The sequence below is a fragment of the Carcharhinus amblyrhynchos genome, chromosome 7, assembly GCF_965287045.1.
Source record: "Carcharhinus amblyrhynchos chromosome 7, sCarAmb.v2.hapA, whole genome shotgun sequence".
Taxonomy (NCBI): Eukaryota; Metazoa; Chordata; class Chondrichthyes; order Carcharhiniformes; family Carcharhinidae; genus Carcharhinus; species Carcharhinus amblyrhynchos.
In genome coordinates this window covers 116,681,523-116,825,701 of record NC_137330.1, presented here as the reverse complement: position 1 = coordinate 116,825,701, position 144,179 = coordinate 116,681,523, and the positions used below count along the sequence as shown (strand labels likewise).

The 144,179-nt window shown below is 44.0% G+C and overlaps 1 protein-coding gene across 1 annotated transcript; it reads right to left on the bottom strand.

Moving 5' to 3' along the window:
- Positions 1-32,958: 32,958 nt before the first annotated feature.
- Positions 32,959-117,768, bottom strand: LOC145345232 (EH domain-containing protein 3). The gene is made up of 6 exons (XM_080193008.1): positions 117,397-117,768; positions 107,473-107,649; positions 85,504-85,601; positions 61,776-62,188; positions 42,167-42,331; positions 32,959-37,725 (listed from the first exon to the last, which is right to left on the bottom strand). Exons 1-6 carry the CDS (start codon positions 117,621-117,623, stop codon positions 37,198-37,200), a joined length of 1,608 nt encoding a protein of 535 aa, XP_080049134.1. The 5' UTR covers positions 117,624-117,768; the 3' UTR covers positions 32,959-37,197.
- Between the last annotated feature and the right edge of the window lie 26,411 nt (positions 117,769-144,179).

Sequence of the window (144,179 nt, the reverse complement as noted above, 5' to 3'; positions counted from 1 at the left end):
AGGTATAACAGTGTAACTGTACTTCCCCATGGTAGAAAAGGTATAACAGTGTAACTGTACTTTCCCATGGTAGAAAAGGTATAACAGTGTAACTGTACTTCCCCATGACAGGAAAGGTCTAACAGTGTAACTGTACTTCCCCGTGATAGAAAAGGTCTAACAGTGTAACTGTACTTCCCCATGACAGGAAAGGTCTAACAGTGTAACTGTACTTCCCCATGGTAGAAAAGGTATAACAGTGTAACTGTATTTCCCCGTGATAGAAAAGGTATAACAGTGTAACTGTACTTCCCTGTGATGTAAAAGGTATAACAGTGTAACTGCACTTCCTCATGATAGAAAATGTCTAACAGTGTAGCTGTACTTCCCCATGATATAAAAGGTATAACAGTGTAACTGCACTTCCCTGTGATAGAAAAGGTATAACAGTGTAACTGTACTTCCCCGTGATACAAAAGGTATAACAGTGTAACTGTACTTCCCCATGATATAAAAGGTATAACAGTGTAACTCTACTTCCCTGTGATGTAAAAGGTATAACAGTGTAGCTGCACTTCCTCATGACAGAACAGGTATAACAGTGTAACTGTACTTCCTCATGATAGAAAATGTCTAACAGTGTAACTGTACTTCCCCATGACGGGAAAGGTCTAACAGTGTAACTGTACTTCCCCGTGATAGAAAAGGTATAACAGTGTAACTGTACTTCCCCGTGATACAAAAGGTATAACAGTGTAACTGTACTTCCCCATGATATAAAAGGTATAACAGTGTAACTCTACTTCCCTGTGATGTAAAAGGTATAACAGTGTAGCTGCACTTCCTCATGACAGAACAGGTATAACAGTGTAACTGTACTTCCTCATGATAGAAAATGTCTAACAGTGTAACTGTACTTCCCCATGACGGGAAAGGTCTAACAGTGTAACTGTACTTCCCCATGATATAAAAGGTATAACAGTGTAACTGCACTTCCCTGTGATAGAAAAGGTATAACAGTGTAACTGTACTTCCCCGTGATACAAAAGGTATAACAGTGTAACTGTACTTCCCCATGATATAAAAGGTATAACAGTGTAACTCTACTTCCCTGTGATGTAAAAGGTATAACAGTGTAGCTGCACTTCCTCATGACAGAACAGGTATAACAGTGTAACTGTACTTCCTCATGATAGAAAATGTCTAACAGTGTAACTGTACTTCCCCATGACGGGAAAGGTCTAACAGTGTAACTGTACTTCCCCGTGATAGAAAAGGTATAACAGTGTAACTGTACTTCCCCATGATAGGAAAGGTATAACAGTGTAACTGTACTTCCCCATGATAGAAAAGGTATAACAGTGTAACTGTACTTCCCCATGGTAGAAAAGGTATAACAGTGTAACTGTACTTCCCCGTGATAGAAAAGGTCTAACAGTGTAACTGTACTTCCCCATGATAGAAAATGTCTAACAGTGTAACTGTACTTCCCCGTGATAGAAAAGGTATAACAGTGTAACTGTACTTCCCCATGACAGGAAAGATCTAACAGTGTAACTGTACTTCCCCGTGATAGAACAGGTATAACAGTGTAACTGTACTTCCCCATGATAGAAAAGGTATAACAGTGTAACTGTACTTCCCCATGATAGAAAAGGTATAACAGTGTAACTGTACTTCCCCGTGATAGAAAAGGTCTAACAGTGTAACTGTACTTCCCCATGGTAGAAAAGGTATAACAGTGTAACTGTACTTCCCCGTGATAGAACAGGTCTAACAGTGTAACTGTACTTCCCCATGATAGAAAATGTCTAACAGTGTAACTGTACTTCCCCATGACAGGAAAGATCTAACAGTGTAACTGTACTTCCCCGTGATAGAAAATGTCTAACAGTGTAACTGTACTTCCCCGTGATAGAAAAGGTATAACAGTGTAACTGTACTTCCCCGTGATAGAACAGGTATAACAGTGTAACTGTACTACCCTGTGATAGAACAGGTATAACAGTGTAACTGTACTTCCCCATGATTGGAAAGGTATTTGAGTGAAACTTTATTTTCCTTGGCACCCTGCTATTTGACAGAATTTTATTTTAAATGCAGAATTTACAATTTGCAGTGAGTTGGCTCAAAATGCGTGTTGTAAATGAGGGTACATCATAGCAAAACAGGAATTTCTTATCAATCTTAAAGAGGAAATTCTATTCTTTGCTGGAAGTGTTGGGTCAGTCTGGTTGCTTTTTTAGGAAGAGATTTGTGTGCAATCTATGCCATTGTCTTGGGATTGGATCAAGGCCCAAGGGAAGGGGGAGGGATGGGCAGGAAGAAACTGTGGATGGAAACGGAATATCTTATCCCCAGATAGAACCAAATTGATCATTTTTGGTCTTAGAATTTAAGTTTGGGCGCCTCCTCATTTCTGCCTCCGAGGTTTGATCTAACAGGGAAGGGATGGGAGGATTTGGAAGAGGGGCACGGTGACACAGTGGTTAGCACTGCTGCCCCATCAATATCAGGGACCTGGGTTCGATTCCGGCCTTGAATCACTGTCTGTGTGGAGTCTGCATGTTCTCCCCGTGTCTGCGTGGGTTTCCTCCGGATCCTCCAGTTCCCTCCCACACTCCAAAGATGTGCAGGTTAGGTTGATTGGCCATGCTAAATTGCCCCTTAGTATCAGGGGGACTTGCATGCCTATCTGCAAGTTAGAAAGATTGTGTTTTCAAATTCCACTTCAGGCCCTTCTGTACAAGAGGCTGACTCTCTAGTGTAGGACTGGGAGAATGCAATGCTGCTGGGGGAGATATAAGAACTAGGAGGAGAAGTAGGCCATCTGGCCCCACAAGCCTGTTCCTCCATTCAATAAGATCATGGCTGATCTTTTTGTGGACTCAGCTCCACTTACCCGCCCGCTCACCATAACCCTTAATTCCTTTATTGTTCAAAAATGTATCTATCCTTGCCTTAAAAACATTCAATGAGGTAGCCTCAACTGCTTCACTGGGCAGGGAATTCCACAGATTCACAACCCTTTGTGTGAAGAAGTTCCTCCTCAACTCAGTCCTAAATCTGCTCCCCCTTATTTTGAGGCCATGCCCCTAGTTCTAGTTTCACCCGGCAGTGGAAACAACTTCCCTGCTTCTATCTTATCGATTCCCTTCATAAACTTATATTTTTCTATAAGATCTCCCCTCATTCTTCTGAATTCCAACCTACTCAGTCTCTCCTCATAAGCCAACCCTCTCAACTCCAGAATCAACCTAGTGAATCTCCTCTGAACCCCCTCCAGTGCCAGTATATCCTTTCTCAAGTCAGGAGACCAAAACTGTACACAGTACTCCAGGTGTGGCCTCACCAGCACCTTATACACTGCAACATAATCTCGCTGTTTTTAAACTCCATCCCTTGAGCAATGAAGGACAAAATTCCATTTACCTTCTTAATTACCTGCTGCACCTGCAAACCAACTCCTTGAGATTCCTGCACAAGGACACCCAGGTCCCTCTGCACAGCAGCAGACTGCAATTTCTTTCATTTAAATAATAGACCATTTTGCTGTTATTCCTATCAAAATGGATGACCTCACATTCACCAACATTGTACTCCATCTGTCAGACTCTTGCCCACTCACTTAGATTATTTATATCCCTTTGCAGACTTTCGGCATCCTCTCCACACTTAGCTCCTCCACCCAACTTAGTGTCATCTGCAAATTTTGACACACTACACTTGATCCCCAACTCCAAATCATCTATGTAAATCATAAACAATTGCAGTCCCAACACTGATCCCTGAAGTATACCACTAGTCACTGATTGCCAACCAGAAAAACACCCATTTACCCTTACTCACCCTTTGCTTTCTGTTAGTTAACCAATCCTCTATCCATACTAATGCATTACCCGTAACACCGTGCACCTTTATAGAACATAGAACACTACAGCACAAACAGGCCCTTCGGCCCACAAGTTGCGCCGATCACATCAACACCTACCAACCTACAGACCTATCTATAACCCTCAATCTCATTAAACCCCATATACTCATCCAGAAGTCTTTTAAAAGACCCCAGCGAGTTCGCCTCCACCACCACTGACGGCAGCCGATTCCATTCACTCACCACCCTCTGAGTGAAAAACTTACCCCTAACATCACTTCTGAACTTCCCTCCCTGCACCTTAAATCTGTGTCCTCTCGTAGCGACCATTTCAACCCGGGGAAATAGCCTCTGAGAGTCCACCCTATCTATTCCTCTCAACATTTTATAAACCTCTATCAGGTCGCCTCTCAACCTTCGTCTCTCCAGGGAAAAGAGTCCCAGCTCCCTCAACCTAACTTCATAAGGCATGTCTCCCAGTCCAGGCAACATCCTTGTAAATCTCCTCTGTACCCTCTCAATAGCTTCTACATCTTTCCTATAGTGAGGCGACCAGAACTGCGCACAATACTCCAAATGAGGCCTGACAAGGGTCTTATAAAGTTGCAGCATTACCTCCCGACTCCTAAACTCAATCCCTCGATTAATGAAGGCCAGTACACCATACGCCTTCTTGACCACCTCCTCCACCTGCGAGGCCTTATTTCTTTGGTGTGGCACCTTGTCAAATGCCTTCTGGGAATCCAGATGCACCGCATCCACAGGTTCTGCATTGCCCACTACACATGTAATGTTCTCAAAGAATTCCACCAAAATAGTCATGACCTGCCCTTCATGAACCTATGCTGTGTCTTACCAAAGGAACAATTTATATCCAGATGTCTCCCTATTTCTTCTTTGATGATAGATTCAAGCATTTTCCTTACCATAGAAGCTAACCGGCCTATAGTTACCTGCCTTTTGTCTACCTCCTGTTTTAAACAGTGACGTCACATTTGCTTTTCTCCAATCTGAGGGAACCATTCCAGTGTCCTGCGAGTTTTGGTAAATTACCACTAGTGCGTTTGTTATTTCTCCTGCCATCTCTTTTGGTTTAAGATTTTGGTTTAAGACCTTTTGGTTTAAGATTTGGTTTTGGGATCTTTCCCAGTCAGGTAGAGAGGTCTTAGCTTGGTATCTCAATTGCGGGTTAGGTTCATTGGCCCTATAGTGTCGGGGGATCAGCAGGATAAATGTGGAGTTACAGGAATATGGCCTGGGCGGGTTTGTGGTCAGTGCAGACTCGATGAGCCGAATGGCCTCCTTTTGCACTGTAGGGATTCGATGATTCTATGATACAAACAATCAAAGAGTGAGACGGTGCTAAATAGTATGCAAACTAATTCAGGCAGAGAGATCATCAGCTCTCATCGAGGTATGCATGGTCTCAGATGCAGCTCTCCCTCTATATAGCACCTCAATTGTCTGCTAATTATTGCTTTTTAGGGATCTTGCTATGCACAAATGCAGCATTTGCTGCACAATCTACAGTGGGATAGTATGGTGGCACAGTGGCTAGATTGGGTTCGAATCTCAGCTTCGGTCAATGTCTGTGTACTGTATGCATGTTCTCCCCATGTCTGTGTGGGTTTCCTCCAGATGCTCTAGTTTCCTCCTACAGTCCAAAGATGTGCAGGTTAGGTAAATTGGCCATGGTAAATTTCCCCTTAGTGAAAGGGGGACTAGCTAGGGTGTTATGGGGATAGGGTCTGGGTGGGATTATGGTCAGTGCAGACTCGATGGGCTCCTTCTGCACTGTAGGTTTCTATGATTCCATGAAAGTTAATGTACTGCGACTCTATGATAGTCCTCAGTTATCAGAATGGAAGTCTTTCTTTGTCTCGCTCTAAAGCCAGACAGACACAGGGAGATATTTGTCTGACAATCCAGGACAGTGGAGAGGGAGATATCATAACAAGTACTTGCTTTCTTGTTGGGGGTCCGTTAATTCCTTTGAATAGACCGAGGGGATAGCACTTGGTACGGAGTTTAAAATGAATTTCTTTTATTCGACAGAACTTAAAGAAAATTAGATCATTACAGAAGCAGACAGAAAGCTATGTGAATTTGGAGAGACTGGCTTTTACTGTCAGCCTTTGTACTGATCACACTGAACACACTGATCTCCAAAGCAAACTGCACAAACACAGTTTTACAACAGATCAATTCTTATCTCATTATTGGAAATGTTTTTCGCAGTCTCTGTCTGAAAAACAATCTTTGCAATGGTTGTTTGCCTGCTGTGTACCCTTCAGGAATGCAGTCATTTTTTTACATAATCCAGCATGCCTTCTGAGTTTTAAAATATAGTCAAGCTAGCAGTGTTAGTTAACCTACAGTCTAGCATTTAAATGTAATTATATCGGCAGAAATAGCTTAAAATGAAGTCTTTGCATAGGCTGAAGCAAACAGGATATGCATACATAGGATTTCTCACTTATTTAATGTGAATATGGATTTATTGACAGGCCTGCCTTCAGCTGCTTGGACCCTGAGCTCTGGAATTCCCTCCCCCAGCCTCTTTGTGTCTCTACTCTCTCCCTGTCACTTTTGGAGATGAGAGGTCTCACGACACCAGGTTAAAGTCCAACAGGTTTATTTGAAATCACAAACTTTCGGAGAGCTGCCCCTTCATCAGGGGACGTGGAGCGAGGTGCACAGGTACAGGATATATAGGCGGAGTGACGACAGTCTGACGCTCCCAGGTAATCTAGCAACAGGTAAGTACAGACAGTGTAGTGCAGTAGCTGAATAACAAGTCTTTACAAGTAATCACGAGTGCTAATAGACAAAAACAAGTAATTAAGTATAATCAGTACGTGTAAGGTGTCGACAGGATGTGTAGCAAGTGAGGGGATGACCTAAGAATCAATAGTTTAAGCAGAGAGATAATTACAAACAATCAAAGATGGTGCTAAAAACTATGCAAAAAACTATGGCATACAGACATAATGTGGTTAGCACTGCTGCCTCACACCGCCAGGGGCCCGGGTTCAATTCCAGCCTTGGGTCACTGTGCACATTCTCCCTGTGCCTGTGTGGGTTTTCTCCAGGTGCTCCGGTTTCCTCCCACAGTCTGAATGACGTGCTGGTTAGGTGCACTGGCTGTGCTAAATTCTCCCTCAATGTACCCGAAGAGGTGCTGGAGTGTGGTGACTAGAGGATTTTGCAGTAACTTCATTGCAGTGTTAATGTAAGCCTACTTGTGACACAAACAAACAAACTTTAAACTTATAAAACCTCAAACTTTAAAACTTTAATAAACAAATTCAGGTACAGAGATCATTGCCTGAAGGGATCATCACAGTGTCAAATAACAGGACAGTGAGGGAGATTTTTTCCCCCACAGAACAGTACGGTGGGAGTTACATACAGTGTGACATGAACCCGAGATCATGGTTAAGGCCACCCTCATGATGTGGAACTTGACTATCAGTTTCTGCTCGGCAATTCTGCATTCTCATGCACCATCTTGGAGAACACCGACTCGAAGATCAGAGGCTGAATGTTCTTGGCCGCTGAAGTGTTCCCTGACTGGGAGAGAAAGCCTGGCAACTGATGCACGGTGTCTGTTGTCAGAGTGTCTGCATGGCCTCGCCGATGTACCATGCCCCGAGGCATCCTTCCCTGCAGCGAGTGAGGTAGTGATATGAAGATGCTGGTTCCAACCTTGGATCATGGCCACTCTCTCTTGAAGATGCTTCTTCTTATAAGCCAGCTTTTGTTGAACAGTTCTGACATAAAATCATAGAGTCCCTACAGTGCAGAAGGAGGCCACTGAGCCCGTCGATCCTGCACCAACAACAATCCCACCTCGGCTTTATCCCACATATTTACCCTGCTGCTCCCCTTCAGACTAAGGGGCAGTTTAACATGGATGATCCAACCTTTCCGCATATATCTCATATATAGCTGGATGTCAAATTTTGTTTGGAAATTATGCACCTTAAGATGGCACAGTGGTTAACGCTGCTGCCTCACAATGCCAGAGACCCGGGTTCAATTCCGGCCTCGGATGTTTGAAGTTTACACATTCTCCCCATGTCTGCGTGAGTTTCCTCTGGGTGCTCCAGTTTCCTCTCACAGGTGGGAGGTGGATGGGCCGTGCTAAATTGCTCCTTAGTATTCCAAGAAGTGCTGGTTAGGGGAGTTAGCGGGGTCAATATGTGGAGTTAAGAGAATAGGGCCTGTTGGAGAGTTGGCACAGACTCGATGGGTAAATGGCCCCTGGCACTGTAGATATTTTATGACTCAAATAAAAAATAAAATTAAAGCTGCTACATAAATGGGGTTTGCTGTTGCTGTCTGACTCTGTGGAGGAATAAAAAGCAGTATGATCAGGCTGAGTTTGTGAACCTGTTTCACATGCCACAACACTTGACCCATTTCTATGTGCTATTTGTGGATTTGCAGCATGCGTGTTTTATCCAGAACCTGGTGAATGAGCTTAGTTGTTGCTGGCACAGATCCAGAAACCACCAGTTAGTCATTTTATTTATTAGTGCCATGAGTAGGCTTACATTAACACTGCAATGAAGTTACTGTGAAATTCCCCTAGTTGCCATACTCTGGCACCTGTTTGGGCACACTGAGGGAGAATTTAGCATGGTCAATGCACCCTAACTAGCACGTCTTTTGGACTGTGGGAGGAAGCCGGAGCAGTCGGAGGAAACCCACACAGACATGGGGAGAACGTGCAGACTCCACACAGACAGTGACCCAAGCGGGAATTGAACTTGGGTCCTTGGTGCTGTGAGGCAGCTGTGCTAATCACTGTGCCATCATCTGTCTAATTGAAAAGGCCAACAGTAATTTTCCCCGGGAATATTCCACAGCTTTGGAAAATTCCAAGGAGGGTCAAAGTCAGAATAACATCTGGATAAAGAAAATTCTATGTTTCCTGTTAGCACTCTCCTGTCCAGAAGACAGGAAGGACAATATAGATCAATGTCAATCTTGCTACTTTGTAAAATGATTCTTTTATTTTAAAACAAATGCTTTATCATGACATATCTGACTAGCCATGGTTCAAACCGAGAGAATTTCTAGCTTTCAAAAAGCAGAGGAAGAATCTCGTTAGCTTTAAAGAGGCACTAATGTCCCATGTGACTGCAGAACATCAAATTCCAAAGATATGCATCAACATCCTTTACATTTATAAGGCAGGGCTCCTGCCAAGGGGCCAATGGCTAGAATATTCCCACCTCAGGCAGGATTCAGAGCCTCACCTGAGTGAGGTTGTAAAATCCCGGCCAGTGAGTCTGCCAGGACAATTGGGACCCTGACTCCTCTAATAAACCTCCCAAGGTTCCCCAGACCTGGAAAAATACATCCTTTGTCCAACACCCAGGAGAAGAAGTGGGAAGTGTTTCACGTGACGAAGCAGCTAGAACCTGTAATATTGCTGTGTGGAATGTACGCAAACAGTTTTCAATTAGAACACCCAATGGTTATCAAAACAAACCAGCTCTGTGCAAATTAATTGTCTGGCTCTCATCTACCCTGAGTACTAGGTTGGGTCAGGTTGATTATTAAATTGATTGGCCATGCTAAATTGCCTTAAGTGTCAGGGGGATTAACTTGGGTAAATACAGGGGTAATGGGGATAGGTGGTTGGTGAAGACTCGATGGGCCAAATGGCCTCCTTCTACACTGTAGGGATTCTATGATTCTACCCCTAGTAATTCCTGTATCAATGCCTATTGGACTAATTCATCTCTACATGCCTTCTTCCATTGTGGAAGTCCTCATTCGTGGGACTTGGGTGTCACTATCAACATTTATTGTCCATCCCTAATTGCCCGAGGGCAGTTGAGAGTCAGCCACATTGCTGTAGCTCTGGAGTCACATGTAGGCCAGACCAGGTAAGGACGGCAGATTTCCTTCCCTAAAAGTCGTTAGTGAAACAGATGGATTATTCCGACAATTCTCAATCATTTGATGATCATGAGTAGATTCTTAATTTCCGATATTTTTTATATGAATTCAGATTCGTCCATCTGGGTTTTTCTGACAATCGACAATGGTTACCAGTAGACTTTTAATTCCAGATATTTTTAATTGAATTCCACTATCTGCCTTAGTGAGATTCAAACCCTGGTTCCCAGAACATTGGTTGAGTTTTTGGATTAATAGCCTAGCTCTAATACCACTCGGCCATCACCTCCCTATCCTGCTATAGTATAAGCCAGAGGGAATACATCACTGAACTCAGGAAACCAGCCCTCTTATTTTTATCGTAACCTTTTCCCTGAACCCTTTCTTTCTCTTATTCCTCTTTCACTGTATGAGTGAAAAAGGGGTGGAGGTTATGAAACCCCTTCCACATTCTGTGTGTTTGTGTGTGTGTGTGTGTGGGTTTGTGTGTGCGCTTGTATTTATGTAAAATACAAATGATGAGACAGGGTACAAGAATGAGATAGAGAACCTGATGAACCGGTGAGGCAACAATAACCTCTCTCTCAATGTCAACAAAACAAAGGAGATTGTCATTGGCTTCAGGAAGTGTAAAGGAGAACATGCCCCTCTCTACATCAAGGCAGACAAAGTAGAAAAGTTCGATAGCTTCAAGCTTTGGGTGTCTAGTTCACCAACAACCTGTCCTGGTGCCCCACGCCACACTATAGTTAAGAAAGCCTTCCAATGCCTCTACTTTTTCAGAAGACTAAGGAAATTTGGCATGTCAACTATGACTCTCACTAACTTTTACAGATACACCATAGAAAGCATTCTTTCTGGTTGTATCACAGCTTGGTATAATTCCTGCTCTTCCCAAGACCGCAAGGAACTACAAAAGGTCGTGAATGTAGCCCAATCCATCACACAAACCAGCCTCCCATCCATTGACTCTGTCTACACTTCCCGCTGCCTCGGCAAAGCAGTCAGCATAATCCCACACACCCCAGGTATTCTCGCTTCCACCTTCTTCCTTCGGGAAAAAGGGTACAGAAGTCTGGGGTCAAGTACCAACTGATTCAAGAACAGCTTTTTCCCTGCTGCTGTCAGATTTTTGAATGGATTTACTTTGCATTAAATTGATCTTTCTCTACACCCTAGCTATGACTGTAACACTACATTCTGCACTCTCTCCTTTCTTTCTCTATGAATGGTATATTTTGCCTGTATAGCGCGCAAGAAACAATACTTTTCACTGTATGTTAATACATGTGACAATAATAAATCAAATCAAATTTCAAAAAAACTCTTATTCCCCTTTATCTCGAGTTTGCTGTGGGGTTATTAACTGAGGATTAGATCACTACAAAATGGAAGGGTTGAGGATAATTCACCACTATTTACAAAGGAGGAACTGAAAAAGCAAAACAGTTTCCTGTTCATAGATGGGCAGTGAGAGGAGAAATTAGAGGTGATTAAGTTAATCCCCCTCCTGTCCTTATTAGTGTAAATCTTAAGAGTTAAAAAGACTAATGATAACCATGAAACCATTGTCTATTGTCGAGCAGATCAAGCTGGACATCAATATTTTGGACATTAGTATTTACTGTTGAGAAAAGCATGGATATTAGGGAACCTGGGGAAATAAATAGCGATGTCTTGAGGAATGTACGTATGACAGAGAAGGAGGTGCTGGAAGTCTAAAAGCGCATTAAGATAGATAGATTCCTGGGACCTGATGAGGTGTGTTCTAGGACATTGTGGGAGGCTAGGGAGGAAATTGTGGGTCCGAGCAGAGATATTTGAATCATCGATAGTCACGAGTGAAGGGTCTGAAGATTGAAGGGTGGCAAATGTTGTGCCTTTGTTTAAAAAGGGCTGCAGGGAAAAGCCTGGGAACTACAGGCCAGTGAGCCTCACATTTATGGTGGGTAAATTGTTGGAAGGTATTTTGAGAGACAGGATATTAGGCATTTTGAGACGCAAGGACTGATTAGGGACAGTCAGTGTGGCTTTGGGAGGAAATTCATGTCTCATGAATTTAATGGAGTTTTTAAGAAGGAGTAACCAAGAAGGTAGATGAGGGCAGTGCAATTGATGCTGTCTACATGGACTTTAGCAAGGCCTTTGACAAGGTACCACATGGTAGATTGTTGCATAAGGTTAAATCTCATGGGATCTAGGATGAGGTATCTAAACGGATACAAAATTAGCTTTTTGACAGAAGCTAGAGGGTGGTTGTAGAGGGTTGTTTTTCAAACTGGAGGCCTGCGACCAGCAGTGTGCCTCGTGGATCAGTGTTGGGCCAACTGTTATTTGTCATTTATATTAATGATTTGGATGAGAATGTAGGGGTTAGTAAGTTTGCAGATGACTCCAAGATTGGTGGCACAGTGGACAGTGAAGAAAGTTATCTCCAATTGCAACGGGATCTTGATCAATTGGGCCAGTGGGCTGACGAATGGCAGATGGAGTTTAATATAAATAAATGCGAGGTGATACATTTTGGTAGATTGAACCAGGGCAGGACTCTCAATTAATAGTGGGGCGTTGGGGAGAGTTATAGAAAAAAGAGATCTAGGGATACATGTTCATAGTCCCTGAAAGTGGAGTCACAGATGGACAGCGTGATAAAGAAGGCATTTAGGACAGAGTCATAGAGGTTTACAGCATGGAAACAGACCCTTTGGCCCCTAAGCTAATCCCAATTGCCTGCATTTGACCCATATCTGTCTATACACATCTTTCCCATGCAACCATAAATGCTTTTAGACGACAAAATTGTACCCGTCTTTACTACTACCTCTGGCAGCTTGTTCCAGACACTCACCACCCTGTGTGAAAATATTGCCCCTTTGGACACTTTTTTATCTCTCCCCTCTCACCTTAATCCTATGCCCTCTAGTTTTAGACTCCCCTACCTTTGGTTTCATTGGTCAGAACATTGAATACAGGACTTGGGACATCTTGTTGAAGTTGTTCAAGACATTGGTAAGACCACACTTGGAATACTGTGTGCAATTCTGGCCACCCTATTATAGGAAATGTATTATTAAATTAGGAAGAGTGCAGAAAAGATTTACTAAGATGCTACTTGATGGTTTGAGTTATAAGGAGAGGCTGGATAGACCGGGACTTTTTTCTCTGGAGTGTAGAAGGCTGAGGGGTGATCTTATAGAAGTCTATAAAATAATGAGGGGCATAGATCAGCTAGATAGTCAATATCTTTTCCCAAATGTAGGGGAAAAACTAGAGGGCATAGGTTTAAGGTGAGAGGGGAGAGATACAAAAGTGTCCAGAGGGGCAATCTTTTCACACAGAGGGTGGTGAGTGTCTGGAACAAGCTGCCAGAGGTAGTAGTAGAGGCGGGTACAATTTTATCTTTTACAAAGCATTTAGAGAGTTACATGGGTAAGATGGGTATAGAGGGATATGGGCCAAATGTGGGCAATTGGGATTAGCCTAGGGATTTAAAATAAAGGGCGGTATGGACAAGTTGGGCCGAAGGTCCTGTTTCCATGCTGTAAACCTCTATGACTATGACTAAGAATGAAGTCAGATGAGCTTCATGCATGCTTGGTTAATAGAGGGAGCTGGTCACTACAATCTTCAGCTGCCTCCACTGAAGTGGGATTTTGTTAAGATATGAGTGCGCAGGTGAGACCTGGTCAGAGGAGGTTTGAACTCGGTGGATTTGTTTCGATGACTAGGGGACGTACCCTGGAGAGACTTTAGAGAGATAATGTACCCATTTGTATACCATCCCAGGATACTCTGGGAGAGGTAAGGATACCTTGAAATTGTTAAAAGTCAACATGATTGCATACTTTATGTCCAAAACTGTCAAGCTGTCAAAGAACTGTCAAGCTGTTAAAGAACTATCAAGCTGTTGAGGAACTGGCAAGCTGTCAAACAACTTTCAAAGTACTGTCAAGCTGTGAACAAACGGTTCAGCTTTCAAAGAACAACACAGCTGTCAACGAAGCTTCAAGCAGTCAAAAGATACTACGTGATTTGACATGGAGGGGTAAGGGAAAAGAGGGGTGGGTAAATGGGCATTTGTTGTCATGTACGGCATTAGAGGGCATGGGGGTGGGTTAGCAGAGTGGTATGAGGGGCGATGGGGGTGGGTGAGGAGCATGAGGTGGCATAGGTTGGCATGGATGAGCATACAGCGTGAGTGGTGGTTGGGAGTGGGTGAGCGCTGGAGGGGTGTATTTTGTTTTGTTCTTCTTATTCATTAATTTTAACGCAGTGCTGGGGCACAGAGACGGGCCTGATGCCTGTAGCCAGCTATCCCTGAGCTCATTCCAGGCCCAACTTCCCAACCAGCAAGCAACAAAACTCTGACCTTACAAATGGATATAGTTAGTTTAGGAAAGTGGGCTAAAACGTGGCAGATAGAGTTTAATGTGGATAAGTATGAGGTTGTACATTTTGGTCGGAAAAATGGGAAGGCGACTTATTATCCAAACGGGGAGAGACTTGGGAGTGCCCTGGTGCAGAGGGATCTGAGTGTCCTCTTCATGAGTCATAGAAAACCGGCATGTAGGTACAACAGGTAACGAGAAAAGTGAATAAAATGTTGGCATTTACAGCTAAAAGAATAGAATATGAAGGTAAGGAAGTATTGTTACAACTTTACAAGGCATTGGTGAGGCCGTATCTGGAGTATTGTGCACAATTTTGGTCTCCTTATTTGAGGATATTTATAGTGGCATTGGAAACAGTTCAGAGGAGGTTCACTAGATTGATTCTGGAGATGAGGGGTTTGTCGCATGAAGAGAGATTGAACAGTTTAGGCCGACACTCTCTGGAATTTAGAAGAATGAGGGAAGATCAAATTGAGGTATACGAGATGATAAAAGGTAATGGATAAAGTAGGCGTGGAGCAGATGCTTCCTCTTGTGGGGCATTTTAGATCTTAGGATAAGGGGTAGCAAATTTAAAACAGAATTGAGGAGAAATTAATTCTCTCGAAGGATTGTGAATCTGTGGAATTCCCTACCCCAATGTGCAGTGGGTGCTGGGGCAGTGAGTAAATTTAAGGAGGAGTGAGACAGATTTTTAATTGGTAATGGGTTGAAGGGTTATGGGGAAAAGGCAGGAAAATGGGGATGACGAGCATATCAGCCATGATCGAATGGTGGAGCGGACCCGATGGGCCGAATGGCCTAATTCTGCTCCTATATTTTATGAACTTATGAACCTGCAGGCAGCTCATTTTAAAGGTCGGATTCGCTGAGCCAGGAATCCAGCCACCTCCATGCATCCAGCCCGGGAATGAAAACCTGGAACCGGGAATCTTTTCGTTCGAGCAGATCAGGCTAAGAGGGAATCTCGACACAGTGTGGATGAGGTTACACTGCGCTGTGTATTGCTGCGGTCAGACCACGCTCCCTCCCGCGCTGGTTGTCACATCACAGCGGAAACTAGATGTTGTGGGGAGGATGTTGTGAGGAGAAGTGGCCTGTGCTGTTGACCAAGTTTCCTCATTTGCCTTATCAAAACCACTCCTTGTTCTAAATTGACTTTGATAAGGTATATCAGCAAAACGATTTCCACTTGTCAACGACTCAGTAAACGGAGGATGTCAATTTAAATTAATGGTCGAAGCAACAAAAACAGAGATTAGGAGAATTTGTTTTGACACAGTAAATTGTGAGGATGTGGAAACCTGTACAGGAAACTGGAGTGGAAGCAAAATTCACACAGCTTCTGAAAGGAAATGTGATAGACACTAGAAAAAAAAATTTAAAGGGACTGCAGGAACGAGCAGAGGAATTAGATCCTCTGAATAATTCTTCCAGTACAGGCCTGTTGGGTTGAATGGCCAGCTTTAGTGGAATAAAAATGACTCATGAATGGATGAACAAATGTGTGGAGGGAGGTTTGGCACTTTTGATTTACTGTATCGAAGCTGGCTGGTTTTATCGATGAGGTGGCATGGTGGGACAATAGTTAGCACTGCTGCCTCACAGATCCAGGGACCCGGTGCCAGCGACTCCAGGCTGCCCTCCCACAGCAGCCTGGACACTCCAGGCCAATCCTACACCAGAAATACACACAGTGCTGTAGCTGTGGCCTCACCAAAGTTCTATACAACCCCAACATAACTTCCCTGCTTTTCTGCCTCGATTGATAAAAGCAAGTGTTGCAAACGCTAACTGTTTTACCGAGAGGGCGGTGACGGTCTGGAATGCGCTGCCTGCGGACAATGGTCTGTTGTGTGGTTGTTTGAAGGCGAGGTGTGGGGGTGTGGGGATGGCCTTGGTGTGTGGCGATGGCCTTGGCGAGATGTTCGTCTTCATCAATGTCATTGCCCGCAGCAAACTATCCAGTCTTCAGGAGAACAGTGACCACAACGCCACACCACCCTGCCAAAGCAACCTCTGCCGGATCATCGACACGGATGCCATCATCTCACATGGGAACACCATCCACCAGGTACGCGGGACATACTCTTACAACTCGGCCAACGTTGTCTACCCGATATGCTGCAAGAAAGGATGTCCCCAGGCATGGTACATTGGGGAGACCATGCAGTCGGTACGACAATGGATGAATGAACGCCACTCGACAATCACCAGGCAAGACCATTCTCTTCCTGTTGGTGAACACTTCAGTGGTCACGGGCATTCGGTCTCTGATCTTCAGGTAAGCGTTCTCCAAGGCGGCCTTCACGACACACGACAGCGCAGAGTCACTGAGCAGAGACTGATAGCCAAGTTCCGCACACATGAGGATGGCCTCAACCGGGATCTTGGGTTCATGTCACGCTATCTGTAACCCCCGTGACTTGCCTGGGCTTGCAAAACCTCACTAACTGTCCTGTTTGGAAACAATACACATCTTTTTAACCTGTGCTTAATGCTCTCCCCATCACATTGTCTGTACCTTTAAGACTTGATTACCTGTAAAGACTCACATTCCAATCATTATTCATGTAAATTGAGTTTGTGTCTTTATACGCCCTGTTTGTGATCAGAACTCCCACCCACTTGATGAAGGAACAGCCAGTTCCGAAAGCTAGTGACGTTTGCTACAAATAAACCTGTTGGACTTTAACCTGGCGTTGCGAGACTTGTGTTTACCCCAGTCCAACACCAACATCTCCACATGGCGATTCAAGATGGCAGCTCACAACCACTGCTCTCAAGAGCAGCTCAGGATGGGTAATAAATGCTAGCCAGCCAGCGTCGCCCATGTCCCACAAATGAATTAAAAAAAGGTCTCTTTGGACATCAACATTACTCAATCTCTCATCAATTAAGAAATACTCCGTATTCAAGTTCGCCACCCCTCCCTCACCAAAGTGGATGATTCAAATTTAAAATAAAGTTTATTTATTAGTCGCAAGTAAGGCTTACATTGAATACTCCAATGATGTAAGTGTGAAATTCCCCTAGTCATCACACTCCAGTGCCTGTTTGGGTCAATGCACTTAACCCATATGTCTTTCAGACTGTGGGAGGAAACCGGAGCACTCGGAGGAGACCCACGCAGACACAGGGTGAATGTGCAGACTCCACACAGACAGTGATCCATGTCGGGAATTGAACCCGGGTCCTTGGCACTACGAGGCAGCAGTGCTAGTCACTGTGCCACCATGCCACCTATTTTCTTTTCCACATCATATTGTTGTGAGGTTAGGCAGAGTAATTATAGGTTGGTGTTTGTAAAATTGTAAAATGGTAGGGGGGAATCTTGCATTGTCCCTTTGAAAAGGTGATGCTTTTTCTGTGCTTAGGAAGTTAAAATGACACAAGTACACAGAGAGCCCAAACTGAAACATTTATATCAGAAGGCCAAACAGCAGTGTTACCAAGACAACAGGCTCTCAAGCATTTGATTTTTTGAATTCAGCCAATCAAATTTGAATCAGGCACTTGGATACCAAGGACCAATTAAATTTAAATTTGATGGTTTTGGCAACCTAGACCCAATCATATTGTGAGGGGTAGTGGTATGTCATCACAGGTATAAAAGGAAAGGGACAGTGTGACAGAGGGGGAGAGCAATTACCATCTGACACAACTCACAGCTTTTTGCTCAAAGCCTCATCTCGATCGCAGAAGCACTGAAGAAGACAGAAGTTCCAGGCAGGAGAATCATCAGAGAAGCCCCAGAATATTCCTGAACACACAAAACCTGGTTGTAATTTAAAGGGTGACTAAAATTCTATTTTTTGTTATTAAATGTAAATCTGAACAGCATTCAATTAGAATCTTGGTTTATTGGGTTTGTTAACAGTTTAGTTAACCTGTTCGCTGTTAATTAGGTAAACAAAGCGTTACTTGTTGATTTTAGAGAGAGTCTCAGTGAGTTATTTTGATTTAACCACTAAATGTTGCTCAAGTGCAGGTCGTACCACTTCACACTCACATTTTTACAGATTACGGGGCGAGGTACTCCTCCTCTTTGACGGTTAGGTGTCAGTTCTCGAAGGGGGGATCCACCTCCACTTCATAACAATAACACATGTGCCATGTTCTTGCCCACTCACTTATCCAAATCCCCTCAAAGCCACGTTGCATCTTACATTACATTAAGGCTCACATTAAACATCTAATGAAGTTACTGTGAAATTCCCCTAATAGCCACACTCCAGTGCCTGTTCGGGTCAATGCACCCTAACCAGCACATCTTTTAGACTGTGGAAGGAAACCAGAGCATACGGAGGAAACCCATGTAGACACGGGGTGAACGTGCAGACTCCACACACACACAGTGATCCAAACTCACATTCCCACCTAGTTCTAGCATAGAACTGTTGGGTCAAATGGCCCTTTCCTATGCAGTGTGTGCAGTAGATTAAACTCCTGCACACTCCAGGTTAGCATTATCATTCTGAAAATATAACCCAGTTTCAGCGCTCTCACAAACTACTCTATATCTAAAACAGTCACTAATGCCCAGAGCTCCAGCAAAGTAGTTTTACAATGTCATTCTTTTCTAATTCTTTTATACCTGTGATGACATATCACTACCCCTCACAATATGATTGGGCCTAGGTTGCCAAAACTTGGTCCTTGGTATCTAAGTGCCTGATTCAAATTTGATTGGCTGAATTCAAAAAATTAAATGCTTGAGAGCCTGTTGTCTTGGTAACTCTGCTCCTTGGCCTTCTGATATAAATGTTTCAGTTTGGGCTCTCTGTGTACTTGCCTTATTTTAACTTCCTAAGCACAGGAAAAGCACCGCCTTTTCAAAGGGACATTGTAGTTTGAATTTAATTGCAAGTATGATGAGGGAAAAATAAACATTCTCATACAGTGAGTGGTTTGGGTCTGGAATGCGCTGCCTGGAAGTGTGATGGAGGCAGTTTCAATCGAGGCATTCAAGATGGCATTAGGTGATTATTTGAATAGGAACAATGCACAGAGGTACAGGGAACAGGAACAGCACTAAGTTAGAATACTCGTTTGGAGAGCTGGTGTAGTTACAGTGGGCCGAATGGCCACCTTCTGCATCATGACTCTGTGATACATATGCCTCGATAGATGACATGGTGGCATAGTGATTAGCACTGCAGCCTCATAGCGCCAGGGACCTGGGTTCGATTCCCGGTTTGGGTCGCTGTCTGTGCGGAGTCTACACATTCTCCCCGTGTCTGCATGGGTTTCCTCCAGACGCTCTGCTTTCCTCCCACAATCCGAAAGACGTGCTGGTTAGATGTATTGGCCGTGCTAAATTCTCCCTCAGTGTCCCCGAACAGGCGCCAGAGTGTGGCAACGAGGGGATTTTCACAGTAACTTCATTGCGGTGTTAATGCAAACCTACTTGTGACGATAATAAATAAATACACAGAAGCTTGTTGGTTAGTGAGCCGGTACAAACTCTCACTTGGATGTGTTGAACAGAGAATGATACTCCAGTTCACATGCATTGAAATATCCCCCTCTTAGCTCCTTTTTTCTCTCTACCTTCTCTCTGAGAAAAGATTGAACTATAACCTGGTTTTGCGTGACCTCTCACCATGGAAATTAGAAATCAGCAGCCGATGGCCATCTGTGACTAGGGCAACTTTAACTTCTGCCTTAAAATATCGCCTCTCTGACCAAGCTTTGGGCCACCTGTTTTTACTTGGCTGTTCCCTGATCTTGCTACTTTTAAACTCCTTGGGGACATTATCAGGCTACTAAAGGCTAACATTGCGGGGACAATTTTACAGGAGGTGTACTTTGGGCAAGTTTTTTGACAGAGAGTGTGGTGAATGCCTGGAACACGCTGCCCGGGGAGGTGGTGGGAGAGGTACCACAGCAGCACTTACGGGAAAACGAGATGATTCCATGAATAGGGTGGGAATGGAAGGTTATGGACTCCATCAGTATGTACGGATTTAGTTTAGGCGCGCATCATGATCGGAGCAGGAGGGCCCAGAGGCCTGTTCCTTTCACTGTATTGTTCGCGGTTCATTCTCTAAATCTACTTAATTAAATCAGGCTGCAGGAATTTATTTAAAAACAGTCGTCTACGTAATGAAGGATCTTTGAAAATTCCACAGGAAGCAATTGAAATGGGCAAGTCCATTTTCTCCCCCTCACACACCATCCCAACAATAGGATGACAAACACCTGAGATTTCAGGGTCCACCCTGGCGTCAGTCTTTCCAAATAACAGCTCAATCATGAGCTGTGATTCTCTCAATGAAAGGAAATGGCCACTTTGTTCTGAATGGAGGCAAATCCAGACTTCTCGACTTGTGTGGATTCCTTCCCAGATAAGCAAGCATTGTTACCGCAGGACCCAGAGTAATAAAACATGTGGATTACCCTGAATGAGGAAAGGGCAGACACCATTTTTAGTGATCACTTGCTGCAATAAATAAATGTTCAATTATTCAGCTTCCTCTGCAATTTCCAGTTAGATCAGGTGAACAGTTTTGTCCAGGAAAGCTTCCACGCAACCCTAAATTTGCAGGGTCATTGCTTTCAACCTCCCCTTAAGTGTCACATTTTAGTTGGAAGCTGTGCATTTTGTATTTATCTTTTCTGCACCAGTTCAGTTAGTTTGTGAATCTTGGGGGAAATCTGCTGTGGCTTTCCTCCCAGAGTGCAAAGAGCAGGTTAGGTGGATTGGCCATGCTAAGTTGCCCCTTAGTGTCCCAAGGTGTGTAGGTTAATTTGATTTATTATTGTCACATGCGTTAGCATACAGTAAGAAGTATTGTTTCTTGCGCGTTATGCAGACAGAACATACCATTCATAGAGAAGGAAAGGAGAGAGTGCAGAATGTAGTGTTACAGTCATAGCTAGAGTATAGAGAAAGATCAACTTAGTGTAAGGTAGGTCTGATGGCAGCAGGGAAGAAGCTGATCTTGAGTCGGCTGGTACGTGACCTCAGACTTTTGTATCTTTTTCCCAAAGGAAGAAGGTAGAAGAGAGAGTGTCCGGGGTGCATGGGGTCCTTAATTATGCTGGCTGCTTTGTTGAGGCAGCAGGAAGTGTAGACAGTGTGAATGAATGGGAGGCTGGTTTCTGTGATGGACTGGGCTTCTTTCATGACCTTTTGTAGTTCCTTGTGGTCTTGGGCAGAGCAGGAGCCATACCAAGCTTGATACAACCAGAAAGAATGTTTTCTATCGTACGTCTGTAAAAATTGGTGAGAGTCATAGTTGACATGACAAATTTCCTTAGTCTTCCGAGAAAGCAGAGGCGTTGGTGGGTTTTCTTAGCTATAGTGTTGGCACAGGGGGATCAGGACAGGTTGTTGATGATCTGGACACCTAAAAACCTGAAGCTCTCGACCCTTTCTACTTTATCCCCGTTGATGTAGACAGGGGCATGTTCTCCTTTACGCTTCCTGAAGTCGATGACAATCTCCTTCATTTTGTTGACATTGAGGGGGAGATTACTGTCGCCACACCAGTTCACCAGATTCTCTATCTCCTTCCTGTACTCTTTCTCATCACTGTTTGAGATCCGACCCACTTATGGTCATCAGCAAGCTTGAAAATTGAATTGGAGGGGAATTAGCAGGGTAAATGCATGGGGGTCATAGGAACAGGGATGCTCTGTCAGAGTCAGTTCAGACTTGATGGGCCGAATGACCTCTTAAAATAGATGTAGCTCCAGGAGCTAAAGGGAATAGGGGAAATGGGGATCAGGATATTGAATTTGATGATCAGGCATGATTAAAATGAATGGCAGAGAAGGCTCAAAGGCCTACTCTTGCTTCTAGCTTATGTTTCTGAGTCTAGGAACATTCTATGATTTGGTAACCTTAGACAGATATGTTTAAAAATCTCTTGCTGACTTCAACTGTCATAATTAAATGCAGTTTGAAAAAGTTTAAAAATACGATGCAATGATTGATCTGGAGTTCCATCCTCAAGCAACTAATAAATTGACTAGCACTTTCCTCACTGGGGAAATTTAATAGTGTGGAAAATCAGATATTAATAAATGCAAGGGATCCTTTGATTTGATTTTCACATTGATTTAATGTCCTGGCATCTGCTGAGACCTTGAAAAACGCTCTTTCAGTATCCACGAGGCACAAAGCCAACAAGCCATTGTAATAACACCGGCAAGTTTTCGAAATACTCATGAAGCTGTGAAACTAAGCAAGATATTCAAAAGCACTTCAAATGTTTCTTTCTACTAAAGGTAGCTAAAGCTAAAGCTATCACACGCAACTACGCATGTGCCTACTGGGGAAAAAAATTAACCCATTTAATGTTTCCCTAGCGAGACAGCCGGATATAAATTAGAACATAGAACAGTACAGCACAGTACAGGCCCTTCGGCCCTCAATGTTGTGCCGAGCTACGTCCAATCCCAAGATCAAGCTATCCCACTCCCTATCATTCCGGTGTGCTCTATGTGCCTATCTAATAACCGCTTGAAAGTTCCTAAAGTGTCCGACCCCACTATCCCAACAGGCAGAAAATTCCACACCCCAACCACTCTGAGTAAAGAATCTACCCTGGCCATCCCTCCTATATCTCCCATCATAAACCTTATAGTTATGCCCCCCTAATAACAGCTACATCCACCCAAGGAAATAGTCTCTGCACGTCCATGCTATCTATCCCCCTCATCATCTTATAAACCTCTATTAAGTCGCCTCTCATCCTCCTCCGCTCTGAAGAGAAAAGCCCCAGCTCCCTCAACCTTTCTTCATAAGACCTACCCTCTAAACCAGGCAACACCCTGGTAAATCTCCTCTGCACTCTCTCCAATGCTTCCACATCCTTCTTATAGTGAGGTGACCAGAACTGCACACAATATTCCAAATGTGGTCTCACCAAGGTCCTGTATAGTTGCAGCATAACCCCACGGCTCTTAAACTCAAACCCCATGTTAATAAACGCCAACATACGGTGTCTTGGCGTTTATTGGTAGGGGGATTGAATTTAGGAGCCGCAGCGTCATGTTGCAACTGTACAAGACTCTGGTGCGTCCGCACTTGGAGTATTGTGTGCAGTTCTGGTCCCCACATTATAGGAAGGATGTGGAGGCTTTGGAGAGGGTGCAGAGGAGGTTTACCAGGATGTTGCCTGGTATGGAGTGGAGGTCCTATGAGGAGAGACTGAGGGATTTGAGGTTGTTTTCGTTAGAAAGAAGGCGGCTAAGAGGGGACCTTATTGAAACATATAAGATGGTTAGAGGTTTAGATAGGGTGGACAGTGATAGCCTTTTTCCTCGGATGGAGAAAGCTAGCACGAGGGGGCATAGCTTTAAATTAAGGGGTGGTAGTTATAGGACGGATGTCAGGGGTAGGTTCTTTACCCAGAGGGTGGTGAGGGATTGGAATGCCCTGCCTGCTGCAGTTGTAAATGCACCTAGTTTGGGGGCGTTTAAGAGATCCGTGGATAGGTTTATGGATGGAAAGGGTTTGGTTTAGGTTAGAGGGTCATTGCTTTTTAACTGGTCGGCGCAACAGCGTGGGCCGAAGGGCCTGTTCTGTGCTGTAATGTTCTATGTTCTAACACACTATAAGCCTTCTTCTAGGAAGTTTGTCCTACCAAAATGAATCAACTGTCCCATTGGTAAAACGCAGCATGGGTTCATGAAGGGAAAGTCATGTTTGACTAATTTGGTGGAATTCTTTGAGAACATTACATGTGCAGTGGACAATGGGGAAACCTGTGGATGTGGTGTATCTGGATTTCTAGAAGGCATTTGACAAGGTGCCGCACCAAAGATTGCTACATAAGATAAAGGTGCACAGTGTTATGGGTAATGTATTGGCATGGATAGAGGATTGGTTAACTAACAGAAAGCAAAGAGTGAGGGTAAATGGGTGTTTTTCTGGTTAACGATCAGTGACTAATGGTGTGCCTCAGGAATCAGTGTTGGGACCCCAATTGTTTACGATTTACATCGATGATTTGGAGTTGGGGACCAAGTGTAGTGTGTCAAAATTCACAGATGACACTAAGATGACTGGCAGAGCAAAGTGTGCAGAGGAGGCTAAAAGACTGCAAAGGGTGAGGGTCTGGCAGATGGAGTATAATGTTGGTAAATGTAAGGTCATCCATTTTGGTAGGAATAACAGCAAAATGGAGTATTATTTAAATGATAAAAAATTGCAGCACGATGGTGTGCAGAGGGACCTGGGTGTCCTTGTGCAGGAATCTCAAGGAATTGGTTTGCAGGTGCAGCAAGTATTTAAGAAGGCAAATGGAATTTTGTCCTTCATTGTGAGAAGGATGGAGTTTAAAAACAGTGAGGTTATGTTGCAGCTGTATAAGGTGCTGGTGAGGCCACACCTGGAGTACTGTGTACAGTTTTGGTGTCCTCACTTGAGAAAGGATATACTGGCACTGGAGGGGGTGTAGAGGAGATTCACTGGGTTGATTCCAGAGTTGAGAGGGTTGGCTTATGAGGACAGACTGAGTAGACTGGGACTATACTCATTGGAATTCAGAAGAATGAGAGGAGATCTTATAGAAACATATAAGATTATGAAGGGAATAGATAAAAAGAAGCAGAGAAGTTGTTTCCACTGACAGGTGAAACTAGAACTAAGGAGAATAACCTCAAAATAAGGGAGCAGATTTTGGACTGAGTTTACGAGGAACTTCTTCACACAAAGGATTGTGAATCTGTGGAATTCCCTGCCCAGTGAAACAGTTGAGGCTACCTCATTGAAAGTTTTTAAGGCAAGGATAGATAAATTTTTAAACAGTAAAGGAATTAAGGGTTATGGTGAGCGGGCGGGTAAGTGGAGCTGAGTCCACAAAAAATCAGCTATGATCTTATTGAATGGCGGAGCAGGCTCGAGGGGCCAGATGGCCTAGTTCCTATGTTCCTATCATCAGATGCTCCTAGTTCTTATGCTGACCAAATAAATAAATAGATATTGGAAACCAAGTTCAAAGAAAGATATATCTTGCGCAAGCTCAAGAGAGAGTGAACAGTCTCATAAGAACATAAGAGAAACATTACGCAGGAAGTGAACACATTTGTGGGTCTTGGCATTCAGCCAAATATTCATAATGAAATCCCATTTCATAATGGTGTTTGCAAAGTAACCCGAACAGATGGTCAGACATCAATTTTGCCAGATGGCCTCATTACCAATGCCTGGTTGAGCTTGAAAACCGAATAATTGATTCAGCCCTATGGGGAATGGTTCTCTAACTGTAAAGTGGGCCTCTCACTTTGTTTGACTGGCAGTTTTATGAGCTTGTAGCAAGTGGATCTCTCTTTGAAGAGTCTTTCCTTTTAATTGCCTGTTTGTTTGTTTGAATGAAATTAGAAGCTGCTAATTGGGTTAAATGTTTCTAGTGGGAATATGAATGAATGTGTTTGTTTGCCTGGAACTTTAAGAGGCGCATTGTGTTTCAAGGGGATCTTGAATACTCTTCCTTATTTTAATCGTTTTATGATCTTCCCAAAAATTTTACAACATCCACTGGATACTGGAAGAGTACGTATGTAGAGTGTGGAAGGGTATGGTATGGAGGCAGTACAGGTGGTATGGAAAGTGAGGGGAAAGGATTAATGGAGAGTCCACGGATAGAACTAGACTAATGTTCCCGAGATCAGGAGCAGCTTTCTAACCAACCTGTGACTACAGCATGTTTAAGGTGGTAAAGGGGCTCTTCTCTACTCCACTTCTACCACTGCGGGATGAAAATTCCTGGCCTCGCTGCTCCTGATAGAGAGGGAAAGTTAATCTTTTATAAGTTTTACCTAGACCATTTTGAAGCAATTTCTGTTGACAATGCATTGTGCATGTAATGACCCACGGTACACCGCAGGTGAACAAACTATTCCGGTCTAAGTCCTGCAAGTTGCAGAGTTGCTTTGAACAAAGAACAAAGAGAATTACAGCATAGGAACAAGCCCTTCGGCCCTCCAAGCCTGTACTGACCATGCTGCCTGACTGAACTAAAACTCCCTATCCTCCCAGGTACCATATCTCTCTATTCCCATCCTATTCATGTATTTGTCCAGACAGCCCTTAAAACTCACTATCATATCTGCTTCCACTACCTCTCCCAGCAGCAAGTTCCAGGCACCCACCACCCTCTGTGTAAAAAACTTGCTTCGTACATCTCACTTAAACCTTGTCCCCCACACCTTAAACCTATGGCCCCTAGTAATTGACTCCTGGGAAAAAGCTTCTGTCTCTCCACGCCCCTCATAATCTTGTAGACTTCTATCAATCGCCCCTCAATCTTCATCATTCCAATGAGAACAGACCAAGTTTCTCCAGCCTCTCCTCATTACTAATGCCCTCCAGGCCAGGCAACATCATGGCAAATCTTTTCTGTACCCTCTCCAAAGCTGCCACATCTTTCTGGTAGTGTGGCGACCAGAATTGAACACTATATTCCAAGTATGGCTTAATTAAGATTCTATAAATCTGCAACACGACTTGCCAATTTTTAAATTCAGTGCCCCGGCCAATGAAGGCAAGCATGCCGCATGCCTTCTTGACTACCTTCGCCACCTGTGTTGCCACTTTCAGTGACCTGTGAACCTGTACGTCCAGGTCCCTCCGCCTAGCAATAATTTCAAAGGCTCTGCCTTTATTGTATATTTCCTATTTGTATTAGACGTTCCAAAATACATTACTTCACATCAACTTTGGGGAAGGCAACAGGAATAGCACAACCAAAAACAGCCATTCACTTATAGCAGGTTTTGACACATTTCAGTCACAATAAAACACGTTGTTGAACAACTTTGAAGAGCACTTCAGGCAGAACTGGAGTGTGAGGCTTGCATTTTGAGATGTTACACATCTCGACCATATCCCAGTTGCCAGGAGAGCTAGGTTTAGGAAGTGGCCACGTCTCAAAAAAAAAGGTTTCAGCCCTCATGCTGGGCACCCTACTAGGAATTTTCCTGCCAAGATACACACTTTCTCCCCCCACTTCACCAGCACCCCCAAGCTGAAATCAATTACTGTATCTCAAACATTCACATTTGCACCTAAGGTACAATATTGCCCCCCTCCCAATCATTTTATGGATTTGTGCAGTAGATAAGGAGCTGCTGATTTCCAATAACACAATAGGCGCTAGGCTGTACTGGTTCAGATCACACATCTTGATAAGCATCAGTATATGAAGTATTTTTCCACACTAGGCTTGGCACAATGTGTAGACATGTCAGCTGTTCTTACATGTAGGCAAGGTGTTATGACATGTATTATTGCTGTGTTAAATCACTTACTATTCTGACTTGTACTGAATGACTGTGCTCACTTAAAAAGTTTGATTAACAGGAGTTTGTTAGACACATGTTGGTCAATTCTCACTTTAGATGCCATTAAAAATTGTTGAAATAGTTACCCAAGTAGTCCCAGTGCTGCTCTTCTATCATAATACCCACAATGTTCTCTTGAGCATTTACCTAGTTTTGCCATGGCTCTAGCACATAGGTCAAACCACGTAAGAACAACAGATTTCTTTCCCTAAAAAGGACATTAGTGAACCAGATGGGTTTTTACAACAATGGTTTCACAATCAGCATTGGACATTTTTGAATTCCAGGTTCTTATTGAAATCAAATTTCACCATCTGCTATGGTGGGATTTGAATCAGGTCCCCAGAGCAATACTGTGGGTCTCTGGATGACTAACCAGTGACAATACCATTACCTCACCACCTGCTCCAAGGACTTGTGCCTGCAACTATACAACATTCAAAACAGAGCTTGTCAAGGCAGCTTAAAAAATGCAAATTGCATTCTATATAAAAAAGAATTTTAGTTTGTTAAATATTTTACACAATTTTTAGCTTTGAAAGCATTTAGGACATCCTTCTATTAAGTGTTGTCACTGCTGTAATGTAGAAGGCAGTCAATTTGCACACTGAGCCTCCACAAACTGAGATGAAAAAAACTAAAGATGGGAAATATACAGTAAATGATAGAACCCTTAAGAGTATTGATAGGCAGAGGGATCTGGGTGTACAGGTGCACAGGTCACTGAAAGTGGCAATGCAGGTGGAGAAGGTAGGCAGGAAGGTATATGGCATTCTTGCCTTCATTGGCCAGGGCATTGAGTTTAAAAATCGGCAAGTTGTGTTACAGCTTTACAGAAATCTTAGTTAGGCCACCCTTGGAATATAGTGTTCAATCCTGGTTGCCACACTACCAGAAGGATGTGGAGGCTTTGAAGAGAGTACAGAAAAGATTTACCAGGATGTTGCCTGGCATGGAGGGCATTAGCTACGAGAAGAGGTTGGAGAAACTTGGTCTGATCTCACTGGAACGACAGAGGTTGAGGGGCTATCTGATAGAAGTCTACAGGATTATGAGGGGCATGGACAGAGTGGATAGTCAGAAACTTCTTTCCAGGGTAGAAGAGTCAAATACGAGGGGGCATAGGTTTAAGATGCAAGGGGCAAATATTTTTTACAAGGTGGTGGTGGTGAGTACCTGGAACTTGCCGCCAGGGAAAGTAGCGGAAGCAGATATGATAGTGAGGTTTAAGGGCGTCTGGACCAATATATGAATAGGATGGGAATACAGGAATATAGTCTCTGGAAGGGTGGGGGTTTTAGTGCAATCCGGCAGCATAGTCAGTGCAGGTTTGGAGGGCCAAAGGGCCTTTTCCCTTGCTGTAATTTTCTTTGTTCTCATTAATGGACACTGATGTAGACTAGGGTCTCTCCAAAATTTGGTTCACTAATGAGCTTCAGAGGATGAAATCTACCTCGCTGGCCTGTTCAGGCCCACATGACTCCAGGTCCATTGCGACACCCTCTGTAAAAGCCCAACAAACATGCACTTCAGCAGTTCAATAAGTGGCTCAATGCCTTCCAGATCAATTAGGGGCAGAAAAATGATTTGCCAACACCCCACAACCTACAAATTCCACATAATCCCTATAAGGAAGGTGTCCCTACTCCTGTAACCCATATATTTACCCTGCTAATCCTCCTGACATTAAAAAGGAGCAATTTGCCATGGCCAGTCCACCTAACTCTCACATCTTTGGCCTATGGGAGGAAACCCATGCAGACAGGGGGAGAATGCCTTTTCAGCTTGTGAGATCATGAGGCCTCAGACAGATCTAAAATGAACAACTTATATGGATGAATTCAGTGCTCCCTAAGTAGCAGTTGTCATCCTTGAGGTTTGTGCTCAATGTTGCCCAAGCGTGCTTGGCAAACCCATTTGTCATTTAAGTCCAGGTGTGGAAATTAAAAATTGTAACTACAGCTATTAATTTCCACAATTGTTGTAGCTTAAGTTATGACAAGCAGCCCTGTCAACTAATGGAAAATGCTTATTGGCAAACAAGGCCTTCAGTGAGGCCAGCTCTTGCATGCTCAGAATATGCGACTAACGTAAACCTTGTGTTAGTTCCACAAGGAGTGTTCCCAGCCTTGGCCACAGGATGAAAATAAGACTTTTTTTTTTAAAATAACAAAATTCCAAACAGCAAGTTACAGTGAACAACTTACATTTCCTGTATGAAATTGACAGACCACCTTGCAATGCTTTTTGCAAGTGTTCTCACTTGTGCACAAGTAATTAAAGCTTGGAAGGCCGAGTACTTGCAGTATCTAGTGCTATGTGTACCAAAGTCGACTATAGTGCTTATTGTTTGTCTCCAGGTATTTGACACAGGTTAAGATTTAATAAAGAATTATATATTAGGTAGGTGGTTTAGGATAACATTCAGGAAAAAACCACAGAAAGCAGATGATGCACAAGAATGGCACCAGCAATGAAAGGTTAAGAAATGCTAAAATACCCAATAGCATATTAATACTTCTACAAGTTAGAGTGACTTGGGGTGGAGGTGAAGAGAATGAAAAGATGCTCAAAAATTGAATGTTAAAAAATTGATTGATAGGGATACATGATTAAAGATCTAAACTTCATGATTAAACTTCAAGAATGGAAAGGGTAGTCAGCAGAAATACTTTGAGCCTTGCGGTCTGAGGTATAAAATTAAAGATAATTTATAAAGGGAGTTGGATAGGCATTTGGAAATTATTAACAGGAGTGCTCTATTTGGCCCCTCAAATCTATTCCATTCAATTAGTTAATTTGTACCTCATTCACCTGCTTTTAATAATCCATATTCCTTAACATCCTTTTCTCTACCTGCTACTTTCTTGGGATGAATACATGGATACAGGGAGACAGAAATGGCTTTAGGGTAGTCAGCTAGTGGAGACAAGGTCAACTGAACAACTGTACTTTTCTTGCTACTCCCCTTATGCAAACTGCCAAGGATAACTATTATTATACTGCCCAAACTGGATTAGTGCCATAATCTCAGGAGGTGCAACTGTTAACAGTTTAACACCCACTATCACAAAAAAACAAAAATCACATCAATAGTCAATATATGATGGCACATTGAAATGTTTGTGAATATCCCACAATTTCCAAAAATCAAATTTAGCTGAGAAAATTGAAGATAGCCAATCTTATCCCTCCTGCTGGCTAATCTCCAGTTAGCTTGCATGTGCATATGTCATTGCATAAAAGAGAATCCCACTGTGCAAGAGGCCATTTGGCCCATCAAGCCTGCACTGACAATTCCAAAGTTCTATTCCCATAATCCTATGTATTTACCCTGCTGGTCCCCTCTGACACCAAGGGCAATTTAGCATAGCCAAAGGTTTACAGCATGGAAACAGGCCCTTTGGGCCAATTTGTCCATGCCACCCTTTTTTAACCCCTAAGCTAGTCTCAATTGCCTGCATTTGACCCATATCCCTTAATACCCATCTTATCCATACAACTGTCTAAACACTTTTTAAATGACAAAATTGTACTCACTTCTACTACTACCTCTGGCAGCTTGTTCCAGACACTCACTACCCTCTGTATGAAAAAGTTGCCCCTCTGGACACTTGTACCTCTCCCCTTAAACCTGTGCCCTCTAGTTTTAGACTCCCCTATCTTTTACCAAAGATATTGACTATCTAGCTGATCAATGCTCCTCATCATTTTATAGATCTCTAGAAGCTCACCCCTCAGCCTTTTATGCTCCAGAGAAAAAAAAAAGTCCCAGTCTATCCAGCCTCTCCTTATAAAACTTAAACCATCAAGTCTTGGTAGCATCCTGGTAAATCTTTTCTGTACTCTTTCCAGTTTACTGTCTTTCCTATAATAGGGTGACCAGAACTGTACACAATATTCCAAGTGTGGCCTTACCAATATTCTGACCAATGAAACCAAGCATGCCAAATGCCTTCTTCACCATGCTGTCCACCTGTGACTCCACTTTCAAGGAGCTATGAACCTGTATCCCTAGATCTTTGTTCTGGAACTCCCCAATTTTTACCTAAGTCCTGCCCTGGTTCAATCTACCAAAATGCATCACCTCACATTTATCTAAACTCCATCTGCCATTCGTCAGCCCACTGACTGATGAATGGCAGATCAAGATCCTGTTGCAAATCGGAGATAACCTTCTTCACTGTCCACTATGCCACCTATCTTAGTGTCATTTGCAAACTTACTATGCCTCCTATATTCTCTTCCAAATCATTAACATACATGACAAATAAGTGGACCCAGCACCGATCCAAGGCATGCTGCTGGTTACAAATCTCCAGTCTGAAAGACAACCCTCTACAACCACCCTCTGGCTTCTGTCGCCAGCATTGGACTGGGGTAAACACAGCAAGTCGTCTCACAACACCAGGTTAAAATCCAACAGGTTTATTTGGTAGGACAAGCCACTAGCTTTGAGTGCTGCCCCTTCATCAGGTGAACAGCAATCCCACTCACCTGGTGTTGTGAGACTTCTGTCATCAAGCCAGTTTTGTATCCATTTAGATATCTCATTCTGGACCCCATGAGATTTAACTTTATGCAGCAACCTACCATGCAGTACCTTACCAAAGGCCTTGCTAAAGTCCATGTAGACCACAACTACATTGACCTCATCTACCTTCTTGGTTACCCCTTAAAAAAAAACCCTCAAATTTGAGAGACATGATTTTCCACTCTCAAAGCCTTGCCAACTGTCCCTAATCGGTCCATGCCCCTCTAAATGCCTGTAGATCCTGTCTCAAAATATCTTCCAAGTATTTATCCACCACAGATGTGAGGCTCGTCAGTCTGTAGTTCCCAGGCTTTTCCCTGCAGTCCTTTTTAAAAAAGAGGCACAACGTTTGCCACCCTCCAATTTTCAGGCACGTCACCGGTATCTATTGATGATTCAAATATCTCTGCTGGGGACTTGCAATTTCCTCCCTAGCCTCCCACAATATCCTAGGATAAACTTCATCAGGTCCTGGGGATTTACGTACTTTGATGTGCTTTAAGCCTTCCAGCACTTTCTCTGTAATATGTACCCTCCTAAAGACATCACTATTTATTTCACCAATTTCTCTAACATCCACACTTTCCTCAACAGTAAATACTGATGAGAAATATTTATTTAGGATCTCGCCCATCTCTTATGGATCTGCATACAGATGACCTAACCAGCAAATTTTTGGACTGCAGGAGGAAACTGGAGTACTTGGGAGGAAACCCACACAGACACGGAGAGAACATGCAAACTCCACATATAGACAGTGACCAGAGGCTGGAATAAACCTGGGCCCATGAGGCAGCAGGGCTGAACACTGGCAATATCACTCATTTAATTTTAAACTCTTCCAGCTGTTGTGGTGGGATTTAAACCCATGCCCCCAGAGCATTAGCCTGGGTCTCTGGATTACTAATCCAGTGACATTACCTCTGCATCACCATCCTGAGTTTTTTTTAAAAAATGCATCCAACAGAAGTTTGACTATTTTATTAGAGATACAGAAACTACACAGCTTTATACACTGTAAATCTGTTAATACAATCTATATTTTATAAATATACAATAGCATATTATTGGCAAATGACAAATATTGGAAGAAAAAAAGTTGTTTAAACAAACTCTTGGAAGCATAGATTTGTGATAAACCAGGAATGCCACAATGGAATTTCCAAATACACTATTTACATAATTAGAAAATGCAACTAAACCACAAATACCTGAATAGTCAGTCATTTTGGCTTCTGCAGTCTGCTGTCAGAAGCACAATAAATGAGAACTTGATATACGCCAAGGCTCCACAATCACTTTTTTTTTTAAATGGACAGACTTGAAAGTGAGAATAATCACCATTTTTTCTAAAAAAGGTACAATTGTTTCAAATTGTCCTGCCTGATGACCAATTTACAAGTGCTGATTTTAAATGTTCCAAAGTCAGTAATGAGGTAACAAACACTTAACTAGTGCAAATAGGGGATCCAGACTTGGTTACGATATGCCCAAAAAAAACAAATTTGATCAATGCTACAAAATTAAATTTTCCTGACGAGAAATAGGTAGTCAGGAAGATTGACCCATCATTACTCCACTCAACAAATGGACTTGGAACATAATGCATCCAGGACAGTGCTAGCCTGCACCTATGTGCAAATACCATTTCTAATTAATCACTATACTGATATCACTAGCAGGGACACATCAGAAAGTGATTAAGGGCTAAAGATGAGTTGATGAGTACTTAGCATTCAACCCATTTTCACATTTGGATCCAAACAAAGTAAATGAATGCAATGGAGCATGGTCTATTTGAATTGAATGTTTGGAAGATACACAAACGTAGCCATCAAACAGAAGTCAGCCACGAAGTTGGGCACCTAATTTTATAACATCTGCCAAGTAAAAAGAAAGCGATTGCCAAAAACAAAACAGCAAGCCACATCAGTGAAAGATGAATGTATACCCCATTCAACAAACAGTACATTGTACACTGGTTTTCCCAAAACTCTGGCACAATCCTTTGTTCAGTAGACTTTGCTGTTAATACAAATTTGGCGTTAAACTTCAGTAGACACATCCTCATACAGCAGCAACTTGTTTGTCAAAAGGTGGGTTATACGCAGAACTACAGTAGTTCACATTATTAACGGTGGCATTTCTTTAGCAGTGTACTGGACTGGAATAGCAGGCAAATTTGTTCTCCTTTTTGATAAAGAAAACCAGTGATGTACACAAGTATATATTTATTTGGTGTAACGCAACCAAGTACTGCTCAATGTGTTTACACTTGGAAGTTCTGTGCTATGTATGTGTCAACTAATCCCCAAGCTTTGGTCTCAACCTTTCAAAAGGGAGGTAAAAGCACTACCAAATGAGGGGGAAGATAAAAAAATTGTCTATCTTTGAATATATGCTATTAGCTGCAAGTGTCCATTACTTACAATAATGATAAGAAGTCTGCTCCTATAATAGCCTGATGTAATATGTGCATCCTGACAATTGGTCAAGGCTATAACTAATTGTTTATACGATTAATTTGGAGCTATCCTACATTCTTACCAAAGGCCACACTAATTATTTGGATAATCTGAATATATCAAAACGTATTCAATTGGAAAGTGTTTGCATAATATTGCTGGCCTGGGATAAAAAGCAGCAAGAGTAGAAACCCATAGTGAACAGACCGTGTACATTAACCCTCAAAAAGTATTATTCTGGTACCAAACTTCATGGAAAACTGCTTGATAATATTCCCCAATCACAAGTGCCCAAACTATCTGCTTCTGAACATTTGTGGAGACTTACGTCAATAGCTGCTTCAGACATTCTCAACGGATCTGATGGGTCTGCAAGAGATTGGTGGCAGATGTTAAACATAAAAAGCAGTGCAACATTAAAAGAAGGAGTTTTTTTTGGTAATGTGTTCCCAGTATCTGGGCTACAGACAGCATAAGTGTAGAAGTGTCTTTAAAGGCCTGCCTGGAGCTTAGTGTGGACTAAACCTAACTATCACTCAAGAACATAGCATGAATCAAAAAAAAGGGCTTGGTCCAATGAGCCTGCATAAACCTCTTGACAACCAAACCCCTATTTTGATACTCAAAAGGAACAGTTGTGCAAAAAAAAACTAATGTTTCTTATAACACCCTCCTTCTAACAAAAATAGAAAAATTTAAATTCCCTTATAATATTCCCTTAGAATATTGCTTGCGCAACTTTGAGGTCCCTCTGTGGCTCCTAAACACCCAAACCCACCTATGGAAACCCTGTCGGAATTTTTAAGCATTGGTAATCAGATTTAAAATTTTCTAAAATGATATAATTGGGGAATTAAAAAACAATTTCTTTAAAATGCTGCAAGAGGTTAAAGTTCCAATGAATCACAATGACCTCGATATTCTATAAATATCTGAAAGTCAAACTGTACTGATCACATGAATTTGATCAGAGGTGCCAGTATCAGTGAGATGCTTGTTCCCACTTAACCAGTGACTGAAGTGTGAAAATCTACACTTGCTTTCCTCACACATTCTACTTTCACCAAGAGACTGGTGTAATTTTTTTAAGTTGATAATTTGGAGTTGGTGATTCTGGTTCAACGGTTGACACATTTTTGGAAAAATCCTTTCTGCTTAGGTAGCATTTCCATTTATTTTGTCAAGGCATGTTAGTGTATTCCTACAGGTTCTAGATTAGTTCAACATTCAGTAAACATACTGCAAGCTAACCTGCAGAGAAATTATATCTTATAGAAGTGTCACAGCACATCAGGATGATGGGCTATTTGGAGGGTAATAGCTGACAGTCATAATATCTTTTGCTGACTTTCAAACAACAGGAGATCTGAGGAGGCCTATTACCCACTCAGTAAACATCACACAAATATATTGCACCTCTGTGGATTCACTACTTTCAATATCTCTCTGGATTGATTCACTACAAGGGTTGTTCCACAAGACAGGAAAAACAGTTACAAAGAATTCACATACAGCACATAAGCAATACTTAGACAATGCAGAGGTCTTCAATACAACCATAATGGAAATGATTGTACTGAACAGTTCATATGACCATGTATAGTAACTTGTAATCAGAGGGTCAGTTGAAGAAACCATGCACCAAGCAAAGGAGGACAGGCAACATGTGGAAAACTATTACACATATACATTTAAAGGCAAAAGGGTCAGAATATTGTGTCAGAGCACATGTATGAAAGTATCATAGCTGTTCAATGCATAGTTGTTTTGTATGTGTTTTGTTAATGTATTGTAAAACTGGTCAATAGGTACACAGTAAATACTCATCTATACTGCTACACAATTCTCCATATAATAGAGTTTGGTTCAGTTTTCTCTTTTGTTGATGTCATCAGCTAGTTTACTTTAGAGTTATCACACAAGCCCAATAAAACTATAATCTATTGTCACAGATTACAAATCACAGCAAAGCCATGAATGAAATGACTTGCAAAAACAGGAACATCTCTTCATGAGATGGAAAGACATGTCAATGCTTTCATATGAAGCAACATTTGTCTCTACACCAGTGTGATTCTTTGACTGTTTGCAAAATCTACCCATCTACAGAGATCACTGACTGGGTGAGCACTCAAGCCATGGTTTAGAAGCTGCAAAAAACTGAAACAAATACCCATTCTTTTTAAATGGAATACAAACTGTTCTGGGCAGAGGGAGCCACATTGGGAGTTATTAGCTTGGAAGCTAAATGTGGATGAAGAAATTCTGCTGTCCTGATATAAATGGTCAACTCAAACTGCTGTAGAACTCTTAATGTACAAAGTGATGTCTCAGAGCATTTAAAATAAAGGGAGAAAAGTAACAAATCCAACACTACAATGATAGCATATTGCTGGTTCTACCCCTGAATTTTCTGCCTTGGAAACAAACAGTGGTAGAAAGATGCCTGCTTTGTGTACAATGATTTCAGCCTACAACACCATGACCTTTGAAAGGTTTCCAATCATAATTCAGTGATAATAAATCTTACAGAATACATGCTTCAATTAAAAATGTAACATTTGCATTTTCCCTTCTAAATAGTAGAAAGTAGAAGTACTTTACTATGCAAAAAGCTTTAGTTACATGGTTCTGTCTGCCTAACTTAGTTTGAAGATTTTATTGTCTAGTTTCCCCAAGTTTTTTTTTATATCCTCAATTTGACATTTTGGATTGAGGAAAGAAGGGTGATCTCCACTGTCACTCAGCTAGCTTTCTCTTTGACGGTGGAATCAAGTGCCGTGGAATTTCACTGGGTAGTTCATGACCTTCCAGCTTGACTTTAATTAAATGATTAGCCAACGCAAACTCCTCATCGTCTAACATACCATCCTTGTCGATGTCTGCCAGCTTCCAAATCTTTCCCAGCACAGTGTTTGGAAGCTTGGACTTCACCATCTCCTTCTTTGCATTCGCACCAGTGACTTTCCCGTTAACAGGCGAAAGGGTGTAGAAAATCTCGTCGTAGCTCGGCTTATCCCTGATCACAACCCACTCTAGGTCATCAATGCCCTCACCGGCTCCTTCTCCGTATCCATGCCCAAACGGGCCATTTATAGTGCCTTCAAAGGCCCCACCTTTCACAATTTGGACTGGCCGCTGCGTTTCTTCCTGACGTACGAGGGTCATGAGCTGAGCGATATCATTTCCCAACATGTCGTCGACTGTCTCCAACAATTTAAGTTTTAGTGGCTGAAACTTGGCAAAATCCTGAGCCTGCAGTAGATCCTGAAAAAGATAGCAGAACACTTATCTTAAGCATTGTGAATCAGAAACTGGCTGACTTTACAAATGAGTAGAGACAGGTGAATTTGGATATTTGCACCAAAGTAGACATATCAATAGAGCAATAACCACAAGACAGAGGTAGCATTAACCAATTTGAAATGTGCCATGATCTAAAAAGAATCCCATAAGCTGAACATGAAGAAATTTATCTCCGACTGCAATTGAATCTTGATCAATTGGGCCAGTAGGCTGATGAATGGCAAGTGGAGTTTAATTTCGACAAATGCAAATTGATGCATTTTGGTAGATTGAACCAGGGCAATGCTTACTCAGTGAAGGGTTGGGCACTGGGGAGAGTTACAGAACTGAGATCTAGGGAGTACACGTTCACAGCTCCTTGAAAATGGAGTCACAAGTGGACAGAATGGTGAAGGCAGCATTGGGCATGCTTGGTTTCATTGGTCAGAAGATTGGGATGTCTTGAAGTTGTACACGACATTGGTAAGGCCACACTTGGAATACTGTATACAGTTCTCATCACCTATTATAGAAAGGATATTATTAAGCTAGAAAGAATGCAGAAAAGAGTTACTAGGATGCTACTGGGACTTGATGGTTTGAGTTATAAGGAGAGATTGGATAGATTGGGACTTTCTTCTCTGCAGCGTAGAAGGCCGAGGGATGATCTTAGAGGTCTACAAAATAATGAGGGGCACAGATCAGCTAGATAGTCAATAATCTTTTCCCAAAGATAGGGGAGTCTAAAACTAGAGGGCATAGGTGTAAGTTGAGAAGTGAGAGATACGAAAGTGTCCAGAGGGCCAATTTTTTCCAGAGGGTGGTAAGTGTCTGCAACAAGCTGCCAGAGGTAGTAGTAGAGACGGGTACAATTGTCTTTTAAAATGCATTTAGACAGTTACACGGGAAAGATGGGTATAGAGGGATGATCTGGACCAAATGCGGGCAATTGGGATTAGCTTAAGGGTTTAAGAAAAAAAGGCAGCATGGATAAGTTGGGCTGAAAAGCCTGCTTCCATGCTGTAATAGACACAAGACATATAAGATGATGAATGGGATGGATAGGATAGAGGTGGAGGGGCTCTTCCCGCTCAGAAAGGACAGTAGGACTAGAGAGCACAGCCTCGGGGGGGGGGGGGCGGGGGGGATTTAGAACTCAGAGTTGAGGAGGAACTTCTTCACTCAAAGGGTGGTGAATCTCTGGAATTCTCTGCCCGTTGAAGTGGTGGAGGCTGCCTCGCTAAATATATTTAAGACGCGGATTGATAGGTTTTTGATAGGCAAGGGGATTAAGGGTTAAGGGTTATGGGGAGAGGGCAGGAATGTGGAACTGAGACACGACAGGACACAAGGACACAAGATAAGAACATAAGAACATGCCATCTAGCCCTTCGAGCCTGCCCCGCCATTCAATAAGATCATGGCTGATCTGTCGTGGCTCAGTTCCACATTCCCACCCTCTCCCCATAACCCTTAATCCCCTCGCTTATCAAAAACCCATCAACCCACGTCTTAAAAATATTTAGCGAGGCAGCCTCCACCACTTCAACGGGCAGAGAATTCCACAGATTCACCACCCTTTGAGTGAAGAAGTTCCTCCTCAACTCCGTTCTAAACCACCCCCCCTTTATCTTGAGGCTGTGCCCCCTAGTCCTACTGTCCTTTGAGCGGGAAGAGTCTCTCCACCTCTATCCTATCCATCCCATTCATCATCTTATATGTCTCAATGGAGATCCCCCCTCATTCTTCTAAACTCTAACGAGTACAAGCCTAGTTTATTCAGCCTCTCCTCATAGCTCAACCCCCTCAACTCCGGTACCAACCTAGTAAACCTCCTCTGCACTCCCTCCAGGGCCAAAATATCCTTGCATAAGTACGGCGACCAAAACTGCACACAGTACTCCAGCTGCGGCCTCACCAATGCCCTATACAGCCGCAGCAAGACCTCCCTACTTTTATATTCAATCCCCCTTGCTATGAAGGCCAGCATCTCATTCACCTTCCTGACCACCTGCTGCACCTGCAGGCTGGGTTTTTGCGACTCATGCACAAGGACCCCGAGGTTCCTCTGCACCGTCGCCTGCTGCAGTTTTTTGCCACGTAAGTAATAGTCCTTCCTACCATTCTTCCTACCAAAGTGGACCACCTCACACTTGCCAACATTAAATTCCATTTGCCATTTCCTGGCCCATTCGCCCAGCCTATCTAGATCCTTCTGCAGACTCTCCACACCCTCCACGCAATTTGCCGTTCTACTAATCTTGGTGTCATCAGCAAATTTTGACACCATACACTCGGTTCCCTCCTCCAGATCATCTATATGATCAGCCATGATCTTACTGAATGGCAGGGCAGGCTTGAAGGGCTAGATGGCCTACTCCTGCTCCTATTTCTTATGTTCTTATGTAAACTTCTACAACTCTGATTCCAAAAGTTGAAGATAAAATTATTGACAGTGCCATTTGCTTAGCAGTTCACTGATGCTCAGTTTGGGTTCCGCCACGGTCACTCAGCTCCTGACTTCTTCAAAACAATGCTTCTGACATGTTTGCCTTTTTCTTAGCTGAGGTTTCATACTTGTGGTTGACAGGGCACTCAGCAGCATTCAGCCTATTTGCTGCACCTCTGCCCTCACCCATTCCTCTCCCTCCCAGAACAGTGGCGGGGTCCTTCTTGTTCTCACATTCCATTCTGCTAGTCCCTACATTCAAAGGATCATCCTTTGACATTTCCACCAACTCCAGCATAATGTTACCACAAATTCCACAGGGACTGCTCGCCATCACCCTGGTCTACTCTCATCTCATCCCCTTCCCTTGCAAATCGCATAAGGTTCAACACCTGCATCTATACCCTTCCCTCCTGACCATTCAAGGCCAAAGCACTCCTTTCAGAAGCAACCTTTACCTTATCTTTATGCCACTACCCCAACCTTCCTATTCTTCCATTTCATTTCCTCATCTTGCTCTCATGCCACATGGCCATCCTTGGCCTGCTGCAATGTTCCTGTGAAGCCAATGCGAACCGGAAGAGCAGTTCCTCATCTTCCAATTAGACATTTTACAGTGCTTGGGAATAACACTGACTTCAACTTTAGACTGTATCCTTGGTCCTCCATCTTGACCCATTTTTTTATATATCCAAACATTTTGTCCCTATGCAAACACCCTCCTTTATTAGGCCATCACTTTAGTTTTGCTTTCTCAGAACACTGATCTTTGTTCTTCTGTTGACACATTTTGATATCTTACCTCTATGCCACTATTAACATCTTCTTTAGCCATTCACACTTTTTTCCTTTTCTACCCTACATACCTTTGCTGCAATCTCTCCTCATTCCTACAGACTGACCTTCTACCCTATGCCCTCAGTTATACAATCCACTTCTCCCTGCCTTTGAAGTCATACAGATGCAAAACACCAGTTCTATTTCTCTCCCCACAGATGCTGCCAGACCTACTGAGGTTATCCAGCATTTTTTTCCCCTCCAAGTTAGGCAATAACCTGGGTGCTGTGCATTTCTGGTCATCTCAGAATGTAACTGCACTACAGCAAGCAGAGAGAAGATCTGAGGAAAATTACAGTATGATGGAGGACAGGATAGGTTGGAGTTGTTCTCCTTGGAACAGTGGTGGCCGAGGGAGATTTCGCCGAGCTGTACAAAATTGAGCTTTGTCTGCTTACTTTAGAAGGCAGAGTTCCCAGGGGGATAGATTTAAAGTGATTGGTAGAATAATTGATTAGAGGAGGAGATGAGGACAACCTTTTTCATCTAATTCAATGCTAAATGGAACAGTAGAGACAGAAACACTCAACTCATTTAAAAAAGTGTTTGAATTTGCACCTCAAGTGCGGTTACCTGCAGGGCTCCGCACCAAATGGGAGGGGGCTGGGTGGCTCTTTTGGCTGGTGCAGACACAAATGGGCCAAGTGGCCTCTTTCTGCACCACAAACCCATGATTGTAACATGACAGATCAGACAGCACACCTGGAGACTCATTAATCTAGTAATGATTTCCTATAGACACAACAATAAGCTATATACAACTTAGGCAACAGATTCAACGGAAAATGATGCCAGTTTGCAACACACTTAGATCACAGATTTAAGGAACTGGCAAATGAAAACATGAAAAATGCTTAAATGCAGCAAGTGATCAAGATCTGGAATGCACTGCCTGAGTGTGAGATGGTGGCAAGTTCAGATGGAAGCATTCAAGAATGTGTAGTTACAGGAGAACGCAGGGAAACAGCATTAGTGAATTGCTCCTTTGTAGAGTCTGTGCAGACATGGGTCAAATGGCCTCTTTCTATCGTTAGCAATTCTGATTGTTATAATACTATATTAAATGACCGCAATAGCAATATGACAAAGTTTGCAAAAGCAAACCATGCAAGGTAAAGCTATCCAACTCAAACATACCTGCATTTTCTTCATGTTAGGAAAATCCCCAGGGGAGATCTGATGTTCTCGTTCAATCTTAGCATACGTGTCTCCGAGGCTATTGATCAGTTCTTTCTTCTTGCTGTCTTTACCAAACATAGCTGGCATCTCTTTCCGCAAGGCACTGATGATGTAGGCATGAACCTGGGAGTAGAAAAATCATTAAAATAAGTGAACAATTAACTTAAATACTCAAATACACATTTTGGACAACTAAAGAATAAGTTTCATTTTTCTGTGCGGCTACAAATCAGAGTAGAGGTATGAGTTCAACATTTTACCACCATAACAAGATGCAAAACTGCATTCTTTATAATATTGTTAACTGTGGGTCTACAGCAATTAAGTCTTGAAAGTTCCCAAATAATACTAAAGAAAATCCACTTTTGACTAATGTCCTCGGTGCACAGCATGTTATCCATATCTTGTCCAGACTACAAATTACTCTAGATCTCACGGCATAGTTCACTCATTACTTTAATGGCCTCTAAGGTGACACAGTTAAATTGCACATCAAATTATGAACAAGGAAAAATGTATTTAAAAAAATCAAAAATCAGTGGCAATGCTTGAGCAAAAAAAAAAATCAGGCTGAACAGCTACACTGAACTAATAAGTTTTCTTTTTGCAATAGGTTTGCTCAATTTCTGCCCCCTCAGAACCACACGCGAGTTCCCTTTGTTCTCACTTTGCATATCACCAGGCTCAATATTTAATAGGTCATCCTCCACAAATCTTTGCCACCTCCAGTATGATGCAACCAAACACCTTTCCTTCCTGCATTACATTTCTCCTTTCAGCATTTTGAATAGACCAGTCCCTCTGCCAGCACTGGTAGATGGAACTAATATTTTGAGAACACCCAGAAATGTTTCACCAATGCATTATTCTTGCAATCACAATGGTGAAGTCAGTAGGATAATCTTAATTATGAATCAGCAAATAAACTTTAATGGGAGGATATACAAGACTGATACTGGAGTTAAGTGAAGAGCTGGAATACATAGCTTATGCTATTTGCAATTACACACACACACACACACACACACACACACACCCCCCCCCCCGCCCCCCCACTGGAATTCACTGCTTAAACAGCCCATGTTGGTGCATCAACAGCATTCAGCCAGCAGTAGTTTAAGGCAGTGACTCATTACCGCTCAAGTAGTTGGCAAAAAAACTAGCAATGCCCACATACCAGGAGCAAATTTTAAACACAAGGTACTGAATGTGATCATTTTATGGATCAAACTCTGCTCAAAACAAAACCATGTTAGAAATGTCCACTGTTACAAAACAAAATCTGCTTAATGGAGTTCAAAATTCAAAAGCAGAACAAAAATTCAGTATAGTAAACACCCTTTAGACTCAATGAGTCACCAATGCTATGTATTCTGTTTCGTGTCAAATTCTATGAATACAGTTTTCCCCATGTTGGTAGAGAAATCTTTAAGAGAATGACAAACATCAGCTCAAAACGAGGAACTATAGAGCATTTTCACTTTTGATTTTCAAAATGGAAAACCACATTTCTCTACCTGAGCATAATAGCGGAAGGGACAAGATTGAAGTAGAAACCATTTGGCTTTGGGATAATAAAAATTAAAACTACAAAAGGAATATACTGTGGACTAGATAGCTGAAATCCTTTTGAGACATCTGAAACCTACAATCTTTATCACTTTGATATTTAAGTGGATGTTTTATGTGGCGTATTTCATGTAGCATGGTACCAATTTGCACGTATATAGTATTTTCAGATACAATAGAAGGAAACAAGTTGTTCCTGAGGAATGTTTCAGACAAGGTTTGACACAGCCACTTAGGAGATATTAAGATAGATAACAAAGAGCTTAGTCAAAGAAACAGGTGCATCTCAAAACAGGGAGAAGGGCAGTGAATTCCAGAGCTTAGGATTTTGATGTGCAAGGGCATGTCTGCCAATAGCTGGTGAAAAGGAAATTGGCAACACACAAGAGACAAGTACAGGAGGAATTCAGAGCTCTGGTAAGGCTGAAGGAGGATAGAAATAGGGAGGGGCGATGATATGCAAGGGCTGGAACTCGGTAGGAATTAAAGAGAGGTTTCATTGGACTTGTAGTGAAAACAGGTCAGTAAGCATTGGGCAATTATAAACCACATTTAATGCACAAGTTTTTGATTACAGAGATTGAGATGGGAACCTTGGAATAGTTGAGCTTGGACATAAAAGCTAAGAGGTAGGGGTGGAGACAAGAAAAGAAATGTTCGCATTAATGAAAACCTATTCAAGGAAAACAAAAAGGCTCTCATCCCTATCCCCAATTTGTTCAGTAGAACACTCAATCACTTGTTCAATCTTTACATTTGGCAGAAGTTTGCCATAAATAAATGGATTGGATTTTTATTTGACCTCATTGCTGATCAGAACAAATTATGACTATTATTTTGTTTGCACATTTGGTCCCAGTATCAGCCTCAGACTGGCCAATCCATCCTTCACAACAGTTCCTGTACTATTTGCTGTACCACCAGTGCCCCTGTACCATATTGCTGAGCCTTTCCTCAACTGTTTGGACTGGGCTATACTATGGTGATCTATTTGAAAACTGCAGAATGAAAAGATGACTTTCCAAAGATTTATATTACCAAGACAAAACCCTCAGTGGATAAAGCATGCAATTGCGCAAAAATCAGTGGCAGGTCAGAATCTTATAGAATATAAAACAGCAAAGGATGCCTAAAAGATTGATAAGAGGGGAAAAAAAATTAGAATATGAGAGAAAGCTAGCTCAAAATATAAAGACTGATAATAAGAGTTTATAGATATTTAGATAGGAATAGAGTTAACAAAGACAGTGTTGGTCAGGTAGAAAGTGAGCCTGGTGAATGAATCATGGAAAATAGGAGGTAGATGATGAATGGAACAGGTATTTTGTACAGGTTTTTAAATAGAGGATACAAGCAACATGCCAGAAATGATAATAAATCAGGAAATAGAAGGGAAGGAGGAACATAAATTACAAATTGCCAGGGAAGTGGTACAGCACAAATTGGAGCTGATGGACTTCACCCAAGGAACGTCAAAGTGGCCTGGAAGATAGAAAACGCATTGGGTTTATTTTTCTTAAATTCCCTAGCTTTGAGGAAGGTTTCATTAGATTGTAAGAGAGCAAATGTAATTCCTTTATTTGAAAAAAGGGAAACAGAAAGCATGAAACTATAGGCCAACATCTGTCAGGAGAGAAAATAGTTAGCTATAGCAAGACATTTAGAAAAATTCAAGGTAATCAGGCAGGGTCTGATTGGGAGGCATTCAGAAAGGAAATGGGGAGGGTGCAAGCCCAGCATGTTCCCTCTTGGGTGATTGGTAGGAATAACAAGCCCAGAGAACCATGGATAACCAGAGATTTTCAGGATGCAATGAGAAGGAAAAGATGACATTAGAAAGTACAGGGGGAAAACAAATCAATGAAGGTATAGAAAATGCAGGGTGGAGCTTAAGAAAGCAATTAGGAACGCAAAGAGGAAATATGAGAAAGCTCTAGCTGGTAAAAATAGAGAAAAATCCAAAAGATATTCTCTAAGTATATCAACAGAAAAGGAAAACCAGGGACTATGGCCCTTTAGGGACCAAGAGGGAAATCTATGGGTGCAGCCAAAGGACATTTGTGTGAAGTGTTAATTCAACACTACCAAAGAATGAGGACAATGGTATGGAATTCAGGGAGGGAGAGAGACTAGAGGTTCTTGAGCAAATTGGCATAGGGAAAAAGACAAGATATTGGCAGCCTTAAAAATGGATAAAACTCCAGGGTCCAGATGAATTGTGCCCTAGGCTGCTGTGGGAGGCAAGGAGGAGATTGCAGGAGCTCTGAACCAAATTTTCAATTCCACTCTGATCACTGGGGAACGGCTAATGTGGTTCCACTATTTAAGAAGGGTTAAAACAAAGAACAAAAGTACAGGACAGGAACAGGCCCTTTAGCCTTGCAAGGCGGTCATGATGCCCTAAGTATACTAAAAAACAATCCTTTGCCCTTACTCTATCCGTATTCCTTTATTTAGTTACCCAGCCAGATGACTCTTAAAAATGTTGCTAATGTGTCTGCTTTCACTACCTCCTCTGGCAAAATGTTCCAGGCATCCACCACACGCTGCAGGGAAAACTTCCCCTGCATATCTCCATTAACTTTTCCCCCTCTCGGCTTGAGCCTATGCCCTCTTGTAATTGACAGTTTCACTCTTGGAAAAGCCTCTATCCATCTGGTTTATGCCTCTCTATTTTGTGGACCTCTATCAGGTCCCCTCTCAGCCTCCATTTTACTGGAAGAACAATCCTAGTTTATTCAACCTCTCCTCAAGACCAGGCAACATCCTGGTGAACGTTGGTTGCACTCTCCAAAGCTTCCACATCCTTCTGGTAACGTGGTGACCAGAACAGCATACAATACTCCAAACACAGCCTAACCAAGTTCTTCTATAGCCTTTTTATTCATTTGTGGGACATGGGCATTGCTGGCTGGCCAGCATTTATTGCCCATCCCTAGATGCCCTTAAGATGGTGGTTAGCTGCCTTCTTGAACTGCGTAAAAAGTCTGACAACACCAGGTTTTAGTCCAACCTATTTATTTGATAATATTCTCACAAGCTTTCGAGGGGTTACCCTCTTCGTCAGGTGAATGGAGAGTTCTGGCCTCAGACAGAGCATATAAAGCACAGACAGTTTAGAGATTACTGATTATATGCTCTGTCTGAGGCCAGAACTCTCCATTCACCTGACGAAGAGGGTAACCCCTCGAAAGCTTGTGAGAATATTATCAAATAAATAGGTTGGACTAAAACCTGGTGTTGTCAGACTTTTTACTGTGTTTACGCCAGTCCAACGCCAGCATACCCACATCATGACTTCTTGAACTGCTGCAGTCCATGTTCTGGGGGTTGACCCACAATGCTGTGGAGGGAATGCCAGGATTTTGACCCAGTGACAGTAAAAGGAACAGCAATATATTTCCAACAGGATGGTGAGTGGCTTGGAGGGGAACTGTGGGTGGTGGTGTTCCCATTTATTTGCTGTCCTGGTCTTTCTAGATGGAAGTGGTCATGGGTTTGGAAGGTGCTGTCTAAGGATCTTTGGTGAATTGCTGCAGTGCATCTTGGAGATAGTAGCAGCAGTATGTTCTGAGCGTTGATGACCGATTGAATGTTTGTAGCTCTGGTGCCAATCAAGCTTTGAGTGTTGTTGGAGCTGCACCCATCCAGGCAAGTGGGGAGCATTCCATCACACTCCTGACTTGTGCCTTGTAGGTGTGGATAGGCTTTAGGGAGTCAGGTGGCAAGTTACTTGCCACAGTATTCCTAGCTCTGACCTGCTCTTTTAGCCACAGGCAAGTCCAGTTGAGCTCCTGGTCAATGGTAACCCTAAGGACGTTGACAGTGGGGGATTCAGTGATAGCAACACCATTGAATGTCAAGCGGTGGTTACAGTCTCTCATTGGTGAAGGTTATTGTCTGGCATTTGTGTGGCGCAAATATTATTTGCCACTTGTCAGCCCAAACCTGTATATTGTCCAGATTTTATTGCATCTGAATATGAACTGCTTCAGTATCTGAATCACCATGGAATGGTGAAGATTGCACAATCATTGGCAAACATCCCCACTTCAAACCTTATGATGGAGGGAAGGTCATTGGTGAAGCAGCTGAAGATTGTTGGGCCTAGGACACTACCTTGAGGGACTCCTGCAAAGATGGCCTGGAGTTGGATGTTAACGTTCCTAAGGATTCTGCCACTTACAGTACAATTCACACCTAAATTTGATACTCCAAAATGCATCACCTCACATTTGTCTGGATTAAATGCCATCGGCACCCAAGTCTCTAATCCATGCCTTGTTGTAGCCTCTGACAATCCCCAGCACTAATCAGCAACTCCACCAATCTTCATGTCATCCACAAACTTACTAATCAGACCCCCTACATTTCCCTTCAGATTATTTATATATAATGAAAAATAGAGGTCCCAACACCAATCCCTGAGGAATACCACTAGCTACAGAGTGCCATTCTGAAAAACACTCTTCCACTATTCTGTCTTCTATAACCAAGTAAGAAGTCTGACAACACCAGGTTTAAGTCCAACCGAATTATTTGACAGTAAACTCAAGCTCGAGGTTTCCCTCTTCGTCAGGTGAATGAAGAGTTCTGGCCTCAGACAGAGCGTATAACAGCACACAGTTTACAGATTACTGATTAGAATGCAAATCTTTACACCTAATCAGTAATCTGTAAACTGTCTGTGCTGTTATATGCTCTCTGAGGCCAGAGCTCTTCATTCACCTGACGAAGAGGGAAACCTCGAAAGCTTGAGTTTACTGTCAAATAATTCGGTCGGACTTAAACCTGGTGTTGTCAGACTTCTTATGTGTTTACCCCAGTCCAACGCCAGCATCTCCACATCATGACTTCTATAACCAAGCCAGTTCTGTATCCATCTAGCCAGCCCAGTGATTTTAGTTTTAGTTTAGACTGCCACGCAGGACCTTGTCAAATGCCTTACTAAACTATATCCACAGCTCTTTCCCCAATTATCTTTGTCACCTCTTCAAAAAAACTCAATTTGTTGAAACATGACTTTGCCCATACAAAACCATGCTTCATGTCACTCAGTTTAAGTTTATTAGCGTCACAAGTAGGCTTACGTTAACACTGCATTGAAGTTACTGTGAAAATCCCTTAGTCGTCATATATTGGCACCCATTTGGGTACGTTGAGGGAGAATTTAGCATGGCCAATTCACCTAACCAGCTTGCCTTTTGGACTGTGGGAAGAAACTGGAGCAGCAGGAGGAAACCCATGCAGACATGGGGAGAATGTGCAGACTCCATACAGACACCCAAACTCCCCCTCCCCCACCAACCTGCTGTGCCTCACCTTGAGCTTATGTCCCCTTGTGACTGACCCTTCAATTGAGGGGAGCAGCTGCTCCTTATCCACTCTGTTCATGCCCCAAACCAGGAATTGAACCTGGGTCCCCAGCACTGTGCCACCACTAACAGTTTGGAGAGAAACAGGGAACAGACCAGCACGACTCACAGCAGTGGTAGGGAAACTAAAGAAACTTCTGAAGGACAGCATCTATCTCTACTTGGAGAGAAAGCTTGATCAAGGATGGCTTTGTCAGAGGGAGGTCATACCTAACAAATCTGACTGAATTTTGAGGTGACCAGGTGTGCAGATGTAGTTTTTTTTTAATTCCTTCATGGGACATGGTGTTGCTGGTTATCCAGCATTTATTGTCCATCCTTAGCTGCTCGAAGGCAGTTGGAGAGTCTACCACATTGCTGTGGCTCTGGAGTCACATGTAGGTCAGACTGGGCAAGGTCAGCAGATTTCCCTCCCTAAAAGACATTAGTGCATCAGATGACTTTTTCCTGACAATTTACAATGGTTTCACAGTCATCAGTAGATTCTTAATTCCAGATTTTTTTTTATATTGGATTCAAATTCCACCATTTACTGTGGCAGGATTTGAACCTGGGTCCCCAGAACATGCGCTGAGTTTCTGAATTAATTGTCTGACAATAATACCACTAGGCCATGGCCGCTCTCAGAAGTGCAGTCAGTATAGTTTATATGGATTTCAGCAAAGCCTTTGACAAGGTTGCACGTGGGAGACTTGTAAAGGTAAATTCACAAGGAATACAGTGGATTCAAGTTTGCTCAGTCGTGGGAGACAGAGGGTGATGACAGAAGGCTACATTAGTGACTGGAAGCTAGTGTACAGTGGCGTATCAGAATGATGTGTGCTGGGCCCACTATTACTTGTCATTTATATAAATTAAATTGATGACTATGTGGATTACAAAGTTTGTGGATGACACAAAGATTGGATGGGTGATTAACAGGGGCTACACGATATAGATGAAATGGTCAAATAGGCAGATAAAATTTAACCCTGAAAAAGAGTAGAACACTAGGAAGTTCTGTGAAACTGAGGGACCTTGGCATATTTGTCCATGGGTCTCAAAGCAGAAGGGCATGTTAGTAGACCGGAGAAAAAGGCATATGGGACACACCTTTATCAAAAGAGGCATACATTACAAAAGCAGGGCAGTCATGCTGGAGTTGAATAGAAGAACTTTAGCGAAACAGATACAAGTGTGTGTAAATCTGATTGTTACATTATAGGAAGGATGTGATTGCACTAGAGCGTATGCAGAGGAGATTTACCAGGATGCCACCTAGGATGGAACATTTAAGTTAGGAAGAGAGGTTGGGTTGTTTTTGTTGGAGCAGAGAAGACCTGATTGAGGTGTACAAGATTATGGTGAGGCATGGACAGAGCGGATAAGGAGCAGCTGCTCCCCTCAGTTGAAGGGTCTGTCACAAGGGGACATAGGTTTAAGGTGAGGCATAGCAGGTTGGTGGGGGAGGGGGAGGAATGAGAAAAAAACCTTTTCACCCAGAGTGTGGTGACGGTCTGGAATGCACTGCCTGGAAGGGAAAGAGAGGCAGATAGCCTCACATCCTTTGAAAAGTATCTGGATGAGCACTTAGCACATCATGACATTCAAGACTATGGGTCAAATGCTCAGATAGGATTAGGAGAGAGTTCAGCTGTTTCCAATGTATTGGTGTGGACTTGATGGGCTGAAGGGCCTCTGTGCTGTATGGTTCTATGGGAGTGGGAAATCATGTCTAACCAACTTATTGGAGTCTATGGATTAAGGGGACCAATGGATCTACTGTGTTTAGATTTCCAGAAGGCATGTGATAAGGTGCCTATTGCAGAAAATAGAAGCTAGCATAGGTAACATATTGGTGTAGATAGGATATTGGCTAGTTAACAGAAAACAGTCGGCATATTTTCTGATGGGCAAGATGTTGTGATGGGTCCACAACATTTTACAATTTAACTTGGATGAAGCAACTGAAAGTAAAATTTGCTAACGACACAAAAGATTGGAGGAAAAGAAGTTGAAGAGGACACAAGAAGGCTAAAGGAATATAGAGAAGCTGAGTGGGTGGGCAGAGAAGAATGTGAAATTGCCCATTTAGCTGGAAGAATTAAAAAAGCATACATTATCTAAATGGTGAACAATTGCAGCATTCTGATGCAGAGGGATCTGTGCCCTAGAGCAATATAGCCTTTGCATTCTTTTTTTTGCAGCCAGCAGCTACTGGTAATGATTCTACATCTCTTGTTTCTTTACAAGCCTCACTACCATCCTTTTTTTGTCTTGCACCATTAACCCTTTTATTTAAGTTCCTGCTTTCCACCTGATCACAAACCTTACCTTTGTCTCCTTTTCCTCCACTCCCCCACCACCCGCCCAAACAACATCTTTGCCCACTTAAGCAAGTGGCAACAGAATAGCAGGTGGAGGTGTTAGCAGATAGAAACTGGACAAGGAGAAAAATTTTAGTTTGAAAGGGCATTAACAAACAACTGTGACAGTCCAGTCTGTGGACATTAGGAAGGTGGTGGATGTGGGGGTCATCACCACTGGAGATCTTCCATCTGCAGCCAGAACAGCTTACTGTGACTTGTAAAATTTATGTTAAAACCAAAAGAAACTTCATAGGGCAAGTTACCCAAATTAGAATGCAGAAAAAATGATTTGCATTCTAGCTGGCCATCTTAGATTATGTACAATGAAATGAAATCTGATTAATCATCAATAACTGGGCACTTTGCTACAGTGAACTAGATTTTTAAAAATGCAAAAGGTGAGCAAAAATCAGTTATTGAAAGAATGTTAGCATTATAAAGATTATCCAAAGCAAAAGCATAAAAGAATTTTGATTACAGTATTACTTCCCATAATACAAATAGGAATGATAGATTCCAACTTCTGCTACATTTACCATGTTCCAGGAACTAATTCATCCCAAAAGGAAACTGCATCTGCTAAGTCATTTGAGACTAACTACATCAAAGTCATCAAATTAGCAGAACAGCTGTACTTTAGTGAAAGATTGTCCAAGAACAACAAGCTGGGCGTTGCACATGAACACAGAACACATGACCAGAGGCAGAGAGGTTTCATAGCAAAAGGGAATTGTGACATTGCCATTGTTATAGTTAAAATCACCAGTACTACTTAAAATGATTTTATGACTGCAAAAATTTGCTAGATGCCCAATCTGCTTCACAGAAAAAAAATTGTCTCGAACACCTTCCCACTTACGTAAAACAATTTTCAAATCATACTTGCCACAAGCTTTAATACCCAGCAATTCTGACTCTAAAAAGTCTGGCTGCATGCAGCCAGTGACTGGACAGTCAGCATAGCTTTATGAATGGAAAATCATGTCTCAAATTTGATTGAGTTTTTTTTAAGGGGTAACCAAAGGTGGTAGGTGAGGGCAGTGCAGTTGAGATTGTCTATATGGACTTTAGCAAGGCCTTTGACAAGGTACCACATGGTAGGTGTTGCATAAGGTTAAGTCTCAGGATCCAGGGCATCTAAAGGGATACAAAATTGGCTTCTTGACAGGAGAAGCCACAGGGTCGTTTTTCAGACTGGAGGCCTGTGACCAACGGTGTCCCTCAAGGATCAGTGCTGGGTCCACTATTGTTTGTCATTTATATTAATGATTTGGATGAGAATATAGGAGGCATGGTTAGTAAATTTGCAGATTGCACCAAGATTGGTGGCGTACTGGACAGTGACAAAAGTTACCTCCAATTGCAACGAGATCTTGATCAATTGGGCCAATGGGCTGACAAACAGCAGATGGAGTTTAATTTAATAAATACGAGGTGATGCATTTTGGTAGATTGAACCAGGGCAGGACTGACTTGGTTCAATAGTAGGGCATTTGGGGAGATCTAGGGTTACATGTTCATAGCTCCTTGAAAGTGGAGTCACAGATGGACAGAGTGGTGAAGACGACATACAGCATGCTTGGTTTCATTGGTCAGACACTGAGTGTGGAGTTGGGACGTCTTGAAGTTGTATGAGACATTGGTAAGGCCACACTTGTAATACTGTGTGCAATTCTGGTCACCCTGTTATAAGAAAGGTATTATTAAAACTAGAGAGAGTGCAGAAAAAGATTTATTAGGATGCTACTGGGACTTGATGGATTAAGTTATAAGGAGAGGCTGGATACACTAGGACTTTTCTCTGGAGTGTAGAAGGCTGAGGGATGATCTTAGAGGTCTATAAAATGAGGGGCATAGATCAACTAGATAATCAATATCTTTTCCTAAATGTAGGGGAATCTAAAACTAGGAGGGTATAGATTTAAGCTGAGGGGAGAGATACAAACAAAAAAAAAAGTCCAGAGAGGCAATTTTTTCACAAAGAGGGTGGTGAGTATCTGGAACAAGCTGCCAGAGGTAGTAGTAGAGGCAGGTACATTTTAAGTAATGTTTAGACAGTTACATGGGCCAAAATGCAGGCACTTGGGATTAGCTTAGGTGTTTTAAAAGGGCGGCATGGATAAGTTGGGCCGAACGGTCTGTTTCCATGTTGTCAACCTCTGACTCTGGACTCCCTTCATAGGCTATTGCACTATGAAACACACCACAGACCAGCTTCATTGGACCTCAGCACACAAATACTTTGAATCAGACAGTTAAGGATCAGTTCATTTCTTTCCTAAGATGATAGCAGCTCAAAATGAGTTAATTATCTTAACACAGGCTGGGCACTGAATCTTGGATCCTTGTGTTCTCTATGGTTCAAATCACATACTGGGCTGTGCTTTTATACAATGAGCCTTTTCCTGCACACAATCTTTTGAGAAAAAAACCCTTTAACAAACGTGACAAGCAGCATAATCAGATACCTTCACTTCAAATATTTCTTGATGTAAAAGGCGAGCTACTGGGCACAAACTAGTATGGCAGACGGTTATTGAAAATGGAACATGACTAGGACTTGTGGATTTCAGTCCAAGTATCAAAGTACCATTACCAGAGCGTCAGTCTTAAGCTGTTTGAACTCCTTAACACTCCGGTCATGGAGCAGTTTAATTTTTTTTATTTCTGGTCACTGAGGCAACATTAAAGCCCAGGAATGACAGAGGATCATTCGTTTAAAACCATAGTGTTGAGAACAGAGTTTAAGAGGGAAAGTTAGGAAAGCTCAAGATTCTTCAGTCCCTAGAAGAGAATGAAAAACTATTTGATGATATTCAAGGTAGAAAAAAAACAAATGGGATGCTCAGCAATGACAGATGAAAGCAAGAATGCTTGGTACAAACTGAAATAGCTTTACGCCTGCTGACAGGACACACTTCATTCATACCACCTAGCTGGCTCTATAGATAGGGTGACCATAAACAAAAATACTCAAATCTTGAGACAATTTTATTTACGTAACACCAAGTAATTTGCATTGGTCAAGGGAATCGGATGCTGTCCAAATGTGCGTTGTATTGTTTTTCTCTCTTGCATAGCAACCTGGATCTGGGGTAAGTTGATCCAGCTGCTCACCCATTATTTTCAATGGTACTGTTGTCTTCTTGTAAAGCAGCTGCAGTGAGAAAGCCCAACACTGTACATGTACACAGGGCAGGCAGTGACACTGTAGTCAATGCACAGACACACACTAATGACCCACTGAGTTATATATGACACTAACAGATTGATTTATCCATGGCAGTATTGTGCTATATTTCGTGCAGAGTAACAAAATGGGCTATTTTAAAACGAAAAAATCCAGTACTGGTTTGTGGCTGCAGGAGAACCATGCTGCAGGAGCAGCGTCAGTGTGACTGTTCAGGTCTCTGAAAGGAATTTTAAAGTTGGGTTAAATTGTCTATTTTTGCATTATGACATTCTTAGAAGTCACCATGTATGATCAAGTTGGCCCATGCAAGATTGTGTAAAAATAAGTTAACAGCTTTGCATTTATTCAAAGAAACTGTTCAACATATTTACTTACTGATTACAAAAAGAAACATAGTACTTGCACATATCCCACCATCTAAATGATGGAATGTAATCTCACCACTAGAATCTTTCTGGGCCGTAGGCCAACAATCAAAACTAGTATCTAATCAAGGCAAAATCAGCACAATAAAATGCCTTACTATTTTAAAAGGCTGCTAAAGTGCTGAAGGACAGGCAAGAACAGGTGTTACAACAAGTATCTACAGGTATCAAATAAACAGGAAAACAAATTCAAGCTCCAGAAACTCTGGTGATATATATGCTTCATTGGAGAAGCTGCTCCACTTTTAACAAAGGCAGAGCACTTGACCTTAAGGTGAGTTGGAAAGGAATATTAGAAGTTGCTTATATTCCAGATAGCATTTTGGATCATATGCAATAAATAACCTGTAACATTTGAGAGTTCAGGTCTGGAAGACTGAAGGCATGAACTCTGGGAATGTAACCATTAATTCTGGACTAGGAGCTTGGTGTCTAAATTGAAGACATTACTGCAGCAAAAGGCCTGAATTGCTCAACAGGGCAACAATAATCTATGGGAAGCTTGCTGATCTCTGTCAAGATAACAGATTAGTTACAATGTTTCCTGAGGCAAGGATCTGGCAATCTTGATCCTGCTGATTTCCAGTACTGGTCACGGGACAATGACACCTGGTTAGACATCCAATCCCCACATTAAACCACAGAATAAGATACCAAATGACTGCTGTGCCTCGTCTCACTCCTATAATCTAAGCTGTAGAATAAACAGAGTCTCCTCTGCTCCCTCATAGCAAATATTGTGGTTTCTGTTGCTTTAAAAATATGTGAAGATCATTTTGATCTTAAGGTCATAGTGTGGAGTTGCCTGTGTTGGACCAGGGTAGGCACAATAGGTAGTCCCAACACCAGGTTAAAGTCCAACAGGTTTACTTGTTAACACAAGCTTTTGAAGCACTGCTCCTTCATCAGGCGAGTGTCACTCACCTGATGAGGGAGCTGCATTCCAAAAGTTTGTGCTACCAAATAAACCTGTTGGACTTTAACCTGGTGTTGAGAGACTACTTAGAGTTATAAATCCAGTGTAACAATTTAACAGTAACACTTATTTTTGGAAAAGCATTTTAAAAAAAGGCAACACAATGGTTAACACTGCTGCCTCAGAGTCAGGGACCAGAGTTTGATTCCAGCCTTGGGTAACAGCCTGTGTGGAGTCTGCACGTTTCCTTCCACAGTTCAAAGATGTGCCAGTTTGGGGTAAATGTGCAGGAATAGGGTAGAGAGGACAGCCTGGATGTGTTGCTCTTTCATAGAGTCAGTGCACTCAAATGAAAGAAATGGCCTCTTTCTGCAGTGCAAGGATTCTATGGTTGTATATGTGTAAGCAAATGAAGGAGGAGGAAGTATGATGATTGATAGACATGTGGATTGAAACTCGATGTGAGCATGGCTGTCTGGCCAGCATCGATTGTGCATTCCTAGCTGCCCTTGAGAAAGTTGTGGTGAGCTGCCTTCATGAACTGCTGCAGTCCCAGAGGTGTCGTCAATACACATTAGGGAGGGAGTTCCAGAATTTTGACCTGGTGATAGGTGAAGGAATGATGAGTGACCCAGAAGAGAACCTCCAGATGTTGGTGTTCCCAAGTTGCTGCTGCTCTTGTCCTTCTAGGTGGTGGTGGTGGTGGGTTTGGAAGGTGCTGCCTGAGGAACCTTGGTGAGTTACTACAGTGCATCTTGTAGATGGTACATATGCCTGCCACTACTCAGTGGTGGTGGAGGGATTGAATGTCTGTGGAAGGGGTGGCAAGCAGACAGGCTATTTTGTCCTGGATGGTGTTACGCTTCTTGCATTGGAGCTGCACTCATCTAGGTGAGTGGGGAATAAGGAGGTGCGTTACTCCTTGCAGGATTTCTAGCCTTTCACCTGTTCTTGCAACTATAGTATTTATAAGTCTAGTCCAATTACCCCTCCATGTTGATAGTTTTGGGGCAAAAAAAGGAGAGAGAGAGAGAAGAGTGGGGGAGGAACACTATGGATGCCAATATGGACACTGTTTCTGTGCTGCATATCTTACATAATAAAATTAAAAGCAACTTTAAGATAATGATTTCATGCCCAACAGCCAACCTGCTTATTCCAAAAAAATTTTCAATACTTTTTTCAGTAAAAATGTATGGATTTTGTGCACTCAGAACAATGCCGGATCAAGGTAATGAACATGCGTTGTTTCCAACCTTGGAACTACACCAGATGGGTCAGAAATTCTTTAGTAGCAAATATGTTAACTGGATGAGATTACAAACAAATATTTTTAATTAAGATTCATCTTACCCACTGCAATTAATTTTGAATACTGCATGCTTTGGAGATACCATTCTAATTCCCCAAAACAATGGTAAAACTGAAATGCTAGAGTCAGCTTTCATTCAGCACCCTAGGGTTGATTCCAGGACTGCACCCATAGTAGAGCTGCACTTGAATTATGCATAGGTTGGAAATTAGGTCATATCATTGTCTTGCTAATGCTGTGCACATATAAATGCAACTCATCATTCTTTTGGATCAGGGTTTCACAAAGCAATTTACAGTCAAGCATACTTTTAAAGACAGAATCTGCAAATCTGAAATAAAAACTGCAGATACCCAGATCAGGCAACATCTGTGGGAGAATGAAACAGTTAATGCTTCAGTTAAATAATGATTAGAACTGGAGAAGTTAGAGACAACAGGATGAGGCAGGGAAATGAATGGACACTGTCAAGGGGAATCTTTGGTCAAGGAAAACAGATAATAGTATCCAGAGATGGTATTGTCGAGCAAATGTAATGCAGTACGAGAAACTGGGAAATAGACGCCTTGAAGGAAGTAGGATGGGGAAAAACCAAAATCAATATAGCTGTAGGCGTCAGTGAGCTTAAGAGCTACTGTGCTATAAATATGCAATGAATGGAACAGAATTTTACAGCACAGAAACAGGGCATTCAACCCAAAAACAGTCAATGCTCCAACTATTCTGGAATCACTTATTTTGCACATGATTAAGATTTAACATTTTAATTACTAAGTAAATAGCAGAATAGGATACAAGTCAAAGATAGCTATATCATGTACCATGCCCACTTAATAGTGTCCTCAACATGTCTTTAATTTATTCCTTCATAGAGCATAGGTGTCACTGGCTGGACATGCATTTGTTGCCCATCCCTGATTGCCAGAGAAGGTGGTGGCGAGTCAGCTTTGTGAACTGCTGCAATCCAGGTGTTGTAGGCACAAGCACTGTTAAAGTCCCAAAGTTTTGACCCAGCAACAGTGATGGAAAGGAAGGTGTTGAAGGAGCCTTGGTAAGTTGTTGCAGTGCATCTTGTAGATACACACTGCTGCCACTTGTACATCAGGTGGTGGCAGGAGTAAATGATGAAGGGAATGGATCAAAGGGACTGTTTTGTCATGCAATGATTGAAGTGTGTTGTTGTTGGAGCCACACATTCTGGCAAGCGGAGTGTATTCTGTAAACAATCCTGTAGATGGTGAACAGGCTTTGAAGAGTCGAGGAGGTGGGCTACTCATTATGCAATGCCCAGCCTCTGACCCGCTCTTATAATCACAGTATTTATATATCATTTTCTGGTCATTGGTAATCCCCAGTATGAAATCAGCAATGGTAACGGCATTGAAGTGTCAAAACAAGATTGTTAGATTCCCTTGTTGGAGATTACCATTGCCTGGTACTTGATGCAAATGTTACATATCATTTCCAAACCCGAATATTGGTCGAGGTTTTGCTACATTTGAACACGGACTGCTTCCGTATCGGAGTCACTGCAATGGTGCTGAATATTGTACAATGAACTTCTAACCTTATGATGGAAAGATCACTCATGAAGCCATCTGAAAATGGTTAGGCCTAGGACATCATCCCAAGGAATTCCTGTAGTGCGTCCCAGGGTGGAGATGATTGACCAACATAGAACATAGAACATAGAACATTACAGCGCAGAACAGGCCCTTCGGCCCACGATGTTGCGCCGACCAGTTACAAAAACAATGACCCACTAGCCTATACCAATCCCTTTTCGTCCATAAACCTATCCATAGATCTCTTAAACGCCCCCAAACTAGGTGCATTTACAACTGCAGCAGGCAGGGCATTCCAATCCCTCACCACCCGCTGGGTAAAGAACCTACCTCTGACATCCGTCCTGTAGCTACCCCCCCTTAATTTAAAGCCATGCCCCCTCGTGCTAGCTTTCTCCATCCGAGGAAAAAGGCTATCACTATCCACCCTATCTAAACCTCTAATCATCTTATATATTTCAATAAGATCCCCTCTTAGCCGCCTTCTTTCCAACAAAAACAACCCTAAATCCCTCAGTCTCTCCTCATAGGACCTCCCCACCATACCAGGCAACATCCTAGTAAACCTCCTCTGCACTCTCTCCAAAGCCTCCACATCCTTCTTGTAATGTGGGGACCAGAACTGCACACAGTACTCCAAGTGCGGCCGCACCAGAGTAGTGTACAGTTGCAACATGACGCTGCGACTCCTAAATTCAATCCCCCTACCAATAAACGCCAAGACACCGTACGCCTTCTTAACAACCTTATCTACTTGATTCCCAACTTTCAACAACCACAACCATCTTCCTTTGTGCTACTATAGCTCAAACCAGTTGTTAATTTTACTCTTATTCTCATTGATTCCAAGTTTTGCAAGGGCCCACAGATACCACAGAGCGGTCAAATGTTGCCTTGCTGTCAAAGGGCAGTCACTTTTACCTTGCCACTGGAATTCAGCCTTTGTCCATTTGTGGACCAAGGGTTGTAATAAGGTCTGGAGCTGAGCAGTCCTTGCAGGACCAAAACAGAGGAGCAGAAAGCAGGTCATTTCTGAGAAACTGCCACTTGACTGCACCTTCAGTCATTTTACTCATGTTTGAGTGGACTGATAGGGTGGTAATTGGTCAGGATGGATTTGGCCTGGTTTTTTTTGTGGACAGCTGATATTTGATTTGTCATATGTATTAGTACAGAGTGAAAAGTACTACACAGACAAAGCATACCCTTCATTAGGAGAAGAAGATGCAGAATGTAATGTTACAGTCATAGCTAGGGTAGGAAGAAAGATCAGCTTAGTGCCAGATAGGCCCATTTAAAGGACTCTTGCAGTGTGGACAATCTTCCACATTGCCAAGTAGATATCAGTGTTGTGTTCTTGTAAGTTTCCAGTTCAGCTACAAGTCTTCAGTGTCAGGGCCTTTGCAGTATCTTAAGCATTTCTTGTCATCATGTGGCGTGAACTGAATTAGCTGTGAAGACAATGTGTGTACTATCTACAAGATGCACTGCAGCAATGCACCAAAGATCCTTAGGCAGCACCTTTCAAACCCACGATTACTTCCAATCTAGAAGGACAAGGGCAGCAGATAAATGGGAACACCACCACCTGAAGTTCCCCTCCAAGTCAAATCACTATCCTAACTTGGAAATATATCACTGTCCTCCACAGTCACTAGATCAAAATCCTGAAATTCCTCAATAGCATTGTGGGCCAATCTACAGAACAAGGACTGCAGCGATTCAAGGGGCAGCTCACCACCAAAAAAAAATGCTGGGACTTTGATAGCAGATGGCTCATCCACTCAGCACTTCTGGTTGCACATGCTTCAGGATTTATCATTTACACATGTCCTTAATGCTGGGCACCATTAAGGATAAAAGTACTTGTGCAGCCTCCTCCTCCTAGGAGCTGTTTAAATTGTCCACCAACATTTGTAATTGAAGTGCAGAGCTTAGATCTGATCTGTTGGCTATTGAATCATCTAGCTGTAAACCACATGCAAGTGACAACTATATTGGCACATCAAACCACCTCTCCCACCATCAATAAACTTAATTGGTGTACCTTTTGCACCCTTCCCCCCCCCCACCTTCTTACAGTACATGTAAACTTCCTACCTGCCAAGCCTTTTTGATCACCTCACTCAAAAAGCAGCAGTACAGGCAAACTGACATAGTTGAAACACATTTGTGAACTGCACTTAAGATTGTTCCTCTTCAGTTTTGGTCAGAGTATAAAGTTGTAAACACTAAGGAAATAAATATTGAGAGTTCAAGCCTTACAATCAAGAGAGATGGTGTTTAAGTAGGAAATTCAATGAGTTACACAAAATAACTTACATTTGGAGAAAACAAACCAAATATAAACCAAAACATTAAATGGAAAGTAGGAGTAATGTCTCTAGAATGTTCTGCCAGACATGGTGGCATAACAAAATAAAGATCAAAACACAGATGGGTGCTGTTATGGTAGTGTTTCAGAAAAGCTTCAATGGACTAAATGATCTTTTAAAATTCTCAAATAATGCATTTGAAGCATTGCAGAAGCAAAAATACAGTTATCATTTAAAGATTAATGGTAGTGGTAAAGTGTCAGAACTTTCCACACACCTGACAAAAGAACAGTGTTTCTGAAAGCTTGTGGGTTTACTATTGAATAAACTGGTTGGACTTTAACCTGGTGTTGAGAGACTTCTTACTGACCTTATTATGATACAGACCATGCCACATCAACACATTCAGCTTCCCTCCAAGCAGGCCATTTGGTTATATTCAGCACTATCTTTCAAGGTAAGCAGATCTCAGCAATAAACGTGGCTTTGCCAGCCACACCCATATCCATGTATCAAAACTTCCCTTCAATATCTCAAATGCATACAAACCTTTGCGAGACGTGCCCTCTTGATCAAGTCATTCAGCTTTCGTAAAGCAGCATTGCGAGGGAGGCTCTGGATATCTTTAAACAAATCTTGTTCTTCAGCCTCAAAAAGCTTGCGATTGTCTGGAATCAGCAGAGGGTGAGACCAAAACGAGCCGATGTACACGCGAATCACTTCAGGAGTATTGACAATTTTGCCCAAAGACCACATGAGTGCACCATAAACACGCATAAGCTGCTGGGTCTCAATCTGATCAGCCTTGTTTAACACCACACGAATCTTGTCCTCATGATTCTTCAATGCTTTGATAACTTCAGAAAACTCATCAGAAATGTCCAATTTATGAGCGTCAAACAGAAGGATAATACGGTCGACTCGCTCTGCGAACCATTCCAATACTGCAGCAAAGTCATAACCTGGAAGTAATATGAAATAAAGTTTTTTACTTTAAGAGATCATCTACAATTTTTCAAATTAAGGACAGAAAGAAAAGATAATGCATAGGGATACTTGTGATGAGAAGTGGTGACAGTTAATGGATCTCTCTCCTCGTGTTACAAGAGCCAGGTTAAATTCAGCTTGGATTTGAGTTACTTTCAGGCACTAAATTTTTTAATAGCAAATGAAATGAAGTTTTATTAATTTTAATAAATATTCAAATGGATTTAGATTTTCATTTAGGTTTAAAAATGAATTGCCAAATATGCTGATTGTGCACTGCACTTAATATGATGTCACTTGCAAAATTTTAATACACTCATGCAAAAGCATTTTAGGTTTTGTCAAATCACAAAATAGCTCTGATGAAACAAAAGTGTAGAAAGTCTGCAGAGGGATCTAGATAGGCTGAGCGAGTGGGCGAGGACCTGGTAGATGGAATACAATGTTGGCAAGTGTGAGGTTATCCACTTTGGCAGGAATAAAAATGGTAGGAAGGACTACTACTTACAGGGTGAAAAGCTGCAGCATGCTACGGTGCAGAGAGACCTGGGGGTCCTTGTGCATGAATCGCAAAAACCCAGCCTACAGGTGCAGCAGGTGGTCAGGAAGGTAAATGGGATGCTGGCCTTCATAGCGAGGGGGATTGAATATAAAAAGTAGGGAGGTCTTGCTGCAACTGTACAGGGCACTGGTGAGGCCGCAGCTGGAGTACTGTGTGCAGTTTTGGTCGCCACACTTGCGCAAGGATATTTTGGCCTTGGAGGGAGTGCAGAGGAGGTTCATTAGGTTGATACCAGAGTTGAGGGGGGTTGAGCTATGAAGAGAGGCTGAATAGACTGGGCTTGTACTCGTTAGAGTTTAGAAGGATGGGGGGGGGGGGGGGGGGGGAATCTTATTGAGACATAAGATGAAAGGGATGGATAGGGTAGAGGTGGAGAGGTTCTTCCCGCTCAGAAAGGACAGCAGGACTAGAGGGCACAGCCTCAAGATAAGTGGGGGGCAGTTTAGAACAGAGTTGAGGAGGAACTTCTTCACTCAAAGGGTGGTGAATCTCTGGAATTCTCTGCCCGTTGAAGTGGTGGAGGCTACGTCGCTAAATATATTTAAGACGCGGGTAGGTAGGTTTTTGGTAGGCAAGGGGATTAAGGGTTCTGGGGAGAAAGCGGGAAAGTGGAACTGAGCCACTTCAGATCAGCCGTGATCTTATTGAATGGCGGGGCAGGCTTGAAGGCCTACTCCTGCTCCTATTTCTTATGTTCTTATGAAAATATTCTATGACCATGATGCCTTATCCATCCACATTCACCTCAGACACCAGTTACACTATCCTCCTCAAAAGAGACCTTGGAGCATTGTTTGGCAGTGCCACTTCAATTCCAGTCTCAAATATCTAATGAAGCCCAACGTAGATAAGTATAAAGTGCTACTCAAAGAAAAATAGGCAGCAAGTATTCCTATTATCAAAATTTCTATGAATAAAAAAGTCAAAAGATTTTAATGGATTTTATATCAGAGGTAGATGTACTGAGAGAAATGTTCAGGGAGTTCTAGTTATCACGAGATGCACATGCCAGAAGGTAACAAGGAGCTACGGATCCTCAGCTGCTGAGGAGCATTGAATTCTACTTTCTGAAGCAATAAAAAGGTCTTCAAGAAAGGATAACAGATTCATTTTGAGGCTGTCATATCCAAATATGAAGGGATTTCAGAATGCAATACTAGTCAGCGACATTATACAGTGGATGGAAACTGAAATAGATTTCCTGCGATGAAGCTACAAGTTCACGATGCCAGTGACATCCGCTTCATTTTTCACTGCTCTGCACCCCACCTGACACAGTTGAGGCTTTCCAGGTTGACACACAGACAGACATTTATGATTTACAAGTAAAACCAGTAGAATTGAACAGAAGTAGGAAAAAAAGTTTACCATCTGCATCTCTCTTTTTGGCTTAAACGTTCTGTGGAACTCCCCCTTTAAATTACTGATGTAATTAGCCTCAAAATACCTTCCCCCATTCCAAAGTGTGAATTGATTACATTGAATCTATTCAATCACGTTCCCTCTTCACAGGCATATCCTATGCTCCTTGTCAGCATCACAGCTGTGGCAGAAAGTCCAAGTTCACCTTAATACCCTTCATGATTATTACAGATCAATATCATCAAATCTTTCCATCTGCAGACACAACACTAAATTTGCAGGAGCATAGCTTCATTTTCCATGCAATTAGAAGATGACCTTCAGTAATTCTGCTATGGATTAAAGAGTGAAATTTCATTAGATTTAAATGTTTATGGGTTTAGTGCAAGGATTTTTTGTGTGGCATGTTGCTAAAAATTATTTTTTTTTAAACAATAAATACAGCAAACATTTGCATCAGCTGGGTATTAAAATCCACATATTCAGCAACTTTTCCCAAAGATTCTAATAGATGGCTGGAGATTGGTATAAAAATAGTTTCTCATACACAAATTTATCATCACTGTTGTACTTCAAGAGGAAAACTATTACATAAACAGGATGGCAATTTTATGAAATGTGACAGCTATTGCACAGGCAGTTTCTTTCAAATAATGAGCTTAGTGAGTGATTACACACACACACACACACACACACACACACAGTGGATGTCTTTGTCTCAATTTCATGCTGCACAACATCAGGAGCAACTGTAGAGATTATTATTTGTACAGAGCAAGATGTTGTCCTGCAAATGTAACCAAGTTAATCTTTTGTTGTACCTTGTATTAAATACTGATGGTGTAAAATCATGAGGTGGCAAAAGAACTGCAAGGTGTCAATAGGGAGAAACTCAGTGGCAGGGGAAGTCTGAGAGAAAGGGGCATGATCTCTGAATCAGGAGTCAAGCACCTTCACAGAAAGGATGTAAAAAGTGTGGAACTGCCTCCCAGAAAAATAGATGCTTGTTCAGTTCATTTTAAAATTGAAAGAGATATCTTCCATTCTGGAAGCAATAGAGGGCATATGCTAGCAAGTCAGTGTGGATAGAGATAGGTTACAGGCCAATCATATTGAAAGGCTGAATGGCCTCTTGCTCCTGTTTTTGGATCTGAATGACTATTCCACCTCAGTCATTCATGAGATAGTCAGTGACTGCACAATTTGGAATCTTGTGTAATAAATGACTGATCTCCAGCCACCTCACCATTTGTTCTAACTGTACTAACAATTAAATCATCTAGCAAATGAAGTGACAGGGGGCCTTGAAAAGCAAAATATGACCCTTCAATTTTCTGTAATCAATTTCTCTAAAAACGACAAACCAATAAATACGAACATTTGCTGAGTTGTAGGATTGTGAATTAAGGATCAGTTGTTAGCAAAGTAAGCATTTGTGCCAATGAATAATCAATATCATACAGGGTGTTATGTTACTGAATCACATGCCAACAGACATCCTAGTCTTTTTTTTAAGACACAATGCAGAGTTCAGTCAGTCAGTCTTAACACAAGAAAATAGTCCCATTGTTTATAGCAAATTCTAAACTTTGTCATTACATCAACTAGCAAAAACAGCACTTTCACTTCAAATTCATTGTTTCATACACAAAATGTATTAAAAATGCAAACAGTACAAAAGATAAACAAATGCAATTCTATGTTTAGAAGCAAGTGAAACATTCATTATTCACCATGTACGCATCAGGTTTTCCAACACATGAAACAGGGGTTAAAAAAGCTGAATACTACTATATGCAAAATAAAACTGCAAGTTAAAATACCTGGGTAGATGGAAAATTTTATTTTTGTAGATTAGTTTTTGGCACATGGGTGAGACCAGAAAAACGGTATGCCCTCAAATGGCAGGTAGTGCTAACCACTGTGCACGGTGGCAGTGGTCAGTACTGCTACCTCATAGCTCCAGGGACTGAGTTCAATTCCTATCTTGGATTACTGTGTGGAGCTTGCACATTCTCCACGTCCATGTGGATATCCTCCAGGTGCTCTGGTTTTCTCCCACAGTCTAAAGATGTGGGTGTCAGGTGGATTGACCGTGTTAAATTGCCTCTGGGTGCCCCAGGATGTGTAGGTTAGAGGGATTAGCAGGATAACGAGGATAGGGCACGGGTGACTAAATGGCCTTCTTCTGCACTGTAAGGATTCTACAGTCAACCTCAGTATGGCATTGTGTGTAGGTCAAAGCACAAGCAGGTAGCAGATTCCCTTCTGATTTACAGAATTAATTTCACCACTCCTTGTAGTGGGATTTACACAAGATGTCTCCTAGCCCAGTGTCATAAAGATTCTCAAGTGAAACCTTTATTTTATGACAAAAATGCCTAGTCACTTTATTTTTGGCATATAAAAAGATAAAGCTGAAGGTAGCAAGGGTTACGTGGCCTATTCCAGATGGATAAACTTGAAAAGGATTTACAACATCTTGCCCACTCCAGAAACAGAATTCAGTGGATTCCTAAATGATTCTGTAATTAGATAGATCGTTGCAACATCAGACTAGAGGTGTCTTTGAAAAGTAGTTAATGTAATCTGTTGTTTCGGAGGATTGCAGCTCCTTTAGTTTCATGACACAGCCACGTGAAACAAAGAAAATATAAAAATTTCCACGTTAAGGGGCATTTTCTTTGAAACATGGACACAGGTTCAACAATTTAGGAGTGAATGAGTCTTGTCAGAGGAACTGATCACAAGAGGTTCTAAATCAAGGACAGACTACTGTAGAATTTAATAAACTTTTTGATATTGTGCTTTAAAAGCAGCCGATAGTCCTGCCTACTTTTAGATGAACAAATGACCAGCTTCCTCATGTCTGCCAATGAGAATCTCGAAGATCTGCTTAAAGTAGTAGTGACCTGGCACACCACTGCCTCGCAGGTAGAAAGTTGATAATGATAACAAAGAAAACATCACCTTCAACAGGAACAGACATGTATTGCTTTCCACTAGAAAAAAAAACAGCTAGAGATAAATGGAGTCGGAGATTAGAATGCGGAAGGGATTTTCCAGCATTGTCAAGTCAACGGCCTTTTGACCAGCTCACTGCATCCACTGCCATGAGACCTATCTCAATGGAACTAGAAAATTCTGGCCCAAGGTTGAAAAAACAGAAAAAGGGTCGCTGAAATTTGAGCCCTGAAACCTTTAAGAAATTAATAGAGTAAGGGATGTTTTAAAAAAGTGAAGCAGGCAATTACAAGCCAGAGCGTAGCCTTCTTTCAGTGAGATAAGCACTCAAGTCAGAGCAGGGTTTTGTTTTCTTTTAAAAGCTGTGCTGTTTTAATTTGAAGTACCTCCATATGGGCATCTTTGGAACCAGCTGTACCCTTCCTCTTGCTCTGCTCAAAAGATAAAAGAGGGTTATAAAAGGATGATATAAGAACATAAGAAATTAGGAGCAGGAGTAGGCCATCTGGCCCTTCGAGCCTGCCCCGCCATTCAATAAGATCATGGCTGATCTGTCGTGGCTCAGTTCCACATTCCCGCCCTCTCCCCATAACCCTTAATCCTCTCTCTTATCAAAAACCCATCAACCCGCGTCTTAAAAATATTTAGCGAGGTAGCCTCCACCACTTCAACAGGCAGAATTCCAGAGATTCCCCACCCTTTGAGTGAAGAAGTTCTTCCTCAACTCCGTTCTAAACCGCCCCCCCTTTGTTTTGAGGCTGTCCCCCCTAGTCCTACTGTCCTTTGAGCAGGAAGAGTGTCTCCACCTCTATCGTATCTATCCCATTCATCATCTTATACGTCTCAATGAGATCGCCCCTCATTCTTCTAACTCTAACGAGTACAAGCCTAGTTTATTCAGCCTCTCCTCATAGCTCAACCCCCTCAACTCCGGCATCAGCCTAGTAAACCTCCTCTGCACTCCCTTCAAGGCCAAAATATCCTTGCGTAAGTACGGCGCCCAAAACTGCACACAGTACTCCAGCTGCGGCCTCACCAATGCCCTATATAGCCTCAGCAAGACCTCCCTACTTTTATATTCAATCCCCCTCGCTATGAAGGCCAGCATCCCATCCGCCTTCCTGACCACCTGCTGCACCTGCAAGCTGGGTTTTTGCGACTCATGCACAAGGACCCCGAGGTCCCTCTGCACCGTCACCTGCTGCAGTTTTTCTCCACGCAAGTAATAATCCTTCCTACCAAAGTGGACCACCTCGCACTTGCCAACATTAAATTCCATTTGCCAGTTCCTGGCCCATTCGCCCAGCCTATCTAGATCCTTCTGCAGACTCTCCACACCCCCCGCACAATTTGCCTTTCCACCAATCTTGACAAAAAACGTTTGAAAACTGAGTTTAGGCTGCCCATTAAAAGTTATGTAATTCAAGGTGGACATTAAAAGCATCCTGCTATAATTTTCCAGCTTTCAAGTAAACATTTGGCAGAAAAATGTTCTGTCCAATGACACTGCTACTTACTCAGTGAACTGTTTGGAGTTAGCTCGCAGAGTAGCCATTAGCTCACTGAATAGCAGAACTGCTCACATGCAGTTCTCTGGAGCTCCAGTATAAAAGGAGGAAACTGCCTCTGCTTGTTTTTTCAAAAATTGTAGAAGTCATTAAAATATCTCATGGAAACTCACTGATTGCAGGTAGGTACAGAACCTTCAATGAGTTATCATCATTACTGGAGCATGTGTGGCATATTAACATTACATGCATTCTGCCAAACTTAGAAAATATAATGCTATGGGCTTTAGCTAAGATTTGTAATCATATTTTGGGGAATGCCCTTCTGATATGCTCCCACTATTCACACTGATGCAACAGTCTTTTTTGAAGCAGTACGAGCCTTGGTACAGCAATCAGTATATTCCAATGGATTATAACATGCAATCATAAAACTGTAAAAAGTTACAGCACAGGAGGCCACCCTTTGGCTCATGCCAGTCTGAGAACACCCACGTTACTTTTTCTTTTCCCACCTTCCTGCACCCAGTCCATAGCTTTACAGCATTTGAGGTGCAGATCCAGGTGCTTTAAGATGTTGAGGTCTCTGCCTCCATCAACTTGGGCAGTTACTTCCAGACACCTACCACTTTAAAAAACGTCCCCTGGTTGTAGAATTCACCATTAAAGGAATCAATTTTATCCTGCTCACTCATCTCCTCCCCTCAATCACTTCTAATCAAGTCACCCTCAGCCTACAGTACTCCAGCTGCAGCCTCACCAATGCCCTATATTGCCGCAGCAGGACCTCCCTACTTTTATATTCAATCCCCCTCGCTATGAAGGCCAGCATCCCATTCGCCTTCCTGACCACCTGCTGCACCTGCAAGCTGGGTTTTTGCGACTCATGCACAAGGACCCCCGAGGTCCCTCTGCACCGTCGCCTGCTGCAGTTTTTCTCCACGTAAGTAATAATCCTTCCTACCATTATTCCTACCAAAGTGGACCACCTCGCACATGCCAACATTAAATTCCATTTGCCAGTTCCTGGCCCATTCGCCCAGCCTATCTAGATCCTTCTGCAGACTCTCCACACCCTCCGCACAATTTGCCGTTCCCCCAATCTTGGTGTCATCAGCAAATTTCGACACTATACACTCGGTTCCCTCCTCCAGATCATCTATATAAATGGTAAATAGCTGAGGCCCCAGCATCGACCCCTGAGGCACTCCACTAGTCACCAACCGCCAATCCAAATAGCACCCATTGACCCCCACTCTCTGCCTCCTATTTGACAACCAGTCCTCTATCCACGCTAACACCCTACCCCCAACTCCATGTCCCCTGACCTTCTGCAATAACCTCTTGTGAGGTACCTTGTCAAACGCCTTCTGAAAATCAAGACAGACCACATCCACTGGCTCTTCTCTATCCACCGCCCTGGACACATCCTCATAGACTGAATAAACTAGGCTTGTACTCATTTGAGTTTAGAAGAATGAGGGGAGATCTCATTGAGACGTATAAGATTTGATGAATGGGATGGATAGGATAGAGGTGGAGAGACTCTTCCCGCTCAGAAAGGACAGTAGGACTAGGGGGCACAGCCTCAAAGGGGGGGGGGGGGGGGGGGTGGTGGTTTAGAACAGAGTTGAGGAAGAACTTCTTCACAAAGGGTGGTGAATCTCTGGAATTCTCTGCCCATTGAGGTGGTGGAGGCTGCCTCGCTAAATATTTTTAAGACGCGGGTTGATGGGTTTTTGATAAGAGAGGGGATTAAGGGTTATGGGGAGAGGGCGGGAATGTGGAACTGAGCCACGACAGATCAGCCATGATCTTATTGAATGGCGGGGCAGGCTCGAAGGGCCAGATGGCCTACTCCTGCTCCTATTTCTTATGTTCTTTGTTCCAAGGAAAATAAACCCAACCCATCAAATCTTTCCTTGCAATTATACTTTTGGCAACATTCTTGTAAGCTTCCTCTGCACTCTTCCCAGAATAATTACATTCTTGCTGTAACATGGTGACCAGAACTGCCCACAATCCTCCAGTTGTGGCCTCCATATTTTATACAATTCCAACATTATATCCTGACTTTTACGTTCCATATCTCTGCCAGTGAAGGTGAGCTGTTGAACCAGAGAGTTTGAATCCCTGAATAATCAGATTTTGTATTTCACCTTGTACTAACTGCCCAATGCATGCTGCTGATTGGAGTGACAGATTGAATGAATTCAATGAGTTTGGTTAAATACAGCTGTGAATGGACCTTTGGACATCTTAATGCTCAAGATGCAAGCTGCCCCAATTAAATTGTTGACCTCAATTTGTGTTTTACAAATATGTCCAGGCTGTCAAAACACTTGACAAAGATTATATTTTACCAGTTAGAGTACTTTTAATGCAGGATTTTATATTTTGCAAATCATTCCTACTCCCATCTAAACTTTCAGGTGCACATCACACCATAACTGTCAGTTTTCATTTCACTCCCTTATCTAGTTTTACCATCAAGCCATTATCTATCATTTAGTTCAAGTCCCAGACAGCTCTCAGAATGCAGCTGGTTTATTTTAAAAATATGTAGGACCAACGTCAACAGTGCGCTGACAGCTTATTTATCCTCTGCGAACATCCTGTTCTGTGCCTCACACACTTAGTAATCCCATGCAAAAATTTTAGCTGGCTCATTAAAAAAGTCATTCTTTCTCCCACGCACACTAGTGAAGGGTTGAAGATGAAGACATCCCATCTTCAAAAATTGACTGCTTGACACACTGTTCCTAGGGCGTGGCCTACATTGCATTCTGATGAACAAGTTCTATCAGGCTTTCCACACACTCATGCCGACTGAAGTAACATAACTAAATGTAATTTGCACTCACTTAGGAAAGAAAGAAATCCTTGGGTTGGGGAAGAAGGAACTTGAAACATGCCTCTATCCCTCAAGTGATTAAAGACAGTCCATGAACCTTTTTTTTTTAAAATGAACTATTAACTTATTTACTTTTTAAGTATGTGATCTCTGATCCAACTGATTTGAAGACACAAAGGCAATCAGATTGTACTACAAGTACAGGACATTATTCTCTGGGAGAAAAAAGCATTTAACTACCCATGTGCTTTTAATTCATGATCTCTCGTCCCATAATTTAAAAATTACAGCAATACTATTGGGCATCAACGTGCTGTTTACTGAAAAGATAACTCTAAGAATACCATCATTGGACTACAAAATATTATAGGAGCCACGAATTGTGTTGTCTCACCTCATTCTTTTCTAACAGCAGAAACCTTCCCTCTTTGGCAAGAAGGCAGCCCATAACCTGGAGGCAGGGAAACAACACAACCCATTCTTAAAGATACTGCTATCAAAAGGTCCAAAACCAAAAATTGGCTTGGAGAGAAAAAACACAGGAAAAGGAAAAAGATTAGAGGCATGCAGGAAGACAGTGAAACAGGAGAAAAGTACATCAGATTATAGGCAAAAAAAAGGATGGGGAGAACAGAAAAGAGAAAGAATTCAAGTGTGGAAATAGAAAAGGTAACAAGTTAGAACTCCAGTGTGAAACATCTATAAAATATGTAGAGAATTTGTACTAGAAAGTTAAAACATCCTATTCCGCACCTGCGCAAGGATATTTTGGCCCTGGAGGGAGTGCAGAGGAGGTTTACTAGGCTGATACCAGAGTTGAGGGGATTGAGCTATGAGGAGAGGCTGAATAAACTAGGCTTGTACTCGTTAGAGTTTAGAAGAATGAGGGGAGATCTCATTGAGACGTATAAGATGATGAATGGGATGGATAGGATAGAGGTGGAGAGACTCTTCCCGCTCAAAAAAGACAGTAGGACTAGGGGGCACAGCCTCAAGATAAAGGGGAGGCGGTTTAGAACGGAGTTGAGGAGGAACTTCTTCACTCAAAGGGTGGTGAATCTCTGGAATTCTCTGCCCGTTGAAGTGGTGGAGGCTGCCTCGCTAAATATTTTTAAGAAGCGGGTTGATGGGTTTTTGATAAGAGAAGGGATTAAGGGTTATGGGGAGAGGGCGGGAAGGTGGAACTGAGCCACGACAGATCAGCCATGATCTTATTGAATGGCGGGGCAGGCTCGAAGGGCTAGATGGCCTACTCCTGCTCCTATTTCTTATGTTCTTATGTTCTTATTCTATCCCACTGCCCCACCCCCACCAACCCCTATACTTTTTCCTCCAAAAACTCTGCTCCACCTCATTCCCTTGCTCTTGACCAAAATTGGTCAAACTTGGATGTGCAAGTATTTATTTACTTTCCTTCGAGACAAAAGATGACTGAAACCAGTAAGGGATGGACAATGGAGAATTCTCTCATTGTGCAGGATAATCAACCAATGCATACATTCTACAACTGCTGTGGTAGGAAAGTGCTACATTTTTGACTATATGGTGTAACTTTCAAAATGAGCATAAATCTTCACATTGTTTCCGTATCAGATTTCCACTTTCAAATCCCTGCAGTTATAACAATTGCCAAATGATTAAGATCTCACAATGAAGTGCCAAAATCACACTCTCAAGGTCAAGCAGAATCCCTGAAGTACAAGAACAATTCAAAATAGTTCACTACAGTTCACCACTTCTCTCATCTCTATTGTATAGTATTTCCATCTATGTGTTTGCCTGCAAATGTGTTCAGAGAGAGAGAGAGAGACACAGCACACGAGCAGGGGTTAGCAAGACCATGGCAGTCAGCTGTTTTGCCACACCTGACATGCACCTTTCAGATTCCTCACCAAAAAAGTGCACCATCGGTTGTGAGGTCAGTCAGAATGGAGTAACTCGACACCCAGGAGTACCTGTCCAGAAAAATAGAGGAATGGAATTGAAGAGGGAAAAAAAAATTGATGCTTCTTTTTGAGGATCTGACCCAAGGGAAGCTGAAGTGAGAAAAGCACAAAAAGATGAATAGAAACATTTCATTGCAGACTATTAAGAACCCAAATGAGGTTACCCTGAAACCCAGAAGAATAACTTGGAACACCAGTTCTTAGTGGTGTATATTTTTACACTTGATATACTATGAGAAAAAGAGTATATAAACCTAAACCAAGGAAGAACAGTCTAGCCATTTTGTGATAGAACACATGACAAGGATATATGACTATAATACAGTCACTTAACTACATGGATGGTTACACACAGCACCACATGAAGTTATCCCTTTGTTCCCAACTACCCATATTTCCTGAACTCAAAGAGATGCCCCTTGCTCCCAAACAAAAAAAATGAGCAGATGGTTACCAGGCACATATGTGCACATTTTGGAAAACCATCTTCAGTTTCAAAGGCATAATCTTCTGTCAGGATTCACATTTGGATTCTAACCAGCTATCCTTTTTGTTAACAATAAATGGTTTTTGGGAAATATTTAATTTTTTTAAAAACTTTGTTCCAATTCAATCCAATCCAGAGTCACAACAAGTTGAGACATTCCCAATCCAAGCTGTCAAGACAGGGCTCTCACCCGTCTTGGGCTTGATCTACATGATCCAAGCTGATTGGAGTAGATATAGCTCTTCCAAGGCTTGATCTCATTTGCATTTTAGCAAAACAGTGAGGTGCCGCTTAAAAAAAATTGCTTCAAATGAAGCTAAAACGTAACCTAATGTCTTCAGCCAAGTACAGCATGTCGATACTACACTTGATCTTAGTTTCTCTTGATCCTATTAAAATATTTTAGCGTCATACTTGATCTGACCCAAAAGGCCATTCTGCAGCTGGATGAGGCTGTGTGGTGGCTGTTAGGATGTCCCCTTTTCTAGGGATTGCATTATGGATTTACCACTTTCAGTTTGATGTTACCCACTCTGAACTGTGTTTAGCATATAAGTGCCAACTTCTCTCAAGGTTACGTTTTCTATGCCCCATTATTTTCTCCCTGTCACACAGATAAACACTTGCTTTTCTCATTGGTATGAGAATTCGTGTATCAAATCCTTTACACAGCTGCCTTTCTCAATTCCTTTTGTTTTAGGAAGAATAGGCAGGAGGGAAAAGGGGGGGTGGGGAGCGCGTAGCTCTGCTGATTAAGGATAGCATCACGGTGGTAGCAAGGGATGATATTGGAGCCAAGGAGCAGAGGGTGGAATCGTTGTGGGTGGAGATTAGGAACAGCAAAGGGAGGAAGACGCTGGTGGGTGTCGTCTACAGGCCCCCGAATAATGATCTGGAGGTGGGGCAGGCTGTTAACGCGCAAATAAGTGCGGCGTGCAGGAATGGGACAGCCATAGTTATGGGGGATTTCAATCTGCATATTGATTGGTCGACCCATGTTGGACACGGGGGGGCTTGAGGAAGAGTTCTTGGAATGCTGCCGGGATAGTTTCCTCGAACAGTGTGTGTTGGAGCCGACAAGGGATCGAGCTATGTAATGATGCGGGTAGAATTAGGGACCTTGTGGTGAAGGATCCTCTTGGGGAGAGTGATCATTGTATGGTGGAGTTTCTGGTGCAGATGGAGGAGGAGAAAGTGGGTTCCCGGACACGCGTCCTTTGTTTGAATAGAGGGGAGTACGGTAGGATGAGAGAAGAATTGGCAAACGTGGACTGGGGGAGCGCGTTGGAGGGAGGGTCTGTTGAGGAGCAGTGGAGGATCTTTAAGGAGATCTTTCTTGGTGCTCAGCAGAAATTTATTCCGATGGTCAAAAAGGATAGTAGGAGGAGAGGTAATAAGCCATGGATGACGAAGGAGGTGAAGGAAAGTGTTAAATTAAAAGCGGAGGAATTTAGAGTAGCTAAGAGTAGTGGGCGAGAAAAGGATTGGGAGAGGTTTAAATGTCAACAAAGATTGACAAAGAAGTTGATAAAGAAGGGTAGGAGAAACTATGAAGCTGGGCTAGCGCTTAATATAAAAAGGATAGCAAGAGTTTTTATAAATATATAAAAAGGAAGAGGCTGGCTAGGGTGAATGTTGGTCCTTTAGAGGATGAGAAAGGGGACCTAGTGGTAGGGGATGGGGATATGGCTAAAGGTATTGAATAACTTTTTTGTTTCTGTCTTCACGGAGGAGGACGTGAATAATTTGCCGGGTGTTAGCGATGGAAAGGTGGTAGGACTGGAGGGTCTTAATGACATTACTGTTACTAGAGAGGCGGTGCTCGACAGACTGGAGGGGCTGATTGTGGACAAGTCCCCAGGACCAGATGGAATGCATCCGAGGGTTCTGAAAGAAATGGCGGAGGTGATAGTGGATGCCTTGGTGGTTATTTTCCAGACATCGCTGGATTCCGGGGAAGTGCCGGATGATTGGAAAATGGCTAATGTTACGCCGTTGTTTAAGAAGGGTGCCAGGCAAAAGGCGGGGAATTATAGGCCGGTTAGTTTAACGTCTGTGGTAGGTAAAATGTTAGAATCTGTCATTAAGGAGGAAATTGCGAGGCATCTTGAAGGGAATTGCTTGATAGAGCAGACGCAGCACGGTTTCATTAAAGGGAAGTCGTATCTGACAAATTTACTGGAGTTCTATGAGGATGTGTCTAGGGCGGTGGATAAAGGAGAGCCGGTGGATGTGGTCTTTCTAGATTTTCAGAAGGCGTTTGACAAAGTACCTCAAGAGGTTATTGCAGAAGGTCAAGGGACATGGAGTTGGGGGTAGGGTGTTAGCGTGGATAGAGGATTGGTTGTCAAATAGGAGGCAGAGAGTGGGGGTCAATGGGTGCTATTCGGATTGGCGGATGGTGACTAGTGGAGTGCCCCAGGGGTCGGTGCTGGGGCCTCAGCTTTCTACCATTTATATAGATGATCTGGAGGAGGGAACCGAGTGTAGGGTGTCGAAATTTGCTGATGACACCAAGATTGGGGGAAAGGCAAATTGTGCGGAGGGTGTGGAGAGTCTGCAGAAGGATCTAGATAGGCTGGGCGAATGGGCCAGGAAATGGCAAATGGAATTTAATGTTGGCAAGTGTGAGGTGGTCCACTTTGGTAGGAAGAATGGTAGGAAGGACTATTACCTACGTGGCGAAAAACTGCAGCAGGCGACGGTGCAGAGGGACCTCGGGGTCCTTGTGCATGAGTCGCAAAAACCCAGCTTGCAGGTGGTCAGGAAGGCGAATGGGATGCTGGCCTTCATAGCGAGGGGGATTGAATATAAAAGTAGGGAGGTCTTGCTGCAGCTGTATAGGGCATTGGTGAGGCCGCAGCTGGAGTACTGTGTGCAGTTTTGGGCGCCGCACCTGCGCAAAGATATTTTGGCCTTGGAGGGAGTGCAGAGGAGGTTTACTAGGCTGATACCGGAGTTGAGGGGGTTGAGCTATGAGGAGAGGCTGAATAAACTGGGCTTGTACTTGTTAGAGTTTAGAAGAATGAGGGGAGATCTCATTGAGACGTATAAGATAATGAATGGGATGGATAGGATAGAGGTGGAGAGACTCTTCCCGCTCAAAAAAGACAGTAGGACTAGGGGGCACAGCCTCAAGATAAAAGGGGGGTGGTTTAGAACGGAGTTGAGGAGGAACTTCTTCACTCAAAGGGTGGTGAATCTCTGGAATTCTCTGCCCATTGAAGTGGTGGAGGCTGCCTCGCTAAGTATTTTTAAGACGCGGGTTGATGGGTTTTTGATAAGAGAGGGGATTAAGGGTTATGGGGAGAGGGCGGGAAAGTGGAACTGAGCAACGACAGATCAGCCATGATCTTATTGAATGGCGGGGCAGGCTCGAAGGCCTGCTCTTATGTTCTTTTGATTTTTGCCCCAATTCTTAACATTCGTGCAATCAGAACAATAAAATTCTACTCAATGCTTCCAGCCACTGTTACTATAGGTTATGATTGGGTCAAGGACATCTCAATGATTACTTTCTTTCGAAACGCTTCAGAAAACCTCCTGATAGCTGGCAATGGTTAATTTTCTGTACAACATCCAAACAGATGTCATCACAGCTGATACCAACTTTGCACAAAACTCTCATTATGAAAATGAGACACGAGAATGTGACTACTTTGCATCCAGGCAAAGGCCCATACTTGTCATGTGTTTTCATTTAAGGAAGGAAAACAGTCTCCAGTGCAAAGCAAAATACACAGAGCTGCAGATTAGTTGTGGCCATTGTTTTGCTGCAAGGTACTTTTTGTATTAGATTGTTCAGAGGTTCTGTCTTTTTCTGACAGTGGTTTCAGTTGAGGCAATTTCATTGACTATAGAATCCTACAGTAACACGAGGCCACCACTCAGCCCATCAAGTCTACATCGATCACAATCCCACCCAGGCCTTATCTGGATAACCCCATGCATTTCCCTTGCTAGCCCCCCCTAACACCAAGGGGCAATTCAGCATCGCCAATCCACCCAAGTCGCACATCTTTGGATTGTGTGGGAAGGAATCTATGCAAGCACAGGAAGAATGTGCAAACTCCACACAGACAGTGACCCAAGCCGGGAACTGAAACCATGTCCCTGGTGTAGTGAAATTGTGCCACCATGCCACCCAGAAATTTCAAAGAAACATGGTGTTAATTTAACTTGCTGCATGAGTGAAAGTATATTTGACTGTAAAGTACTGGAATTACTGTCCACACAAGATGCAAGGCAAAATGGTTTGTTATTTCATCAAATAATCACCATAAGAGAGTACAGAGGTGGAATCTGAGCAAATATAGAACTGAAGGTAGCAGAGGCAAGTGTATAGGGTGGAAAAAGGTGGTGGTACAGGAAACAGTGGCTATACTTAGAATGATTAAACCTTGCTGACCAAGTGATTTACGTACAAGGATGCTATAAATAGTGAGGGTGGAGATAGCATAAAGCTTGCTATAATTTCTAATCTTCCTTAGATTATGGGGCAGGTGCTAGAGCATTGTAGAACAACAAATATAACACTCATTTCAAGAATGGATGCAGGACAATCCTAACTACAGGTTAGATAGTTTCAGAAGTGGCTAAAGTTTTAGAACAATAATCTGGAGGAAACTTACAAGCAATTAGTGAGGTTTGAGTTAATTAAGGATAGCCAGAGATTTGTTGAAGGCTGACTGTGCTTGACTAACTAAACAAGAGAAGGGTGATAAAGGGAATGTGATTGATGTTGTCCATAAGGATAAGAAAGAATTTGACAAGATCATAGAATCCTTCAGTGCAGGAGGTGGCTATTTGGCCCATTGAGTCTGCATTGGGCATAATCCTACTCAGATCCTATCCCCTAATACTAAGGGGCAATTTAGCATGGCCAATCCACCTAACTCACACATCTTTGGGCTGTAGGACGAAACTTATGCAGACATGGAGAACATGCAAGCTGCACAGAGACAGTGACCCAAGCTGGGAATCGAACCCACATCCCTGGCGCTGAGAGGCAGCAGTGCTAACCACTGCCACTGATAACAGAGGGCTGCTTATCAAAACAGACTCATTGAATAGGAGACTGATTCTAGAGATGAGAGGTTTGTTGTATGAAGAGATTGAACAATTTATACTCTGGAATTTAGAAGACCGTGGGAGATCAAATTAAGGTACACAAGATAAATAGGTATGGATAAATTAGACTTGGAGCAGAATCCTCCTTGTGGGGCATTCTAGGACAGGTCATAGTCTCATGAAGAGTTAAAGTTGAACCAACTTCTCCCAAAGGGTGGTGAATCTGTGGAATTCACTACCCCAAAGTGCAGCAGAACCTGTGACAGTAAATTTGAGGAGTTTGCCAATTAAAAATCTGTCCAAGGGTTGAAGGGTTATGAGAACGCAAGAAAAGCACGATCAAATGTCTGTGTTATAATTGGCTGTGTATCCACCAATTGGGAGAAGGCAGGCAATAAAAAGAGGCTTTCTGCTCTGACTAACCGATCAGCTAACTTTGCTGAACTGCACATTTTGATGCAAGGCAAGGATAGAATAGGATCAGATTCTTGATACAAGCCGCTACATGATACAAGTTGACCAGTGGGATTTGCCAAATGGCCTCTTCTGCAAGATACTGGTAATCAGTCAATGTGCCTGTTGTTTTACATCTGCATGGGATAACCCCAGAAAAACCCTCTGCAACCTCCATTACAAATGGCAAAAAAAAAATCAGCTCACTAAAAATTCCAGAACTCAGCAACAATAATCACTGAATTAAGCTCTCCCTTATTTGAAAGGCAAGTCATCCTGTATGCAAGAGAGAAAAACAAAAATCAAGAAATGCTCACTAGCTTCAGGTGCTTTTTGCACAAATTATAAAGTTTCCCCAATGGCCTGGCCAATGTTTAACCAACACTAAAGATCTAATTATGTAGCTTTTAGCTCCTGCTATGCACAAATTGACTACCATCTTTCCTGCATTAGATTCCATGCCATCTTTCAGTGGTATTTGATTGGCTTAAAAATGCTTTGAAACCTATTGAGGTCATGAAAGTAGTTTTACAAGTGCGAGTTATTCCTTCCTTGGCATAAATTCCAAAGTGCCTCCTATTTGAAGCCAGGAACATGTTAGAATAGTACTTTCTGAAAAAAACCAACGAGTTTCAGTTGCTTTAGAGATCAGATAATGCAGAAAAGGTTACGAGTGAGGGGGGGAGGTGATGCAAGCAGTGACACATGGTAAGGGACAAGGAATGCACTGGTCATTAGGAAAAAAACGATAATGGTCAATTGTTGACTTTTCACTCATTGAAATACTCTGCTCCAGTATAGCACGTCTCAATCTTGTTCAGTATTCAAATCCTGAAACGAATGAGTATTTGGAGAGGGGTCAGAGTTTAAAAGAGGAAATGTTTGGCAGGAGAGGAAAACATGTCTCTTGGGAGGCAGCATTAGCACGGGATGCCAACATACAAATCCAACCAGTCACATCAAAACTACTCATGCAGTTAGTTTGCATTCTGGATCCATGCCATTAATGCATTGAATTAAAGATGGACTTCAGCCTCAATTTGCAACTATAAAATCCTTTAGACAAAATCACTACAAAAATCATAGGAATTATGGCATCAAAGTGGCCACAGGCCCAGTGTCCATGCTATGGTCAGTTCTTGCTGTTCTTTCCCATGTCCCTGCCTTTCCCCTGTAGGCACAGTCAGTAGTTTCACAACACCAGGTTAAAGTCCAAAAGGTTTATTTGGTAACATGAGCTTTCAGAGCACTGCTCCTTCATCAGGTGAGTGAAGAGTTCAATTCATAAACAGAGCATATATAGTTACAAACTCAATTACAAAGATAAATGGTTGGGAATGCAAGTCTCAGGTAAATCAAGTCTTTATTGGTGCAAACAATGCAAGTGGAGAGAAGGTTAAGCACAGGTTAGAGGCGTGTATTGTGACCAGCAAGGACAGTTAAAGATTTTGCAAACCCAGACAAGTCGTGGGGATTACAGATAGTGTGACATGAACCTGTCCTCGTGTGGGGAACTTGGCTATCAGTTTCTGCTCAGTGATTGTGTTGTTGTGAAGGTTGCCTTGGTGGAGAATACTTGCCCGAAGGTCAGAGGCTGAATGCCCTCGACTGCTGAAGTGTTCAGACATAAAAGGGAACACTCCTGCCTGGGTGATTGCTGAGTGGTATCCATTCATCCTTTGGATCTGTATGGTCTCACCAATGTACCATGCCTCAGGATATCCTTTCCCGTAGCATCAGGTAGACAATGTTGGCCGAGTCACAAAAGTATGTTTGGAGGATGCTGTTCTCATATTAAAGTGGATCGTCGAAAAAAAAAAGGTGCCATCATGTCTTGCAGAGGTTGCTGTGATAGGATTGTGATCACAGTTCTCCTGAAGGCTGGGTAGTTTGCTGCGTACAATGGTCTATTTGAGGTTGCGTGGTTATTTGAAGGCAAGTAGTAGAGGTGTGGAGATGGCCTTGGCAAGATGTTCATCTTCATCAACAACATGAAGGCGGCTCTGGAGGAGATGTTGTGGCTTCTCTTCTCTGGGGAAGTACTGGATGACAAAGCGTTCTCTGTCCACCATGTCCCATGTTTGTCTTCTGCGGAGGTCTGTGCAGTTTTTCCACTGTGGCACATTGGAACTGTTGATTGATGAGTTGAGTGCCATATCCTGTTCTTAGAGGCTGTCTTTCAGTGTGTAGGTGTCTTGTTATCCTCCTCATCTGAGCAGATCCTGTGTATTAGTGGGCTTGTCCATAGGGGATGGCTTTAAACACGTTTAGTGTGGAAGCTGGAGAAGGGGAGCATCATGAAGTTATCCATGAGCTTGTGGTACAATTAAGTGCTGAGGTGACCATCCTTGATGGAGATGCGAGTGTCTAAGAATGCAACTGATTCTGAAGAGTAGTCCATGGTGAGATGGGACTTGATGTCAAATAGTTGTTTGCGATTGTTTGCTATGAGTCCAAAAAAGGAAGAAAATATCAATCTAGTGTATGGCATTGGTTGACGGTCTTGTGTGGTGAAGTCTTATCTGAACCTCTGCAAGATGTTGGCATATTGGAGGTGCAAATTTGAACCCCATGACTGTTCCATGCATCTGGATGAAAAACTGGTTTATGAAGGTGAAGACACTGATCCAGGATGAAACAAATGAGTCAGAAATCATGTTTGGAGATTGGCGTTGAGTACTAAGGCAGTTGCAGCAATGCTGTCATTGTGGGGGGGATGCTGTGTAGAATGCTGAGACATCCAATGTGACGAGGGGTGTTCCTGGTTCAACTGTTTCATGGGTGCCGAGTTTCTGTAAGAAGTCTGTAATGTCATGACAGAAGCTGGGGGTTCTTTGTATGATGGGTTTCAGGATGCCCATGATGTAGCCAAAGAGGTTATCACACAGGGTCCCATTGTCTGATACAATGGGACGGATGGTGTGTTGGCCATGTGCATGTTTCAGGAAACAAAAAAAAAAGAGATCTCCAACGTGGGATGAGAGCATGGAGGATGCTATGAAGACCCGGATCAAAAAAGGTCTAATCAGTCTGTTGAGTTGATAGGTGTGTTCTTTGGTGTGATCTGTGGGTAACTATCTGCAATGTTCCTTGTTGTTGGTACACTTTGTTTGCAGTAATCTGTTCTGTTCAGTACGATTATGGCCCCCCCTTTGTCTGCAGGTTTGATGACAATGTTGCGGGTGGTTGAGGGCAGATGGTGTCGCATTGTGCTTGGGTGATGTCCAGGGTTGTCTTGAGAGCTGCTGATGAATCTGGTGTTGAGGCACTTCCTGACAGCTTGGGGAAGCATGTTGAGTTGAGGGCAGCAGCTTCTGGAGAAGTTCAATTTGACTCTTTCCTCTTTGGTTGCTATACCACAGGTCTGTCAGCTGTTCTGGTTCATTGGCGGTCTCATTGGGTTCACTGTTGGCCTCTTGGGGTTTGTGGAAAAATCCTGGAGTCTCTTTTGCCTGTTGCCTTATAGTTTGCCTTTCAATTACATACAGAATTCCCCTTTTAAGCATCATTTTTGCCTCAATAGTCATTTATGGTAACACATTCCCCATCTTTGCATCCTCTTTTGTTCCTGTTATCTGGCAAATTAATGCCCCAAGGTGATTGACAGATGGAACAATACTCACTAGCCCTCCAGAATTTCACAAGTCTCTACACGATTTCTTTCCTGTTCCAGGCTAAAACACTTTTCTTCAAAAGTGCAACCCTTCATAATGATACTGGAACATTTTTCTTGGATGCTACATTCAGACAAGGGATTTGAGTGAACCTGGTGTTCACCACATTCCTCTGCTGAGCATCTCACCCACCCTACAATAGTAATTGCTAATACAGACTTGGGGGCAGTAGTTAGTGCTGCTACCTCAGTTCCATGAACATGGCCAATTGGGGAATAGAGGGATATAAGCAGTTGGTCTAGATAGGACAATGATCGGCATAGGCTTGGAGGGCTAAGGGCCCATTCTTGCACTGTACTGTTGTTCTTTGTACCTGAACAAGCGTGTAGCAACTAGGGGATTTTTCACAGTAACTCCATTGCAGTGTTAATGTAAGCCTACAGGTGTGACACTGACAAATAAGTCCAAAAGTCAGTCTCACCAGGGTCATTGATCCCACCTGCGTTGGATCAGCTGAAACCTCACACTGGATGGAAAGGCTTGTGTCTCATTATGCTGTGTGTTGCCTAGGAAACTGAGTTAGGCTGCAGCCTGTACTTTATATACTCAAATCTAAAATAGATTTCTGAAAAAACAAAAAGGTCAACTATGGATGGGAAATGAATGCCAGCCTAGCCAGTGATACCCACATCACACAAATGAATTAAGAAAACACCTGGGTGTTCAGAACAGCGATTGGTAGCAGGGTTAAAAATTGAAGGGCTACAATGCCTTTGGTGATTGATCATGCGGGGGGGGGGGGGGGGGGCGGGATTTATTGCATAGGCCATAGTATTTTTGATGACTAGCCCTAAATGCCACTTGCAACATCAAAAGGGGCACAAGGTCCACCGCAGTTGTTCCTTGGCTGCTTCAAGGCAACATTTCATGTTTGGATCAAAATGGACAAAGTTATCCTCAAAGCGACATGCACTGTAGAGATGGCAGGTCACCCTGCAGAAGCCCCGTCAGAAATAGATTCAGGGAATTGTTCCAAGTCAAGTTTAGAAATCAAATCCCGAGTTGACTGTTACTTATTTCAAAGCAGAACTAGATTTGTTCATTTGTATTAATAAGAATTTAGTTGAAAGATTAAAACAGCTTAGAAAAGAAATTGCAGCAAGCCCAACATGGTATTTTTCCTCAGCAATAAAAGGATGACATTAGTCCAAGGCCTTTGAGGATTTTTTTCCCCCCACGTGGAAGGACAGATGAAACACCCAAGCAGGACAGATTCTGCTCTATGATTTGTAGGCAGCCAAAAAAAAGATTTGGGCTGACCATTCTTGAAGTCTTCTCTCATCTAAAATTGCTGTGTAAACTAGAAACAATAATGCTACAGTTAGCGAACAAATCACTTGGGTTTGCCCACATCATTGACATTAACTGAAATGTAGCCCGAGAAACAGAATCATTTCCACCTTCCTCTTGTATAATGAAAATATATGACAGTCATTGTAGCCATCATTTTAGAGTTACTAATGCAGCACCTCATTGTCTGTGCATTTCCTTCTCCCTACCCACAGGCAAGTTGTGTAAATTGAATAAATAGCTTTAACTATAGTACCACCTATTCTTCTAGCACCATCAATGCAGAGTACAGATGCATCAATTGCTGTGAGGTCTTTGTCCATGCCATCAAACAAACTGAGAAATCAAGTTTTTGGGTCGAGTGGAGAGCAGAAATAGAAAAAAATGCGACGAACCAAAAGGTGTATGCTGGCGTTGCACTGCTCACCTTTTCTAAGCAAGCAAAAGCACTCATTGTATATTTAAATAAATTCACCCTTAAATAAAACAGAAAATGCTGGAAATATTAAGGTCAGGCAATATCTGTGGAAAACATCAGTGTTTCTAGTCACTGGCCCCTTCTTCAATACTAGAAGATAGCACAGATTATTATAATTTAAATAAAACACTAAATGGAAAAAAAAACTATGCAAGCTGTGAGAAAGGAAATGGCAGGAAAATTGTTGCAGGGGGGATTAAAGTAAAAGTTCAGTCAAAGGATTCACACGGTGCACTGACGAATACATCTGTTTATTTGCTGAGATACTTGGTTGTTGTATACCATTTGTTCAAAGCCACTAGTTAGACATTTCATGGTGTACTGTGGTGAATAAAATTAACTCCAACATGCTGAAAAGACAAATTCTCCCACATAATTTCACCTTAGTTTTCTGTCCCCCTTGCCTTGATATCTACATTACTGTTAGAGGAGAGGCAATAGGTTTCAGAAACAAAAAGGGATATATGGTTGAGTATTCATTCAGCAATTTCATATCCCCCGTGCAAGATGAAATTGAACATCACATTTTTTAAAATTTAGATCAAGGACCCTGCAAAAAGATAGGTCTCCTCTTTCAAAAGACGAAACTGCAACTCAGGCGTCATTGTTCATTTGAACCTTAACTCTTACACAAAACCTCACCTCGGCTGATGCGCTGCTTCTCTCCAGATAGGATGCCCGGAGTATCAATGATGCTAATGCTTTCGAGCACAGGGTTCGGCAACTGGGCACACACAAATCTAGAAGGCAAACAATTTGGGTGTTTATGTTTCCATTAACCTGAAGACTTGATGAAATAATGCCGTCATTTCAGATGGAATGATTTTGCAACATACATGCATTACGTTGAGTTCAATGATAGGATGCACCAATACCTTTGCACCCTTCTTAAGCTATGCTGTCCAGAACTGATCCAGTTTGAAGCTAAACCAGGAGTTTAAAATAGGTTCACCATAACTTCCTTTGCACACTCCACCTCTGTTTACAAAATCCAGGATCTAATTTGCCATGAATTGCTTTCTCAACTTGTCCTACCACCTTCATTGCATTTATGCATACAAGCCCCAGATCCCTCTGCCCCTGCACTGCATTTGGAATGGCATCTTTCTACCTTTCCTTATTCTCCCTACCAAAAATGTATTATTTCACATTTCTCAGTATTACATTTCAGCTGTCACATGTCTGCCCATTCTGTCTGCCTAGATGACCTCAAAGTCTATTACTATCCTCCTCAAGGTGGTCACTACTGCAAAGTTTGGAGTCATCCACAATGTATTTATCTAGGTACTGTTTTTATAGTTAAGAAAAAAAGAACTGGAACAGACCTCTATACCTGCTGATTTGCAATGTGCACCGAGGGTGTATTAATGCTTACACAATGATATATACACGCGTCCTTTGTTTGAACAGAGGGGAGTACGATAGGATGAGAGAAGAATTGGCAAACGTGGACTGGGGGAGCGCGTTGGAAGGTACATCTGCTGAGGAGCAGTGGAGGATCTTTAAGGAGATCTTTCTTGGTGCTCAGCAGAAATTTATTCCGATGGTCAAAAAGGACTGTAGGAGGAGAGGTAATAAGCCGTGGATAACGAAGGAGGTGAAAGAAAGTGTTAAATTAAAAGCGGAGGCGTTTAGAGTAGCTAAGAGTAGTGGGCGAGAAGAGGATTGGGAGAGGTTTAAATGTCAAAGATTGACAAAGAAGTTGATAAAGAAGGGTAGGAGAAACTATGAAGCTGGGCTAGCGCTTAATATAAAAACAGGATAGCAAGAGTTTTTATAAATATATAAAAAGGAAGAGGCTGGCTAGGGTGAACGTTGGTCCTTTAGAGGATGAGAAAGGGGACTTAGTGGTGGGGGATGGGGAAATGGCTGAGGTCTTGAATAACTTTTTTGTTTCAGTCTTCACGGAGGAGGACGTGAATAATTTGCCGGATGTTAGAGATGGAAAGGTGGTAGGACTGGAGGGTCTCGATGACATTACTGTTACTAGAGAGGTGGTGCTCGACAGACTGGAGGGGCTGATTGTGGACAAGTCCCCAGGACCGGATGGAATGCATCCGAGGGTTCTGAAAGAAATGGCGGAGGTGATAGCGGATGCCTTGGTGGTTATTTTCCAGACGTTGCTGGATTCCGGGGAAGTGCTGGAAGATTGGAAAATGGCTAATGTTACGCTGCTGTTTAAGAAGGGTGCCAGGCAAAAGGCGGGGAATTATAGGACTGTTAGTTTAACGTCTGTTGTAGGTAAAATGTTAGAATCCGTCATCAAGGAGGAAATAGCGAGGCATCTTGAGGGGAATTGCTTGATAGAGCAGACGCAGCACGGTTTCGTTAAAGGGAAGTCGTGTCTGACAAATTTACTGGAGTTCTATGAGGATGTGTCTAGGGCGGTGGATAGAGGAGAGCCGGTGGATGTGGTCTTTCTGGATTTTCAGAAGGCGTTTGGCAAGGTACCTCACAAGAGGTTATTGCAGAAGGTCAGGGGGCATGGAGTTGGGGGTAGGGTGTTAGCGTGGATAGAGGATTGGTTGTCAAATAGGAGGCAGAGAGTGGGGGTCAATGGGTGCTATTTGGATTGGCGGATGGTGACTAGTGGAGTGCCCCAGGGGTCGGTGCTGGGGCCTCAGCTATTTACCATTTATATAGATGATCTGGAGGAGGGAACCGAGTGTAGGGTGTCGAAATTTGCTGATGACACCAAGATTGGTGGAACGGCAAATTATGCGGAGGGTGTGGAGAGTCTGCAGAAGGATCTAGATAGGCTGGGCGAATGGGCCAGGAACTAGCAAATGGAATTTAATGTTGGCATGTGCGAGGTGGTCCACTTTGGTAGGAATAATGGTAGGAAGGATTATTACTTACGTGGAGAAAAACTGCAGCAGGCGACGGTGCAGAGGGACCTTGGGGTCCTTGTGCATGAGTCGCAAAAACCCAGCTTGCAGGTGCAGCAGGTGGTCAGGAAGGCGAATGGGGTGCTGGCCTTCATAGCGAGGGGGATTGAATATAAAAGTAGGGAGGTCTTGCTGCGGCTATATAGGGCATTGGTGAGGTCACAGCTGGAGTACTGTGCGCAGTTTTGGGCGCCGTACTTACGCAAGGATATTTTGGCCTTGGAGGGAGTGCAGAGGAGGTTTACTAGGCTGATGCTGAGTTGAGGGGGTTGAGCTATGAGGAGAGGCTGAATAAATTAGGCTTGTACTTGTTAGAGTTTAGAAGAATGAGGGGAGATCTCATTGAGACGTTTAAGGTGATGAATGGGATGGATAGGATAGAGGTGGAGAGACTCTTCCCACTTAGAAAGGATAGTAGGACTAGGGGGCACAGCCTCAAGATGGGGGGGGGGGGGGGTGGTTTAGAACAGAGTTGAGGAGGAACTTCTTCACTCAAAGGGTGGCGAATCTCTGGAATTCTCTGCCCGTTGAAGTGGTGGAGGCTACCTCGCTAAATATTTTTAAGACGTGGGTTGATGGGTTTTTGATAAGAGAGAGGATTAAGGGTTATGGGGAGAGGGCGGGAATGTGGAACTGAGCCAAGACAGATCAGCCATGATCTTATTGAATGGCGGGGCAGGCTCGAAGGGCTAGTTGGCCTACTCCTGCTCCTTTTTCTTATGTTCTTATGTTCTAACAGTACAAAGACGCCGCATTTGGAGCTGAATTTAATCAGCTTATGTAGCATAAGCCAATTACACATTAGACAATCTTGAGTTAGGTGGGTATAAAAGATTAGGATCGGATGGTGTTCCTGAATTACCATGTGACAAATTACAAGAGGTAATACAGATAGTAAATTTAATACAGGTTAAGTTCTTAACATTGGAGAGGAAGAAAAGAATTGCTAGTGGTGGTAGAAACAGCCACATTATTCTGTCCCTTTTTCTTTTAAACACTAACGGCAAAGAAAAATTCCCAGAAAGTCAGGGATTCCCTTTAGTAAAGTGCTCTGGCAGTGAGGACATGGACATAACAGCTATTGGTTACTGGTAAATCCATAGTCAAATCCTCATTTGAGAAGCTGTATTTTGTTTTTAAGAATCTGAAAATAAAAATCTGGTATTACTAAATGACTACTGCTGCAAACAAAAAATTGGGATATGGTGTTATTAGCTAAGCCAGCATTTATTACCCACCTCAACCTGGAAAAGGTGATGGTAAGCTGCCTTCTCAGGGTGGCACACTAACAAATGAGGCAGCAATGTTGGCTCAATGCCAGGGACCTGGGTTTGATTCCCAGGTTGGGTCACTGTCTGTGTGGCGTTTACACTTTCTCCCTGTGTCGGTGTAGGTTTCCTCCCACATTCTGAAAGATGTGCTGGTTAGGTGCATTGACTCAAGCAGGTGCTAGACTGTGGTGACTAGGGCAATTTCAATGCTGTGTTAACGTAAGCTTTACTTGTGACCAATAAACTTTACTTTTTCTCCTCGAACCATCCATGTGTTTAAGAACCCCACCCACAAAATACCAAAGCAGATTTTAATGAAAATAATGTCATCCTTACCCAATTTACATGTCTTACCAGTCTGCTCAGAAAGGACAGTAGGAAGGGGGCACAGCCTCAAGATAGGGGGGGGGGGGGGGGGGAGCAGTTTAGAACAGAGTTGAGGAGGAACTTCTTCACTCAAAGGGTGGTGAATCTCTGGAATTCTCTGCCCGTTGAAGTGGTGGAGGCTGCCTCGCTAAATATTTTTAAGACGCAGGTTGATGGGTTTTTGATGAGAGGGGATTAAGGGTTATGGGGAGAGGGCGGGAAAGTGGAATGAGCCACGACAGATCAGCCATGATCTTACTGAATGGCAGGGCAGGCTCGAAGGGCTAGATGGCCTGCTCTTATGTTCTTATCCTCAGGGATGATATTCAACTGTCCCAGTAAACCACTCAAATTGTGCAAGTCAACAATGGAAGGATGATAACACAGCCTTGCAATTAACTCTCCAACACCACTTTTCCTCAAAGTAGAAATTCTGTTTAACTCAAGAATCAAAACTCCTTCCTGACATCCAAAGGCTTTGACAAATGTCCAATCAACTTAAGTTCCGAGAATTTAAGTTTGGTTCACTATTGACACAGATAATTACCAGTGCAATTTCACTGGAAACCTGAAAAACTTCACAAATGGTTGTGAATGCAGTTTCTCTGGAACTTCCCACTGAGTTTACAGCAGGTTATTAGAAGAACTTACAAGCAAGCTCCATTCCAGAATTTACTTTGAGTACTTCAGCAACTCAACAAGGCTCCTTCAAGAGCCCTTTCCAAATCCATGATCTCTATTAGCCAAAAAGGGCAGTGGATACATTAAACATCTTCACACTCTATGCCATGTACCATTCTCATTGGAACTATAGCCAACATTCCTTCATTATCCTGGAACTCCCTTCCTATCAGTGCTGTGATTCACTGCAGTAGTTAAGGCAGCAGTTCACCATCACCTTCAAGGGCAATAGGTAATAATTTCTTGCCAAGGATGCCCACAATTAAAAACAACAATTATGTGCAAAGATTGCAGTTCCAACACATCTCAGTGTGGAATTCATTTGTCAAAATATGTATAACTCAATGTTTACACAATGGGGAAATCACAATGCTGCCAACACATGGCCAAATTTATTTTGCATTGCAGTGATGTATTTAGAACTAGCAAGCGCATCCAAAAAAACTTCATTAGCATACACATTCTGCTGTAGATTACAAACATAAAATGAGGAAAAATAATAAATACAAACTCAAAGCACAGACATCACAAAGGGAGTTGAAAAGAATTCACAAAAAAATACAAGGCTAAATATGACAAACATCTTGTACAAGGTGTAGGAACAAGAGATCACTTCCAAAACAGAATTTGGCTCAAAGTGAAATTCAGAGGAAGAAACAAATCATTCAACTGAAATTAGACAAATTTAAAATTGGTGAGTTTTTAATTTAATATCATGCACAGTGAGAATTGCTGCACAGGAAGGGAGAGTGATGCATGATTCCTGCAGGATGTTGGAGTTGATAGATGCCAACTCTTAACAAATACATCTGTCAGAAATATCCCCACCCCAGAACATGAGGTGACAAGATGATGTCAATGTGGTTTAAGATCCAAACAGAAAAGGGAGGAGAAATTGGTACAAAAAAAAAACACCACATTTGAAGAGGGCCATTCAAAAGAACGAGCAAGATGAAGGGCAAAGCAAGATAAGGCACAGACTGGTTTATATGGGAAGACAATAATTGAGTGGGGAATGAACTGGTGTTCATCCGAACCTCTATTTTTAAAGTCCAGAATCCTGCATTGCTCCTGTGGGCAGAATAGTCACAAATGCTTGGAAATTGTCCTCAATACAATGCAAATCAGTGATATGTCCAAAAAACCCAACACACATAATAGCTCCCAGTACTGTCTAATATCACACCTCCTGATGTGCGTTAGAAGACAAAAAAAAGGTTTATGACTGCATTGAAGTTAACACTGAACCACAAACCTTCATAATTTACTAGATATTTGTGCTTTGAGTTGTATAATTCTGGAATACTGAAATTAATTCTGGAATTCTGAAATAAATCTGTTGAGTGATAGATTTTGACAAAACAAGGATAAATGTCAAACTCTGGGCTAATACCAGTGTTGGTAAAGTGTCACCTGACTTGAATTGAGGCATTCAAGTCAGACAACACTGACCTATACAGGAAAGCCAGATACGATCTAAGGAGATCCATCAAAGATACCAAAAGACAGTACCAGACCAAGCGAGAGTCCCAGGCTAGTCACACCAATCCTCAAAGTCAAGGTCTGCAAGATATAACAGGCTACAAGATGAAGGTATGTAAAGTCATCTGCTCCAACTCACCCCGCCCAGATGAGTTCATGCATTCTGTGCCCGTTTTGAGCAAGAGGTCAGCGAGAGCATGCCCTCCACTCTGGAAGCCCTGGATGAACCTGTATCTGGGGTCACCACTGCAGACGTCAGAGCAGGTTTCTAAGGTCAACCCACAGAAAGCAACAGGCCCAGATGGGGTACATGGACAAGCACTCAGATCCTATGCACATGAGCTGACAGGAGTATTTGCAAATATCTTCAACCTCTCTTTACAACAAGCCGAGGTCTCTATTTGTTTCATGATGACAACCATCATCCCAGTACTTAAGAAAAACCAAGCAGTGTGCCTTAATGACCATCAGCCAGTGGCTCTGACAGCTATTATGGAGAGGCTAGTCATGGCACAAATCCATTTCAGCCACAGCTCAGCCTTCAAACACCATCATCACAAAACTCATCTCCAAACTCCAGGTCCTCCCTGTGACTGGATCCTGAATTTCCTAACTCATAGACCACAAAATCAATAAAGGACAGGCAACAACACCTCCTTCACAATCAACCAGTGCCTCAAGGCTGGGTTCTCAGCCCCCTACCACACTTTTTATACACCTATGACCGTCTGGCCAAATTCACCTCCAATTTCAATTTTCAAGTTTGTTGACAACACCATCATAGTGGGTTGGATCTCAAACAATGACGAGACAGCACAAGAATGAGAGAAAATCTGGTGAACTAGTGTGGCAACATTAATCTCTCTCAATGTCAACAAAATGAAGGAGATTGTCATCGACTTCAGGAAACATATGTCCCTGTCTACATCAATGGGGACGAAGTGGAAAGGCTCAGGAGCGTCAAGTTTAGGTGACTTGATCACCAACTTGTCCTGGTTTCCCCCCCCCCCCCCTCCCCCCGCCCCTCCATGCCAACACTATAGTTAAGAAAGCCCAATGTCTCCAGTTTCCTAGAAGGAGAAGCAAAGTTGGCATATCAGCCAGGAATCTCAGCAACTTTGAGGTGCACCATAGAACACAGTTTCTGGTTGTATCAGAGTTTGGTGTGGTTCCTCCTCTGCCCAAGACCGCAAGGAACTACAAAAGGTTGAGAATGTAGCCCAATCCATCATGCAAACTAGCCTCGCATCCATTGACAATCTACACTTCCCACTGCCTCGGCAAAGTAGCCAGCATAATTAAAGAACCCCACACACCCAGGACATTCTCTTCCACCTTCTTCCACCAGGAAGAGGATACAAAAGTCTGAGGCCACGTATGAACTGACTCACGAACAACTTCTTCCCTGCTGCTGTCAGACTGTTGACTGGATTTACTTTGCATTAAGTTGATCTTTCTCTGTACCCTAACTATGACTGTAGCACTACATTCTGCACTCATTTCCTTCTCTATGAAGAGAATGTTTTGTCTGCATTGCGTGCAAGAAACAATACTCTTCACTATGTTAATACATGTGACAATAATAAATCAAAATCAAAAATCTTCCACATCACCTCAATGCTAAAATCTCCCAAGGTGTGATGATTTTTCAAACAGTGGTCTGCTTTCAAGAGGATCAGCACTCTTAAAGATCACACTTCTTCCACAAATGTAACTTTAAGGATAGCGCAATTCATGACTGAGGTCACTGGAATCAGACTCTTCACTGCTTTATGAATATGGTCTAGGAAAATTTGCTGCAGGATTTGATGCAATGCACACAATGCTGTGCTGTGACTTGCACTGTCCAACTTGAATTTAGATTTGTAAAGCTACAAGGTGTCATTAACAAGGAGGATCCTGTACATCCTTTACAAAATACCTCTTTCTCAACCTGCCCTGCTACCTTCAAAATGATTCCTGCATTCCTCTTTAGATTTGCAGTCTTGCATTTCCTTCTGACTAAAATGTGTTCACACTGCACAGCATTAGATTAATTTCATCTGCCCACCCATTTGGAATTAAGCAACTTGGAATGTGGGAAGCTGGTCTGGTGACAAAGCACCATTGCAATGGGATAAGGTAAAGATAACAAAACCTGGTTTTCTAAGGCAAGAAGGATAGAATAGCCCTTTTGCCTTAGAATCTTACATCTGAAATACTGGGCTTGTTTTTAGAACAGAGGATTACATCAATACTGCAGCAGCATGAACAATTGAAAGGAAGGAGCATACTGCTTACAAAAAAAAAAATCAGTGGATTCCAAAATCACCTTCTCAGGCAGTGTCTCTTGATTGATGAGGACTTGCTTTTAGTCTGGGTTGGTGTATTCAGAGTCAGGAGAGGGCTAAAAACCCAATCCAATCTGCAGACTGCCTATGTATTCAACAATGGAACATCCGTAATCCTCTGGAGCAGAGAATTCCAGCAGCTCAGTACCAAATGATTGGCTCTGAATCCTGAGGCTGTACCCTTGTATTTTAGATTCTCCAAAGGGAACAATCTTAGCTCTATCCTATCAAGCTACTTCTGAATTTTAAGTGTCCAGAGAGAGAATGTAGCCCAACTTACAGTTTCTCATCACAGGATGATTTCCTTATCCCAGGATCAGGTTAATGAATCTTCACTACTACTCATGATACAAGTATATCCTTCCTTAAAATGTGAAGGCCAAAGCTGAACACTACTTCAGATGTAATCCAAATAAAACTGCAAGATTTTATATTCATGCTCTCCAGTCCTCTTGCAATAAGACCACAGTTTGCCTTCCTGATTGCTTGCTGCATCTGCATGCTAACCTCCTGCATTCCTTGTGCCAACACACCCAAATCTCTGATCAACACTACCAAGTGTCACCTTTTCAATTATATTTTGCTCTTCTATTCTTACAACCAAAGTTATCAACTTCACACTTCCCTAAATTGTACTCCATCTGCCATCTTGTTGCTCATTCTATATCTTTGCAGTCTGTCCTCTCTACAACTTTCCCTTTCCAATTAGCATGATATCACCTGCAAATGTAGACATTACTCTGTCTCTTCGTCCAAGTCATTAATGTAGATTATAAATAGCAGAGGTCTAGTACTAACCCTTGAGGCACTCCACGATTCACTGCCTGCCAACTTGAAAGTACTGTTTGTGCCCACTGTTTTAACCTGTTAACCAATCCTCTATCCATGTCAATATAGTACAAATTCCAAGAGTTCTTATTTTACCCATTAGCTTTGTGTGGCACCATATAATATGCTTACATTTCCAAAGAGCATTTGATATTTACTGGCACCTGAGCAACATCTTCAAAAAAACTCCTGACTTGCTCTAATTGTACCATGCTTGATGTGCATTGTTAAGACTTTGCTAGAGCTAGCATTTTCCAACAAGAGATGTTTGAGTAGCTGGCCTGTAGTTTACTGCTTTCTTAAAAAAGGGTGCAATGTTTGCCAAATTGCAACTTAATGAGACCCTTCCAAAATCCGAGGGAGAGAAAACAGTAGCCATGCTTCTAATGGCGATTAGATCTTAAAGATGCTTTTTGTGAAAGAATGTTTTTTTTTTAAAACTTTTGTTAATATTACCTTACCTGTCTCTTCCTGTTTCTCTCTGCTTGTCTTTATCTGCATCACCAAACTGTTCCAGTACTTGAAAATCTAGTGTAACCACAATGGGTCAAATTGTCTCCATATGGTGCTGTGAACTGCAGCAATTTCGTGATTAAACCTCACAGGAATGCTGCAGTCAGAATGGTTGCATTGGATCCAACCCAACAGGTGTACTGGCAAATACAACTTTGACATAGCTCTGGCTTTTGAATTAAAGATTCATACAACTCATCATTGTTGCAGAAGATTAAATCAACCAACAGAAGGGGAATTTAATTTACATTTTTATCAGTGAATAAATGCTGGTCCCTCAAAACACGCATAAAACTCAACTTTGTTCACCTCGAACAGCATCTACCAGATTAGAAACTGCTGGAGAAAATAATCAAAAACAGAAACTGCTCACAGCCTCTCTCCATAAAAAGTTGTCCTACCCATGCTAAACTAGCATCAGGTCTTTATGATTACTATGCTCATTGACCTACATTTGCTCCAACATTTAGATTTTTTTTTAAATCCACATCTTCACCTACCTCTTTCTATCTCTATTTCCTCTAGTCTTATGATCCTCCCAAATATCTGCATTCTTCTGATGTTGGCCTCCTGAGCATGTCAGCTCCTTCATTTGCTGAGACCACAAGATTGGAATGCCCTCCTTTAACCTCTCCACCTCATTCCTCCACACACACGTTATTGTTTCATTAGTGAAGTGAGGAAACCATCTCAATATTCTATCCACCAAGGATAATAGCTTTTAGGAACTTGCTGCGCACAAATTAGTTATTATTTTCCACATTACAATTCATGAAGTTGTAACCACCACTTTGACATCAAGGCTGTGAAAGACATCACACAAATGCAAGCTTCTGTGTGTTTCACCACCCATTATTAAAGGTGCTATGCAAACAGTAATGTTGTTTCTGCCTCTAAACCTAAAGGGGCAACATTTTTCTGTGATTCTACATTTAAGACAGATTAAAAAAAGGAGCTGTTCAAGCTATTTTTTCACTCCAAGTTCAGATTTAAGAGGTAAGGGAGGAGTGCAGACCAACAAAAACTTCCAATTCAAATAAGATCACTTGCATTTTGTTTGCCTTCTGTTCTTTTCAGCCAAGGAAATTTTCCTTCAGTCAGCAAAGTCCCGAGAGCAATTCTACCATACAATGGTACGCTTTGTTACAAAGAGTTCAGAAAAACATTGCCCAAGTTGAAATTCTGAATGCTCAAATTCATGATCATTTTAATTTGGTACTTGACAAAGATCACTGACTCCTTTAGAAACTGGCAAAATATGCCAAGTAGATCTTTGCTTGCTGCTATTGAATTATACTTCATTCTCAACTGAGTATCTTATTGTGATAAGGCAATTGATTCATATCAAATCTTTTAAAGCTTAGCTGCATAATGGGCATTATGTTTTCATTCTGCAGATATTTATCCCTGCAATGCATAGGATTATATAAACGTAATTGTTAGCCACATGATTTACCATCTCAAAAAAAAACCAATATTATAATAAATTTTATAATAGTAAGTATTGTAATGCTCTGAATGGATTTCATTGAGTGTTATTTTAAAGACTATCCATTCTTTTAAAAATGGTTTATTTGGGGCAAGTTATTTTAAGTGGATGAAGAAAACAATACCATGTTCTCTTCCATAAGAAGTGAAGTTATAAAGCCAGTGTTTGAGACCAAGCTCAATTCTAGAGCAGATTTAACTTTGTTTCATTGCAACTCTGGTTCATTATCGATGAATTGTGGACAGCATGGTGGCACAGTGATTAGCCCTGCTGCCTCACAGCACCAGGGACCTGGGTTTGATTCCTGGCTTGGGTCACTGCTAGTGTGGAATTTGCACATTCCACCTGTATCTGCATGGGTTTCCTCCCACAGTCCAAAGATGTGCAGGTTAGGTTGATTGGCCATGCTAAGAAATTGCCCCTTAGTGTCCTGGGATGCATAGGCTAGAGGGATTAGTGGGTTTAACATGTAGGGATATGGGGCTAGGGCTGGGTGGGATTGTGTTCAGTGCAGAATTGATGGGCTGAAGGGCCTCTTTCTGCCTTGTAGGGTTGTATGATTCTATGAAATAAACTTAATTGAATTTTTTGTTCCCTACATTCCTCCCTCCACCCAACAAGTTCCAAAAGGAATAAGCTTATGTTGCTTTTCAATTATTGCTGGCTAATTATCTCTACACCACCACCTCCCTCAATTATCTCTGGTCAGTGGTAATAAGAAAAGAAATAGGAGCAGGAGTAGGCCATCTAGCCCTTTGAGCCTGCCCCACCATTCAGTAAGATCATGGCTGATCTGAAGTGATCAGTTCCACTTTCCTGCTCTCTTCCCATAACCCTTAATTCCATTGTCTATCAAAAACCTACCTACCTGTGACTTAAATATATTTAGCGAGGTAGCCACCACCACTTCAATGGGCAGAGAATTCTAGAGATTCACCACCCTTTGAGTGAAGACGTTCCTCCTCAACTCCGATCTATCTTGAGGCTGTGCCCTCGAGTCCTGCTATCCTTTCTAAGCGGGAAAAATCTCTCTACCTCTACCCTATCCATCCCCTTCATCATCTTATACATCTCTATAAGATTCCCCCCTCAGCCTTCTAAACTCCGAGTACAGACCCAGTCTATTTAGTCTCTCTTCATAGTCTAACCCCCTCATCTCTGGTATCAGCCTAGTGAACTCCTCTGCACACCCTCCACGGCCAATATATCCTTCCGCAAGTGTGACGACCAAAACTGCACACAGTCACTGCCACTGCACACAGTGATACTGTCACTGGATTAGTAACCCAGAGACAGCGTAATTCCCTGGGAAACACTGGTTTGAATTCCACTGTAAAAAGTCTGACAACACCAGGTTTTAGTCCAACCTATTTATTTGATAATATACTCGCAAGCTTGCGAGTATATTATCAAATAAATAGGTTGGACTAAAACCTGGTGTTGTCAGACTTTTTACTGTGTTTACGCCAGTCCAACGCCGGCATACCCACATCTTGAATTCCACTACCATAGATGGTGGGATTTAAACTTAAATGAAAGTATCTGGACCACTGTCATAGAAACCAAACTGGCTCACTAAGTGCCCTTCAGGGCTTATGTGCAACTTCAATCCAAGTGAAGGATGACAGGCATCCTTCCCAAAAAGGACATGAGAACTACAGGATCCCTATATAGTGTAAAAAGAGGTCATCCAATCTGCTGAGTCTGCATCTCCTTTGTGAAATAGTAACCCACACAGACCCTCTCTTCCTTCACCCTATCCTTTTAGCTCCACACATTTACCATGTCTAACCCACTTAATCCACACTGTTGGGTTTTTATGACAATTGTTGATTGCTTCTTTATTTTGTAAGAGGAAGCAGGGATAATCCAAGAAATTGAAGGCCAGTGGCAGGGAAGCTACTGAGGGACAGGAATGTGAACATTGGAAGAAAATGGACTAGTTACTGACAGGCAGAATGGTTTTGTATGGGGAAGGTCACATCTCACCAACTTAATTGAATTTTTTTTTGAAGAGGTGACAAAGATAATTGATGAGTGAAGCAGTATGGATGTAGTTTATATGAACTCTGGTAAGGCATTTGACAAGGTCCCACATGGCAGACTGGTATAAAACTAAAATCACATGGGATTCAGGATGGGCTGGCTAGATGGATACAGAACTGGCTTGGTCATAGAAAACAGTAGAGATGGAAGGGCATTTTTCAGAATGGAGATCTGTAGCTAGTGATGTTCCACAGGGATATAAACAAACAGTCTGGGGAGAAAATGAGTCATCTGATTAGTAAGTTTGCGGATGACACGAAGATTGATGGTGCTGATAGTCTGGGGATTGACAGAGGATATAACAGGACATAGATTGGAGACTTGAGCACAAATGGCAGCTTAAATTTCATCTGGACAAATTTGAGATGATGCATTTTGGAGGATCAAATTTAGGTGGGAAGGAATAATAAACGTACAGAGGGATCTGGCATGGAAGTCCATAATTCCTAAAAGTGGCAACACAGATGGCTAAGTGATTAAGAAGGCATACTTGAGGCAGGCATCAGTCAGCACAGGCCTGGAGAGTCAAAAAGCTTGATCCTGTGCTGTACTGGATTATTCTTTGCCTTCATTGGCCAGGACTTGAGCAAGGTTTCAAGGAAATGTACGAGGCATGTTTTTTTTATACCCCTGTACACAGAGGATGGTGGGTGCCCAGAGCTCCCTGCTGGGGTGGTCATGAAAGGAGATACGATGGTGACTTTTAAGGGGCATCCAGACAAATACACGAATAGGGTGGGAGTAGAGAAATATGGTCCTTGTAAGAGTAGCAGGCTTTAGCTCAAAGCCCTAAGAAAATTCAATCGGGCAGCATGGTCGGTGCAGGCTAGGAGGGCTGAATGGCCTGTTCCTGTTCTGTAATTTTTGTTATGTTGACAGAGAAACTAAGCTGAAATCTGAGGGAAAGAATGTTGAGGCGTTACATTGTCATCTTTTGTGACCTGCCTTGGAGACATGGACAAAAAGACTGCAGATAAGCTGGATGCATTTGAAACATGTACATTCCAAAGTAGCACAGTACAGATGGAGGTGGAGATCTATGGTATTCAATCTTCTGGGAGGAGGATGACACCAATGAACAATTTTTTACTTTTCAGATAAGAAATGACAACAGCATCATTGGAGGTTATTGCACCCTAAAAACATTGGATTGAGAAAGATTTCTTAAAGTGTCAGTTATGGAAATGGGGTCTTCTGATGAAGAAAGCAAGATAAAATTGCTTAGTTATCAGTTGTTTGATGGTTTCCCCCTCATCTCCCCCCTGAATATTTGTCAATTTACAGAATTCCCTGATAGCCAGGAGCTTGGGTGCTGAAGAAAACCCAGGTTTTCATTAAGATAGGATTGAATGATTTGGATTTAGATTCATCTTTCACTGGAATTATCCTGGGGGTTTAGACAGGAAAGTCCAAAGGGGATATATCACAAATCAAATTCAAGCCAAAGTATAGTATTAAGAGCAACAGTGACAAAAAAAAATGTCCCATCACACTTGGAATTCACCAAATTTCAAATACAAATCTACATCTAATTTTTCATTACTAGTTTTAATACCCCTTACATGCACCGAATGTTCTTCATGCAGCATTTGTTCTTTAATAGAATGGTTTTGTTTGAATATTTGCTTGTAATTAGTCCCCATCTTAGAATACTATATAAAGCTCAAACTTTTTTTTTTGCATTCTCTTCCCCTCCCCTATTGCAAATGTGCAAACTCCACCCAAAGCTGGAATTGAACCCATGTCCCTAGTGCTGATGCAGCAGTGCTAATCACTGCTATATTCAATCCACCTTAACACATTTACTCAAAATATTCTGAAATAACTACAAAATCAGAACAGTACTGAATTGGACCTAAAATATGAAACATTATAGTGCCTTAAACACTGCTAATTATACAAAAGTGTTCAGCTAAATTGTTTGCAATCAAAAAGGCACAACTGAACTAAGAATTTCCAGTACATCTGCATGAAGCACTGCCCAATGAATACTCATACCCCATTAACATTCTTGTATCTTTGCTGCTGCCTCCACCCCTTCCTCAACTCCTAGTTGGGGACGAATATACAGCATTGTGTAGCATTTAGCCACATAGATAAGTAAAGCAAAACCATAATGTTAGAATCCGTCATTAAGGAGGAAATTGCGAGGCATCTTGAAGGGAATTGCTTGATAGGGCGGACGCAACACGGTTTCATTAAAGGGAAGTCGTGTCTGACAAATTTACTGGAGTTCTATGAGGATGTGTCTAGGGCAGTGGATAGAGGAGAGCCGGTGGATGTGGTCTTTCTGGATTTTCAGAAGGCGTTTGACAAGGTACCTCAAGAGGTTATTGCAGAAGGTCAGGGGGCATGGAGTTGGGGGTAGGGTGTTAGCGTGGATAGAGGATTGGTTGTCAAATAGGAGGCAGAGAGTGGGGGTCAATGGGTGCTATTCGGATTGGCGGTTGGTGACTAGTGGGGTGCCCCAGGGGGTCGGTGCTGGGGCCTCAGCTATTTACCATTTATATAGATGATCTGGAGGAGGGAACCGAGTGCAGGGTGTCGAAATTTGCTGATGACACCAAGATTGGGGGAAAGGCAAATTGTGCGGAGGGTGTGGAGAGTCTGCAGAAGGATCTAGATAGGCTGGGCGAATGGGCCAGGAAATGGCAAATGGAATTTAATGTTGGCAAGTGTGAGGTGGTCCACTTTGGTAGGAAGAATGGTAGGAAGGACTATTACTTACGTGGCGAAAAACTGCAGCAGGCGACGGTGCAGAGGGACCTCGGGGTCCTTGTGCATGAGTCACAAAAACCCAGCTTGCAGGTGCAACAGGTGGTCAGGAAGGCGAATGGGATGCTGGCCTTCATAGCGAGGGGGATTGAATATAAAAGTAGGGAGGTCTTGCTGCAGCTGTATAGGGCATTGGTGAGGCCGCAGCTGGAGTACTGTGTGCAGTTTTGGGCGCCGCACCTGCGCAAGGATATTTTGGCCCTGGAGGGAGTGCAGAGGAGGTTTACTAGGCTGATACCAGAGTTGAGGGGATTGAGCTATGAGGAGAGGCTGAATAAACTAGGCTTGTACTCGTTAGAGTTTAGAAGAATGAGGGGAGATCTCATTGAGACGTATAAGATGATGAATGGGATGGATAGGATAGAGGTGGAGAGACTCTTCCTGCTCAAAAAAGACAGTAGGACTAGGGGGCACAGCCTCAAGATAAAGGGGAGGCGGTTTAGAACGGAGTTGAGGAGGAACTTCTTCACTCAAAGGGTGGTGAATCTCTGGAATTCTCTGCCCGTTGAAGTGGTGGAGGCTGCCTCGCTAAATATTTTTAAGAAGCGGGTTGATGGGTTCTTGATACGAGAGGGGATTAAGGGTTATGGGGAGAGGGCGGGAAAGTGGAACTGAGCCACAACAGATCAGCCATGATCTTATTGAATGGTGGGGCAGGCTTGAAGGGCTAGATGGCCTGCTTTATGTTCTTATGTTCATTTCTCTCTATCCAAGGACTCTTAAATTGTGCACTTGCAGACGTCAGAATAGAACAAATTAAAAATTGATACTTGCACAAATTACAGATAGTCCATAAAACTACAATTTTGAGGGGCTTCCTTCAAGAGGAAAAAAGGATTGGGGAAAAACTGCAGGCAAATATCAACTCAACATTGAAAACAGTGCAAATATCAAATAATTGCTTGGTACTACATATTGATGGAAGAAGAGACATGTTGCTAAAGAAACCATAGAAAATTTGCAGCTCAGAAACAGGCCATGCCCTCTGGTTTTTTTTTCCCCTCCCCTAGCCTCAGTGGAAAAAGCCTGCTTGCATTCACCATCTAAAGCCATCAAAATCTTATACACCTTTATCAAATCTCCCCTCATTCTTCTACACTCCAGGGAATAAAGTCCTAAGGTGCCTCACAAAAGGTTGCTGCAGAAGGTTAGGGTGCACAGAGTTGGGGGTAAGGTGTTAGTGTGGATTGAGGATTGGTTATCTAACAGGAAGCAGAGAGTTGGAATCAATGGGTGCTTGTCTGGTTGGCAGTTGGTGACTAGTGGCGTGCTGCAGGGATCAGTGCTGGGGCCTCAACTGTTTACCATTTACATAGACGATCTGGAGAAGAGGGCTGAGTGTAGCGTAACAAAATTTGCTGATGACATGAAGATGAGTGGAAAAGCAAATTGCGTGGAAAGTCTGCAGAAAGATCTGGATAGGCTGAGTGAATGGGTGAGGACCTGGCAGATGGTGTATAATGTTAGCAAATGTGAGGTTATCCATGTTGGTAGAAATAATAATAGGAGGGATTATTATTTAAAGGGCGAAAAGCTGCAGCATGCTACAGTGCAGAGCGACCTGGGGGTCCTTGTGCACGAATTGCAAAAACTCAGTCTGCAGGTGCAGCAGGTGATCAAGAAGGCAAATGGAACGTTGGCCTTTATAGCGAGGGGGACAGAATATTAAAGCAGGGAGGTCTTGCTGCAATTGTACAAGGCACTGGTGAGGCTGCAACTGGAGTACTGTGTGCAGTTTTCGTCCCTGTATTTGTGAAAGGATACATTAGCCTTGGAGGGAGTACAGAGAAGGTTCACCAGGTTGATACTGGAGATGAGGGGGTTAGCTTACGAAGAGAGATTGAATAGACTGGGTCTGTACTCAGAGTTTAGAAGGAGGGGGGGATCTTAGAGACTTACAAAATAATGAAGGTGCTAGATTGGATAGAGGTAGAGAGATTCTTCCTGCTTAGAAAGAATAGCAGACCTGGAGGGCACAGCCTCAAAATAAGAGTTGAGGAGGAACTTCTTCACTCAAAGGGTGGTGAATCTCTGGAATTCTTTGCCCGTTGAAGTGGTGGAGGCTACCTCGCTAAATATATTTAAGACACGGGTAGATAGGTTTTTGGTAGGCAAGGGGATTAAGGGTTATGGGAAGAAAGCGGGAAAGTGGAACTGAGCCACTTCAGATCAGCCATGATCTTATTGAATGGTGGGGCAGGCTCTAAGGGCTAGATGGCCTACTCCTGCTCCTATTTCTTATGTTCTTATCTGCCTGCTCCCCCATAACCCTTAATTCCCTTGTCTATCAGAAATCCATCTACCCGTGACTTAAATATATTCAGCAAGGTAGCCTCCACGACTTCAATGGGCAGAGAATTCCAGAGATTCACCTCCTTCTGTGAAAAGAAGTTCCTCCTCAACTGTTCTAAATTGGCCTCCCCTTATTTTGAGGCTGTGCCCTCTAGTCCTGGTTTCCTTTGGGTGGAAAGAATCTCTCTACCTCTACCCTATCTAGCCTCTTCATTATCTTATGTCTCTATAAGATCTCCTCCTCAGCCTTCTAAACTCCAATGAGTACAGGCCCAATCTACTCAATCTCTCCTCATAAGCTAACCCCCTCATCTCCAGTATCAGCCTGGGGAACCTTCTCTGTATTCCCTCCAAGGCCAATATATCCTTTTGCAAATAAAGGGACCAAAATTGCACACAGTACTCCAGCTGCAGCCTCACCAGCGCCTTGTACAGTTACAGCAAGACCTCCCTGCTTTTATATTCTATCCCTGTCACTATAAAAGGCCAACATTCCATTCACCTTCTTGATCACCTGCAGACTGAGTTTTTGCAATTCGTGCACAAGAACCCCCAGGTCCCTCTGCACAGTAGCTTGCTGCAACTTTCACATTTAAATAATATTCCATCCTACTATTATTTCTACCAAAGTGGACAACCTCACATTTGCTAACATTATATTCCATCTGCCAGGTCCTCACACACTCACTCAGCCTGTCCAAATCTCTGCAGACTTTCTGCATCCTCATGCGATTCGCTTTCCCACTCATCTTTGTGTTGTCAGCAAACTTTGTTACCCCACACTCAGCCCCCTCCTCCAGATCGTCTATGTAAATGGCAAACAGTTGAGGCCCCAGCACCAATCCCTGCAGCACACCACTAGTCACCAACTGCCAACCAGAAAAGCACCCATTTGTTCCAACACTGCTTCCTGTCAGATAGCCAATTCTCAATCCACGCTAATACTTTACCCCCCAACTCCGTGTACCCTAACCTTCTGCAGCAACCTTTGGTAAGGCACCTTATTGAAGGCCTTCTGGAAATCTAGAAACACCACAACCACTGGTTCCCCTCTGTCAACTGCACTAGTCACATCTTCATTAAAAACCCCAGTAAATTCAAACACAACTTCCCCTTCATCAATCCATGCTGCGTCTGCTTGATCGAACCATTCTTTTCTAGGTGTCCTGCTATTTCTTCTTTAATGATGATTCCAGCATTTTCCCAACTACGGACATTAAGCTAACTAGCCTGTAGTTACCTGCCTTTTTCGTCTGCTACCTTTTTTAAACAACAGCGTAACAGTAGCTGTTTTCTAATCCGCTGGCACTTCCCCAGAGTCCAGTGACTTTTGATAAATTACTACAATGAATCTGCTATTACTTCTGCCATTTCTTTCAGTACCCTGGGATGCATTCCATCTGGTCCCAGGGACATGTCTACCTTCAGTCCCATTAGTCTACTAAGCACTACCTCTTTAGTAACAGTAATTGTATTAAGACCCTCATCTCCTACCAACTGTCTACCTTTAACGTTCGGTAAGCTACTTGTGTCCTCCACCATGAAGACCGAAAAAAAAAACACTTAAGTCTCAGCCACCATTAAATCCCCCCTCTCGTCCCCCAAGGGTCCAGTCACTCTAGCCACTTCGTTATATATTAGTAAAAGTTACTAACTTTTTTATAATTGGAGCTAGTTTAGTTTCATACTCTTTCCTTTTTGTTTTCTGAGTCATTGTTGTTTTTTAAATCTTTCCCAATCTCATTCCCCACTACTTTTAGCCGCTCTGTACGCATCGGTTTTTAATCTAATACTCTCCTTCATTTCCTTCGATATCCACGGCTGGTTATCCTTTTCTTACAATCCTTCTTTATCACTGGGATATATTTTTGCTGAGTATTAAAAAAGATCTCCTTAAAAATCCTCCACTGTTCCTCTGTTGTCCTACCAACCAGTCTGCACCCCCAGTCTACATTAGCCAATTCTGCCCTCATCTCATCATACTCCCCTCTGTTCAAGCAGAGGACACTGGTTTGGGACCCTATTCTCACCCTCCACTTGTATCAAAAATTCAACCATATTGTGATCACTCATCCTAAGAGGATCCCTCGAAGATCCTTAATTCTACCTGCCTTGTTACACAGTAACAGATCTAAGATAACTCACTCCCTCATACGTTCTGTAACACCGTTCAAGGAAACTATCCCAACAGCATTCTATGAATTGGATCAAATGGTACAAGAACAACGATGGACTATATTCAGTACAGACAAATGACAGAAAAGTCAAGAAAATACACATGAATTCTGTGAATTGTGCTGAAAAAGAACAAAGCCAAGAAACTCAAGTTTCAGTTGGCTCCAAATTCAATGGACATAGGAGCATCAACTAACTCTACCCAAACACACTCTGGAAGTTTGAATAAACTTTAAAATCCAACCGACAGAAGTCAAGTTTCAAATTGTTTACTCCACAAATATATTTAACAAAAAATCCTCAAAACATAATTAGAATCACAGCATCCCTGCAGTGCTTCCCCCACCCCATCCCTGTAACCTCATTTCTCATGGCTAATTCATTTAACCAAAAACATCTTGGGACACTAAGAGACAATATCATGGTGGAGGAACCAGAGCACCTGGAGAAAACCCACATGGACAGGGGGAGAATGTGCAGATTTCACATAGTCAGTCACCCAAGGCTGGAACTTAACCCAGGCCCCTGGAGCTGTGAGGCAGTAAATATGAAAAAGCCACTAAAAATTAAACTTTTTAAAATTTGTTCATGGGATATGGGTGTTGCTGACACATCCAGCACTTGTTGCCCATCCCCAGCTGCCCTTCAAGTGAATGGTTTGCCACACATTTAAAAGGGCAGTTTAAGAGTCTGGAGTCACATGTAGGCCAGAGCAGATGAAGACAGATTTCCTTCCTTGAAGGCACCAGTGAATCAAATGGGAGTTTAAAATCACAAGTTGGTGATGGTTACCATTCCTCAGACTAGCTTTCAAATGCTAGATTTATTAACTGAACTCAAATTCCATAAGCTGCTATGGTGGGATGTGGACCCTTGACTTCAGAGCATTAGCTTCAGCCTCTGCAAAATTAGTCTTATGACTAAACTACTCTAACACCATTCCTTTCACATTTCTCCCTCTCACCCTTCAGTGAAATTATCAATGCACTGAAGTTACAGAGCTACAAGATCTCGATTGCACAAAACATCTTCGCAACCAGAGTCCTGAAGAGCTACAGCTCAAAAGGGATACGATATCGGCAATACTGTCATTCAACTTTAAGGTTGTCATATTGCAAGTGTAAAGGGTAGATTATTAGTCAAATATGACAGTACCAAATGCAGCTACATTGAATGAATAATTTGTAGATTACAATTCCCGTACCCACATCGGGCACTGAATGCATACGATTATTATTTTGAACGTCACTAGATGATAGTTGAGAATCTTCAGTTTCCAGCAAATAGCCTCTTCCTACATTCCCTAATCTCCCAAAATGTGTAGTAACTTTTAAAATACAGCCCTGAGATTCATGCTGCTTAACCCAATACTTAACTGCAGTAGTTGGATTTTAAATAATAATTCTGATCTTGCTTGCTACACATGCCAAATTTTCCAAACTTAACGATTTATAAAATGATCAAGGTGTATTAACCTGTTCAAAAATGCATTGCCAAAAGCATTAAGTTTCCTGAATGGCTTTTTCGGATCCACTACCAGAGCATTTCCTGGAATCACACCCTCCACATCGCCATTCATTACAGCAATGAAGCAGTCAGTAGTTGGCTCAGGTCCAATCCTCATTCCTGGAAAATCTTGTTCCAGAAGGTACCTGAGACAGAGCCAGAGAAAATTATCAATACTTGCAGCAATTAAAGTTAAAGGATACAGATGCCAAATCAGTAGGTATACAATTAAGCAACAGTTCAGGTGTCACCATAATGCTGTCACAAAACACTTACATATAGGGGTCACTTTGCAAGGTTCCAGCCACTCTTAGCATCCACAATAGCAGAATGGATTACAGTATTGTCAGCCAATTTTTAGAGCAGCATTTGTTCATAGTAAGAAACAGTCTTGGTGCTTTGCATATACACATGACTTGTCATGCATTACATACATAGTCATTTCAAAATATCTCTGCAATAAGAATGGTTCACAAGGAACACACACTTTGTGTACCGAAACAAAATAGATCATTCACCCAAAGCCCATTTTCCACTTCAAATCACAAAAGTTCAACATCTCTGCTCCATTTATCCATATTCCTAATGAACTATCACTCTTAATGTCAACGTCACCTTTTTTTGGGAGGACTAAGACAAAGATTTTATATTAGAGTCATAGTCAGATGTTTACAGCATGGAAGCAGGCCCTTCAGCCCAACTTGTCCAAACTGCCCTTTTGTGTGAATAAAAAGGCTTCCTGATTTTACTTCATATCTACCAATATTATTAGGATCCATTGAATTGCATCAGAGCAAAGAGTCCATTTGGTCCATCAAGTCGTACCAAATCTTCAAAAGATCATCCCACCCAGGCCCTCCCCTTCAACCTATCCCCATAACCTAGCACATTTTACCACAGCTACCACACTTTTGGACTGTGGGAGGAAACGAACACCAGGAGGAAAACCACAATGGGAGAACGTGCAAATTACAGTCATGCAAAGCTGGAGTCAAATCTGGGACAGCACACAAGGCAGTACTGCTAACCATTGTGGCAACCTTTGTAGTTTGGTAAGTCAGAACAATGTGGAGATGCTGGCATTGGACAGGGAGAAGCAGGGTAAGAAATCTCAACACCAGATTTATTTGTTAGCACAAGCTTTCAAAGCACTGCTCCTTCCTTAAGCGAAGGAGCAACACTGAAAGCTCATGCTACAAATTAATCTGTCGGACTTTAACCTGGTGTTAAGACTTCTTACCAAACTAAAAAAAAACTTGATCATTTTATACACTACGATTTGATGCAACCTTAGCTAATTTCACCTTCCCAACTATCCCCTATCCCGTAATATCAAAATCTATCTAGTTCTATTTTAAATATATTCAGACTGAGCCCAGATATGAATCTGCTACACCAACTTCAAAAGCAATACTTTTTTTTTGTGCAATACCCAAAGTGGAATACAATATTCCTGATCATGTCTGATCAAGTTCCTTGACAGCCAACACATCTTTTTCCTCCCCTTTTGTATTTAATATCCATTAAAATAAACAGCACTAATTTTTTTGAAATTTAACTTTGTACTTATGCACAAGTTTTCAGTGCTATGTTTGCATAGACATTCAAATCTCTTTCCTTTGCAGCATCTAGGACCTCACCATTAAAAAAGATTCCACTTTTTCTCTTGGTTCTAAAGTGGATCACTTTAGTTCCCACATTGAAAACCTTCTTTCAAAGTTTTGTCACTTCATTTGTTCCAAGTCCATTTGCATCTTCCTAGTCACATCTGCAGAATTTTGCACAACCTATAGCTATGTTAGCTGAGAAATTGGATACATAACTCTATTCTGTCATTCAAGTTATTACAGTTGGTGAAAAGTTGAGGTCTCAGTACTGAAATACTTTTGAAGGCACTTTGGGAGGGCAGGTGTGAGGCTACCATGCATTTACACAACCCTTTCTCCAAATGTCAAAACATTCACTCATTTTAGGGTCCAATGACTTGACAGCACTTTCTACACATGATCCCATTTCTCCCAGGGAGAAATGCCTCCTTTAGTACCATAGGTAGAAGACTGAGGGCTCCCGACTGCTCAAACCTCCAGTATCCATTTGATGAGGATCATCTGATGGAATAGGCAATCTAACACTTCCAAACAATGCAGCTGAAGGGATTCAAGGAGGTGGGAATGTGGATTATCACTATGAGTAAGGGAGAAAGGGAGTCAAGAAAGGCTGGTACAATCAAATTCTCTTTTCAGTGTTAGCTGTGGCTCAACTGGTAGCACTCTGAATCACAAGGTTATGGGTTCAAGTTCCACTCCACAAACCAAAACAAAAATTCCAGTTCAATGCAGAGCAGGCACAGCATTGTCAGATGTGATGTCCTTTAGATGTCATGTTAAATGGAAGCCGTGTCAACATTCTCTCAGGTAGATGTAAAAAAGGTCCTGTGGCATTATTTTAAAGAACAAGGGATTTATCTCTGGTCTTCTGGCCAATATACATTTCTATAAATGTTGCAAGGACAAATTTTCAGGTCACTATCTCATTTGTGTCTGTGGGAGTTTGCTGTGCACAAGTTGACTGCCATATTTCTTATATTTAAATATGTCCATATTGAAACAGAGACTAGGGATCTTAAGTACTGCACTGGATTGGAGATGTTCAAATGTCACGAAGAACCATATATCAATGCAAATCTTTGCCAAAGAGGTTGTGGATGAGAGAACAACTGGAGATTAAGATAGATTAATAAGTGAGGTAGTAAGGGTATCAAACAGCAAAATACCAGGGATGCTGGAGATCTGAAATAAAAACAGAAAACACTAGAAAAATCTAGCAGATCTGAAAGAGAAGCAGTTAACTGAGTCTGTATGACTCTACAGAACTCAAATGGATGAACTTAGTTCCAAGGATATAATGGACTTAACACATTGAAGAAGGAAACACAGATGCTTCAAGAGCTGCATACAGTTTTCCCAGCACTTTGTACATTAAATAACAGGTACATGCATTTTATTAGGAATAATGAGGTGTATGCTCCCTGGAAAATAAGTCTAAGGAGGGTAGAGGAGCAAAAGGATCTGGGGTATGATATACAAGTTACCCATGTTGCTTAGTTTAATGAAGTAGAGAAAGCAAATGAAGTCCCAAAATTCACTGCTCCAAGAATAGAGATGTTATGATCAGAACACATGAGTATACTGCAAAGCTGTATGTGCCATATGAAGATTATAGAAGCACTAGAAAGAGAACAAAAAGAATTTACAAGAAATGATACCTGAACTGAGGGGAAAAGCATTACGTTTGTCAGGCAAGTGAATAGGCTAGGTGTCTTTTCATAAAAGGAATGATTCAAAGGGGACCTGACTGGTTGTTAATATTATGAAAGGATGAGAAGATGTGGAAGATGCTTTCACCTCTAGGGAGGGCCAGAACTAAGGCTTATTCATTTAAGATGGTCATGAACCACAGTTAAGTAATTCTAGAGCAAAAGAAAAAACAAAATATTGCAGATACTCAGTATCAGAAAATAACAAATCGCCTGGAAATACCCTGCAGCTCTGGCAACAATCTAAAGGGAGAGAAACAAGTCATTGTTTCAGGATTACTCCGTGTCACGTGCTAGCGAGGCTAGGAATAGAAAGATAGTGCAGCTCAACATGTAGCTAAACAGCTGGTGTAGGAGGAAGGGTTTCAGATATCTGGACCATTGGGGTCTCTTCCAGGGCAGATGGGACCTGTGCAAGAAGGACAGGCACAAATATTGTGGCCAGGAGATTTGCTAATGTCACATGGGAGGATTCAAACCAGTTTCAGGGGGAGGTGGGAAACCAAAGCAAAAGGTGGATTAGCTGAAGGGAAGCCAGAGAGTAAGGCTAGTAAGATTCAGAGAAACAACAGGCAGGGTAGGATTGCTAATCAGAGGGAGTGGTGGACTGAAGTATATTTGTTTCAATTGAAGAAGTTTTAACAAGCAAGACAGATGAACTTAGAGCTTGGATTAGTACTAGGAACTACGACGTTGTTGCCATTACAGAGACTTGGTTAAAGGGAAGGACAGGATCGGCAGCTTAACATTCCAGGATACAGATGTTTCAGGCAGGATGGAAGGGGATGTAAAAGGGGTGGGGGAGTTGCACTGCTGGTTAAGGAGAATATAGTAAGAAGTCTGACATCATAAGGAGAATATCACAGCTGTACTCTGGGACGACACCTTGGAGGGCTCATACAGCGAGGCAATATGGGTAGAGCTCAGGAATAGGAAAGGTAGAGTCACAATGTTGGGGGTTTACTATAAGTCACCCAACTGCCAGTGGGAAATTGCCAAAATCTGCCTACATATCTGTCCCTCAAAGTGTAAAAGTAACAGGGTTGTTGTGGTGAGAGATTTTAATTTCTCTTGTATTAACTGGGACTCACCAGGGGCATGGATGGGGCAGAGTTTGCATGGAACAAGCAGGAGGGCTTTCTGAAACATAACAAGAAATAGGAGCAGGAGTAGGCCATCTGGCCCTTCGAGCCTGCCCCACCATTCAATAAGATCATGGCTGATCTGTCGTGGCTCAGTTCCACATTCCCACCCTCTCCCCATAACCCTTAATCCCCTCTCTTATCAAAAACAGCATGTAGATAGTCCAACTAGGGAAGGGGCCGTACTGTATCTGGTATTGAGGAACAAGCCCAGCAAGTGGTTGATGTTTCAACAAGGGAGCAGTTTGGGAAAAGTGACCACAATTCAGAATGCTTTAAGATACTGATGGATAAAGTGTAGTCCTCAAGTTAAGGTGCTAAATTGGGGGAAGATTAGTTACAGCAATATTAGGCAGAAACAGAAGAATGTTGATTGGGGGGAGATGTTTGAGGGCAAATCAACATCTGGCATGTGGAAGGCTTCCAAATGTAAGTTGATAGTTGGGGGTAGGGTGTTAGTGTGGATAGAGGATTGGTTGTCAAATAGGAGGCAGAGATTGGGGGTCAATGGGTGCTATTTGGATTGGCGGATGGTGACTAGTGGAGTGCTCCAGGGGTCGGTGCTGGGGCCTCAGCTATTTACCATTTATATAGATGGTCTGGAGGAGGGAACCGAGTGTAGGGCGTCGAAATTTGCTGATGACACCAAGATTGGTGGAACGGCAAATTGTGCAGAGGGTGTAGAGAGTCTGCAGAAGGATCTAGATAGGCTGGGCGAATGGGCCAGGAAATGGCAAATGGAATTTAATGTTGGCAAGTGCGAGGTGGTCCACTTTGGTAGGAAGGATTATTACTTACGTGGAGAAAAACTGCAGCAGGCGACGGTGCAGAGGGACCTCGGGGTACTTGTGCATGAGTCACAAAAACCCAGCTTGCAGGTGCAGCAGGTGGTCAGGAAGGCGAATGGGATGCTGGCCTTCATAGCGAGGGGGATTGAATATAAAAGTAGGGAGGTCTTGCTGCAGCTGTATAGGGCATTGGTGAGGCCGCAGCTGGAGTACTGTGTAGTTTTGGGCGCCGTACTTACGCAAGGATATTTTAGCCTTGGAGGGAGTGCAGAGGAGGTTTACTAGGCTGATGCTGGAGTTGAGGGGGTTGAGCTATGAGGAGAGGCTGAATAAATTAGGCTTGTACTCGTTAGAGTTTAGAAGAATGAGGGGAGATCTCATTGAGACGTATAAGATGATGAATGGGATGGGTAGGATAGAGGTGGAGATACTCTTCCCGCTCAAAGGACAGTAGGACTAGGGGGCACAGCCTCAAGATAAGGGGGGGACAGTTTAGAACGGAGTTGAGGAGGAACTTCTTCACTCAAAGGGTGGTGAATCTCTGGAATTCTCTGCCCGTTGAAGTGGTGGAGGCTACCTTGCTAAATATTTTTAAGACACAGGTTGATGGGTTTTTGATAAGAGAGGGGATTAAAGGTTATGAGGAGAGGGCAGGAATGTGGAACTGAGCCACGACAGATCAGCCATGATCTTATTGAATGGCAGGGCAGGCTCGAAGGGCTTGATGGCCTACTCCTGCTCCATGATCTTATGATCATTCCTATAATGATAAAAGATAGGTATGGCAAGTTTTGGGAACCTTGGATAACAAGAGATATTGTGAGCCTAGTCAAAAGACAAAAAGGAAGCATTTATCAAAGTTAGGAGGCTGGGAACACAAAGTAAGTGTGCAACACAAGGAAAGTAGAAAGAAACTGAAATCGAGAAAAAAGGGGTCATGAGAAAGCATTGGCCAGCACAATTAAGGAAAAGCCCAAGGTTTTTTATACATATAAAAAGAGCAAGAGGGTAGCTAGGGAGAGGGTTGGCCCACTCAAGGACAAGGGAGAGAATCTATGCATGGAGCCAGAGGAAATGGGTGAGGTATTAAATGAGTACTTTGCTTAGTATTTGCCAAAGAGAAGGACTTGGTGGATGATGAGTCTGGGAAAGGGTGTGTAGATAGATTGAGTCATGTTGAGAACAAAAAGGAAGTCGTATTGGGGTTCTTTTGAAAAAGAAGGTAGACAAGTCTCCAGCGCATGATGGGATACACCCTAGAATACTGAGAGGCGCAAGAGAGGAAATTGCTAGGGTCTTGAAAGAAATCTTTGTATCCTCACTGGCTGCAGGGGAGGTCCCAGAGGATTAGCAAATAGCCAATGTTGTTCTTTTGTTTAAGAAGAGTAGCAAGAATAAGCCAGGTAATTACAGGCCGGTGAGCCTTATATCAGTGGTAGGGAAATTAATGGAGAGGATTCTTCGAGACAGGATTTATTTCCACTTGGAAATAAGTGGACGTATCGCAAGGTAACGTGGTTTTGTGAAGGGGCGGTCGTGTCCCACAAACTTGATCAAGTGACGAAGGTGAGTGATGAGGGTAAGGCAGTGGATGTTGTCTACATAGACTTCATTAGGCCTTTGATAAGGTTCCTCGTGGCAGACTGGGATCAGAGGTGAGCTGGCAAGGTGGATACAAAACTGGTTCAGTCAAAGACGACAGAGGGCAGCAGTGTAAGGGTGCATTTCTAAATGGAGGGATGTGACAAGTGGTATTCCTTAGGGATCAGTGCTGGAACCTTTGCTATTTGTAATATATATAAATGAATTTGGAAAAATGTAACAGGATTGATTAGTCAGTTTGGTGGATTTGCAAATAGCGATAAGGAGCAGAGGATACAGATCAGTTGGAGATTTGGGTGCAGAGATGACAGATGGAGTTTAATCTGAACAAATGTGAGGTAATGCATTTTGGAAGGTCTATTACAGATAGGAAATAGAGATTCTGCAAGTGGCAGAACCCTTAGGAGTATTGATAGGCAAGGGATCTCGGTGTACAGGTACACAGGTCACTGAAAATGGCAATGCAGGTAGAGAATATTGTTAAGAAGGCATACAGCATGCTTGCCTTCATCGGCTGGGGCACTGAGTTTAAAAAATGGCATGTCATGTTACAGCTTTATAGAACCTTAGTTAGGCAGCACTTGGAATATAGCATTCAATTCTGGTCGCCACACTATCAGAAGTATGTGAAGGCTTTGGAGAGAGTACAGAAAAGGTTTACCAGGATGTTACCTGGCATGGGGGACAATTAGCTATGAGGAGAGGTTGGAGAAACTCGGTTTGTTCTCATTGGAGCAACAGAGATTGAGGGGAGACCTGATAGAAGTCTACAAGATTATGAAAGACATGGACAGAGTAAATAGTCAGAAGCTTTTTCCCCAGGGTGGAAGCGTCAATTACTTGGGGGCATAGGTTTAAGGTGCAAGGTTTAAAGGCAGATTCTTTTTGTTAGAGGGTAATGAGTGCCTGGAACTCATTGCTGGGGGAGGTAGTGGAAGTGAATACAGTAGTGACTTTTAAGGGGCATCTTGGCAAGTACATGAATAGGATGGGAATAGAGGGATATGGTCCCCAGAAGGGTAGAGGGTTTTATTAAGTCAGGCAGCATGGTCAGTGTAGGCTTGAAGAATCGAAAGGCCTATTCCTGCACTGTAATTTTCTTTGTAAGCATGATGGAACATGACAGAACCGAAACATAACCACAGGTACAGATTTGCTTATTACAGCATTGAAAATGTTTACTCTGAGCAGGAAGAATATGGTACTCTTCACAAGTAGGTGCAGCAAAGTGCAGGTACATTCAAGAGAAGCTACACAAGTGAGAAAGGAATAAAGATTTGCTGATAGTTTCAGAGGTTTGGGAGGGGTATCCTGTGGATTACTATAGTCAGTCAAATAACACACTGTTCTCTCTGATAATAAAGCAAAGCAGGCAGATGATCCAGGATCTAATGGAATGGAGGAACAGGATCAAGTCAAAATAGCCTCCAAAGAAGAAAGAAAATCCAAAGTGACAACCATCCCAGGGCCAGGATGGAGAGAGAAGCAACTAAAACCAGCTGAAGGACATCAACTGTGCACAATGAAGGCGCATGGTAGTCTGGTAACAAATAAAGTAGTCTGGTAACAAACAAATAATGTTGGCAAATGTGAGGTTGTCCACTTTGGTAGGAATAATGGTAGGAAGGACTATTACTTACGTGGCAAAAAACTGCAGCAGGCGACGGTGCAGAAGGACCTCGGGGTCCTTGTGCATGAGTCGCAAAACCCAGCCTGCAGGTGCAGCAGGTGGTCAGGAAGGCAAATGGGATGCTGGCCTTCATAGCGAGGGGGATTGAATATAAAAGTAGGGAGGTCTTGCCACAGCTGTACAGGGCACTGGTGAGGCCGCAGCTGGAGTACTGTGTGCAGTTTTGGGCACCGCACCTGCGCAAAGATATTTTGGCCTTGGAGGGAGTGCAGAGGAGGTTTACTAGGCTGATACCGGAGTTGAGGGGGTTGAACTATGAGGAGAGGCTGAATAAACTAGGGTTGTACTCGTTAGAGTTTAGAAGAATGAGGGGAGATCTCATTGAGACGTATAAGATGTTGAATGGGATGGATAGGATAGAGGTGGAGAGGCTCTTCCCAAAGGACAGTAGGACTAGGGGGCACAGCCTCAAGATAAGGTGGGGGGTGGTTTAGAACAGAGTTGAGGAGGAACTTCTTCACTCAAAGGGTGGTGAATCTCTGGAATTCTCTGCCCGTTGAAGTGGTGGAGGCTGCCTCACTAAATATTTTTAAGACGCGGGTTGATGGGTTTTTGATAAGCGAGGGGATTAAGGGATATGGGGAGAGGACGGGAATGTGGAACTGAGCCACGACAGATCAGCCATGATCTTATTGAATGGCAGGGCAGGCTCGAGGGGCTGGATGGCCTACTCCTGCTCCTATTTCTTACGTTCTTATATTATGTTCTTAAAGACATTGGAGAGAGCAATTACATCCCTGGCGGGGGGGGGGGGGGGGGAAAGAAAACAACAAAGCACGAGGGTGCAGAGTGATTTCCCTGTGTCATGCCCCCTCCTCCAGGGGCAGAGTGGGGATCTCCCCCTGCAGGGCACTGAGGGCTCAGCAGTGCTCCTCCCCTCCTCCAGGGGCAGCAAGAGTGGGGGGGGGGGGGGGTCTCCCCTGGGGTGACAGTGCAGGCTCTGTGCAGTACTTCCTCCCCTTCTCCAGGGGGCAGTTTGGGGGGTCTCCCCCATGGAGAGTGCAGGCTCTGGGCAGTACCTCCTGCCAGGGGCAGTGAGGGGGGCGGGGGTCTCCTCCGGGAGAGTGCAGGCTCTGTGCAGTAACTCCTCCCCTCCTCCGGGGGGCAGCGAGGGGCTCTCCCCTGGACGGGCGTGCAGTGAGGGCTCTGTGCAGTACCTCCTCCTGTCCTCCAGGGGCACAGAGAGGGGGCGTGTCCCCCAGGGAGGCAGTGAAGGCTCTGTGCAGTACCTCCTCCCCTCCTCCAGGGGGCAGAGGGGGTATCTCTCCCGGGGTGGGAAAGGGCTAATTACACTGTGCGGTGTCCCCCCCTCCCCTTCTCCCGTGCCGGTCAGATCGGGCTTTCCACCTCCTCACCTGATGAAGGTGGTCTTGCCGGTGGAATACTGGCCCACCAGCAGCAGCATGGGCTTGTTGTCGAAATCGGCATCCTCCAGGGCGGGCGAGTGGAAGTCGTGGAAGCGGTAATGCTCCTCCAGCGGCAGCAGCTTGCTCTTGTACAGCTTCTTCAGGCCGTCCGTCACCGTCTGGAAGACCTCGGGATCCTTCTTCCCGCGCTCATCCCTCCCGAGCCAGCTGAACATTGCTGAGGGGGCCGTGTGGAGGTTTCAGTGATTAAAACCGACGCTGGAGCAGGGAGCTGTGTCGGAATGGCTCTCCCGGTGTATTTGATGCTGGGCTGTGTGATATCCCGCTATCTGTAATACCAGACTACGTATACTCAGTGCCTGAACCGCCTGCTGGAGCTCGTATTTAAGGTGGTGAGCCGGGACGAGGCCCCGCCCACTGCGCCGCTCTGGCCAACGGCCACCCCGCGTGCAGCGTCTCGATCTGCGGAGCAGCCAATTAACTTCACCCCTTCACCCGATTAACCAATCAGTTTTATCCCCTCCACCGGATTAACCAATGAGTTTCACACCGTCCACCAGTTTAACCAATCAGCTTCACCACTCCAATGGATTAACCAATCAGCTTCACCCCTTCCACCAGATTACCCAATCAGTTTCACCCCCTCCACCAGATTAACCAATCAGCTTCACCCCTCCTCCAGATTAACCAATCAGCTTCACCCCTCCACCAGATTAACCAATCAGCTTCACCCCTCCACCAGATTACCCAATCAGTTTCACCCCCTCCACCAGATTAACCAATCAGCTTCACCCCTCCACCAGATTAACCAATCAGCTTCACCCCTCCACCAGATTACCCAATCAGTTTCACCCCTCCACCAGATTAACCAATCAGCTTCACCCCTCCACCAGATTAGCCATTCAGCTTCACCCCTCCACCAGATTAGCCATTCAGCTTCACCCCTCCACCAGATTACCCAATCAGCTTCACCCCTCCACCAGATTACCCAATCAGTTTCACCCCCTCCACCAGATTAACCAATCAGTTTCACCCCCTCCACCAGATTAACCAATCAGCTTCACCCCTCCACCAGATTAGCCATTCAGCTTCACCTCCGCCACCAGATTAACCAATCAGTTTCACCCCAAACAGCTTCACCCCTTCACCAGGTCAGCCCCTCCCCCCATCAGGTGAATCGATCAGCTTCACCTGCTCCCACTCAGCCAGATTAACATAAGAACATAAGAAATAGGAGCAGGAGTAGGCCATCTAGCCCTTCGAGCCTGCCCCGCCATTCAATAAGATCATGGTTGATCTGTCGTGGCTCAGTTCCACTTTCCTGCCCTCTCCCCATAACCCTTAATCCCCTCTCTTATCAAAAACCCATCAACCCGCGTCTTAAAAATATTTAGCGAGGCAGCCTCCACCACTTCAACGGGCAGAGAATTCCAGAGATTCACCACCCTTTGAGTGAAGAAGTTCCTCCTCAAGTCCGTTCTAAACCGCCCCCCCTTTATCTTGAGGCTGTGCCCCCTAGTCCTACTGTCCTTTCTGAGTGGGAAGAGCCTCTCCACCTCTATCCTATCCGTCCTATTCATCATCTTATACGTCTCAATGAAATCTCCCCTCATTCTTCTAAACTCTAACGAGTACAAGCCTAGATTATTCAGCCTCTCCTCATAACTCAACCCCCTCAACTCTGGCATCAGCCTAGTAAACCTAAAGGTGCCGCACAAAAGGTTCCTTCAGAAGGTTAGGGGGCATGGAGTTGGGGGTAAGGTGTTAGCGTAGATAGAGGATTGGTTGTCTAATAGGAGGCAGAGAGTTGGTATCAATGGGTGCTATTCTGATTGGCGGTTGGTGACTAGTGGAGTGCCGCAGGGATCGGTGCTGGGGCCCCAACTATTTACCATTTATATAGATGATCTGGAGGAGGGGGCTGAGTGTAGGGTAATGAAATTTGCTGATGACACAAAGATGAGTAGAAAAGCAAATTGTTCAGAGGGTGTGGAAAGTCTGCAGAGGGATCTGGATAGGCTGAGCGAGTGGGCGAGGACCTGGCAGATGGAGTATAATGTTAGCAAGTCTGAGGTTACCCACTTTGGCAGAAATAATAGTAGGAGGGACTACTATTTAAAGGGCGAAAAGCTGCAGCATGCTACGGTGCAGAGGGACCTGGGGGTCCTTGTGCATGAGTCGCAAAAACCCAGTCTGCAGGTGCAACAGGTGATCAAGAAGGTGAATGGGATGCTGGCCTTTATAGCGAGGGGGATAGAATATGAAAGCAGGGAGGTCTTGCTGCAACTGTACAGGGTACTGGTGAGGCCGCAGCTGGAGTACTGTGTGCAGTTTTGGTCGCCGCACTTGCGCAAGGATATTTTGGCCTTGGAGGGAGTGCAGAGGAGGTTCACTAGGCTGATACTGGAGATGAGGGGGTTGGACTGTGCAGAGAGACTGAATAGACTGGGTCTGTACTCGTTGGAGTTTTGAAGGATGAGGGGGGATCTTATAGAGACATATAAGATAATGAAAGGGATGGATAGGGTAGAGGTAGAGAGATTCTTCCCACTGAGAAAGGACAGTAGGACTAGAGGGCACAGCCTCAAAATAAGGGGAGGAGCAGTTTAGATCGGAGTTGAGGAAGAACTTCTTCACTCAAAAGGTGGTGAATCTCTGGAATTCTCTGCCCGTTGAAGTGGTGGAGGCTACCTCACTAAATATATTTAAGACACGGGTAGATAGGTTTCTGATAGACAAGGGAATTAAGGGTTACGGGGAGAGAGCGGGAAAGCGGAACTGATCCACTTCAGATCAGCCATGATCTTATTGAATGGCGGGGCAGGCTCGAAGGGCTAGATGGCCTACTCCTGCTCCTATTTCTTATGTTCTTATGTTCACTGGCACTGCCTCTCACTGGGTTAGTGTTTCACTGGCACTGTTTCTCACTGGGTTGCAGTTTCACTGGTGCTGTCTCTCACTGGCTTAGTGTTTCACTGGCACTGTCTCTCACTGGGTTAGTGTTTCACTGGCACTGTTTCTCACTGGGTTACAGTTTCACTGGCGCTGTCTCTCACTGGTTTACAGTTTCACTGGCACTGTCTCTCACTCAATTAGTTTTTCACTGGCTCTGTCTCTCATGGGGTTGCAGTTTCACTGGCACGGACTGTCAATGGGTTACTGTTTCACTAACACTGTCTCTCACTGGGTTACAGTTTCACTGGTGCTCTCTCTCACTGGGTTACAGTTTTACTGGCACTGACTGTCACTGAGTTGCAGTTTCCCTGGCACTGACACTCGCTGGGTTACTGTTTCCATGGCGCTGTCTTTCACTAGTTTACAATTTCACTGGCACTGTCTCTCACTGGGTTACAGTTTCACTGGCACTGTCTCTCACGGGGTTAATTTTTCACTGGCACTGTCGCTCACTGGCTTACAATTTCACTACACTGTCTCTTACTGGGTTACAGTTTCACTGGTGCTCTCTCTCACTGGGCTACAGTTTTACTGGCACTGACTGTCACTGAGTTGCTGTTTCCCTGGCACTGACTCTCGCTGGGTTACTGTTTCCACAGCGCTGTCTCTCATTAGTTTACAATTTCGCTGGCACTGTCTCTCACTGGTTTTTTTTTCACTGGCACTGTCTTTCACTGGCTTACAATTTCACTGTCACTATCACTAGGTTACAGTTTCACTATCACTGTCTCTCACTGGGTTAGCTTTTTTTTACTGGCACTGTCTCTCACTGGGTTACACTTTCACTAGCACTGTCTCTCAGTGGGTTACACTTTCACTGGCAGTGTCTCTCACTGGGTTGCACTTTCACTGACACTGACTGTCACTGGGTCACAGTTTCCTTGGCACTGTTTCCCTCTGTGTTACTGTTTTCCTGGCACTGATTCTCAGGACCTGATTTTACCATTTTCATTCTAAGTGCTGAATTTGGGCATAATTCAGATCTGACTTGGAAATCAGCTTTCAGATGCCCCCGTATGCAGTCAGCCCGAAAAAGATACCGCGGGTCCCATTCAGGCTGTGGGCGGGGCTTAGCTCACCCAGAGTGGAGCTCTGAACAAAATTGAAAAAGTGCGCCCCGGTCAGATCGCTCCTGGGCCGCAGAAAGCAGAGAAATTGTCCGGGAGTGAAAAGCGGGTGAGATGGCCCCCAGAGACATCACTGTCCCCCTTATCCACCCCCTCCACTACCCAGCCCGATCATGACCCCCTTCCGCCCCATCGATCACCCACAGAGTGGCAGCGGAGTACCCTGCCTCCCCTCACACCCCCCTCGCGCCCTCCCACCACACCATCCCCCACCAGAGATCCATCTCACCCCCCCCCCAACTTCAACAGTGGGCAATTAAGCCTCCCCGCCCCCCCATTCAAAGATACATCTTACCCGCCTCCCTCCTCCCCTCCCTCTCAGAGAACGATCTGGCCTCACTCCCCCCACCCCTCCACAGAACGATCTGGCCTCACTCCCCCCACCCCTCCACAGAACGATCTGGCCTCACTCCCCCCACCCCTCCACAGAACGATCTGGCCTCACTCCCCCCACCCCTCCACAGAACGATCTGGCCTCACTCCCCCCACCCCTCCACAGAACGATCTGGCCTCACTCCCCCCACCACTCAGAGAATGGTCTGGCCTCACTCACCATCCCTCCCTTACCGCCCCCCTCCCCCAACTCTGAGAACGATCTGGCCTCACTTCCACCCCCCCGCCCCGGAGAAGTGTCTGGCCTCACTCCCCCTGCCCCCTTCCTGAGGAACATCTGACCCATCTCCTTCTCCCTTCCCCACCAAACAATGATCAGCCCTCCCTTCCTCCCTCCCAGCAACCCCCCAACCAGAGAACATCTGACCCGCCTCTTCCTTCTCCCCCTCCCTCAACCAGACAGTGGTCTGGCCTCACTCCCCTGCCGCACCCACCCACCCCGCCAACCAGAGGATGGTCTGATCTACTTCCCTCTCCTCCACCACCCTCCTCACCACTGATAACTGATTCAGAGGCCTCGATTTTACCATTGCGTCACGCTCGTTTTCGGGCGCAGAAACGCCGTAAAGTCGGGTGTGAGGCCATTAATGCGATCCGCAGTTTTGTTCCTAACTGCGCATGTGCAGTTCAGAGCTCCAATCATTTCGGGTGAGCTGAGCCCCCCACAGCGTGAATGGGACCCCCAATATTTTTTTCAGGCTGAGTGCGTACGGGGGCACCTGAAAGCTGATTTCAAGGTTGGATCTGAATTATGCCCAAATTCAGCACTTAGAATGAAAATGGTAAAATCGGGCCCCGAGAGGCAGTGCCAGGGAAACAGTAACCCAGTGAGAGACAGTGGCAAGGAAACTGTAACCCAGTGAGCAAAACCAGGGAAACAGTAACCAAGTGGGAAACAGAGCCAAGGAAACTGTGACCCAGTGAGGGCCAGTGCCAGGGAAACTGTAACCCAGTGAGAGCCAGTGTCAGGGAAACTGTAACCCAGTGAGAGCCAGTGTCAGGGAAACTGTAACCCAGTGAGCGACAGTGGCAGGAAAACAGTTACCCAGTCAGCAAAACCAGGGAAACAGTAACACAGTGGGAGACAGTGCCAAGGAAAATGTGACCCAGTGTTAGCCAGTGCCGGGAAAACTGTAACCCAGTGAGAGCCAGTGCCAGTGAAACTAACCCAGTGAGAGACAGCGCCAGTGAACCTGTAACCCAGTGAGAAACAGCGCCCGCACAGACAGCCATTTTACTGAGACCCAGGAATGGCTGCTATCCGAATTACGCCCGAATTACGGGCGCAACGGCGATTTAAATGCATTTGCCTGTATTTAAATTGAATTAATGAACTGCCCACCCAACTCTATCAGCATTCCCCCCTTTACCACCACGTTCGGTGATCCGGAACTGCGCCAAAGTGGACCTGCTGAATAAAAGTCTGAATCGGGCGCTCCAGCTGCTGAAGAGGCGAACAGAACTCCAATGGTTCCCTGACTCAGATCAATGAAGCGGGTGGGGGGGATGGCTGGGGAGGGAGGCAAGTCAGATCCTTCTCTAGTTGGTGGGGGGGAAGGGAAGTGAGGCCATATCGTTGTCTGTTGGGGAAGGGGATGGAGGGCTGATCATTATCTGATGATGAGGGGAGGTAGTGAGGCCAGACCATTCTCTGGGGGGGGGGGGTGGGGTTTGGTGGTGGGAGTGAGGCCAGACCATTCTCTGGGCAGGATGGGAGTGAGGCCAGACCATTCTCGGGGCGGGGGTGGGGGGGTGGTGGGAGTGAGGCCAGACCATTCTCTGGGGGGGGGGGGGGTGGCGGTGGGAGTGAGGCCAGACCATTCTCTGGGGGGGGGGGGGGGGTGGCGGTGGGAGTGAGGCCAGACGTTCTCTTCGGCGGGGGCGGGGGGGGGTGCAGGCGGTGGGAATGAGGCCAGACCATTCTCTGGGGGTGGGGTGGTGGGTGAAGGGAAGTGAGGCCAGATCGTTCTCTGGTGAGGGAGGAGGGAGGCAGGTAAGATGGATCTCTGGTAAGGATGCGGGGGGGTGGGGATGGGGCCAGGGGGGTCTGCTGCCACTCTGCGGGCGATCGGTGGGGGGTGGAAGGGGGCAGGGGATCATGATCGGTCTGGGTAGTGGAGGGGGTGGATAAGGGGGCAATGATGTCTGTGGGGACCATCGCTCCCGCTTTTCACTCCCGGGCCGCTTTCTCCGCTTTCTGTGGCTCGGGAGTGATCTGACACAGGCGCGCTTTTTCAAATTTGTTTCGAACTGCGCATGCGCAGTTCAGAGCTCTGATCATTTTGGCTGCGCTCAGCCCCACCCACAGTGCGATTCAGACCCACAATTTTATTTTCAGGCTGAGTGCATACGGGGGGTGGGGGGGGGGGGGTGCCTGAGAACAGATTTCCAAGTCGATTCTGAATTGCGCACAGATTCAGCACTTGGAATGAAAATGGTAAAATCGGTCCCTGAGAGCCCGTTGGGAGTTCTGAACTCGCTCTTCAGCAGCTGGAGCGCCTGATCCAGACTTTTATTCAGCACGATTTTGGATTGTCAAAGGGGATGGTAAAGGGGGAAATGCTGATAGAGTTGGGCAGCAGTTCATTAATTCAATTGAAATACATTTAAATCGACAGTGCGCCCATTTCAGGCGTGAATCGGATCACCGCCATTCCCGGATTTCAGTAAAGTGGCCATCTGCGGATCCATTAATGGCCTCACATTAAACGGGCGTGACGCAATGGTAAAATAGGGCCCTCACTGGGTTACTGTATCCCTGGCACTGACTCTCACTGTGTCACTTTCTCCCTGGCACTGACTCTGTGTTACTGTATCCCTGGCACTGACTCTCACTGTGTCACTTTCTCCCTGGCGCTGACTCTCACTGGGTTACTGTATCCCTGGCAAGGACTCTCACTGGGTTACTGTATCCCTGGCAAGGACTCTCACTGGGTTACTGTATCGCTGGCACTGATTTTCACTGGGTTACTGTATCCCTGGCACAGACTCTCACTGGGTTACTGTTTCTGAGTGAGGTACTCAGCTGATTTTATTACTTTTCATTGAGGGAGCCATAAGTCATCTCTTGGCCTCTTTTCACAGTGACATTTACATGGGGCTTTGCATCTTTTGACGTTGAACTCATGAGAGATGAAGATAAACATTGTCACAAGATCTAAAGTGATTTCATCGGCATCTGGACAGAATCCAGATACCTGTATTTTACTAAATGTAGATTTTCTAACACAATACCCAGAACGTAGCTGTAATTCTCGCAGATTCTATATTCCCCGGATAAGTGACACGGATTGTAGTTAAAGACAAGCCTAACAGGAATGAGGAGGTGGGTGCGAATCCACACAGCATGAGTACACCAGCAGGGACTCTAGGGAATGGTCCCTGGTATCGTGAAACTGGTCAGGGAAAAGCTCTGGAAGTGATTGCAACTGGGAAAGATGGAAGGAGGCCTATGCGAAGAAGTGAAGGATGCTGAGTGGGTCCTGCAGTTAGACTCAGATAGGCTGGAAAGTCTGAATAGAAAGACAGACTTGAGGGGGGAATTGGTCTATCCTCACTTTCTTTCCCATGAGGAAACATTCAAAACATTAAGAAGCAGTATTTCTCTGTGCTTCTCCTTATTTCAGTCCGTGACGCTAATTTCCCAGTTCCTCCTTGAGAGGAAATAATCAAGGCTGTCAAGCCCTTTCAGTGAACTGTATGTTACAGGTTTCAGGGAGGCATGGTGGCACACTGGATTAGCACTGTTGCCTCACAGTGCCAGGGACCCGGGTTCAATTCCCGACTTGGGTCACTGCCTGCGTGCAGTTTGCACATTCTCCCCACATCTGCATGGGTTTCCTCCGGGTGCTCCAGTTTCCTCCCACAGTCCACAAGATGTGCTGTTAAGCACATTGGCTGCTGACTTCTCCCATCTGTGTAACCAAACAGGCACCAGAGTGTGGTAACTAGGAGATGTTCTCAGCAACTTCATTGCAGTGTTAATGTAAGCCTACTTGTGACTAATAAATAAATTTATAAGCTAAACATCTAAACCCCAATGGGTATCGGCCCAACCTGCACCACCGATTTTCATAGATGTCCCCTCCAAACCAAGGAACCGGCCCCCTGACACTTCACTGAACTGTTTCCAATACAAGGAAGGAGATTAAAACTGTACAGAAACTCCAGGTGTGTTCTCACCTGTAGAATATGTGTCCGACACAAAGTGGCATTGGGCGAAATTTTACAACTTCATTGCACCTGTTTTGCGGCAGGAAGATGTGGTAAAATCGGACACGGTGCGACTAGTGGGAAGGGCTAGTGGGTAAAATTCCCATTTTACCAAGAAAAAGAACTGGCGTGATTGGGACCCCACCCAAAACGGTCAAAATGTCATTTGCATGTTTTTGCATTGATCACAATGTAATTAGTGAGTTTCACTCCCAGTCGTCCCAGTTCACCGGCCTTAACCAACTCATTGGTTAATCCACTGCAGCTGGATCAGTCAGTAAAACACCTCCTGTATAAAAGTCACATTCAGAAGCTTGAGAAGAGAGGGTGAGCGAGGAGATAAATCTCTGCTTTCAAACTGCCCCCTGCTGCTGGGGGCTGGGGGCTGGGGGCTGGGGGCTGGGGGCTGGGGGCTGGGGGCTGGGGGTGGCTACGTGGTGGCTACGTGGTGGTCATGTTGCATTTTAGGTCAGGGGGTGGCTGCCACTTTGTGGGGGGGAAGTTGGGGGGGCTGCTGTTATTGACGGGATCAGAATTCAGACTCTCAGCACGGACCCGGCTCAGAGCGCTGACCTCAGGTCTTTGCGCTGACTCTGATCCTGGTGCTGGCAGCAATATGGGGGTATGGGGAGTGTGTGTTGATGCATATCTATGGGTGGGTATGGAGAGTGTGTGTTAGTGGGTGAGTGCAGGGTATGGTGTGTGTTGCTGGAGGTGATGGGGGGGTATGGGGAATGTGTGTTGGGGGGGGTCTGTGTGGGTGGGTATGAGGAGGGTGTGTAGTTAGGTGTAGGAGGGTATGGGGAGTTGTGTATTGCTGGGGGTCTGAGGGGGGTATGGGGAGTGTGTGTTGCTGGGTGTTTGGGGGGTGGTACGGGGAGTGTGTTGCTGGGGGTCTGTGAGGGTGGGTATGGGGAGTGTGTGTTGCTGGGTGTTTGGGGGGTGGTACGGGGAGTGTGTTGCTGGGGGTCTGTGAGGGTGGGTATGGGGAGTGTGTGTTGCTTGGTGGGTGAGGGGTTACGGGGAGTGTATGTTGCTGGGGGTGTGTAGGGGGGTAGGGGACTGTGTATTGCTGGGGATGTTTGAGAGAGTAAAGGGCACGTGTGTTGCTGGGGGTCTGTGGAGAGTATGGGGAATGTGTGTTGCTGGGGGTGCGTGAGGGGATAGGAGGAGTGTATTTCTGGGGGTCTGTGAGGGGGGTATGGGGAGTGTGTGTTTCTGGGTGTCTGTGAGGATGGGTATGGGGAATGTGTGTTTCTGGGTGTCTGTGAGGATGGGTATGGGGAGTGTGTGTTTCTGGGGGTCTGTGAGGGGGGTATGGGGAATGTGTGTTTCTGGGTGTCTGTGAGGATGGGTATGGGGAATGTGTGTTTCTGGGTGTCTGTGAGGATGGGTATGGGGAGTGTGTGTTGCTGGGTGTCTGTGAGGATGGGTATGGGGAGTGTGTGTTTCTGGGTGTCTGTGAGGATGGGTATGGGGAGTGTGTGTTTCTGGGTGTCTGAGAGGGGTATGGGGAGTGTGTGTTGCTGGGTGTCTGTGAGGATGGGTATGGGGAGTGTGTGTTTCTGGGTGTCTGTGAGAGGGGTATGGGGAGTGTGTGTTGCTGGGTGTCTGTGAGAGTGGGTATGGGGACTGTGTTGCTGGGTGTCTGTGAGGGGGGTATGGGGAGTGTGTGTTGCTGGGTGTCTGTGAGGGGGGTATGGGGAGTGTGTGTTGCTGGGTGTCTGTGAGGGGGGTATGGGGAGTGTGTGTTGCTGGGCTGGGGGTGTGCAGAGTTTTTTAATCTCTCCATCTGTCTCTCCCCTTCCCCAAATTCTAACCCCACCCTTCAGATTGATGAGATGGCTTTTGTGAAGCAACCCATTAATCTTGCTGTTCTGTTGATTGCTGCTGGAGCGGAGGGAGGGGACCAGGAGGTGGAGTTGTGGGCACAGAAAGTCCAGGCCTTACCACTCACAGAAAGAGAGGGAGACGGCCACCAGAGGCAGGACATGGGTGCCATTCTCCCAGAGAGGGGTCAGGAGAAGGATGGAGTAGAGACCCCGGCAGTTCCGCACGCCAGTGTCCTTCGAGTAACTGTCGGACATCACCCAGTGACAGCTGCCTTAAACTTTTCCACCATCACGTCTTCCAGACCGCCAGTGGAAACCTTTGTGGCATTTCCCAATCATCCGTCCACAAAGTGTGTCAAGGAGGGCACGGATGCCCTGTATGCCAGGCCTGGCCATTGTATTAAATTTAACCTGGCCAGGCCCAGCTGGAAGCCTGAGCTGCAGGTATCACAGCCATCGCGGGGATGCCAAACGTGCAGGGAGCAAAAGACTGCACCCACGTCACGCTCAAGGCCTAGGAATCCAGGAAGATTCATGAACAGAAAGGACTTCCATTCAATAAATGTGCAGTGGGTGTGTGACCATCACTGGAACATCATGCCTGTCTGTGCCATACACCCCAGCAGCACACATGACGGTTTTATTCTGAGGCGTTCAGACATACCGGAGGACTTTGAGGAGGAGTCCAGGCTACAGGGATGGTTCATGGGGGATGTGGGGTACCCGCTTCAGACTTATCACCAGTGCGGAGGCCTCAGACTGATGTGGTGACCTGCTGTAATGAGGCTCACGTTGCCACACGTTCAATAGAGGAGCAATGCATAGGGCTTCTCAAAATGCAGTTCAGGTGCCTGGACCTCTCTGGCGGGGCCCTCTAATATAATCCCCTGATATCAAACCACAATGTGGCCGTGTGCTGTGCCCTACGCACCCTGGCACAGCAGCGAGGAAACCTTTTGCAGGAGGATGTGGAGGCCAATCAGTCGGGTGTTGGTGGGGAGGAGGCTGCCCGGCAGGAGGAGGAGGAAGAGGAGGAGGTGGAGGAGGAGGGGATGGAGGAGGAGAAAAGCAGGCAGAAGAGGAGGCGGAAGAGAAGGTGGTGGAGGAGGAGGAAGAGGAGGTGGTGGAGGAGAAGAAGGAAGATGACATGGTGGAGGAGGAAGAGGAGGTGGTGGGGGTGGAGGAGGAGGAGGCAGAGGAGGACGATGATGAGCAACACCACCCAGACGCTGGAGGGCTGGCAGCAGCAAGGATCAGGCATACAAGGACAGAGAGGGAGGCCCTGGTCACCACACACTTTGGTCAATAAGGGTCTGTGTTTCTCCATGTGGGTTCCATTCCACCCCCACCCTGGAGTCCGACAATCTCCTGCAACATTATAACACCAGAGTGGTGGGCCTGGGTACTCTGTGTTAGCGAGTCTCTGTGGCAGGAAGGAGGGTGATGATGACTCGCCCACTGGGATGATGCCCTGATTCAAACTAGTCTGACTCCCATCTAGTCAGGGAGTCTAGTGGGACTCACACTGGCACCTGGGCCCATATCTGGGTGGTGGGTGAGGGAGCACTAAACCCACATGCAGGGTCCGGGGGCAGGTGGGGTGTGGGGGCAGAGGGAATCTCTCCTGGTTACAGGGGATGCCATGGCAGATGCTGTAAGTTGCTGCCAATGCATGCCACCCACTGTAACCATTGAATTATTTGAGTGCCTTGATTTTCTCACTAGCAGTGCAATGAGGGGCCTCCCCCACTGATATCAAGGTGCAGGGACTCTCCGGTGACCATCGGGGTCAGTAAATTCCTGTTAGTCGCTGATTAGAGAGAAATTAGTCACAGGTATAGGGTTTGTTTTTATTCATTTGGTGGACATGTGCATTGCTGGCTGGGCAGCACTTATTGACCATCCCTAGTTGCCCTTGGAGGGAAGTTGGGAGTCAACCACATTGCTGCCAGTCTTAAATCACATGTAGGCCCAACCATGTAACAACTGCCACTTTGCATTGGGATTTATTGGGAATGGAGGGAGGGCTGCGATTGGGGCGGGCTGGCAGGTTTGGTCTGCTTCAGGAGGGGTGGGATCTGCCTCAAGTGGGAGGGAATCTCCTGGAGTGGGGTGGTTTGTCACTGCTAGAGGTGCCCCAGGACAGTGTGGGGGTCGGAGCTGGCCTGGGAATGCTCGTGGGGGCCACAACTAGGCTGTAGGAGTACAGGGGTTGTAGGGGCAGCACTGCGAGGGTCTCAGGGTGGCCAGTGAACAAGCTGGCCAGCAAACGAGAGGCTGACCGATCGGGGTCACTGCGCATGTGCAGAATTCCAGAACTATCAGACTGTGGTGTGAATAGGCCCCGCCTCCCCCGAGCTTATACTGATATTCACCACTGTGGCCTTTGCATTGCAGAGTGTGGGAGATTCTCACTGAAAAAAAAACAACCGGGATTGACACCAGTTTTCCCGCGAATTCAGCACGTAAATTTTTTTGCGAGAATTGTTCCCACTGGTTCCAATGGTGATGAACACTGCCCTCTACTGGCAGTTTTGTTTCTGACTGGTGCTGCAGCATTTTGAGGTCGAGTTTCTTCGTATAGAATTATTCAGCTACCTCAACTCCAACTGGATGCTTTCAATTCCTGTTTTCCAGTTTGTATTTGACTGCTCGCAAGTTGCTTTTGTCTAATGGGTGTAAAGAATGGCTCTTCCTCAGCTTCGAGTTATAGACGTCACTACTTAAGGTCGTGTAGCAGGTAATCCCAGCTTTTCAACTCACTCCCTCACCATTCCCCAGATCCTTTTCAGTAAAACTGCTGGAATTCTGAAGGAGGAACAGGGAATGCTAGAGATGCTGGCTAGACCGGGTAACATGACTGGTGTTCCCAGCACTTTGCTTTTCAATCCATACATTTTTACACCACTTTCTCTCTTTATTAGTTCAAAGGATGAAGGTGTTGCTGGCAAGGCCAGCACTTGTTGCCCATCCCTAATTGCCCTTCAGAAGGTGGTGTTGAGCTGCCTTCATGAACCTTTTTTTATTCCAATTCAATTAAATCAAGTCCAATTCAACGTCCCAACAAGCTGAGACACTCCCAATCCAAGCTGACAAGACAGGGCTCTCACCTCCTGTCTTGGGCTTGATCTACATGATCCAAGCTGATTGGAGTAGGTGTAGCTCCTCCTCCAAGACTCGATCTCATTTGCATCTTAGCAAAAAGGCCGAGATGCCACTTGAAAAAATTGCTTCAAATGAAGTTAAAATGTAACCTAATGACTTCATCCAAGTACAGCATGTCGATACTTCACTTGATCTTAACCAAAAGGCTGAGAAGCTGCCGTCACGACCCATTTGATGTAGGTACACCCACAGTGATGTTAGAGAGGGAATTCCAGGATTTTGACCCAGCGACAGTGAAGGAACAGTAATATATTTCTGAGTCAGGATAGTGTGTGGCTTGGAGGGGAATTTGCAACTAAGGAGCCTGTCATTGACATCAAGGTGGCATTGGACTGCGTGTGGCACCCCGGAGCTAGATGGGATGGTACTCACTTGATTCTGTTCTTAACCAGTTAACCAAAACCAGAATAACAGTTTTTTTTGTTCAATCATGGGACAAGGGCATTGCCCATCCCTAGTTGTCCTTGGGAAGGTGGCGATGAGCTGCCTTCTTGAATCGCTGCAGTCCATGTGCTATGGGTTGACCCACAATGCCATTAGGGAGGGAATTCCAGGATTTAGACACAGTGACTGCGAAGGAATGGAAATATATTTCCAAGTCAGGATGGTGAATGGCTTGGAGGGGAATTGCAGGTGATGTATCCCATGTAACTGCTGCCCTTGTCCTTCTAGATGGAAATGGGCGTGGGTTTGGAAAGTGCTGTCTAAGGATCTTTGGTGAATTGCAGCAGTGCATCTTGTAGATAGTACACACTGCCTGCTACTGAGCGTCGATGGTGCAGGGAGTGGATATTTGTAGATGTGATACCAATCAAGTGGCTGCTTTGTCCTGGATAGTGTCAAGTTTCTTGGGTACTGTTGGAGCTGCACCCATCCAGGCAAGTGGGGAGTATACCATCACTTATTGCCCATCTCTAATTGCTCTTCAGAAGGTGGCGGTGAGCTGCCTTCGTGAACCATTTGATGTGGGTACACCCATAGTGCTGTTAGGGAGGGAATTCCAGGAATTTGACTCAGCAACAATGAAGGAGCGGCGATACATTTCCGAGTCAGGATGGTGAGCGGCTTAGAGAGGAACTTGCAACTGAAGGAGCTTGTCATTGACATCAATGTGGCGAGTCCAGTTGAGTTTCTGGTCAATGGTAACCTCAAGAATGTTGACAGTGGGGAATTCAGTGATGGTAACACCATTAAGTGTCAATGGGCTTCCATTGTCTTTGCTTCCTGTTAGTGCACGATTACCTCTGGTGACCTCCCCAGTTGCCCACCCTCCTCAATGATCTTTCCTTGACCCCTTTCTATTTCATATCGACTCACTGCCACTTGATACGATCATCTAAAGACAGAACCCAGCTCTGCCTCTCTTGATCCTAACTGTCTCTAAACTCTAACTCTGCTTTCTGACTATGTCCAGTATGAGATGAGTGGAAATTTCTACCTCTTCAATGTTGGGGAGATTGAAGATTTAGCCTTTGGTGTCAGAATCTGTCCCCTCTCTTTACTGACTGTTGGAGGCTGAACCAGACTGTTCCCAATCTCATTGCCCATTTCTGAACTCACACTGATGGCCAGCCATTCATGTTGGGCCCAGGGCGCTGGTCCAGAGTGTCCCCCAATGATGGGATGACTTTTTAAAATTCTACCCTGGGATGTGGGTATCATTGAGGGCAGGATGTGTTGCCCATCTCTAATTTGCCTTAAGAAAGGTGTTGTTTAGCCACCAACATAAACCACCACTACTATTTATGTGCTGTATCCCACATTGCTGTTAGGAAGGGAATAACGTTATTTTCACCCAATGACAGTGAAGGAATGACAATATAGTTCTAAGTGAGGTGTGTGGGTACCATGGTGGCACAGTGGTTAGCATTGCTGCCTCACAGCGCCAGGGTCCCAGGTTCGATTCCTGGCTTTGGAGTTTGCACATTCTCCCCGTGTCTGTGTGGGTTTCCTTCAGGTGCTCTGGTTTCCTCCCACAATCCAAAGACGTGTGGGTTAGGTGGATTGGCCATGCTAAATTGCTCCTTAGTGTCGGGGGACTAGCTGGGGTAAATGCATTGGGTTATGGGGATAGGGCCTGGGTGGGATTGATGGGTCGAATGGCCTCCGAATGCACTGTTGGGTTCTATGATTCTGTGTGTGGTTTGGAGATGAACTTGCAGGTGGCAGTGTTCCCACGTGTCTGCTGCACTTCTCTTTCCAGGGATATCTTCTGTTGGAGTTGGACAATGCCTGGCACTTGTGTGGCACAAGTGTAATTTGCCACTTATCCACCCAAGCCGACATATTATCAAGGGCTTGTGTGCAGTTTTGGTCACTTAATTACAGGAAGGATGTTAACAAGATTGAAAAAGTGCAGAGAAGGTTCACAAGGATGTTGCCGGGACTTGAGAAGCTGAGTTACAGAGAGAGATTGAATAGGTTAGGACTTTATTCCCTGGAGCGTAGAAGAATGAGGGGAGATTTGATAGAGGTTTATAAGATTTTGATGGGTATAGATAGAGTGAATGCAAGCAGGCTTTCTCCACTGAGGCTAGGGGAGAAAAAAAAACCAGAGGGCAAGGGCTAAGGGTGAAAGGAGAAAATTTAAAGGGAATATTAGGGGGGGCTTCTTCACGCAGAGTGTGGTATGAGTATGGAATGAGCTGCTGGATAAAGTGGTAAATGCAGGGTCACTTTTAACATTTAAGAAAAACTTGGACGGGTTCATGGATGAGAGGGGGGTGGAGGGATATGGTTCAAGTGCAGGTCAGTGGGACTAGGAAGAAATTGGTTCGGCACAGACAAGAAGGGCCAAAAGGCCTGTTTAGAGCTGTAATTTTCTATGGTTCTATTAGGGTGGGAGTGTGGAATGAGCTGCCGGATAAAGTGGTAAATGCGAGGTCACTTTTAACATTTAAGAAAATCTTGAACAGGTACACGGATAAGAGGGGTGTTGGAGGGATATGGTCCAAGTGCAGGCAGAAAAATGGTTCTATGGCTTGCAGCATTTGGACATGGATTGTTCAATTTTCTGAGGAATGTGACTGATTCTGAACATTGTGAAATTATCAGTGATCTAACGCTAGAGGCGAGGCCACTGATGAAAGAGTTAAAGGTGGGAAACTCCCGTAGTGATGTCCTGGACTGAGAGATGAATGACCTCCAATTACAATCAGAACCATCTTCCTTTGAGTTCGGTGTGATTCCAATCCAGTTGGAAGGAATTTCCTTCGAACAGAGAAAGTTGCTGGAGATTTGAGAAAGGTTTTCAAACCCAGAAGGGTTTTGACAGAGTAAATCAGAGAAACCATGTCTGCTGACAGACAAGTTGATAACCACAGGGCGTAGAATTGAGATAAATGGCAAAAAGAGCCAGAGGCCACATCGAGTCATTGCGATCTGGAATGTGCCTGGTGAAATACTGGTGGAGGAAAACTCAATGTTAATTGAGTGTTAGGAATGGATTCACTTCAACCTTCCACTTTACACCTCATTGCATGTGAACTGTTTAATAGCACTCACCGGGATGGATAAAGGGGTTACAGCTGGCACTGCGTGTTGGGTGTGTGTATGTGGAGTTGTAAAAGAGAATACAGTGAGTTTGTGAGGAAGCTGGACTTGCATCATCTTTTATTATCGGACTGCAAATGACAGGCTCGACATTGAAAAGGTAAAAGTAAAAATAATGGGGAATATTTTAGTGGGTCTGTGGGAAAACAGGTCAGTGTGGTTAATTGAATAATTCTACCAAATACCGCAAGAGGAGCCAGATAGATTGCATCGTTCTGTGTGTCTATCATTCAATGTACCCCCATCAATGTTTTCCACATCTCAGCAATGTCCCCATGTCCCCTCCCCTGTAGCTGCTGTTACAGTGTGTGTCTCTGTCCCCCTCCCCTGTAGCTGCTGTTACAGTGTGTGTCTCTGTCCCCCTCCCCTGTAGCTGCTGTCACAGTGTGTGTCTCTGTCCCCCTCCCCTGTAGCTGTTGTCACAGTTTGTGTCTCTGTCCCCCTCTCCTGTAGCTGCTGTCAGTGTGTGTCTCTGTCCCCCTCCCCTGTAGCTGCTGTCACAGTGTGTGTCTCTGTCCCCCTCCCCTGTAGCTGTTGTCACAGTGTGTGTCTCTGTCCCCCTCTCCTGTAGCTGCTGTCACAGTGTGTGTCTCTGTCCCCCTCCCCTATAGCTGCTGTCACAGTGTGTGTCTCTGTCCCCCTCCCCTGTAGCTGCTGTCACAGTGTGTGTCTCTGTCCCCCTCTCCTGTAGCTGCTGTCACAGTGTGTGTCTCTGTCCCCCTCCCCTATAGCTGCTGTCACAGTGTGTGTCTCTGTCCCCCTCCCCTGTAGCTGCTGTCACAGTGTGTGTCTCTGTCCCCTCCCCTGTAGCTGATGTCACAGTGTGTGTCTCTGTCCCCCTCCCCTGTAGCTGTTGTGACAGTGTGTGTCTCTGTCCCCCTCTCCTGTAGCTGCTGTCACAGTGTGTGTCTCTGTTCCCCTCCCCTGTAGGTGCTGTCACAGTGTGTGTCTCTGTCCCCCTCCCCTGTAGCTGCTGTCACAGTGTGTGTCTCTGTCCACCTCCCCTGTAGCTGCTGTCACAGTGTGTGTCTCTGTCCCCCTCTCCTGTAGCTGCTGTCACAGTGTGTGTCTCTGTCTCCCTCCCCTATAGCTGCTGTCACAGTGTGTGTCTCTGTCCCCCTCCCCTATAACTACTGTCACAGTGTGTGTCTCTGTCCCCCTCCCCTGTAGCTGCTGTCACAGTGTGTGTCTCTGTCCCCCTCCCCTGTAGCTGCTGTCACAGTGTGTGTCTCTGTCCCCCTCTCCTGTAGCTGCTGTCACAGTGTGTGTCTGTGTCCACGGCTACAGTTGTTGCTCAGATTGAAGACACTGAACCAGTGTTCCCTCACCTTGTGAAGAATGAGATCAGTTGGCATTCCCGAACGGCCAGAGCCAACCAGCCTTCCGGACATTACCAGCCACCTGATCGCCAGTCCCTGAACCACTCCCCCCCCCAACCCCAACCACCAGACATCACAGGTCCCAACCCACTGCAGGCTGGGAGAATTGGCTCCCCATCACCTATCCACCGCCCGCACCGCCACACCCCCCCGCCCCCACCTCCCCCGCACCTAGCCCCAGCCATATCCTTTCTTTTCTGTGCCTATGGCAACAACCCTTCATAGAGAGTGAAAGAAAGGATCTTCACTGTGACCAGAGGGTTGTGCTCAGGGTATGGACTGTGTTTCCCTGGGAGAACTCGCTCAGTATTGGTAATCGTTGCCTGTCACCGGAAGGATTATTACTTACGTGGAGAAAAACTGCAGCAGGCGACGGTGCAGAGGGACCTCGGGGTCCTTGTGCATGAGTCGCAAAAACCCAGCTTGCAGGTGCAGCAGGTGGTCAGGAAGGCGAATGGGATGCTGGCCTTCATAGCGAGGGGGATTGAATACAAAAGTAGGGAGGTCTTGCTGCGGCTGTATAGGGCACTGGTGAGGCCGCAGCTGGAGTACTGTGTGCAGTTTTGGGCGCCGTACTTACGCAAGGATATTTTAGCCTTGGAGGGAGTGCAGAGGAGGTTTACTAGGCTGATGCCGGAGTTGAGGGGGTTGAGCTATGAGGAGAGGCTGAATAGATTAGGCTTGTACTCGTTAGAGTTTAGAAGAATGAGGGGAGATCTCATTGAGACGTATAAGATGATGAATGGGATGGATAGGATAGAGGTGGAGAGACTCTTCCCGCTCAGAAAGGATAGTAGGACTAGGGGGCATAGCCTCAAGATAAAGAGGGGGCGGTTTAGAACAGAGTTGAGGAGGAACTTCTTCACTCAAAGGGTGGTGAATCTCTGGAATTCTCTGCCCGTTGAAGTGGTGGAGGCTGCCTCGCTAGATATTTTTAAGACGCGGGTTGATGGGTTTTTGATGAGAGAGGGGATTAAGGGTTATGGGGAGAGGGCGGGAATGTGGAACTGAGCCATGACAGATCAGCCATGATCTTATTGAATGGCGGGGCAGGCTCGAAGGGCTAGTTGGCCTACTCCTGCTCCTATTTCTTATGTTCTTATGTTCATTTATCAACACCGTCGGGTTGTTACCATCACACCCAGACCCCACCACCCACTTCAGCAAGACGCCTGGTGAGATTCCAGGAACATTCCTCCCACTGATATAAAAATAACTGCTCTAGGGTCCTTGTTTTAAATATCGGAGTTGCATTCCATTTCTGCTTGTGTTCTGGCATTATTCCCTTTTCTTATTGATTTTTACCTATATACAGTGGAGCCCTTCCAGTGCAGTAATATTCTCTTCTCCCACTGTCTGCTCCATCCACTAGGGACGGTACAGTGGCACACTGGTTAGCACTGCTGCCTCACAGTGCCAGGGACCCAGGTTTAATTCCCAGCCTTGGGTCACTTGGGAGTTTGCACGCTCTCCCTGTGTCTGCGTGGGTTTCCCCTGGGTGCTCTGGTTTCCTCCCACAGTCCAAAGATGTGTGGGTTAGGTTGATTGGCCATGCTAAATTGACCCTTAGTGTTGGGGATTATGTGGGGGTAAATATTTGGGAATAGGGCCTGGCTGGGATTATGGTCGTTGCAGATTCGGATGGCCTCTTTCTGCACTAACAGGATTAGATGATTTTGTTTGTCTCCCTGGGAAATATTTGAGCAGAACTCCACACTTGTTGTTATCAAGCCCAGATCCCATTTGCTTTATTAGCATTCTGATCCATCTGGTTGGTCAGCGACAATGATTTTCTACATGTGAAACTCCTTTATTATTGGACCATTTAGTTTCTGTTGTCTCTTCATTCTTCCAATTGTGTCTCTTCATGTTTCTGTGTGTTCAACTCCATTGACCAAATATAAATTTCACCTGTCTCTCTGAATCTTTTGTGTATTCAATCATAGAATCCTACAGTGTAGAAGGAGGCTATTCAGCCCATCAAGTCTACACCAGTAACAATCCCACCCAGGCCCTCTCCCTGCAACCCCACATATTTACCCCACCAGACCCTCTAATCTATGCATCCTGGGACACTAAGGGGCAATTTAGCATGGCCAAAGCATCTAACTTGCACTTCTTTGGAGTGTGGGAGGAAACCAGAGCAGCCATAGGAAACCCACACCGACACGGGAAGAATGTGCAAACTCCACACAGGTAGTGAACCAAGGCCAGGATCGAACCCAGCTCCTTGGAGCCATGAGGCAGCAATGCTAACCACTGTGCCACTACGCTGCCCGAGAAGATAAAAATGACATATTTCCATCCCTAAAGAACATTAGTGAACCAGATGGGTTTTATGATAATGTTTTCATAGAAATCATAGAAACCCTACAGTACAGAAAGAGGCCATTCGGCCCATCGAGTATGCACCAACCATAATCCCACCCAGGCCCTACCCCCACTATCCATACATATTTTACCCACTAATCCTCTAACCTTTGCATCTACGGCCAATGTAGTATGGCCAATCCACCTAACCCGCACATCTTTGGACTGTGGGAGGAAACTGGAGCACCCGGAAGAAACCCACGCAGACACGAGGAGAATGTGCAAACTCCACACAGACAGTGACTCAAGTCAGGAATTGAACTCAGGTCCCTGGAGCTGTGAAGCAGCAGTGCTAACCACTGTGCTACCGTGCCGCTCAGCCTTCAGTTTTCACAGTCATCATGAGACACTTAATTCCAGAATTGTATTAGGTTCAAATGCCATGTTCTACTGTGGTGGGATTCGATCCCAAGTCCTCAAAGCATTACGGTGGAACTCTAGATTACTTGTCCAGTGACAATACCATTACTCCACTGCCTCCCCCACGTGGATGCTGGAAACCTGAATTAAAAACAGAAAATGCTGGAAAAACTCAGTATTTTACTGCCTGTATTTTTGGGGGGGGGGGTCCAGTGTCTGCAGTTCACTGACAGCTCACACCCCAATCCTGAAACATGAGGCTGGACTGAAATTGGTCCCCAAATCTCACTGACGTTCTATTGAGAAAGACAAAACTCCAGGGGGGGAAATCTGACCTCCCTGTGGCTTTCCCAATAAATTAAAAGTTTAACGTTTATTTATTAGTGTCACAGGTAGGCTTACACTAACACTGCAATTAAGTTACTGTGAAAATTCGCTAGTTGCCACACTCTGGCACCTGTTAGGCATTGTTAGGGATAGTATTCAATGAAATGAAGAGTTGTGAGAATTGTTGCAAGTCTGAGATTTTGGGGGATTTTCTTAACCAGCAAAAAGTGACAAAAAATGGATTAAAATTGTAAAAAATAAAATGAGAGTGAACTCATCAAACTGATTCTAAAAGTAAAAAAGGATAAAATGGCAAAACTAGCTGTTAGCCCCTTAGAGATTAAGACCAGAAAAATATTATAACTGGGAAGGGAGAAATTACACAGCACAGAAACAGGCCCTTTGGCCCAACTGGTCCATGTTGTCCATGGTAGCCTCCCAGCGAGTCCCAGTTGCCCACGTTTGACCCATATCCCTCTAATCCTTTCCCATCCATGTACTTAACCAAGTGCTTTTTAAATGTTGCAATTGTACCTGCCTCAACCACTTTCCCTGGCAGCTCATTTCATATACCCCCACCACCCTCTGCATGAAGTTGCCCCTCGGGTCCCTTTTAAGTCTTTCCCCTCTTACCTTAATCCTTTGCCTTCTAGTTTTCAATTCCACTTCCCTGGGAAAAAGGCTATGTGCGTTTAACGTATCAATGCCCCTCATGATTTTATATACCACAATAAGGTCACCCCTCATTCTCCTACATTCCCAGGAATAAAGTCCTAGCCCGGCCAACCTCTCCCTGTAACTCAGGCCCAACCGTCCCAGCACAACATCCTCGCACCTCATCTTTGCACTCTTTCCAGTTTATCAGTGCCATTCACAATACAAAGGGTGGCACAGGGGGTAGCACTGCTGCCTCACAGTGCCAGGGACACAGGTTTGATTCCCAGTTTGGGTCACTTTCTGTCTGTGTGGAGTCTGCACGTTCTCCTCATGTCTGTGTGGGTTTTCTCTGGGTGAGCCGGTTTCCTTCAACAATCTGAAAGATTTGTGGAGTTAGGTGCACTGGCCATGCTAAATTCTCCCTCAGTGTACCCGAAGAAGCTCTGGAGTATGGAGACTGGGGGATTTTCACATCAACTTCATTGCAGTTTTAATGCAAGACTACTTGTGAGACTAATAAAATAAGCTTAAAACTGCGTACAGTACTCCAAGTGCAGCCTCACCAATGACTTATAACAACTGTAACATAATGTCCCAACTCCTAGACTCAATGTCTGACTGATGAAGGCCAGTGCGCTAAATGTCTTTTTAACCACCTTGTCTACCGTGATGCTGCTTTAAATGAACTATATACGTGTATTCCTCGGTCTCTCTGTCCCTCCATACTCCACAGGGCCCAACCATTCACTGTAAAGTCCTACCCTGGAATGACTTTCCAAAATGCAAACTTGTATTGAAATCCGTTTGCCGATCCTTGGCCCACTCCTCTAACTGACCGAGATCCCCCTGTAATTGTTGATAACCTTCTTCGCTATTAATGATACCTCCCAATTTAGTATCATCAGGACACTTATAAATCATGCCTTGTACATCCACATCCAAATCATTTATACAAATAACAAACAACAAGAGTCCCAACACCAATCCTTGAGGTACGTCACTATCACAGGCCTCCAGTCTGAGAAACAGCCATTGGCCATCGCACTCTGCTTGCTACCATCGAGCCATTTTCAATCCAGTGAGCAAGCTCTGCCTGGATCCCACACAACCTAACCTTCCAGACCAACCTGCCATGCAGGAGCATGTTGAAGGTCTTACTAAAGCCCATATAGACAACATCTACTGCCCTACCCATATCCACCCTCTTCAAAAAACTATAAGAGATTCATCAGACATGACTTCTCATACACAAAGCCATGTTGACTATCCCTAATCAGACCTTGACTATCCAAATATTGGTAGATCCCTCAAAGATCCCTCCAGTAACTCCAATACAGGAAAGAGGTTAAGAATCTGATGAATTGGTGCGACAACAATAATCTCACCTTCAATGTCAACAAAATGAAAGAGATAGTCATTCACTTCAGGAAGTATAGTGCAGGGATGAAGTAGAAATGGTCAAGAGCTTCAAGTCTTAGATATCCAAATCAGCAACAACCTGTCCTGGTGCCCCCCCATGCTGACACTATAGTTAAGAAAGCCCACCAACACCTCTACTTCCTCAGAAGATTAAGGAAATTTGGCATGACTGTGACAATCCTCAGCAACATTTGCAGATGCACCATAGAAAGCATTCTTTCTGCATGTATTACAGCTTGGTATGGCTCCTGCTCTGTCCAAGACCACAAGAAACTACAAAGGATCTTGAATGAAGCCCAGTCCATCATTCAAACACACCTCCCACCCTTTGACACTATCTATACTTCCTGCTGCCTCAGAAAAGCAGCCAGCATTATTAAGGACCTCATGCACCCTGGGCATACTCTATTCTAACATTTTCTATCGAGAAAAAGATACAAAAGTTTGAGGACACGAACAAACCGACTCAAGAACAGCTTCCTCCCTGCTCCACCAGATTTTTGAATGGACCTACATTACATTTAGCACTACATTCTGCACTTTCTCCTTTCCTTCTCTGTGTATGGTATGCTTTGTATAGCTCATGAGAAACAATACTTTTCACTGTATGTTAACACACGTGACAATAATAAAATCAAATCAAAATTCCTCTGGGTGCTTCTGTTTCCTCCCACATTCTGAAAGATGTCCTGGTTAGGTACATTGAGCCAAACAGGCGCCAGAGTGTGGTGACTAGGGGAATTTCACTACAACTTCATTGCAGTGTTAATGTAAACCTTGTGACTAATAAATAAACTTTACCTTTACTTTACCTTTTACCAAAAATCAGCACCAATGTATCTTGCTGCTAGTCCCGCTGCGTCAGATGGTAATATTCCCTTTTTTAGAATTATAACAGGACGGAATTTGGATTTCACCAATGGGTTGAAGCTGAGGTTTATGGAACAGATATGAAAAGTGCTATAAAAATCAACCTGGAAAACTCTAAGAGAGGGGCCAGATGGCCTGCTCCTGTTCCCAATTCTTATGTTCTTATGTAGGTTTGGTTTATTGGAAGGTATTAGAGCCATCAAGAGTATAGAAACACAGAGGGACCTAGGTGTGCACAAATCCTTGAAGGTGGCAGCACGGGTGGAGAAGGTGGTGAAGAAGGCATATGGTATGCTTGCCTTTATAGGATGGGGTGTAGAGTATAAAAATTGGCATCTGATGTTGCAGCTGTATAAAATGTTGGTTAGGCCACATTTGGAATACTGCATCCAGTTCTGGTCGCCGCACTACCAGAAGGACATGGAAGCTTTAGAGAGAGTGCAGAGAAGGTTTACCAGGATGTTGCCTGGTATGGAGGGTCTTAGCTATAAGGAGAGATTGGGTAAACTGCGGTTGTTCTTCCTGGAAAGACGGAGAATGAGGGGAGACCTAATAGAGGTGTACAAAATTATGAAGGGTATAGATAGGCTGAATAGTGGGAAGCTTTTTCCCAGGTCGGAGGTGACGATCACGAGGGGTCACAGGTCCAAGATGAAGAGGGCGAGGTATAACTCCGATATCAGAGAGACGTTTTTTACACAGAGGGTGGTGGGGGTCTGGAATGCACTGCCAGGTAGGGTGGTGGACGCGGACACGCTGGGATCATTTAAGACTTACCTGGATAGTCACATGAGCAGCCTGGGAATGGAGGGATACAAACGAATGGTCTAGTTGGACCAATGAGCAGCACAGGCTTAGAGGGCCAAAGGGCTTATTTCCTGTGCTGTACTGTTCTTTGTTCTTTATATGGGACAGGACGGCACAACACACAGAACAACTTTCTGGACCCAGCTAGCACTACTCACAGGGTCAGCACTGCTCCCGTTCTACACACCAATGGCTGCTGGTCACATGTTCTATATCCTGGCTACTTGTTGATTTACATTTTCCCTTCCCATCATATCACAACATTTTCCACATCTCAGTAAAGTCCCGCCTGTGCCCTCACCTGTATCTTCTGAATCAGCATAAGCAATGTCACAGACATCACCTGGTTAAATGCTGTAACACTGTGTTTCTCTGTCCACAGGTACAATTGTCCCTGTCTCTGCACTTTGGGGCGTTTGTGGATACTTGGAAAATGGTGAAATATAACAAAGATTCAGATTATTTCTTCTCATAGTTCCCAAAGTCCAAAGTCCACCTGACCCAATGGACCAAACAGTTAAATTAGCAGGAGTGCCTCCTGTCAGGTGAGTTTAGTTACTGATAGATTGTGGTTGGTGTTTCTTTATGTCAAAGCTTGTGTCACTAAACCTGGGTTGGAATTCATTCCTGCAGCCTAATTTCCTTCCAAAATCATTGATGTTCTCTGCTTCCCTGCATTTTACCAAGAGCAGACACATCTCATACTAGTCACCTATTTACCTTTTGCCCTGATTGTGGAGGCCTCTAACTTATCTTGGTCTGACCGCCACCCTGATCTCTATCTGGTCCTAAGACAATGGCTTTTGCTATCCAGTTCTCAGGCTTTGTTATTGCTAAAAAGGTCAGCTTGTGCCATTCTTGCCAAATGTTAATACGTAGCTGGAAGTTCTACAGAATTTAAGTCATCAGAAGATCAAACTCCCAGTAAAATCCTGTTTAATGCTAACCTTGGTAACAAAGAGAAAAGCTGATTCGCTGTAGCAAAGAAATCTGTAACAATTTTCTATTATCTTCTTATTAATTCTGAAAACTGACTACATAACCATATCAAAAACTCAACCATTGTCATTTATTTCCCCCAACATTATCTAAATGGTGAGAGATTACAGAGCTCTGAGATGCGGAGGGATCTGGGTGTCTCAGTGCATGAATCACAAAAGGTGAGTATGCTCATACAGCAAGCAATTAGAAAAGAGCTTTGAATATTATCATATAGAGTCATAGAGATTTACAGCATGGAAACAGGCCCTTCGGCCCATCTTACCCATGCTGCCTTTTTTAAAACCCTGTAGCTAGTCCTAATTGCCTGCATTTGGCCCATATCCCTCTATACCCATCTTACACAT

Coding starts and splice junctions, on each gene's coding strand:
- LOC145345232 (XM_080193008.1), bottom strand. CDS start 117,623: ATGTTCAGCTGGCTCGGGAGGGATGAGCGCGGGAAGAAGGATCCCGAG. Junction 62,189..85,503: donor GAAGCAGCGCATCAGCCGAG/GTGAGGTTTTGT, acceptor TATTACTTCCAG/GTTATGACTTTGCTGCAGTA. Junction 42,332..61,775: donor AGAGGGCACGTCTCGCAAAG/GTTTGTATGCAT, acceptor TTCTACTCCCAG/GTTCATGCCTACATCATCAG.